Here is a 139,928-nt window from a genome sequence, read left to right as displayed (position 1 = left end):
CTGTACCAGAGTTGGATCCAAACTGCCACGTGGCGGGCCATGCCGCAACCAATGTAGGCCACTCCCTAGTACACAAAGTGACCAAACGTACAGGAGACATTTTAACCCCAAAATCACAAGTTTTGAATCCCTTTTTAAAATTCTTCACCATACAACCTAAGGGATCCGGAATCGTTGACTGCGACGCGCCCATACTTATCAATGGAACGTCGTTGACAACGAATACTATGCACGCGTACTATTCAACAGTCACACCCGTTTCCTCTGGCAACAGCACCACGTGGTACAGTTACCAAGTGAAACGTATACAATAACACAATAAACACTCAGGGAATTCCCGTACACACACAGCTGTTACACCAGTCACTAGATAATCAATATTATGCCCTTTGGCGAAACTATACAGTCACCCACGCTATAATTCTCTATATACGAATTACCCGTCTATAACACACCCCAGTAACATCGTCTTTTACAAATAGCGGTTACAGTACGGTTAGCATAGGTCAAAGCACAAGTTAAGGTCACAATACAATTATTAGTGGTTATGGTGTTAAACATGCAATGGACGACAATGATTAGTACTTATATACAGTGTCAGTAAATATACAGGGTTATGGTACCGTGCACTATAATACAGCAACACACTATTAACACTCTCGCTAGACGGCTGAGCTCGCGCTATCTAACAAGATATACACTTTACTAAACAATCTTTATCACATTTACAATTCCCAACTAAACTATTGGCCAGTACCTTGAATGGACTACCAAAAACAATCTACATACGTTTTGGTTAGCCACACTGCCCAAGCACCACATATAGCGAGCTAGAGGACCGAATTTACACAGACGCCTCTTAGTCGATTACTATCAAAAATCTAGTGGGTTCCAAATTTACACGCCTTCCCACTTAGCCAAGATAGGTTGAGAGCTAGCGAACCGAATTTACACAGACGCCGCTTAGTCTCCCGGTCCCTCCGACCTAGCGAACAAAATATACACCCTAGAACGCTAGTCTAGACAAGACACCGGTGTCCGGCTAGGGCTATTTACACCAGAGCCCCGCCTGACTAACAAAATCAAACGGTCTGACTAAAGAGCGTTCGATCGAGCGGTGCGCCTTCGCTCCTTCCCTCCGACAGAGGGGGCAGATTCCATACACAAATAACCCCTTATGGGCCTACCGCACAATCGGTATACCCCTAGTGGGTCTGCCGTCTAAAACAGCAGTTGTCTTACCTCCTCGTTCCTGAACCTGAGTTCACACTCATCGACGGGGACACCCCAGCACTTCTCACGTAGAGGCCGATGATCTCCTGGCCAACAGACCAGTGGCGCCGAGACAAAGGGAGGTCCACGCAGAAGTTCAGGGGTGCAGCCGTAGAGAACGTGGGCAAAGATAGACCGTCTCACGCCTCTGCCTCTCAGCTACCGTTGAACGATGAGCTTCCCGGCCAATGCACCAAATGATACCGGAGAAACTGACGGAAGCGAAGCACAGAGAGATGGACACAGGTTTCTTCAGGAAGGAAGAGATTCTTTATTGGATCACCGATCGGGACTCAGAGGGACTAGCGTCACCAAAATACAACAAGTTCTGAGCCCCGGACAATAGTGCAGGCTCCTTATATAGGCACATAACTCCTCCCATATTAAGCTCCACCCGCACATTCTCTTGACCAATCAATACAAATAAGAATTAACTTCCTGCTTGACCGCATGGCTTGTCCAGCACAATGGAGGAGGGGGAATACTACATCCTGTATTCTTGCACATGCTCCGTACACTACTGATCGTATCTTGCCTCGTGCAACCAACTGATCGATACGTCAGCATATGCACGTACACATGCCACGTGGTAATCTCGGCCTACTAAATTTATTTTTACCGAGATTCCACCACAATATAAAAGGAGTTAATTTTATTAAAGCAGGGGAAAGGGTGGGGGGGGGGGGGATTTAACTGTAACTTAATTTATTTTTTTTTACATAGGGAGAAGATCAGCAGTGATCCATCTCCCTACACTTCACACTGACCGCAGAAGCACAGGGAGGCGGATCAGAAGTCCCTGCAGCACATGTGCTTGCTCTGACAGCCTGTCAGAGCAATCACAGCAGCAGGGCAGCGCGATTGGGTGCTCCCGGACTGCCTCAAATACCGAGGCAGACCGGAGGAGTGTTAACCCCGCGATCACCGCAATCTTGGGTTAACTTTAGTAAATTACGGAAATTTTCTGTCAAGGGTCCTTAACGCAAGGACAAGCTTGACGGAAAATTTCTGTCTTTGGTCGGGAAGGGGTTAACCATTCCTTCCATCCAATAACCATTAGAATAATTCTAACGAGATTTTTAGCCTAGCAGAAATATTTACTTTCCTTATTAAAGATTACTATCCTCAATTTAGAATAAGTCCATATATCTCTGAGTAAAAGTTTGTCATGCTAATATTTTTGGCAAATTGCCAGTAAATATATTATTCACTTATCCTTTCTGCAGTTAAGGATCTGGAACAATATATTTCATAGCTAATTATGATTTCTAATAGTTGAAACCGGGCCAACCTTTACCCAAATATATATTCCTGCTATTAGCAAAAATTAATTAATTTAATTTATATTAAATTAAATAATAACCAGCATAATTACCAGATCTTTGGTAGAATTCTTTAGGCTTGGAGATATATCCAGGATGGTGAATGCATGTGTGAGAATTAAGAAAGTTTACAGAATTATTAGAATTAAAGATGTCTAAGTTCAGTTGAGTGATAGAATTTTCCTTAGAGTTCCAGAGTTAGTTGGGATAGAGAGAGTTAGTTAGATGTGCTCAGATAATTTTCTTTCAGATGTTAGGTGTCTTCGTTCCTGCTCCAGATGTCAGATCTTAGATCTTAGATGTCCCATCCCCTGAGAGTGTTTTTTTTCTCCTTTGTCACTAATTTTTAAAGTAGTATTTCTCTATATGTCACTAGTTGACAGTGACCAATAGAATAAGGTGGGCGTGTCTTCCCTACAGACTATCATCTAGATTTTGGTCAGTAGATGGCACAATTACATCACAGAATATTCTTGTCAGAGGGTCCATTTACTATATTGTAGAATGGGTTAACTGAATTTCATGATGCGTTTGATGTCATCTTGGTTATCTTTTATGGATAATCGCCCATCAAACCTGTCAGACTTCGAAGGCTTTTCTTTCGTTTTCCAGACTTACTGTCTGGTTTTGGTGTCATAAAAGTAGTTTCTGACACGTGTAGTCTTAATTTTACCCTTCCTTATAATGGAACTTTGTATCAGATCCTTAATATTTAAAAAGTAAATTAATTACTTTAGTGTTATCTGTCATTCTGTGTCTGGTTTTCTTGTGTGAAACTGTGGTAGCACTTAGTAATGTTACACATGTGATTTATACATGTCTATTACACATATTCCACTAACGTTAGTAAATAATATGACATTTCTTCATTGATATTAATATTAGAATATTCATCGATATAATAACTATTACTATTTATATATAATTAAACATAATTGAAGATTATGCTAGCTTTAGTGTACAGATAATCTTAATTTTAATAATGACAGGAGGCGAGTATTTTGCATAATCTTCCTTTACTATATCCATAGCAGCAAAGAAAAGAGTGACAAAACTTTGAACCAATCACAATGTAGTATAGGGTATAAGAGGTGTGACATATGACATAATTTCCTCTTTAAAATTGCGACATCACAAGGTCATAAATGCAGAAAAATAACAGAACAACTTATAAAAAGTCCATAGAACAAGAGAATGGAAACTAATCAGAATAAATTGAACAGGAACAGGTAGAATGCAGACGAAGACATCCTGTTTTCAAACGATGATCTCCCAAGACCTGATGATAAGGTCCATGATGCGATGATGACAACATCTTGTATGGAGACCTTAATGATTCCGTGTGGCTTCTGATTAAGCTGAAATGAGAGTATAAAGTGTGTTAGAGTCCAGAAATGATTGTTTAAAACCAATGAGTGTCTGTCCCTTAATTTAACTTAATATCGTCTAGTATAATGATAATAAAAACTAAACGTCCTCCCGACTAATGGTGTTAAATAAATATCCCACCCATAACATAAACAAATGTAAATAAGGCATTCAAACAAGTGCTACCAAGTTAGGCATTTATACAACAATATGAGAAAACAAAGTGCTATAGGTAGTTATGAAATTAATAGGGAGGGAAGAGCGAAAGAGAGCAGGGAGGGAAAATACTCGCCTCCTGTCATTATTAAAATTAAGATTATCTGTACACTAAAGCTAGCATAATCTTCAATTTTTTCACATGACAGGAGGCTTCATATTTTGCAATTTCAACGCTGTGAAAGAAGAGAAAACGCCGGATTATCAAGAGGACGAAAGTAGAATGTCCTAAAGGTAGATTCTCTGGTCCAGTCCGCCGCTCGTAAAATGTCTGAAAGGGACGCGCCTGCCGCATAAGCGGAAGAGGCCGCTGCCGTACGGAGTGTGCTCCAAAAGTTTGGTCAATACCGGCAAGGGAAAGTAGCCACCTAACCCATCTGGCCAGTGTAGTAACCGAAACCGGACCGTAAGGGCGGACGTTAGAGATGAGAAGTTGATGAGTGGAAGACTACCACAACGTCGCAGTGGCATCCACGTATTGACGGAGAGTTTAGGGTCAGAAGGGAAGAAAGGGTAGAAGACCGAGTGAGAGTTGGACTTAGTGCGACGTGAGACCCGAAAGGTAACACCCGCCGGACAGAAGGTAAACGCGTCGGCGTCAAAGGCGTGTACGTCCGATACCCGTCGAAAAGAAACCAGACAGAGTAGGAAGGTGAATTGTGCGGTAAGCTGGCGGAGTGACAGTTCCTCGTTGGGAGGCCAATTTTGTAAGAATTGTAGGACCACGCCAACGTCCCAAAGTCTAGAGTATTTGGGTTCCGGGGGGCGCCGCAGGTGCATGCCGCGGAGAAGTCTGCAGATGAGTGGGTCCTTACCAACAGGTGTCCCCTGGGTCGGAGTATGGGCCGCTGAGATGGCTGACCGTACCACATTGATGAACCGGTATGATTTTCCGGCAGTGAAAAGTGAGGTCAGGAAATTCATGATGGAGCGGGTAGGTGCAGTAAAGGGATTGAGGTCCCGTCCCACACACCAACTTGTCCAGGAGTGCCATGCTGATAAGTAGCACCTCCTTGTTCCTGGTGCCCATGAATCCCATAGAAGGTCCTTAGTTTCCTGCGATAATTCCTTGGTTCGCCAGGAGCCCCGGAAAGAGTCCAGGCCACAAGGGGCAAGCGTTCCTGCCTGAAGGTGGGAATGCGTAAGCACCGTCCCGTGGCCATTGTTGGCGGAAAGCGTCCGTTGCAAGGCTCTCCGGGTCTGGGAGCCAGCTGAAGTAAGCATCTGTCTGTCGATTGTTGCGGGACGCGAATAGGTCTATGGAAAGAAGTCCCCTCTGTACATTAAGTAGTGCGAAAGTATGAGGGTCTAGTTGCCAATCGCTGGCGTCCCGCCAGTGGCGTGAATACCAATCCGCCGTCGTGTTGGAGTCTCCTGGTAAGTGCTCTGCCAGCAAGGTGATGTTGCGTGGTAGGCAGTAATCGAAGATCTCTTTCGTGAGATCCACCAGTGCTTGAGAACGAGTGCCTCCAAGGCGGTTGATGTATCTTACCGCTGAGACGTTGTCCATGCGGAGTAGGATGCAGCAGTTGGATCGGTCCTTTGCCAGGCTGCGAATGGCGAATGACCCAGCCAAGAGTTCCAGGCAATTGATGTGCATCGAGAGCTCTTCGGAAGTCCAGACTCCTCCTGTGGACGTGGTTCCGTCTGTTGCTCCCCAGCCTGAACGACTGGCATCCGATTCCAGCACGAAGTCTGGCTGGTTCCCGAATATGGCCCTGCCATTCCAAGCCTGCATGCAGTTCAGCCACCAGTGTAGCTCCTCCCGAACTTCAGCCGACATTGGAACCGGTTGGTCGTACGTCGGTTGTCTGCGAAGGAATCTTGCCTTGAGGCGTTGCATGGCCCTGTAGTGCAGGGGTCCGGGGGAAATGGCCTGGATGGATGCGGAGAGAAGGCCTACGATCCGTGCCAGTAATCGTAGGGGTATGGTTGTCCGACGAAGGACTTTCCGGATCTCCCTGCGGATGGCCGTATTTTTGGAGTCTATTACGAATCCGAGAAATTGAACTGATTGAGCCGGGGTCATTGCGGACTTGGGGCGATTGACGACGAAACCTAGAGACTCCAAAAGGTGTACTGTGTGATTCGTGTGTCTCCGCAGAGTCTCTGCATCCTCGTCGAAGATCAGGATGTCGTTGAGGTAGATGATGCATCTTATGCCTTGGGCTCTGAGTTTCGCCACTACCGGCTTCATAATCTTGGTGAAGCACCACGGGGCTGAACTGAGGCCAAAAGGGAGGCAGGTAAACTGCCAGGGGGTCCCGTGCCAGAAGAAACGGAGGTAGGGACGGCTGCTTCTGTGTACCAGAATGGTAAGGTCTTTGAGGTCCAGATGAGTGAACCAGTCGTCGTGTCGAAGTAAGTCCCGGAGAAGATGGATACCTTCCATTTTGAAATGTCGGTATACAACATGAGAATTGAGCTCCCCGAGATTGATAACGGGGCGAAATTCGCTGGTTTTCTTCCTGACCAGGAAGAAATTGCTGTAGAAACCGGTGGAATCCGGAGCTGGTTGGATGGCACCCTTGGAGCGAAGTTCTCGTAGCTCTGCGTCTATGAGTCGGGCGTCTGCACGTGTAGTCTGGATCGGACGTGGAGGGGCCAGCTGGAGCGGGGTCGAGTCGAACTCTATTCGATAGCCCTGAAGATAGCTCTGTCCAGTTCTGGAAAAAAAGAGAAACACAACCTGCGATATGACAGGAGGTTAGAGGCAGAGTATGACTTCGACTTACCGTTGGAGAATCTTGCCCGTGAGCGTCTTCGGCTGCCTCGGCCACGATCAGATCCCCTGAATTGGTGGACTCTATGTCGGGTAGATGAGTCTGGGTAGAACGGTTTAGTCCTTGTTGTACGGGGGCCGGATGGCCAAAAACGGCTGGCGGCACGGCCCCTCTGCCGTCCAGCCCTTCCAAAAACACCACAGGTGTGAGAACAGTGGAAGACTTTCCGCATTGAAGTTTGTGCCTTATTAAGGGACGTGAATATATTGACCTTTTTATTTAATTCCTTAAAGGACCACTCTAGTGCCAGGAAAACATACTCGTTTTCCTGGCACTAGAGTGCCCTGAGGGTGCCCCCACCCTCAGGGACCCCCTCCCGCCCGGCTCTGGAAAGGGGAAAGGGGTTAAATCTTACTTTTTTCCAGCGCTGGGCGGAGAGATCTCCTCCTGCTCTCCTCCTCCGATCCTCCTCTTCTCCTCCCCGTCGGCTGAATGCGCACGCGCGGAAAGAGCTGTGCGCGCATTCAGCCGGTCACATAGGAAAGCATTCATAATGCTTTCCTATGGACGCTGGCGTGCTCTCACTGTGAAAATCACAGTGAGAAGCACGCAAGCGCCTCTAGCGGCTGTCAATGAGACAGCCACTAGAGGACATAGGGGGAAGGCTTAACCCATTCATAAACATAGCAGTTTCTCTGAAACTGCTATGTTTATGAAAAAATGGGTTAACCCTAGAAGGACCTGGCACCCAGACCACCTCATTAAGCTGAAGTGGTCTGGGTGCCTAGAGTGGTCCTTTAAGAAAGGCCTCTCCAAACAATTTACCCTGTGCCAAGGGTCCTAATTCTTTATCCCCCAGTTCGACCAGTTTTTCGTCGATACGGTAAAGTGCTGCTCGATGCCTCTCCGAAGAGAGGGCTACATTGGTGTTCCCTAGGAAACAGAAACACCTCTGTGCCCATTCCCGGGTATCTCGTGCCCATTCACGCACCGTATCTGGGGTAAAAGTGTCAGCCCTTTCATAGGCGTCATCCGCCATATCCATGATTCTAGCTAGTGGCCCAGTGGCATCTAGCAGTTTGTCCTGCGCTCCTTTAAAACCGCGCTCTATGCCCTTGCGCGGGTCCCGACCCCCTCGGGACATGAACGTAGTCATGAGCGGGTCAAACTCGGGGGTGTGCATCACTTTGTCTGGTAGGCTAGGCCGAGGGCATTCGGATCTCATCCGTTTCCTCACTTCTTTGTCCAGAGATTTCCTGAGCCAGAAGTGCATAAACCTTGCCAAATGCTCGGGTGGTGACCATTCTTCCGAACGGGGATGCCGGATGTTTCTTGGGTCAAACATTTGGAGGCCCGAATTGTCAAGGAAAATCTCCTGTGGGTTATCCATGGATGTCGCCATGGAGTCTTGGGGCTCACCCAGACACTGTTCCCTTATGAAGTAAGGGTCAGAGTTGGCTGCGGAATCCCTGTCGGAGTCCTCCTGGTCGGAGACTGCTGCCTGCCATTCATCCAGCACAGCTAGTGCATGAGTGGGTTCTATGTCTTCCTCACCTGAGGAAAGTTGTGTGAGGTAGTGGGTAGCACGAACCGTGGCTCTTCTGCGCTTAGCAGGGGCTTTCCCTTTAGATTTGCGTGGCACAGTGGCTTCGCCCTTCCAATGGCGTTTAGGCCGATGGGAGCGTTCTCTGTCGGAGTCAGAGTCTTCGAAGTCCGCTTTATAATGAACCCATTTAGAGATGAGCTTGGGGACTTCAGAGTCTGTTGGGAGCGACTTGGAAGCGGCCTGTTCCATAGCTGCAGCCACAGCTGCTGTTATCATGGCCTGGAGGTCTGAGGTTTGCGATTCCTCCAGGATATGGAATGGGTATTCGGGGCTCACCCGATAAATTGCGTGAGGGCACTTAGGCACAATTAGTGGAGAGGCCTGGGGACCAGGGGTGGTATGGTATCAGGAATGAATAACCTGAGACTAGAGACCGGTAGGTTGTAGTAGGATGAAGAGGGCTGTTTCACTGGGGATCACCCAGGTAATCGGAATCCTGCATGAACAGGTCCGTTTAGCAGCACAAAATGGGGGCTCACCCCAGGCCAGAATAAGGTAAAGACCAACTGGCTAAAACCAACCCCAAGTGCAAGGCACTAACCTGACTTGGTACCACTGAGTGAAAAGGGCAGGATACAAGAGGATTTCCAGTTGCTTGCATTGGATAAGCTGGAGCAGAAAAACAGGCAGTGTCTATCTCTTTAAGATGGCCGCCGGACTGACAGCCGTTAGTATGGGGAGGATAGTACCTCCCCCAGTTTGGGCAGCAAAACTAGATGCTTGCCGTTCGTGAATTTAAACTGACAAACGTGCGTAGAGTAAAATGGTTGTGAACGCCTAAAAAAGGCGATCGCGTCAAACTGTAGAATGAGAAGCGTTCGGTAGAAAAACTGAATAGTCAATGTGCGGTCGCACAGAAAACGACCGCGGGCATTCACGGCAAAATGGCGATCGCGCAAAACTACCGAACGAAAGCGGTCGGTAAAAAAAAAAAAAAAACGGTTGTGCGCGAGCGCACAGAAAAAAACGTTGACAGAAGACAAGGGTATGGAAAAAGTACAGACGGCGGGGAAGCCGTGAGAGACACCTGGGCAGCCAGAAGCAAGGTCCCAGGGTATACAGATAGGGTGAGAAAAATACTAGGGTAAGTATATAAAGACACAGTGATAGAACTAAATGTAGGATAGAGAATAAATATATACTGAATATTGAGAACTCAAAATTTGTACTTAGCTTGTGATGGAGCAGCAAAGAAAGAGGAAATGATGTCATATGTCACACCTCTTATACCCTATACTACATTGTGATTGGTTCAATGTTTTGTCACTCTTTTCTTTGCTGCTATGGAGATAGTAAAGAAAGATAATGCAAAATACGAAGCCTCCTGTCATGTGATAAAATTATAGTTAGTTATATGTGGGTATATGTATATATATATATATATATATATATATATATATATATATATACACACACACACACATACAGTTCACGTAGAGATTGTAGCCGTATACATATATACATATAGAGTGTCTAATATATATATATATATATATATATATATATATATATATATATATTTAGATAAGGTGAATGGGGTGGTCTGTGAGGGAGTCTATATCTCGACAGTTTAACCCCTGAGAGATAGGGAACCTAATGTTAGTTAGTGCTTTTTGTTTATAGGGATTTGTGTTATATTTATGTTTTCATTTACTGCTGTCTCCTGTGTGGATTTACAAATAAAGTGCCTGGAGTATATGCAATTACAAGGCCTGTTGTTTACCCTAGAGGACCGTGCTACCTGCAAACAAGGATCACAATATATATATATATATATATATTTCTGTCTGTTTTGTTGCTTTCAACCCCCCCTTCGGCTGCAAACATCATGTCTTATCTCTGCCAATGTTTACATTAGACACATTCCTCTGCTCAATGCTGAATAGAGTATATAGAGAGAGAAAAAATGTGTCTGTCTTTTTGTATTCTGTTACAAAATGGAGTCATCTCTGTTCTAATGGTGACTTACAGTATACATTTTTTATTTATGTCTTTACACAAAATGTCTGCCAGTGTAAATACCCTGACATGTCTCTTTAAATATTAGTTATTGCCCTTTGTTATTCCCCTCTGCTGTTTAAAACTCTGATTTAACTCTATGGGAAGTGTTCTACTTTACCATCATTGGGCCTGGCAACCGCTTATTGTTTCCCAATAGTAGTGATGTCGCGAACATAAAATTTTCGGTTTGCAAACGTTGGCGAACCGGGCGAACAGCCATAGACTTCAATGGGCAGGTGAATTTTAAAACCCACAGGGACTCTTTCTGGCCACAATAGTGATGGAAAAGTTGTTTCAAGGGGACTAACACCTGGACTGTGGCATGACGGAGGGGGATCCATGGCAAAACTCCCATGGAAAATTACACAGTTGATGCAGAGTCTGGTTTTAATTCATAAAGGGCATAAATCACCTAACATTCCTAAATCACAATGGATATGGATTGACACCTGTCCTCAGAGACCCTGATAAACACTGACACAGAGCAGAATAGGGACTGTTCCCCCTACATAGGGTCACTTGGCAGATATGGATTGACACCTATCCTAAGGATCCCTGATACACACTGACACAGAGCAGAATAGGAACTGTTCCCCCTACATAGGGTCACTTGGCAGATATGGATTGACACCTGTCCTCAGAGACCCTGATACACACTGACACAGCAGAATAGGGACTGTTTCCCCTACATAGGGTCACTTGGCAGATATGGATTGACACCTATCCTAAGGATCCCTGATACACACTGACACAGAGCAGAATAGGGACTGTTCCCCCTACATAGGGTCACTTGGCAGATATGGATTGACACCTGTCCTCAGAGACCCTGATACACACTGACACAGAGCAGAATAGGGACTGTTCCCCCTACATAGGGTCACTTGGCAGATATGGATTGACACCTGTCCTCAGGGACCCTGATACACACTGGGGGGGATCTACTGTAAATCAATCAATCACAATGGGGGGAGGACCTACTGTCCTGCCCCGCCCCCACCCCTGCATGGTGGGTGGGGGCCATAAAAATGAGGGGGGACCTACTGTCCTCCCCCTGGCCCCCACCACTACGCGGTGGGTGGGGGGCCATAAATCACAATGGGGGGGACCTACTGTCCTCCCTCCCCGGCCCCCACCCTGAGCGGTGGGTGGGGGCCCTAAAAAAAAATAAGGGGGGGACATACTGTACCACCCAGCCCCCACCCCTGAGTGGTGGGTGGGGGCCCTAAATAAAAATCCCCCACCCAATCAAAGGTGACTAGGGGTCCCCAGTGTGTATCAGGGTCCCTGAGGACATGTGTCAATCCATATCTGCCAAGTGACCCTATGTAGGGGGAACAGTCCCTATTCTGCTCTGTGTCAGTGTGTATCAGGGTCTCTGAGGACAGGTGTCAGTCAATATCTGCCAAGTGACCCTATGTAGGGGGAACAGTTCCTATTCTGCTCTGTGTCAGTGTGTATCAGGGATCCTTAGGATAGGTGTCAATCCATATATGCCAAGTGACCCTATGTAGGGGGAATAGTCCCTATTCTGCTCTGTGTCAGTGTGTATCAGGGATCATTAGGATAGGTGTCAATCCATATCTGCCAAGTGACCCTATGTAGGGGGAACAGTCCATATTCTGCTCTGTGTCAGTGTGTATCAGGGATCCTTAGGATAGGTGTAAATCCATATCTGCCAAGTGACCCTATGTAGGAGGAACAGTCCCTTTTCTGCTCTGTGTCAGTGTCTGGGGGGGAGTATCTGCAGTAACACAGAGTGTCTGGAGGGAGTGTCTGCAGTAACACAGGGTGTCTGGAGGGAGAGTCTGCAGTAACACAGGGTGTCTGGAGGGAGAGTCTGCAGTAACACAGAGTGTCTGGAGGGAGCGTCTGCAGTAACACAGAGTGTCTGGAGGGAGCGTCTGCAGTAACACAGAGTGTCTGGAGGGAGCGTCTGCAGTAACACAGAGTGTCTGGAGGGAGCGTCTGCAGTAACACAGAGTGTCTGGAGGGAGCGTCTGCAGTAACACAGAGTGTCTGGAGGGAGCGTTTGCAGTAACACAGAGTGTCTGGAGGGAGCGTCTGCAGTAACACAGAGTGTCTGGAGGGAGCGTCTGCAGTAACACAGAGTGTCTGGAGGGAGCGTCTGCAGTAACACAGAGTGTCTGGAGGGAGCGTCTGCAGTAACACAGAGTGTCTGGAGGGAGCGTCTGCAGTAACACAGAGTGTCTGGGGGGAGCGTCTGCAGTAACACAGAGTGTCTGGGGGGAGCGTCTGCAGTAACACAGAGTGTCTGGGGGGAGCGTCTGCAGTAACACAGAGTGTCTGGGGGGAGCGTCTGCAGTAACACAGAGTGTCTGGGGGGAGCGTCTGCAGTAACACAGAGCGTCTGGGGGGAGCGTCTGCAGTAACACAGAGCGTCTGGGGGGAGCGTCTGCAGTAACACAGAGCGTCTGGGGGGAGCGTCTGCAGTAACACAGAGCGTCTGGGGGGAGCGTCTGCAGTAACACAGAGCGTCTGGGGGGAGCGTCTGCAGTAACACAGAGCGTCTGGGGGGAGCGTCTGCAGTAACACAGAGTGTCTGGGGGGAGCGTCTGCAGTAACACAGAGCGTCTGGGGGGAGCGTCTGCGGTAACACAGAGCGTCTGGGGGGAGCGTCTGCGGTAACACAGAGCGTCTGGGGGGAGCGTCTGCGGTAACACAGAGTGTCTGGGGGGAGCGTCTGCGGTAACACAGAGCGTCTGGGGGGAGCGTCTGCAGTAACACAGAGCGTCTGGGGGGAGCGTCTGCAGTAACACAGAGCGTCTGGGGGGAGCGTCTGCAGTAACACAGAGCGTCTGGGGGGAGCGTCTGCAGTAACACAGAGCGTCTGGGGGGAGCGTCTGCAGTAACACAGAGCGTCTGGGGGGAGCGTCTGCAGTAACACAGAGCGTCTGGGGGGAGCGTCTGCAGTAACACAGAGCGTCTGGGGGGAGCGTCTGCAGTAACACAGAGCGTCTGGGGGGAGCGTCTGCAGTAACACAGAGCGTCTGGGGGGAGCGTCTGCAGTAACACAGAGCGTCTGGGGGGAGCGTCTGCAGTAACACAGAGCGTCTGGGGGGAGCGTCTGCAGGTAACACAGAGCGTCTGGGGGGAGCGTCTGCTTGTAACACAGAGCGTCTGGGGGGGAGCGTCTGCTTGTAACACAGAGCGTCTGGGGGGAGCGTCTGCTTGTAACACAGAGCGTCTGGGGGGAGCGTCTGCTTGTAACACATAGCGTCTGGGGGGAGCGTCTGCTTGTAACACAGAGCGTCTGGGGGGAGCGTCTGCTTGTAACACAGAGCGTCTGGGGGGAGCGTCTGCTTGTAACACAGAGCGTCTGGGGGGAGCGTCTGCTTGTAACACAGAGCGTCTGGGGGGAGCGTCTGCTTGTAACACAGAGCGTCTGGGGGGAGCGTCTGCTTGTAACACAGAGCGTCTGGGGGGAGCGTCTGCTTGTAACACAGAGCGTCTGGGGGGAGCGTCTGCTTGTAACACAGAGCGTCTGGGGGGAGCGTCTGCTTGTAACACAGAGCGTCTGGGGGGAGCGTCTGCTTGTAACATTTATATGCACTGGAAAAAAATAAAATTGAAAAAAAAAAAAAATGAATGCAGCTTCCGAATGAATCTTAAATGGATGCTGTCCAGGAGGTGGGAGGGTCTGGAAGGGAGGGTCTGCTGCTGGTTGGCTGGAATGTGTCTGCTGAATGTGAGGCACAGGGTCAAAGTTTACTCAATGATGATGAATAGGGGGCGGACCGAACATCGCATATGTTCGCCCGCCGCCGCGAACGCGAATACGCTGTGTTCGCCGGGAACTATTCGCCGGCGAACCGTCCGGTACATCACTACCCAAAAGTGCTCATAATGACGGCAAATAGGCATGACAAAAATAGCCCTTAGTAGACAGGACACCCTACTAGCTTCCCTACTGGGTTCTGATGGGTAGTTTTCACCAGAGGGTGGAGTTGGCAGGATTCCACTTCCCCTGGTGTTTTTGGATCACTTGAGCTTTCTCCCACCCACTCTATCATCTCCTCAGTGCACTAGCAGCCTTGTGTTGGCTGCAGTGCTCACACATTTTGGTTGGGCTGGTGGAAAGCAGCTCTGTAACATCAGGTGCCTGCCGCCACCAAGCTGACTCTCTCCTCACAGCAGAATCAGGGTGCATGAATAGTGGTGGCAGCACCGCTTTAACATGAGGTGCCTGCCACTGTGCTCACTTACTCCCCGGCTGCTACTCCATGCATCAGACTGCTACTCCATGAAGTCCTAATTATGCAGGCACTCGGGGGCATGTAGCATGGTCACAGCAGCAAACTGTGTCTCCAACCACATGGTGATAGGCATCATTTGAATGGTGGATGCCTGTCACTTTAACTCCCATCATCCACAGGCAGGCACATCTCAAACAGCGGCTGACCGCGTCATTCACTCTCCGGATCCCTCACTTGATTAGTTAAGGCAGGCAAAGCTCTAGCAGCCCTAATAGAAGTGCCTGCCACTTGTCTCACCAGTTCCTTACTGACCACTACAGTAAGGCAGTGCTACAGAATCTGTTGGCGCTATATAAATGGCAATAATAATAATAAATAATAATATGGTGTTTAAATAGTTAACTGCTTTACTTTAGTGCTGAGAAACTTAAAAGAAACCCCTCAGACCGTGCCCGCCCTGACACCCCCAAAATGCCACATAGTGTCAGGCACCGCTCCTGGGGAGAATATGCTCAGTAGAATATTTCATCATTAAGATTCCAGGCAGGACAATTGACATTGCTGTCCAGAAGAGGGCAGTTCTAGGAAGAGCTCAGATACTGCGCAGATTCACAGGCCTCTGGTGGAGGGCACAAGAATGAGTAATGTATGCCACACAGGAGAGGTAAAAAAATAAAATTAAATGGGGGGGCGGGGCCAAGCCAGCAAGCAGAGCAGACGCATGTAAGCTGGGCTCCTGCCTTACCTATCGATTCCACACAGATACTCACTAAAATAGAGACACTAAGCAAACCGGGGTGCACTCCCTACAACAGGGGCGACCCGGTGATCAGCCCGATATCTGTAACGAGCGATTTGGTGACCGGGAACCCAAGGTGGATAGCTGCGGCCTACTGATGGCGGAACCGGGGAGAGACGGCCGCTCTCCTCACCCAAACATTGGTGGTAAAGATCCACTGAAGCCCTGCTCCCCCCCCTGGACCGGCGGGGGTTATCCCAGTCCAGCCCTGAGGGGCAACCTCCCTACCCGAGCCTCTGGGGTACAATCTGATGAGCAGCAAGCAGCGGCACAGCCAGACAAAATGGCCGCCGCCACATGTCCTCGAGACATAGAGCAAGACGACCTTGAAGCCAGGCTGGATGAGTTATTCGCCAGTTTTTGGAGAAAGATAGAGATCCGGGTGTTACAGGCCAAGGCACATAGGGTTACCACCACGGTAAACTCCCAGCATGAGCGCACGCCTCCGCCTGTTATCAAAGCAGGCAACCGGCGAACTAGAGGAACCCGAAAGCCCAAGAGTGTACCACTGCTAATGGCGGCAACCCACCCACGCCAGCACCAGGCGAAACGAAACCTACCTGGGATACAGCTGTGGCGCAGTGTGTCAAATCAGGTCTGGTCACGACCAAAGGATCCCGGGCAGACTGCACCGCAAATCCCCAGCCGACACCAGCAAGCAGCAGACCCTCGCCTGGGTAGACCCTGGAGGAGACACCACCGCCTGCAGTACACAGCCTCACACGGCCTCCCACGTGCTGGCAGGTCCACACCATGGCGCCCAGATCTCGCTGATGTGACACCCTCCTGCATTATGCGGACCGGCTGGATACACCACAGCACTATACAAATCTGGGGCAGACGGAACGACAGGCTCGGGGCCACTGAGTCCTTTACAAAACGAAGTGGGCAGAAGCCAAGCCAGGGGATAGGATGAAACTCCAACTACACGCAGCCTGATGTGCACGTCTCAGTTAGTGCCTTGCTGTTACTCCACAGACTGATAGGTATCAACCCCAAACTGGACTGTTTATTTTTCTTATTACTTATCATTTACTTATCATTTAATGTCATCCAGCAATTAATCGTTTGTTATTAACTATCTAGTTTAAATGCCTGTTTACTATAAGCATACAGCTGAAGCACCTAATGCACAGTGGGCAGGTTCACAAACGGGACACCTCATTAAAGCACAGCCTAGCCAAAAGCCTTCTGTTAAATTTTACTAGTTGTAAGCAGTTCGACAAGCTCAGGACAAACCTCATGTAAGATGTACTCTAACAAAATGTGTAGTACCCTCGAATGCCAGATGTATGTATAATCTCAAGTGCAAATAGCTCAGTTACACCTAGCACTCTAGACACAAGCATCCCCGTCCAAGCGTTACCTACCTTACCTGAGTTGCATATGTTATACTACAGCTTAACAGTCAGGGGATACCAGAGCGTTACTAAACATACCAAACTAAATACTACTTATAAAATTGTGCATGCATTATCATACCCCATTCTGATTTCAAATGTTTATGAAAAAGCGTGAGGATTGCCTTTGGGGTACCTCATGCCTGTTGTTCTCTTATTTGCATGACAAAAATAAAGAATTAAAATAAAAATATAATAATAAAATTAAATGAATATACAATTTATATATTCTATTTCTATTGAATGTATAGCTATTGTATTTTAGTGTAAAAAAAAAAAAAAGTAATTTGGCGGCATCTTGTGGCTAAACTCTGTGTTACACTTGTAATTTGTGTTTAGCCAAACAATAGACTATTTATTTTGCTCATTAATAGGAGTATGTCTATTTTTTATATTCCCTATGTATAAGATTATCCACATATTTTATGGGTAGTAGAGCCATATAGACACTCATATTCATGAGTCTCTTTTCAGCTATCTAACTATGTAACTATGTAACTATGATAAAATATTTAGGAATATAATCAAATACAAACGACCAGTCTGGTGCCCCCCCCCCCCCCATATTTTTAGCAAAGTAGAGCTGTTTGCGTCTTCTGAGTAACGTTCCAGGAAGTTTACTGAAATACCATAAAAAAACACATTAGGGATACACTTCAAAAAAAGTCTTCCAACAAATGGAAAAACTTAAAAAACAAAAAAAAATAGAAATAAAATATAGAACACAAATACATCAAATATGGTAACTTTGTATAAGGCAAAAGAAAAAACACATCAATTCAAAGATAAATTGCTGTAATCTACACTTACAAATGTAGCAATTTTCTAAACAGAGTGTATCTTAAAGAATCCATTGTGTGAAACAATCTAATGTAGCTAATAAAATATATTTAACAGACTTAACAAAAATATAGAGAGACTATGCTTGGCAACAAAAGAAAGTATCAGTTACCTCTACACCGACCTTTTAAAAAGCAGTCGGGACACAACAGTGTTTGAAACAATCTGCACAGTCCAAAATGTTAAGATTCAACCTATCTACATTTTACAAAATCCTCCAACAAGATACCACGTCCACTCCTTCCAAATTCATGAAATTGTAGGCAGAAGAACTTACTCTTTCCTTAACTAATACAGATTAAGGAACAGCGCACACATACAAATGCATTTTTATATTTTATAAGGCTACTTAAAATCACCTATCTCACCAAACAGATATGGGTTATTCAGTTCCACCATATGGCCATATTTTGTTAAGCCCACCACTACTTTACAGTACACTTCACACTTTCCTCGCAAGCGCGAGTAAGCAGTAAGGGTGCGAGCAGTAGACAGAAGGAGGTCTCCGGCATAGCAGAGAGACCAAGAAGGGGCATATCTACGAATCAGTGAGGAAATGTAATGGGCTAGAGTTGCTTAGGGCTTTATAGGTAAGGGTTAGTATTGAATTGACACCTGTAGTATACAGGAAGCCAGTGTATGGATCGACATAGGGGTGCGGTATGGGAGGAGCGACAGGTGAGAAAGATCTGCCAGTCAGCAGCATTCATTACAGAATAGTTAAGCTATAGTGTATTTAAATAATCAATTGTAAGAGCATTGTTAATTATATATAATTCAAAATTAATGTGATAAACGCAATTTTAAAAATGCGGTGTCAAAACTAAACAATTAAAGTGATAGTGCTTTGATGTATATACTCACAATGCATATATCATATATCTGCTGTATGAAAATTATAATTAAAGTGACATATGTATCCAAAATCTCCTCAAATATATATTTGTGGTCCCCTCCAAAGGGGCCTCAAAAGCTAGGGGGCTGGCAGGGTGCTTAACCCCAAAGGGAATCTGATATGGATTCCAAACTGCATGTTTCGGGTGTGCCCCCAGTTCCTTTCTTTCTTTCCTTAACTGACACAGATTGGAAGTGCACATTCTTAAATATATACAAAGCATCCATTAGTAACACCATGAAAGTAATTACAAAAAAATTTATAGGTGGCCCTACGCAACACAAATACATTACTTCTAACATGGGTAACAACAGGGATATACACCATGTTATAAGGGTAAGCAATGTTAATTTCTCTTATGTAGTTGCCCTAATAATTTCCAAAATTTTGCTTATATACTAAACAGAGATGGCGAACATTTTTTGAGCCAGAGTGCCCAAACTGCAATACAAACCAGCTTTTTTTCCTCAACGTGCCAACACGGCAATTAAACCTAAATACTGACATTTAAGTTTAGAAATAACAACTCATACAATTGTCCGAACTAATTAACATGATACAAACTGTTTTTTTTTTGTTTTTTTATTCTTTATTTTTGTGGGTACAGCACAGTAAAAGCCATATCACGTGTTACACGTACATTTCAAATCAGATAACATGGAGCTTAATAGCAATCATTACACATGGGTGAGGACTACCCGGTTTTGTTTTTTTATGGGCCTGGTCAGCCCCCTTTCGCCTATTTTACAGAGCTTGACACTGGTTTGGTAGGGTGGGGGTTACAACAATACAGCATCAAGTGCCTGTATGCCTGTTTTCAGTGTGTGACTTGTATTATAATATTAGGCACCTCTAGGTGTGGACTTATGAAGCGTGGGGCCTCAGTCAGTTGAGTTCAGGTGAGTGTGTTTGTCATAGCTGGGTAGGACTGTCTGGGCTACGAACTGCAAGTGCTGCAAAGAGTTAGCGGTTAATTACAAGCTTCTTTGCGCACTCTGAGTGAAAAAAAAGGGGGAGGGTAGCTTAACATATATGATCATTCAGTGGCTTACAGAGCCAGTATTGCGAAGGTGAGGAGAGGGCGCAATTTGACACATTTTACGAAAAAAGGAGAGATAAGCGAACAATGTAAACAGGAGATAATAAACGTAGAACGGAACATCCATATCTCCCGCTGTCTGTAACGGATAAAGGGTAATCAAGTCCCTCTCAATTGCTGCCACATCAGGTTGTTGAGGCAGTGGTTTTCTGAACCTCTCCTCTGGGCACGAAAGGGGTAATCTCCGCTACAGTCCATGTTGGACGGGTTGTCGCTTGAGTCGTTAGCGCTGGGAGGCCAAGTGCTTGCAAGAAGGCCGGTATGTTGGTTGCGTGGGAGAGCTTATGTGTCTTGCCTGCCTTTTCAGCCTGCAGACGGTGTGGGCCCCATTTGTAGGGGATGGCTTGATCCTGGAGTAGCTGAGTGACCGGACGAAAGGTCTTCCACCACATCATGGTGTGTCTTGAAAAGTCTCTGTAAAGCTCCAGTTGTGCTCCTTCAAAAGCCAGTGTGGGGGAGCCTCTCGCGGCCCCATAAGCATTCCCCTATCGGAGTCCCGCACAAACTTGAGCATTACATCGCTGGGTCCTTCGCGCGGTGCGGAGGCTGCCCTGGTGAGTCTGCAAGAGTCTATCGTGACCAGCTTAGCTTGTCGCGGTGTCAGTAGCGTAGCTATGAGCCGCCGGCAATAGTGCGGCAATTCTGATCCGGTGACTGTCTCCGGCACTCCCCAGACCTGCATGTTGGAACATGGACTGAATGTCCTTCACAAGAGCTTTAATATCTGCCTTGGTGGCTGGTGCAGCGTCCCCCATGTCCATGGGTCTTTGAGGCATCTGTTGCTCTCGTCTAGGCACTGCGGGCTCTGTATAATAGCTGTCCTCGTCCGAGGATTGTGTAGTATAGGCCTCGGGCGCCATCTTGGAATCTGCAGGCCGCGAGGCAGCATGGAGAAAAGCCCCTATATCTCCAGACCCCGTGCTCGGATCCGCTCTCTGCTTCTTACACTTCTTCCCCATAGTGTGAGTGTACTGTGTGCCGGCTTTGGAGCTCGGTGTGCCCGTGGATTGCGGCTCCGGGCGGGTTAATTACAGTATCTCGTACGGAGCTGTTAAAATGTGCGGCCAGTTAGCTTGGGTGCTGGCTCCGCCCCCCTTTCGATACAAACTGTTTTTTATTGAACAATAGAGATGTCCCGAATAGTTCGCTGGCGAATAGTTCCAGGCGAACATAGCTTGTTCGCCACGGACGTCGAACATATGCGATGTTCGGTCCGCCCCTATTCGTCATCATTGAGTAAACTTTGACCCTGTACCTCACAGTCAGCAGACACATTCCAGCCAATCAGCAGCAGACCCTCCCTCCCAGACCCTCCCACCTCCTGGACAGCATCCATTTTAGATTCATTTGGAAGCTGCATTTTTTTTTTTGACAGAAGTGTGTTATATTTGAGCATGCTAGGCTGAACGTGCGTATATCATGGCTAGTTGCACTGAGGGTATGAGTATATAGCAGTACATTGTTGTGAAAGATGCCTGTCATGCTTTACGTGTAGCTTGCACGTTATCAACTGTGTATTTATATCAGCAGCTCCACCACTAGTTATAAATCAAGTGTGTCGCCCCATGAGATGAGACTAGTGAATAACATAATGCATGAACGGTTAAGGTAAAGGCATGTAAGGAACTACGACAATAAACTCTTTAGGAGGTGAAATAATGACATGTTTAAACGCTTGCTACTTTACGGTTAGTTAATGTGCAGAGAGCAGTTCATGTGATCAAAGGCATGGTGTGGAGGAGCGGCTATAGTGGGACATGCTTGGCAGGCTGCTGTTTACTGCTTGTGCTCATCCGATCCCTTCTGGGCACCAGGTGCAGACTCTGGTAGTCCCTGATACCTGGAACAACAAAGGCAAGTCTCTGGCTGAGTGCCGGGTTCGCGGCTTGAGGTGGTGGAAGCTTGTTTTGTCGGGTGGTCGGATCTCTCCCGGTGGTGCTTCACGTCCGGTGCGGGATTGTGGTGGCTTAAGGTGGAGGCAAGAGCTTGACGTGGGGCAGGCTCTGCATTTCTGTTTGTGCCTCCGGTCCTGTCTTCGACGCCTTTTGCGTTGGTGGATTTTAATGGGGACTGCTTCGCTTAGCTGTGGTGGAGCTTGTTGGGGCTGTGGTGGAGCTTGTTGGGGCTTCCTGCTTGTTATTTGCTTCCAAAATTGATTAAAGAGTCTGTCCAGCTTAGACTCAATATCCTGCCATGCTTTGCTAGTACCAGGACACGCGGCTGCCGCCATATTGGAAGAGTCGCAGATGAGTATGTCAGCCTGGGCGGCTGTGCTCTGTGCGTCCATTAGCTCCAGACAGCCTCTCAGGGGTGGACCGGGATAACCCCCACCGGTCCGAGGGGGAGGGGGGGGGTAACAGAGCTCCTGCCGGGAAGTAGCTGCTCCTGGGCATCCCAGGATCGGGAGATCTGCTGCCTCTCCTGCCCGTAGAGCACCAGGCCACACTTGCCACGCGGAGGTAAGTAAGACTCTGTCGAGTTGCTGACCGCTATTAAGCATGTCGGGTCGGTCAGGTAGGAGCAACATTGCTGGGTCATCCCCTTCTGGGGTGAAATTCGCTTGTTGATAGCTGCTTAAAGTGAGATATTGAGGGAGCTCACACGAAGTGCGTCTTTCCTCCATGACAGCTAGGCCCCGCCCCCCGGAAGCTGCATTCTTAGTGAGAGGAGGGACAGTGTAGCTGCTGCTGATTTAATAGGGAAATCGATAGCTAGGCTAGTGTATTCAGTGTCCACTACAGTCCTGAAGGACTCATCTGATCTCTGCTGCAAGGACAGCACCCCAAAAAGCCATTTTTAGGGCTAGAACATCAGTCTGCTTTTTTTTTTCCTGTGTAATCTAATTGCAGTTGCCTGCCTGCCAGCATGTGTGTCAGGCTCACAGCGTATACTGTGCCCACTTGCCCAGTGCCACCACTCATATCTGGTGTCACAATAGCTTGCATTTAAAAAAAAACAAAACTTTTTTGACTGTAATATAATAGCAGTCAGTTTCCTTCACACGTGTGCGTTTCAGGGCCTGCCAGGGCACAGTGTCACACCAGTGCAACTCATATCTGGTGTAACAGTAGTGTACATTTAAAAAAAAAAATAAAATTTTGACTGTAATAGATTGAATAGCAGTTTGTTGTCTGCAAGCGTGTGTGTCAGGCCTATAGCGTCTACTCTGCCAATTTCTGCCAGTGCACAGTGCCACTCATATCTGTTGTCACAGTAGCTTGCACGCATAGTACCACTAATCGAAAAAAAAATGACAGGCAGAGGCAGGCCACCCCGCAGGTGCCGTCGTGGTCGTGGTGCTGTGATTCCCTTTGGCCCTAGAATAATGCCCAGTGTTCAGAGGCCACGTACCCTGAACTCGAAAGGTTCTGAGGACATAGTTGACTGGCTAACACAGGACACCCAATCTTCTACAGCTTCCGCTCGGAACCTTGACGCACCATCCTCCTCCAGCTTAGCTTCGGGCACCTCTCAAGATACCACTCGCCCGCCTGCCGCCACCACCAACACTAGCACCACAGCCGCTTCACTTGATCTGTCAGAGGAGTTATTTACACATTGAAGAAATGAGTGATGCGCAACCATTATTGCCAGAGGATGTAGACAACAGGGATATGTCTCAGTCAGGCAGCATTACACACATGGACGTACGGTGTGATGATGATGATGTTGTACCCGCTGCTGCTTCCTTTGCTCAGTTGTCAGATACAAGTGAAGCGGTTGATGATGACTATGCGTCCGTGGATGTCACGTGGGTGCCCGCTAGAAGAGAAGAAGAACAGGGGGAAAGCTCAGATAGGGAGACAGAGAGGAGGAGGAGACGAGTTGGAAGCAGAGGGAGGTCGTTGCAAGGAGTCAGTGGCACAGTCAGACAGCATGCATCGGCACCCGGGGTCAGCCAGACAGCACACCAATCAACGCATGCTGTTTCCACCACCAGAATGCCGTCATTGCAGAGCTCAGCAGTGTGGCATTTTTATGGTGTGTCTGCCTCTGACAACAGTTTGTGGTGCATTAAACTGGGAGTTTGGTCTGTCACTGTGAAGCGGGCGTAACCCGTACACTACCTGATCGATACAACATCATACCTGATGTTTTAAAGCACGTTATTCCAAACAATTTAGGAATGTTCGGTGATTTATGCCCTCCGGCATGCCACAGTCCAGGTGTTAGTCCCCTTGAAACAGCTTTTCCATCACTATTGTGGCCAGAAAGAACCCCTGTGGGTTTTAAAATTCGCCTGCCCATTGAAGTCTATGGTGGTTCGCCCGTTCGCGAACATTTGCGGAAATTCGCGTTCACCGTTCGCGAACGGAAAATTTTATGTTCGCGACATCTCTATTGAACATTAACTGGCTCCTTAGACACACAAATACTCACAGATACACACTGACACTCACCGATACTCACTGACACACACATACATACACATGGGCAAACACACAAATTGCAATTTACTTTTGTTAACCATTCTCTGCTCCCATACCTCTTGTTTGCAGGGAGGTTAATTCCTGGGGCTGGCTGAAGGAGAAGCTGCAGAGCTCTCTCTCCTGCCTCCTCCTCCTCCTCTCTCAGTTGCTTCTTCAGTGTCCTGTCAGCCCGCGTAGTCTGTATGCTGGGAGGAAGTAACAGTTACTTCCTCCCAGCATCCCAGCACTCTCTGCAACATTAAAGGGGCCTGGTCTGCCAAAGTGCTGCAGCACCCAACCGGGCCCCTTATGAGGTAGTTCCCCTATGAGAGCTGCACTAATTTCTCGAGAGGGGCAATTGCCCCGTTTCCCCCCCTGGATCCACCACTGTAGCGGCAGTGCAGCTCAGCTAATTTTGGGACACTACATTGTTCTGGAATGAGGGTGCCCAGGACCTGGGACAGACTCTCAAAATGCTGGACTGTCCCGGGCCATCCAGGACACGTGGGCACCCTCCCGGCAACCAGGGGCAGATCCAGAACCTAATTTGGGAGGGGCACTGGTAGATTATTTAAATAAATAATCCAGGCACAAAAAACACTACAGCTCTGTGTAGTTGTTATGGTGCCAGGAATGACATGGTGCCCTCCCAGGGAATATGGACAGTAGTAGGGAATAGGGGCAGTAGTGTGTGTGTGAGGGGTGCAGTATGTGTGGAATACAGTGTGTGTGTGTGAGGGGTGCAGTGTGTGTGTATTGGAAGGCAGTGTGTGTATTAGGGCAGTGTGTTTGTGTATGTATTGGAAAGCAGTGTGTGTGGGGGCAGTGTGTGTGTATTTAGGGAAGGTGTGTGTGTATTGGGGGCAGTGTGTGTGTGTGTATGTGTGTATTTAGGGAGGGTGTGTGTGTGTATGTGTGTGTGTAATAAGGGATGGGGTGTGTATTGGGGGTCTGTGTGTGAGTGTGTGTATACTGCGGAACAGTGTGTGTTTGTGTGTGTATATACTGGGGAGCTGTGTCTGTGTGTATTGTGGGGCAGTTTGTGCGTGGGGAGTTATTGTGGGTTGGGGGGCAGATAAATAAATATATACTTTAATTTTTTTTTTAAATAAATACATTTTATATCCCCCCTCCCTTCTTACCTTTCCTGAGGGAGGGTGTATATTTCTTGCAATCCCTGATGGTCCTAGTGGTGAGAGTGAACTCTAGCCTGCAGCTCCTGGGCTAGAGTTCACTCTCGCGAGAACTGGAGCATTGCCGTGGTAACCGCTCCAACGCTCTGTGCTTGTGAGAGGAGAACCCGGAGGAGCTGCAGGCTGAGCTCCCGAGTCCTCTCTCCCTCCCCTACCGGCAAAGTGCCTGCAAACCAGTAAAGGAGATCAGTGATCTCCCCTCTGGTCCTTAAAGGCACCCAGCAGGGCTGACAGGGGAGAGCAAGGCACTGTTGTTTCTCGAGGGTGGGGGGGGGGGGGCAGCTGCCCTGTTGCCCCCCCCCCCCCAGACCCGCCAGTGCTGGCGACCTACGGCTGTGTGCCCACAGAGAGGGCTCAGTTTGCCATCGCTGTACTAACATGTCAGATGCTTTGTGAACTATTTCAAGATAAGGACACTGTATTGTGTCTATAGCTTTTCATTTCTCAATTTTTTTTTTATTAAGGATGAACAAGTGAAAAATAAAAATTGTGTAAATTTACATAATTAGAATTTTTAAGCTGGTTTGCAAAGCAATCGATATACAAAATGTGTTTTTAAGATATTTATGCTATAAAATACGGAGTGATGGTGAAGCGCTATATTAAACTCAAGGTGTGGAAACAGGAGATAATTCTAAAGGAGTATAAATGTACCTGAATATAAACGTTTCTTGGAACCTTAACCTTGATATAATTTCCTTAAAAATATAAACATAAAAAACATATCATAGCGTAAAACTGTAAAATACACAATGTAGTATGTATAAGAGAATATTCCCACTCACACTCTGAAGAGCTAAAAGGTTTTAGCTCAATTCTTGCGCCTGCAGGGTCCGTAAAGGCGACCCTCTCCCTTCTTGGGGAACCTTTATCCTTCTTATTTCCGATCTAGGATACAGAGCATATATAGTGCAGTACCTTTAAAGTTCTTTAAAATAAGTAAAATAATAGATGTGGTACTCACAAACCAAGAGCCTTCAGAATAGGCTCAATGGAACAGCATATGTGGTTAAGGACCACAATCCTTCTTTCTTGTAGCAGGAAGAATTGCCCAATAGTATTTTGGTAAAAAATATTTATTATACTATTACTTTAAAACATAATCTAATACAAGTAAATACTATATAGGCAAAAAATAAAAGAGTCCAATAATTGTAGTTTCCAGGACGCGTTTCGCCTAATAGGCTTCCTCAGCTGGATCAAAAAGTCTTTATGAAGATCCTTGGACTGGTTCCTGCTTTATATACCTTTCTCTTTGTTCAAATAATTGTTTTGTGGGCTCTTTAATATCGCGGGCTATCGTCATGGCAACGTCGACGCCCTGCGTGTCAAGCCTCTTTTTCGTTTCGCTTCCGTGTTTGTCACTTCCGGTGTGACGTGTTTCCGGTGTTTTCATGCGTTCCACCGTGCGGTTCATACGTAGGTGTTTCCGGGTCGGCATGGTTATAGAGAGAGAGAGGATGAGAATATATTCCGAAAAAGTTCACTCATATGTTCTTTCCTTTTAACTTTATATCAGTATGGTACACATTAGTCTTTGTTTCCATATTTTATAATTCGTTCTATTTAACAATGGTATATATTATAATATTTTAGATTTTATTAATGTTCGTCTTCCTAAGTATATATATATATAATTTTATTCCACTTTGAATAAAGATTGTAAGCTCTCATTCTGAAGTTCTTTCTATACGTTTTGCAAATCTTAAAAGTGTCCATTTATATATTTCTACATCTTGATATTTGAAAGACTCCATGAGAATAAACCACTTGAAGTGTATTTTATGTACTCACAATAGTACCAAGTTAGACATAAATCATTCATAGGCACCTGGGGTATTCATAGATCATGCAGATCAAACTACTAGGGTGATTGGGGTACAGTATATCGAATAAAACATCACTCAAATTGCTTAAATTAAAACAAACCACTTAAGGTGCTTAGCATGAATTTAAAATACAAAATATTAAAAAGTAAAACCGTGATGACCAAAGTGACATATATAAGAATGAAATACTTCCCCTAAAATGCTTCATAAAAATCAGAGTCGTCAGCATAATACTATAAAACCATAATATAAAACCATATAGGTCTAAAAAATGTCTCTCAGCTTACGTTGATATTGTTAAGAATATGTAGATACCATATTAGGTGTATAAACGTTATTTAAAAAAATGTATCCAAAAGTGTATAAAAAATTGTATAAAAAATATATATATATGAGTAAGAATGTGAAATGAGAATAGGGAAGAGGGGACAGAGAGGTGGGGATCTATCTGAGGAAATGGCACATCTCAAAATCTGCGTTCAACCCGTTTGGAATTAGGGTATTAAGTTTAAAAATCCACTCCATTTCTTGCTTGCTCATTTTTGTATCAAAATTGCCTCCCCTCCAGTCCTTATCTACTTTTTTTATGCCTAGGAATATCGTGTTTATAAACTCACAATTGTGGAAAGATTTATAATGTAATGAGACACTATGGTTCTCAAATCCTTTTGTAATATTCCGGCCATGTTCCTCTATTCTAATGTGTAAGGCTCTAGTGGTTTTTCCCACATAGATTAGGCCACAGGGGCATATTAGTGCATAAATCAAGTTTTTCGAGTGGCAGGTTAAAAAATCTTTAATAGGATACTCTGTACCATCTTTCTTCACAAACGTTTTTATATGTCTTTTTTTGTTTGTGGTTCTTTTGCAGGCCAGGCATTGGCCACATCCAAAGAAACCTTTATCAGAATTTAAAAATGAGTTCTCTGTTTTTTTCTTTCTTATGAAACTTGATGTCAGGGTTGTACGCAAATTTTTTACCCCTCTATGTATGAACCTGGGCTTCTCTGGAAGAATTGTTTTAACACTCGGGTCCTGAAGTAGGATTGGCCAAAATTTAGAAATAATCTTTCTTACTTTAAAATTATCCGTACTAAAATTGCATATGAAGGGTATTTCTTTCATGTTGTTTTCTTTTTTCTTTTTATATACTAAAAGACTGTTTCTTTCCACTCCCTTCACTTCCTCTCTAGCTTTTTCTAATTTTTGTTCTTTATATCCCTTTTCTAAAAAATCGAGTTTTATCTTGTCTGATTGGGCTTTAAAAACATTCAAATCCGTACAGTTCCTCCGAATTCTTAAAAATTGGCCTTTCGGAGCGTTTTCCAGCCATGGTGAAAAGTGGCAACTTTCTCTTTCTATATAACTATTTGCTTCTACGGTTTTAAAATGATTTTTGGTTTTGATGGTGTTGTCCTCTATATAAATTAAAAGGTCTAAAAATACCACTTCTGATTTACTCCAATTACTCGTAAGTTTAATTCCCCATGAGTTAAAATTCAAGAAATTTAAAAATTCTATCAGGTCTTTTTCTTCTCCCTTCCAAATGAAGAGAATGTCATCAATATAGCGGCCATAGGTGACCAAGTTCTCCCTCCAGCTATGTGGGCCATAAATAAACGTGTCTTCCCAATGAGCCATAAACAAGTTAGCATAGCTGGGGGCGAACTTGGTCCCCATGGCCGTTCCATTAATTTGTAAATAAAATTCTTCGCCATACCAGAAAAAATTGTTGTTTAAAATTAGTTCAATCCCTTCTAAAATAAATTCCATTTTTTCCTCGGTTAGATCTGAAAAATTGTTTAAACGGTATTTTACTGCATTGTATCCATATTTATGTGGAATATTGCTATAAAGTGCTGCTACATCGCTTGTCACTAAAAAGTAATTTTCATTCCAATTACATTCATTTAAAAGATTTAAAACCGTGATCGTATCCTTTATATAAGAAGTAGTATTTTTTACTAGTGGTTGGAGATGTAGATCTACGTAATGGGACAGTCTACTGGATATGGAGTCTATCCCTGCCACTATAGGTCTGCCTGGGGGATTATTGACATCTTTGTGGACTTTGGGTAAGAAATAAAAAACCGGAGTTTTTGGGTACTTAATATTCAGAAAGCTAAATTCTTTTTCGTTTAATATGTTCGACTCTAGACCCTTATTTAAAAATTTCTGAAACTTAAAGTTCATCTCCTTTCCTGGATTGTAGTTTAACTTTTTATATGTAGCGGTATCTGTCAATATTCTATCTGCTTCCTTCTCATAGTTTTCTTTAGACATAAGGACTGTTCCCCCTCCCTTGTCTGCTGGTTTAATAACTAGGTTTGAATCTGTTTTTAAATCTTTTAAGGCTTTTCTTTCCTGTATGGTCAGGTTGTGACTGAAATTCTCTTTTTTATCCAGTTTTTTGATCTCAGTCATGACCATAGTTTCAAATTTTGTCTGAGATCATCTGTTTTGGGTAAAATTGAGATTTTTCTTTTAGCATTGTATGTCTTGATTTATCCTCATCATTTAGTTGGAGTGCTATAGGGTTCTTTTCAAAATACTTTTTTAAGCATAGATTTCTTTTGAATTTATTTAGGTCAATATAAAATTCAAATTGATTTAACGGTTTGTTTGGGGCAAATTTTAATCCCTTAGTTAATACCTTTTTGTGGTATTCTGTTAATGTTTTTTGACTTAGGTTATAGATGCCTTTCATTTCTATTGGTTCCTCTGTGATTTTTCCCTTTTTCCTTTTTTGGACATATTTTCCTCCTCTAGTGCCTCTATGCTCGAATCTCTTCTTCTTTTGTATGGTGTTAAAATGTCTATTAAATCCTCTCTTTTGTGCCTCTCTTTTGAGCCCACAAAACAATTATTTGAACAAAGAGAAAGGTATATAAAGCAGGAACCAGTCCAAGGATCTTCATAAAGACTTTTTGATCCAGCTGAGGAAGCCTATTAGGCGAAACGCGTCCTGGAAACTACAATTATTGGACTCTTTTATTTTTTGCCTATATAGTATTTACTTGTATTAGATTATGTTTTAAAGTAATAGTATAATAAATATTTTTTACCAAAATACTATTGGGCAATTCTTCCTGCTACAAGAAAGAAGGATTGTGGTCCTTAACCACATATGCTGTTCCATTGAGCCTATTCTGAAGGCTCTTGGTTTGTGAGTACCACATCTATTATTTTACTTATTTTAAAGAACTTTAAAGGTACTGCACTATATATGCTCTGTATCCTAGATCGGAAATAAGAAGGATAAAGGTTCCCCAAGAAGGGAGAGGGTCGCCTTTACGGACCCTGCAGGCGCAAGAATTGAGCTAAAACCTTTTAGCTCTTCAGAGTGTGAGTGGGAATATTCTCTTATACATACTACATTGTGTATTTTACAGTTTTACGCTATGATATGTTTTTTATGTTTATATTTTTAAGGAAATTATATCAAGGTTAAGGTTCCAAGAAACGTTTATATTCAGGTACATTTATACTCCTTTAGAATTATCTCCTGTTTCCACACCTTGAGTTTAATATAGCGCTTCACCATCACTCCGTATTTTATTCCTTAGTTTTTAAGATAAGACTTTTGGTGATTTAGCAGCTTCTCGTGTTAATTTTTAGCCATTTGGTACATAATATTCTGATTATCCACATTAGCGCTGGTACACCCACCCGTTTTTTTGACTTCTACTTTAAGATATTTATGCTAGCTATGCTTATATTTCTTTCAATCAAAAAGTGCTCAGTACTAAAGGCTAAAATAATCAATTTCACCAGGAATAGATGCTCTAACCAGGATCTTGTCATTTTGAACCATGGAGTCTATACACCACAAACTTGTGTCCAGTCAGTGTTTATGAAGAAATTCATTTATCTTAAACTGCAGTTTTACTCAGTACATTGAATGAGTGAAACTGCTTTAAAAACTGAAAACAGCCATACCACTGCAACGATTTGTAAGCCACTATCAGAACAGAGAGAGGGTGCTGAGTTCTCTGCCGTCATCACCTTTTAAGTGATGTAACATTGTTATGGTGCTTAGACTGACAGGATGCAATTTAACAGACAGTAACCGTACAAATTCTGCAAAGTTGTTCCTAGTTGATTGCAAACAATATAAATGAGAGTCATTCATATAAGCAAAGATGAAGGTGAATAAAACACAACACAGTTAAACAAATGCAAACAATTAATGGAGACATTTAAAAGATGCAAAATGAAAAATAATTTATAAGGATCAATTTATTTTAAAATTAACAAAGTTGTTTTTTTTCTGTTTTGTTGTTTGTTTTTGTCAGGTGTGCCATCAGGTCTAGTGGTTGCTTTCATGACACAGTCAACATTAACATTCTAGAAAATCAGTATATAGATGTACACAAGCGACAATGAGAACAGTGAGGTTTGTGAAGCTTTAACCCCTTAAGGACACATGACATGTGTGACATGTCATGATTCCCTTTTATTCCAGAAGTTTGGTCCTTAAGGGGTTAAACGTGTGAGGGAGACACCTCAGAAGTTTATAATTCTGTTTTTTACATTGTTATGTATTAAGTTCACGGCCACCATCAGGGGTTGACAATCATGACGGTTGTCACTAGCCTGGCAGTCCTGGGGGGCCCAGACTGCTCTGGCAGTCTCGAGCCCCGCATTCCCTATGTGCACATATATATATTGATTATCGTTATATATATATATATATGTGTGTGTGTGTGTGTGTTATATATATATATATATGTGCAGCAGAGGGCCCAGGCTACCTGTTACCGCAGAGGGGGCCTAGCACACTCTGTCCTTACTTTACAGCTCCTCTCTCTAACTCTCGCGAGACCCGCAGCCGTCAGAGTGTTGCCACGGGTTACCATGGCAATGCTCCATGTGGCACGCAAACCATGCTTGCGAAAGTTAGAGAGTAGCTGTATTGTGCAGACAAGAGTGTGCCGGGCCCCCTCTGCTGTATACAGGCAGCTGTGTGCCCCATCAGGACCACCAGGGAATAGAACCTCCCCCCCTCCCTGTACGAGGTAAGAAGCAGGGATGGGGGAAATAAGATTTGGAAAATTAATGTGAAAAAAATGCTATTTTCCCCCATTGTTTGCTAAACACTTACACTAACTGCTTTCATTACACTAACACACACACACACACACACTTTCATTACACTAACACACACTCTTTCATTACACTAACACACACTGTTTCATTACACTAAAACACTCTGCATTCACTATACATACACACTACATCCACTACACACACACTCGCTGCATGCACTGACACACACACTACATCCACTACACATTTAAACACTCTGCATTCACTATAAATAGACATTGCATTTAATACATACACTACATCCGCTACACAAACACACACTCTGCATTCACTATACACAAATACTGCATCCACTACACACAAACACACACTCTGCGTTCACTATACACACTGCATCCACAGCACACACTGTTCCTAATACACACAAACACTACATCCATTACACAAATGTAAAATTGGCATCCACTATACACACTGTATCCATTTTCCACTCACTCTGCATACATTACACACATTCTAATTCTACATCCCCTTTACACACCACATTCAGTACTGCATCCTTGTGGGCGGACTCAGGTAGAGCCCTGTGAGAGGACTGAGCTCTGATTAAGTTTGTCTCTTTCCTCTGCGAAAGAAAATTACTTGAATTCTCTCATAACCATGCTCTTCCGAGAACCCAAATGCCTCGATCACACTTTTAATTCTCAACTTTGCACTATTGCTGCCCCATTTCCTACCAACTCACTTCACTGGGAAGATTTCTGCAATCAGGAAAGAAATCTCTAATCTCTCACATACCCCTACCAATACTTCCCACAAACCTGCTCCCTCCTCTGTTCTATGTTTACTTGTACCCGCGATGCCAGCAGAGGCTTTTGCTCTGCTTCAGTCCGCCAGCCCCATCACTTATTCCCTCAATCTTATTCCTTCACATCTCACTCAGGCTCTGTCTCCTTCTCCCGCTCTGCCCCGCACTAAAATATCTCTCTCTCTGGCACATTTCCTTTACCCTTCAAGCACACATCCATCACCCCAATTCTATTCTCTGTTCATACTCGCACATCTGACGCTCACCTGCAAGATTTCTCTAGGGCTGCGCCATTCCTATGGTACTCTCTTCCTTGCTCCGGTAGACTCTCACCTAGTATTGGATCCTTCAAAAGATCAATTAAACTGTTAATAGCTTTCCCTCGCTGCATATTGGTAACCCACCCTGCATCCTCTCCTGCAACTGTGTCATCTAAAAAAAACTAACCCTTCATTGTAAACTATTCTAGTAACCTACTTTTTCCCGTACATGAAATACATCCCACCCCACCCCACCCGCCAATATATCTAACTCCCTCTAGCATGTAAGCTTGTTTGAGCAGGGCCCTCAACACCCTCTGATTCTTTGAGTCCAACTTGTCTTGTTGCAAATACATGTCTGTTATTTCACCTATTGTAGAGCACTGCAGAATTTGTTGGCGCTTTATAAATAATAATAATAATAATAATAATAATAATTAAGAAAGCTTGTGATGTGTCTTTCATAAAGCAACCCACCCAATACAGCACAACAACTTTTAGGGGCTGTAATAAATTAAACTGTTGAGCTTGGACCAAACATTCACATATAAATACACTATCTTCAGAACCCCATGCCCTCAGCTTCTTTTTTCTATTTTGATATATTTAAAACTTCAACCATTTGGATAATAAGTGACACTTAAAGGAACACTCCGGTCACAAAAAAAGCTTCATCATCTAAATTAAGTTGTTATGGTTCCAGGAGGCCCCCAGGTGCACTCATATCTTAAGGGGTTAAACTATTCTCAAAAGGATTAAACCCAAAAGTTGCCTGCAGCACAGATCTCTAGGCCCCCGGGTGGCATCCGGCTACTGAATCTCAGTTACAGGAAGCGTGAAGTGTCGCCGGGCAGGGGCATCGCTGATTGGCTAAAGTGGTCAACTGACACTCTAAGCCAATCAGTAGATCCCCATTCATATAAAGGTACATGGACCGTCTAACCCATTAAGGTAAGAGTGCACCCAGGTTCCTTTTGGCACCCAAACAACTTTATAGAGATGAAGTTGTTATGGTGACCAAAGTGTCCCTTTAAGTATTTCATCACTTGGCTCATTTCATATATCAAACAATGTTGTTTCATTTTTATAGCATACACAAGTTACAATTCATCATTACATGACATTATGGAAGGAGTAGAAGTAGCATGTACGTATAAAGCTTGTCTATGTCTCCTTTTCACTCCCTTTCACGACTTTATTCTATAAACACTTTGATTCATCATTTTATTCTCTCCCTATATGAGTCTCCACTCTCTCCATCAATGTCTCGGCTTCTTTCATGCTTTCTCTCACATATTTTTCCCTTTCCCTTTGTATCTTCAGTATGTCTCTCACACTTCTTATTGACCAAACTGAAAGCTCCCTCAAAACTTTGTACCCCCTCACCTTCTTATCAAATACACTCCCCCCTACTACTCCCATCCCATCTGTGTCTGATGAGTTCCCTCTGTTCAGTCCAAAAATCTCTCCAATCTGTTCCAATTGTTCCCTCAGGGCTGCTACTTGTCCCAACATATTGTGGAGATCTCCATGCAAAACATGTTCTTGTGGATGCAGGAGTTCCTTCTGCTCCTCAATCACTCTCTCTAGTCGTCTTTCTAATTCCAGGAATGCACTGAGGTTGGCCAGCAATCTCTGTTCAGCTGTCATTTCTGTCCAGTTCACAACATCCATGGATGCACTCTCTCTGGGGATGTCAAGGTTAGCAAATCCTTGTGTCTGTACCTGAAGGATTGAAGGGGAGAATTGCAAGTTGTTAACAACACATTGAACAGCAACCTGTTAAATATTGATTTATTGCTATGATAAAGAAGGAATTTTGCAAACAAAGTGAAACAAAAGCAAATTAAATCTATTTTAATGCCATTAGGGTCGAGTTCATTAATAAAAGTTATTATGATAAGTTAAAACATTAGATGATACAAAAATGATGTGACCTAATGGCAGTGCTGCATGTTAGGTTTTACGTAATAACAGCTATATAACCTGAAAGGTATATATGAATCCTCTCCATTACTACATACTCTTCAGCAATAGATAGTAAATTTAAAGGCGCACCCCAAGAACCATAAGTACTACAGTATTGTGTGGTGGTTATGGTTCCATAAATGCCCTAGAGCTCCCACATTTCAAGAAGTCAAACACTAATTTAGGGTCTGCTGTGCACTGCTTACCACCTCCACTACTGCTCAGTAATAGCTGGAAGCTCTCTTCACTGAGCTAAGTACAACAGTGCAGGGCTTTACTCATTGGCTGAGAGCTATAGAAGCTCTTGTGCTGTAGTGAAAGCAAGTAGCAGTGCCAGTCAGACCCCAGGTAAGAATTCAAATAGTTCTAAAACATGCTGTGGAGGTTATGGTGCTTGGAATGTTTTTTTTTTTTTTACATATCGTGATGATGAAATGTCTGAAATTTAAAAAAGGATGCATTGGTGATGACGTGGTGACATGCGGAGCTCGCACATTACATGCACGGGCTGAGGCACTGGGAGAAGTCAGCACAAGAGAACGCGGTCTAAACAAACCACACAGCAAACAGAATGCAACACCCTAAACCAGGCTTCCTCAAACTCCAGGCCCTCCAGATGTTGCTGAACTACAACTCTCATGATTCTATTAATGAAATAGATAGGCAGAGAATCATGGGAGTTGTAGTTCAGCAACATCTGGAGGGCCGGAGTTTGGGGCCTGCCCTAAACTAAATGAAACAGTGAGAAAGTGGTAGCCTGGAGCAACAGCCAGAGAAAAGAAACCCTCAGAAAGGGCAAACAAAAGAAAGAAAAAAAAAAGTTCAAAAGGGACATATAAACTGAAAGGTTGTTCATAACTGAATTTGACAATTTATTGAGAAGATTTTATGGATATCAGGGGAAAAGGAAAGGGTAAAAACAATAAAGAAGACTGGTCCCAACATCGGAAAAACAAAATAAAGGGGACAGACAGGAAAAGGGAAAAACTATTAACACCTTCTATTCTCCAAAGGCAATAAACCCAGCAACAAAAACCAAAAGACCATCCACCTCTCCAGAGGACCCAATCTCCTTAACAGCTATAGAAGGAGATACCACTGTAATTTCTAGAGCAGTTACGCAAGAAAGTCTAATAAATGCATTAGATAATTGATATAAACAATTTAAAAATGATCTTAAAGAGACTTTTACAGAATTTAAAAATTTAAGTCATTAAAATCAGAGAGAAATTAGAATATCAAAATCAAAACTTCTTAAATATGCAATTGGAAATTAATACCATTCAAATCCAAAATAACTCATTAACAATCCAAGTAAAAAATATGGAAACAAAAATCAGTGAATTGGAAGACAGATAGAGAAGAAACAATTTTCGCTTTAAAGGAATACCAGAAGAATTTAAGAATAAAAACCTGAGGTTGCCCAAACCCATATGTACTTCTTCCGAACAGACCCGTATCCCCTTGTTCGGGAACCGAATAGAACTTGTGTGGCCCCCCCTCTTTATTGACTCAGAACACCGACCATCCCTGGCTGTTAACCACAATTAAAGGATTAACTTGAGTGCTTTCCCTGGGTGACCATTTTATTTATATTTATTTTATTTCCCGAACACAGGCAGTGGTACTTGGTCGTCGAGTGCGTGGAACTTCTTTCAGCTACATGTTCTCGCGAACCCCGGTTAAGATGGTAATGCTGCCTGTACACTTTCCCGACCATCTACACGAACCACGTTCGGGAGATAGGAACTACCGACTGGGAGGAGCATTCGCTACTTATGAGCCAGCGGGACTGTTCATCGGTGTTCGCACAGGAACCCCCGAACGGAGACCGGCCGTTTCCCTTAAATCTTTGGAACTCTTTTGCGATATCACCTCTTGGCCGGCCGGCCGGTCAAAACTTCTCTCGAATGGCGATTTCATCTCACAGAACCGATCTAAGCGCTTTTTAGATATGTTGGGGACTCGGACACATACTTTTCCGGAATATAAGACCACAAGTTCCAATACTATTTTCTTATGTTTTGGGGGTGATTTATAATAATAATATATGTTATGAGAGATAATTGAGTTATCCAGTTTAGAGCTCAATTATCTCTAAGTCCCAGAGACTCCTGGACAAAAAACCTCTGTAATGTTGCTGTGGAGACCCCATGCTAGGTGCCATGCATAAAAAGTCGTGTGTGGCCGAATGAAAATCAATTGACTCCCAGAACTGTGTGTCGTCCAGTTACTGGAGGAATGGGCAATAATCACTGACCAGCACTTTCTTCCAGCTCCAGAGGATTCCAGTGGAGATGTTGCAGCTCCGCTACAGTGTATATATAATAAAATATGTAGATGTGGTACATTCGACTTGGAAGAAAGAGGTAGTTATGATATGATTGATTTTTAAAAAAAGATATTTTTTTCACACAAGTAAAAATTATAGATAATAAGAGATGATGAAAAAAAGACACATATAACAAAACATTAACTCATGAAGAATTAAAAAGAAGAAAGGAACAATTGATGTAAAAATACAAGACAGAAGAAATAAAGGAAAATTATTAAACCACAAAGAAAAAGAAATGGGAAATGGAGAAGGAAAGAGAAAGAAAAGGAAACACAATTTAAAATTCTCAAAGAACACATTTCAAGTAGAATTTATCAAAATTAGAAGAAGGTATATACAGTATCTCACAAAAGTGAGTACACACCTCACATTTTTTGCAAATATTTTATTATATCTTTTCATGTGACAACACTGAAGAAATTACACTCTGCTACTATGTGAAGTATTAAGTGTACAGCCTGTATGACAGTGTGAATTTGCTGTCCCCTCAAAAAAAAACTCAACACGCAGCCATTAATGTCTAAACTGTTGGCAACAAAAAGTGAGGACATATATTGTATGTTTTTGTTGAGTAGTTGTTCACTGTTTGTTAAATCCAGAGTTGGTCTGGGAGGGAATCTGGGGAGAAAAGATAGAATATATGGAAAAGTAGAATGGGCTAAACCTAAAAAAAAAAAGAACAATGACGATTAGGGTTCTCTCCATCAACGTCCAGGGTTTTGAATACACCCCAAAAGAGAGGCTTTTTATATGATACTATTAGAAAAAAAAAAGATAGATGTCTTCTTTATACAAGAGAATCATTGGAACTCACAAAGTATATATAGATGAAGATTTCCAAGATATCCAACTGTATTTGAATAAAATTCAAACTAATTCTGGAAAAGTGAGACAAAGAAGGGATAATGCTGATTGTAATTTGCAAGATTAATGATAAAATTATCCCACTGGTTAATATTTATGCACCGAACATATTCACTCGAAGATTTTTTTAAACATGTGGTGCATGAGCTACTGATTATTTGGCTGATTTGGGGTGACATCCCCGTCCCACTAGCTGTTGAACCCACTACAGTGCACCACTTACATAAAACACAAAACGTATCCAATACACCCCAAAGTGACAGTATATGGAAAAAACTACTAAACTTAGTAGTACAGCTTCCCAAGGTCCCTTACCTGATGGTGACCTCACACAGATAGAAAAGTATACAGAAAATGGGATACAGCTGTATATCTAAAACAAAAAACAACAAATAATAGTGCAACACTGTTGGAGGAGGTTTGCCCCCACTTTATATGGAACTCACAGACTCCAGATGAAAAGAACGCATGGAGGTCTGGTTTCTCAGTCACAATGGTGCTTTTGGATCCAAATCAGGAATCAGGTAGGTAGGTAAAAAATTATTTATTACAAATAAATTGAATAAAATAGATATTTTAAAATTGGTGGTATATCACCGGTCCTACGCATTTCGTTTCTATGGAAACTTCCTCAGGGACCACTTTTTATACAATCATAAAAACATAAAAATATGTCTAACAATTTCATGTCCTCAGTGCACCACTTAAGTTGGGTATTTCCAGACAAGCAAATAGAGACCTCACTCGTGACCAAGACCCTGCGGGAACCCGAGAAAACTTGCTGCGACCTGCTGGAAACGGAGCTAGAGAGAGGCGGCCGATCTCCTCACTCCGCAATTCACGGTATAGGGCCGCTGCACAGCTTCCCCCCTGGACCGGTGGGGGTTATGCTGGTCACCACTGAAGTCAATTAAGCTATTTGTGCTGCACTTACCTTATGCTCCAAGTCGCACTCCAGCCGCGCCTCGACTTCTGTGCTCACACAAGATGGCAGATGCATCTCACTATACCAATGGCGCAGCCCCGGATCTATAGAATACACCTTACAACACCTAGATGAAATCTTCTCCAGACTCTGGCTTAAGCTACATGAGCGTCAAAGAGCCTTGGTGATTAAGCGGCAAGCAGAATGGCACAGCAGTACCGAAAGGAGAGAGTCCCCTCAGGGCAAATCACGTTTGCAAAGGCCTACCTTTGCTAAACCCGCCTCCCTAGGCAGAGAGCCTCACAAGGCTTACCCTTAAAGCATCGACCACACAGGCCGAAGAACAACTGCAGACAGTGAAACTCACCAACTTGATACTCCAGACCAGAGTGTCTCCGACTGTGTCGATCAGGGATTATTCAGGCCTGGGAATGGAGGGGAATACTACCCTGGCACTGCATTGTGGACTGGACACTCACTTGAACTTTCATAGCTGCGCCCCACCCTTGCCACTTATGGGGATAGGCTGACGCAGAAACAAGATCCATCGTATGAACAATGTCACACATTGTTTGAATTGCAATGTTAGCGATAGGGCTGGTTCTTTTCTTTTATTGTTATTTCTTTTTTTTTTTATTATTTCCCTTACTTCCTTTACTCTGATCTCGTATTGTGCAGTAATCTATGTATAACAACTCAGTGGAAACCATATAGGCAGGTTCAGCTTATGTAATTCTCTTTAAGAGTTTACTCAATGCCTATTCTTACCTCACACGTAATATGTCTAAAATTGCTGTTTTGTTTGAATTTTATAAGCTTCTTCACTGCATAGACATGTTCCCTCAGTTATGCATTTTGCCTTTCATTATAAAATTGTGCGATAATATGAAATGCCATGTAACGTTACATAGTCGTATATTCCTGAATTCAACATATTTGTGCATTTCCCTGCTAATCGGTACTCATGCATTGCTGTTGTGACTTTGCAGGATCTCTGTATACTTACACACATCAAAAATAAAGAATATTAAAAAAAAAATTAAATGAGGTAGAGAAAGTCAAGAAAGTAATGTTGTTAATAGCAGGGGACATGAATGTAACACCAGACGATTAGATGGATATAACCATTAAGCTAAAAAAATAGAAATTCAATCCGTAAAACAAGGACTGCAGGTAACTCTTTCCAGGATGTCCAGTTCAATCTATTTGACATTTGGAGAGTGCAGCATTCCAAAGAAAAAGATTATACACACTTCTTGCATGTTTATAAAACTCAAGGATAGATTTATTTCTAGCAGACTCAAATAATTTAGAAATATGTAAAAAGTCTAATATTGACACAATTTCATGGTCAGATTATGTACCGATCTATTTAGAACTCAAAGAACAGCTGGATGGAACGAGCAGGACACCCTGGAGATTAAACCAAAGCCTTCTTGATTCAGAACAAGCTTTGAAGTATTTTACAAGTCAAGCAGAATAATTTTGTAAAACAAATGATATCAAGGAGGTTTCTCATTGCACACTATGGTGCACATACAAATGTTTTATGAGGGGGAATTTGATCTAATTAGGAGCTAAAATGAAAAGAGAACAGGGTAAAAACTTATTGGATTTATATATTTATATATAGCCAGGCTGGAACAGGAGAATAAAAAAGGAATAATTTCACAAAGAACAATTAAGATTAAAGAAGTACAACAATAAATCAACAATAAATCAGAAATAAGTTAATAACTAAAGTAAACAATGCAATTAATAAATTTAAGCAGCAGTGGTACTACGGGGAATTTTTACTAACAAATTAAAATAAAATAAAAAAAGAATCCAATAATAAAGAAAATTGTTGAGAAGGAAAAATAATATTTATCCCCAACAGAAATCGGGAAAGCCTATGAAAATGATTATACACCCCTATACAAGCTACCTGCTGTCAGGATTGACACAGAGATCCAATACGCAGAATGCAAATACAGAAGAACGTATACCGGGTCTTAGAATGGCCGGACTAACGTCGGAAAGAACAGAGAATTGTCAGGGACAAGCTGAGGTCGAGGAAGCCAGAAAACAGGTAAGTGAATAAACAAGCGGAGTCAAAGGGAAGGAGAACACAGAATAGTCAAAATTAGAGCCAAGTCAAATACCAAGAAACCAAACCAGAGTAAGCACTATAGGAACAGACAAGCTAGAACCATGGGCAATGATTCATTGCAAGTGAGTACTTTTTATAGGTTGGCTCTTTAAGTTATGACCACGCCTCAGAAAAACATCCTAATTCGAAAGTTTTGGTGGGCCGTGACGTCATCGACGTCAGCGAGCTTGCAACGTGTCATAAAAGGGGGAGGAGCTACTGCAGTCGGTGTCTGAACTGCCGAGATGAGAGGAGGGAATGGAAGGAGTCTCCCCATCATGTGGCAGAGCAGTAACCACAGGTACCCTGAAACCTGCATTGCAAATACCAATAGAAGAAATAGATCATTTTTTAAATGAAGGAAAACTTCCTAAATTAAAAAAAGAAGAAACCATAAAACGTAATTCTTCGATATCCAAAAGAGAAGTAGCACAGGCAATAAGATCCTTACAAATAGGGAAAGCCCCTGGTCCAGACGGACTTACAGCCTCATTTTATGAAGTTTTTAAATCAACAACTATACCTCTTTTATGCAAATTATTCAATGAAGTAAGAGAACAAAAAGCATTCCCAAAGGATGCTACAAGCTTTAATAATATCCATACCAAAACCAGATAAGCACTAAAATTTTGTTACAAATTACAGACCCATCTCCCTGCTGAACTCTGATGTCAAGATATTCTCTAAGATCCTGGAGGATAGACTAAGTAAAGTGATCACAGGAATAATACATCTAGATCATTCAGTATTTATAACTACTAGGAAAGGAGTGTACAATATTTGCAGATTCAGCAAATCAAAAACAAAACAATTCCAGCAATCTTTGACAGGCTTAATTGGATTTACCTGTCGAGGGTCTGACACGCATTTGGAATTAAATATGAAATGCATGATTTGATCTTTAGCTTTTAGTTGGATTCCTCTGGTAGGATCTTGGGGAGTCTAATGACATCAGAGTGGTTTGAGGTTAGGAACAGAACTAGTCATGGATGTCCGCTTGCCCCTCTTCTATATGTTTTACGTATAGAACCTCTTGCATTAACTATTAGACAAAACAAAGAAACAAATGACTAGTTATAACAGTAAAATATTACTATACGCAGATGATATCATTCTTACTCTCTCGGAACCCAAAAATTCTATTTTTTTAACTCTAAATTGTATTTGTAAATATAGTTGTATATCAATGATAAATTAAACATTAAAAAAACACAAGCTATCTATCCTAATATGGAGGAGGAGCAGGGGGACTCCCTGAAATCTAACTTTAACAACTTAAGGACACAGCTTCAGAAGCTGGACATACCCTTAAGGACACAAGCAATTTTTAAATTTTTTGCTGTTTGTGTTCAACTGCAATTTGCATCTCTCTCATTTATTGTACCAACACATATTACATACCGTTTTTTAGATGATAAAAAGGGCTTTAATTTGATGTGACATATCCATGTATAAATTTTAATTTATTACAAAACACATGCAAAATAATAGGAAAACAAACAAAAAATTATTTCCCCCCCCCAAGTTTTGGCAATAATAACGTGTGCATAATATGTCCAGCTTAGGAAAAGTAATTCTACATCAATTCATTTATGTGTCTTGATTTACAAAGTACATAATATGTGTAGGATTTTAGTTTATTTTAAAAGTTACAGGTCCCAAACTACAAGGTTTAAAATAAAATTTCAATGTGAAACAATTTTAGAAGTTGGTATGTTTGTCTTGGAAGTTTAATACCCATCACAGAAAACAAAACTGCCACACAATAGCATATATTTATATAAAGTAGACCTGAGGCTATTTACCTAAGATTATTTTGACACTTTTTACGTAGCCATTTTACCGCCAATCTCTGCTATATATTGGAGTAAAATTGTCTTTTTTCTCTTTTTTGGCATATACACATATTAGAAGGTTTATGTAATGTGTATTTCGTAAAGCTGGTGTGTGCTATCCCTGTACAGAACCCCATATTGTGTTCAGCTACAGTGCCTTGCAAAAGTATTCACCCCCTTGGCATTTTTCGTTGTTTGTTGCCTCACAACCTAGAATTAACATGGATTGTTTGAGGATTTGCATCATTTAATTTGCCCACAACTTTGCAGATTTTTTATTTTTTTATTGTGAAGCAAACAACAAATTGGACAAAATAACAGAAAAAGTCAATGTGCATAACTATTCACCCCCCTAAAGTCAATACTTTGTAGAGCCACCTTTTGCAGTAATCACAGTTCCAAGTCGCTTTGGATAAGTCTCTATGAGCTTGCCACATCTTACCAATGGGATTTACCGTATTTTTCGCTCCATAAGACGCACCTCACCATAAGACGCACCTAGTTTTTAGAGGAAGAAACCCAGAAAACAATATATTCTGAACAAACTGTCCCATAGTGTTTCTTACTATGGGACAGTTTGTTCAGAATATTTTTTTTCTCCCCTGTCCCATAGTGTCCCCCCTCCCATAGTCTTCTCCCACCCCCTCCCCATAGTCCTCATCCCCCCTCCCCTCCCCATAGTCTTCATCCCCCTCCCCTCCCCTCCCCATAGTCTTCATCCCCCTCCCCTCCCCTCCCCATAGTCTTCATCCCCCTCCCCTCCCCTCCCCATAGTCTTCATCCCCCTCCCCTCCCCATAGTCTTCATCCCCCTCCCCTCCCCTCCCCATAGTCTTCATCCCCCTCCCCTCCCCATAGTCTTCATCCCCCTCCCCTCCCCATAGTCTTCATCCCCTTCCCCTCCCCTCCCCATAGTCTTCATCCCCCTCCCCTCCCCTCCCCATAGTCTTCATCCCCCTCCCCTCCCCTCCCCATAGTCTTCATCCCCCTCCCCTCCCCTCCCCTCCCCATAGTCTTCATTCCCCTCCCCTCCCCTCCCCATAGTCTTCATCCCCCTCCCCTCCCCTCCCCATAGTCTTCATCCCCCTCCCCTCCCAATAGTCTTCATCCCCCTCCCCTCCCCATAGTCTTCATCCCCCTACCCATAGTCTTCATCCCCCCTCCCCTCCCCATAGTCTTCATCCCCCTCCCCTCCCCATAGTCTTCATCCCCCTCCCCTCCCCTCCCCTCCCCATAGTCTTCATCCCCCTCCCCTCCCCATAGTCTTCATCCCCCTCCCCTCCCCATAGTCTTCATCCCCCTACCCATAGTCTTCATCCCCCTACCCATAGTCTTCATCCCCCCTCCCCTCCCCATTGTCTTCATCCCCCTCCCCTCCCCATAGTCTTCATCCCCCTCCCCTCCCCATAGTCTTCATCCCCCTCCCCTCCCCTCCCCTCCCCATAGTCTTCATCCCCCTCCCCTCCCCATAGTCTTCATCCCCCCTCCTCTCCCCTCCCCATAGTCTTCATCCCCCCTCCCCTCCCCATAGTCTTCATCCCCCCTCCCCTCCCCACCCCATAGTCTTCATCCCCCCTCCCCTCCCCATATAGTCTTCATCCCCCCTCCCCTCCCCTCCCCATAGTCTTCATCCCCCCTCCCCTCCCCATAGTCTTCATCCCCCCTCCCCTCCCCTCCCCATAGTCTAAATCCCCCCTCCCCTCCCCTCCCCATAGTCTAAATCCCCCCTCCCCTCCCCTCCCCATAGTCTTCTCTTCTCTCCCATACTGTCCCCCTCCCCTTGTCCCATAATTACTTACCTGTCTTGTAGCGTTTCTCGGCAGCACAGGGCGCACCGCGGTACTGGAACTTGAATTTCATATTCCGGTTTCCGGCGGGACTGAAAGGAAGTGCGCACTCAGCTCAGTGTGCGCACTTCCTTTCAGTCCCGCCGGAAACCGGAACATGAAATTCAAGTTCCAGTACCGCGGTGCTCCCTGTGCTGCCGAGAAACGCTACAAGATAGGTAAGTAAAACTTCATATTTGCTCCATAAGACGCACACTCACTTTTGAGGGGAAAAAAAGTGCGTCTTATGGAGCGAAAAATACGGTATGCCTATTCCTCCTTGCAAAACTGCTCCAGCTTCTTCAAGTTGGATGGTTTGCGCTTGTGAACAGCAATCTTTAAGTCTCACCACAGATTTTCTATTGGATTGAGGTCTGGGCTTTGACTAGGCCATTCCAATACATTTACATGTTTCACCTTAAACCACTCAAGTGTTGCTTTAGCAGTGTGTTTGGGGTCATTGTCCTGCTGGAAGTTGAACCTCCGTTCTAGTCTCAAATCACGCACAGAGTGGTACAGGTTTTGCTCAATAATATCCCTGTATTTAGCACCATCCATCTTTCCCTCAACTCTGACCAGTTTCCCAGTCCCGGCTGCTGAAATACATCCCCACAGCATGATGCTGCCACCACCATGTTTCACTGTGGGAATGGTGTTCTTTGGGTGATGTGATGTGTTGGGTTTGTGCCAGACATAGCGTTTTCTTTGATGGCCAAAAAGTAACATTTTTGTCTCATCACACTAGAGCACCTTCCTCCATACATTTTGGGAGTCTCCCACATGCCTTGTCGCAAACTCAAAACATGCCATTTTGTTTCTTGCTGAAAGTAATGGCTTTTTTCTGGCCACTCTGCCATAAAGCCCAACTCTATGGAGCGTACGGCTTATTGTCGTCCTATGTACAGATACTCCAGTCTCTGCTGTGGAACTCTGCAGCTCATCCAGGGTTACCTTAGGTCTCTGTGCTGTCTCTCTGATTAATGCCCTTCTTGCCCGGTCCTTGAGTTTTGGTGGGCGGCCGTCTCTGTTGGCAGGTTTGCTGTTGTGCCATGTTCTTTCCATTTGGTTATGATAGATTTGATGGTGCTCCTGGGGATCATTAAACATTTGCATAGTTTTTTTTATAACCTAACCCTGACTTTTCAACAACATTGTCCCTAACATTGCCATACACAACTTTTTCATCTCAAACTCACTCACACTACTGGCACTTACAGAGACCTGGCTGTTCCCCTCTGATAGCGCTACTCCTGCCTCTTTATGTTTTGGTGGACTACAATTCTCTCACACTCCCAGACTCAACTTTAAAGGAGGTGGTGTAGGCATCCTTCTCTTCCCTCAATGTACCATTCAACCAATCATAACTTCCCCATCCCTATTAATTTCTTCTTTTGAAGTTCACACTGTCCGCCTATTTAAACCCACTCCTTTAAGAATTGCTATCGTCTACCGCCCCCCTATAGTCTATTTATTGATCACTTTTCTTCCTGGCTTCCCCACTTCCTCTCATCTAGCACTCCTTCCCTTATACTTGGGGATTTCAATATACTAATCAACAACCCCAACTGCTCTGATGCCTCTTGTCTGCTCTCTGTAACCTCCTCCTTTGGCCTTACGCAATGGTCCAATTTAGCAACCCATACAGTGGGAAAAACTCTTGATCTCGCCTTCACCAATGTCTGTAACACCTCTATTCTCTTCAATATTCCTTTTCCTCTATCTGACCATCATCTGCAGACTTTTGACATCGGCATTCCTAAGGCCCAATTGACACCACTGTCTGAACATCAATGTCACAGAAACCTCCAATATCTTGACCTAGAGCATTTCTCCACTAATCTCCAAACTCTCCTTTTACCTATCTCAAACCTCACCTGTCCTAGCTCTGCAACCTCCTTCTACAATTCCACCCTCTCCTCTCAACTAGACATCATGGCACCTCCTACATTTAAATGCAGCAAGCGCCCCCAACAACAACCTTGGCACACCAACAAAAATGCTCCAGTACTGCTGAACACTGTTGGAGAAAGTCTCACTGTGCGTCTGACTTTCTCCACTACAAATGTATGCTGCGCTCATACAGCTTGGCTCTTTCCTCTACAAAAGTAAATTACTTCAATACCCTCATAACCACACTCTTCCGTGAACCCAAACGACTATTTCACACATTTAAGTCTCTTCTTCGCCCTGTTGTTCCTCCTCCACCTACTAACTTGACCGCCGCAGACTTTGCAACTCACTTCACTGACAAGACCTCTACAATCAGGGAAGAGATCTCTCATCTTTCTTCTTCCCCTAACCTCACTCCCTCTGCTGTTCTATGTTCATGTGCACCCGCTACAGCGGAAGAGGTTTCTGTTCTGCTCTAGTCCTCCCACCCCACCACCTGCTCCCTAGATCCAATTCCCTCGCATCTCGTCCGTACTCTGTCTTCTTCTCTTTCTCTACCGCTCACTTAAATTCTCAATCTCTTTCTCTCCTCTGGCATATTTCCATCGCACTTCAAACATGCAACTGTAGCCCCAATTCTAAAGAAGCCCAACCTTGACCCTAACTCCCCGTCCAACTCCTGTCCTATCTAGCTACTGCCTTTTGCATCCAAGATCCTTGAAAGAGTTGTGTATGCAAGATTGACAGACTTCCTCAAGTCCAATTCTCTGCTAGACCCGCTTCAGTCTGGTTTCCGCGCTAAGCACTCTGTAGAAACGGCACTGACCAAAGTATCCAATGATCTACTCGCTGCAAAATCTTGTGGTCACTACTCTATCCTAATTCCCCTTGACCTGTCTGCGGCTTTTGACACTGTTGATCATCAACAGCTTCTTCTTATCCTCCGCAATATCTGTCTACAAGATATTGATCTCTCCTGGTGCTCCTCCTACCTCTCCCAGCGCTCTTTCAATGTTTCTTTCTCTGGCTCTGCTTCTTCTCCCCAACTTCTCTCTGTTGGTGTCCCCCAAGGTTGAGTCCTTGGTCCCCTACTGTTCTCCATCTACACTGCCTCCCTTTGTAAACTCATTAGCTCCTTTGGCTTCCAATATCATTTCTATGCGGATGACAAGCAAATCTATCTGTCCTCTCCTGCTCTCTCCCCGTCCCTCTTGACTAGTGTCTCTGACTGCCTCTCTGCTATTTCTAACCAGATGGCTGCCCACTTCCTTAAACTCAACTTGACCAAAACTGAAATTCTGGTCTTTCCTCCCTCAAATGTTGCTACTCCTGTGTCTGTCTCCCTCCAAGTCAACAGTGCTATCATCAACTTCACCACGCAGGCTCACTGCCTAGGTGTTCTCTTTGACTCCGACCTCTCCTTTAAGACTCATGTTCAGTCTATCGCCAAATCCTGCCGCTTCCATCTCAAAAACATTGCACCTCCGACCCTACTTAACGCCAGATGCGACTAAGGTGCTGGTTCATTCCACTGTCCTTTCTCGCCTTGACTACTGTATTCCGCTTCTCAGTGGTCTTACGTGCTCCCAACTTGCGCCATTACAGTCCATAATGAATGCGGCGGCGAGGCTCATCTTCCTGTCTGCCCACACTGCCCACGCCTCACACTTCTGTCAGTCCCCACATTGGCTTCCTGTAAGATATAGGGCTCAATTTGCAATTCTGGTTCTTGCTTTCAAATCTCTACATAATGCTGCTCCTATCTATCCTCCCTAATACACAAGTATGTCTCGTCTAGGCCCTTACGCTCTGCTGAAGACTTACGTCTGTCTTCTGTCTGTACTCCCACCTCTGATGCTCGACTTCAAGACTTCTCGGGGGTGCACCGTTCCTGTGCAACTCACTTCCCTCCTCCGTTAGATGCTCCCCCGGTCTCCACCCCTTCAAAAAATCATAAAAAACCCACTTCTTCATAAAAGCGTATCAATTAAACTGTTAATAGCTCCCGACTGATTCCTCTCTTGCAACTGTCATTAGTTTAATATTATCCTTAACTTTTGTGTCACTTTACCCCACTCCCTCTAGTATATAAGCTCATTGAGCAGGGTCCTCAAGCCCTCTGTTCCTGTGTGTCCAACTTGTCTGGTTACAACTACATGTTTATTCGTCCACCCATTGTTAAGTGCTGAAAAATTTGTTGGCGCTATATAAATAATAACATAATTATAATAATTAACACTATGAAATCAAGGCCATTATTGCTAGATTTCTCTACAACTAAATCTTACCACACAAACCACCAGATAATGCCACTGTATCTAATGGTTAAAATTAGGGTTTGCTGCCACTGGTTTCTAATTATTTGGTCAGATTTCTACCAGTTTTAAGAGGATCAAGAATGTAACAGATTCCAGTCGCTTCTGGCCCTCCAACTGCAATTCCCACAAACTTTAACATTATTACTAACTTTGACACAAAATTTTAAAAAATTAAAAAAAAAAACAGTGTAACAAAATGTCTTCACATAATCCTCCTTTTGGGACTTGTCTTATGAGTGATTTATCTATGCTACACAAGCAATTTAATCCTTGAGTCACTTTAAGCATTTACTGGAACAGATTCTGGTAATCCATAATCTGTGTTTGTATCTTTAGCATAAACAGTGAGTTGTGAAATCCAAAATCTTTGCTAGGAAAAGGGAATAGTCTATAATGCGCACAAACAACTGAAGAAGTAGCTCTTGTTTAAGTAAATAACCTCCATCTTTTGGTTAGACAAAATGATAACTTATGTCTGTCTGATACTGCCAAATAATTAATTATACTGTATTCTGACTTTATGTCTAATATGAATTCCAAGTGTCCTTCGTTTAGAAGGACAGTACCACTACCAAAGCCAGACACTTCTGACCAACTTCTTTCCAGGTCTTCCTCTTTTCTAAGCAAGCTCTGAACTCTTAATGTCCGTAGGTCTACTGTAGTTGTAATTAATACAGTGTAAAAGCTTCGAAAACAGCAACAATCCTACAAATCCTAATAATGACTAGATGTTGCTGGATGTCGCTTGATAGATGATTAGAATCAATGTATGGAAGATGCACACAAAAGTATGGCAAAACAGTCACTTGCATTCATGGAGCTCCTGTCTGGGGAACAGAAAATTCCCCCAAGATAAAATATGAGGCTACCTTTTACCTTGTTCTTCTGTTTTGCATGTATAATGCACAATAGACATGTGCAATTCGTTTCGTTCCGAATGTAAATTCGGACGGATTTCGGGCAATTCGCATTTTCAACACTTACAACAATCAAGTAACACACATTCATGTAAAATGTAAGTTACTTAGCCTGTCAATGGAATGACAGGAATGAATAAGTAGATAACTCCTTAATAGTGATGTCCCGAACGGTTCTCTGGCGAATAGTTCATATGCGATGTTCGGTCCGCCCCCTATTTGTAATCATTGAGTAAACTTTGACCCTGTACCTCACAGTCAGCAGACACATTCCGGCCAATCAGCAGCAGACCCTCCCTCCCAGACCCTCCCACCTCCTAGACAGCATACAATTAGATTAATTCTGAAGCTGCATTCTTTTTTTTTGTGTGTTTGTGTTTATTATACATTATCCTCCATAGCCAGTAAACTGTGTTTATTATACATAATCTCCCACAACCAGTAACCTGTGTTTATTATACATTATCCTCCCATAGCCAGTAACCTGTGTTTATTATACATTATCTTCCCCATAGCCAGTAACCTATTTAGTTTAGAAAAACGTCGCCTGAGAGGGGATATGATAACATTATACAAATATATTCGGGGCCAATACAAACCATTGTGTGGAAATCTATTCACAAACCGGACTTTACATAGGACACGAGGCCATGCGTTTAGACTGGAAGAAAGAAGATTTCGTCTAAGGCAAAGGAAAGGTTTTTTTACTGTAAGAACAATCAGGATGTGGAATTCTCTGCCTGAAGAAGTGGTTTTATCAGAGTCCATACAGATGTTCAAACAGCTACTAGATGCATACTTGCAAAGACAGAATATTCAAGGATATAATCTTTCAATGTAGGGTAATAACTGCTTGATTCAAGGATAAATCTGACTGCCATTCTGGGGTCAATAAGGAATTTTTTGTCCTAGCTTGTTGCAAAATTGTGCTTCAAACTGGGTTTTTTTTTTTTTTTTTTGGATCAACAGCAAAAAACAGGTGTGAGGAAGGCTGAACTTGATGGACGCAAGTCTCTTTTCAGCTATCTAACTATGTAACTATGTAACTATGTAACTATGTAACTATATATATTATACATTATCCTCCACATAGCCAGTAACCTGTGTTTATTATACATTATCCTCCCATAGCCAGTAACCTGTGTTTATTATACATTATCCCCCCACAACCAGTAACCTGTGTTTATTATACATTATCCACCCACAACCAGTAACCTGTGTTTATTATACATTATCCCCCCACAACCAGTAACCTGTGTTTATTATACATTATCCTCCCATAGCCAGTAACCTGTGCTTATTATACATTATCCTCCCATAGCCAGTAACCTGTGTTTATTATACATTATCCTCCCCATAGCCAGTAACATGTGCTTATTATACATTATCTCCCCCATAGCCAGTAACCTGTGTTTATTATACATTATCCTCCCATAGCCAGTAACCTGTGTTTATTATACATTATCCCTCCCATAGCCAGTAACCTGTGCTTATTATACGTTATCCTCCCATAGCCAGTAACCTGTGTTTATTATACATTATCCTCCCCATAGCCAGTAACCTGTGCTTATTATACATTATCTCCCCCATAGCCAGTAACCTGTGTTTATTATACATTATCCTCCCATAGCCAGTAACCTGTGTTTATTATACATTATCCTCCCCATAGCCAGTAACATGTGCTTATTATACATTATCTCCCCCATAGCCAGTAACCTGTGTTTATTATACATTATCCTCCCATAGCCAGTAACCTGTGTTTATTATACATTATCCCTCCCATAGCCAGTAACCTGTGCTTATTATACGTTATCCTCCCATAGCCAGTAACCTGTGTTTATTATACATTATCCTCCCCATAGCCAGTAACCTGTGCTTATTATACATTATCTCCCCCATAGCCAGTAACCTGTGTTTATTATACATTATCCTCCCATAGCCAGTAACCTGTGTTTATTATACATTATCCCTCCCATAGCCAGTAACCTGTGTTTATTATACATTATCCCCCCATAGCCAGTAACCTGTGTTTATTATACATTATCCCCCCCATAGCCAGTAACCTGTGTTTATTATACATTATCTGGTGTAACAGTAGTGTACATTAAAAAAAAAAATACAGGGGGCTTGTTGTCACCTTTCGGGGACCCTTGGTGTTGTACGTGGCTGGGTGGAGGAAGAGACCTTCAATGACATCAGTGAGGACAAGGAACGGGACATGGCTAGCTTGGTATCCAACCTTGTGCAAATGGGGAGTTTGCGGTTGTGCAAATGGACTGTTTGCGGTTGTTTGCGGTGCGTTAAATGGGGCGTTTGGTCTGTCACTGTGAAGCGGGCGTAACCCTTACACTACCTGATCGATACAACATCATACCTGATGTTTTAAAGCACGTTATTACAAACAATTTAGGAATGTTAGGTGATTTATGCCCTTTATGGATTAAAATCAGACTCTGCATCAACTGTGTAATTTTCCATGGGAGTTTTGCCATGGATCCCCCTCCGGCATGCCACAGTCCAGGTGTTAGTCCCCTTGAAACAACTTTTCCATATTGTGGCCTATTGTGGCCTATTGAAGTCTATGGCGGTTCGCCAGGTTCGCCCGTTCGCGAACATTTGCTAATGGAGGGGAATACTACCCTGGCTTGTCCGGTGTGACTCTCTGCTTTCAAGCAAGTCAAACCCAAGATGGCGTGACACTGCCATATCCGGGATGTGGAATAGTACTGCCGTATCCGGGATGTGGAATAGGAGCTGGGGGGGTGCCGTTCATGTGGAGCAAGACGCAGCAGCAGAAGAGGACTCAGCCGAGGAGAAGGACTTTGCGAAGAGGACTTTGCGAACGGAAAATTTCATGTTCGCGACATCACTACTCCCTAATTCCCACGGTATTAGAGAGTTATGTACTAAAAGGCTGAAAGACCTAAATTGGTCTTTCAGCCAAATTTACTAATACCAAGTAACAATTACTTAGTATTAATAAATTATGCCCCTACTCGCTATACCGTGTAATTTGACTCATAACACTCTGGTGGATTGAAAGTAACCAGAGAGTTATGAGTCAAATTACACAGCATGGGAAAATTCCAAATAACTTTCCCACGCTGTGTAAAATGACACAGAGCACTCTGATTGGCTGGATTTCAAGCTAACCAATCAGAGTGCTGTGACAGGTAAATGTAGAGACTGACCGGTCAGTCCCTTCATTTACCTGTCAGAGCACTCTAATTGGATGGCTTAAACCAACCAACCAGAGTGCTCTGAGTCTAATTGCGGGGCAAGGCTTTATAAGCTTTCCCCCATCCTGCAGAGCTCAGTCTGCGCGGAGCCCTCCATGGGGTGAACATGGATTATTTTTTTTGCGCTCGGGTTTTTTAAAAAAAAAAATGTTTTAAAGTGTGTCGGTTATTATGGATTTTTATTTGCCCTTTTTTGGTGCTGAAAAAAAAAGATTTTAGAAGAAAGAAGACATCAAATGGTAAGTTTTGTTTATTTACTTTTTACAGGTACCTATTTATTGGTCCCCTCTCACTATTTTTAGGGTTAGGGGAGTAGGTAGGGACCCCTAGTCACCTGGGGGGGGTTATAATTTTTTAGGGCCCCCACCCGCCGCTCAGGGGTGGGGGCCGGGGGGACCACAATAGGTCCCCCGTTATTGGTATTTAGGGCCCCCACCCACCGCTCAGGGGTGGGGGGCAGGGGGGAGGACAATAGGTCCCCCCCTTATTCTAATTTAGGAACCCCCCACCGCTCAGGGGTGGGGGCCAGGGGGGGAGGACAATAGGCCCCCCTTTTGGTATTTAGGGCCCCCACCCACCGCACAGGGGTGGAGGTCAGGGGGAGGACAATAGCTTCCCCCCCTTATTCTAATTTAGGGCCCCCACCCACCACTCAGGTATGGGGCCAGGGGGGAGGTCAATAGGTTCCCCTCCCTTATTGGTATTTAGGGCCCCCATCTGCTGCTCAGGGATGGGGGGCAGGGGGAAGGACAACAGGTCCCCCCCTTATTCTAATTTAGGGCCCCCACCAGCCGCTCAGGGGTGGGGGCCTGGGAGGGGAGGACAATAGGTTCCCCCCCTTATTCTAATTTAGGGCCCCCACCCACCACTCGGGGTGGGGGCCGGGGGGAGGACAATAGGTCCCCCCTAATTTTCTGATTTAGGGCCCCCACCCACCGCTCAGGGGTGGGGGCCGGGGGAGGGGCAATAGGTCTCCCCTGTTTAAAAGCCCCCACTCGCGCGGCACGGATGGGGCTCGGGAAGGGCCACAGGCTGCTCACTGTTTAATAGAAATGCCCCTACTCGCGGTATAGCAAGTAGGGGCAAAATTTACTAATACTAAGTAATTTTTACTTAGTTTTAGTAAATTTGGCTGAAAGACCGATTTAGGTCTTTCAGCCTTTTAGTAGATAACTCCCTAATACCTTGGGAATTAGGGAGTTATCTACTAAGCGGCTCCAAGAGATGTCCCGAACTGCCGAAATTCCAAAGTGCCGAAGTTCTGAACCGAAAATTTTCCCCCTGCACATCCCTTATGCACAAGGCTGAAAGGTGTACCTAAACTTTACATTTCTATCCCCCTGCATTTCTAGAATATGTAATGTTGAGATAGCCTATTGTGTTTGAAAATAGGCAGCCTTCTAGCAGTTGTCCGATAATGCTTTGCTAATCTGTAGGAGTTATCACACACTGTGTCTACGTGTGAATGGCATTTTAAGAGTCTGTTGTCTCTTTAAAAATATAAGCTTAGATGGGTGTATGTTGCACCCTATTTTTACTGTAACATTGTCATTAAAATTATGTCATTAAATTGCCTTAACCTGGCAACCATAAACAGAGGTTCCCATGGGCACGTCCGGATTAAGATAGGGGCTGATGGAGATGTAGCTCCAGGCCCTTTTCCTATGATATTTATTGTTCTTGGAAGCATTTCAAACTGGGGTTCTGACTTCTTTTGGCATAACAGTAAATACAAATGTGAGAAAGGCTGAACTTAATGGACACATGTAACTATGTAAAGGCCAACCCACTAGGAGAACATAGGAAGGACAGCACTTTTACGCCAGAGATTTCTATCCCTTCCTATCCTCCCATACATCCCCACGCTCCAATTACTCATTCCTATCATTGTAATCCCTAGCCCTCTATCTCAAATCTCCCATCACTCCTTTCCTTCCCTTTTCCTGTAGTCCTATAGCTCCCCCTCCAGATCTCCCTTTTACAATAATCATTCCTTATGCTTCCATTACACAAATCCCTCCTTCTTTGTACTCCTATCACTCCAATCTACCCTCACTATCCCACTCCCATCAATCAACCCCTTTATAATCTGTCATCATGACCAGCAATCCCAATTCGCCACTCACTATCCCTCCTTCCCTTTAACCCTCCCTTCCTATTATTATTATTATTATTATTATTATTTATGAAGAGCCAACAGATTCCTCAGTGCTGTACAATCACTCCAATCCCCCTCACTCTCATCACTCCCTTCGCATTTTAGCATCATCCCTATGCACCCATCTTTCCTATCCATTTATCAATCCACTACCTCTTTCCTTGTCCTCATATTACTCCAATCTCTCCCTCTCTTCAGGATCTTCCATCACTCCAATCCTGTGTTCTTATCCTCCACACACCCATCACTTCCAGTAATCCCTATGCTCCCATCACTAGCATTCTTCCTTATGCTCCCATCTTCCAATACATTGCTTCCTCCATGTCCTCCTATTTCTCCAATCTTTCCCTCACTCTTTCCTTTCCTACCATTCACTCCCTTCCTTTTATCCTATCACTCCCAGCAAGCCTATTGCTTCTATCACTCCCATCACTTCCTGTCCTCCCTCAATCCAATCCATCACTCTGCCCCTGTCCATCAGCCCAGCCCCTACCTTACTGTACTCCTATCATACCAATCAGTCCCTCAAAATGTCCTCAGCCTCTCATCACTCACTTAATTTATATCCTCCCATTTCTCCCAGCCATCCATATTTTATCGTTAAAAAATAACCACCAAAGGTGATAATGGAGTGGAATATGTTACAGATGTATGCAGCTTAACCTTGTGCCACAAATCACTCAAAAACAGGCACAGTGAAATACAGTAGTACCAAGTGTCTTTCGCATATGTTTTAAAATCCTGTCTCTTACTGCGTCAAGTGTATGGCATTTTGGTCTCAGGCATATTCAGGCCTAATACTCTGTCCCCCACAAGCAAGGTTGATGGCCTTTACGGTCTTATGTCAGTACTGTCACTTTAGCATTTTAGAGGTCTCAGCCTAGACTCCTGGTATCAAGTTAGGTACCGGTCATCAGGTCATTGACTCAGCGGGTACATATTCCTAAATAATACCCGACAGTGGTTAATGTGTTGGACTGAGGGGCAAATACCTCCGATGAGGATGGGTGCTGGCCTCACAGGAGTAAATTAATTTACCGTAAGCTAGGGACGAGTGCAAGTAACTAACAGTCAGTTGACCAATCTTAGCCTATGGAGGGATGAGATTAAGATGTAAAAAGGAGACGTACCTAGCTTTACGAATAGGTAAGATTCTTTACAGAGAAGGATAATTGCTTGAGAACCTAAAAATAAAAATGTGGAAGGTTAGGTTGTAGTTGAGCTTAATTCTTTCCCCGTATTGTGAGTATGGACAAGAAAGGTAAGGGCACATGTGGTAGCTCTCAAGTGTGACAAGTACATGCCTTAAGGAGATAAATCATAAACGCCAGGAATATCCCCGGGCATGCTAGAAATTATATATAAGGCTAACCAGTTAACTTGGTGCTAGTAATATGATAGGGGAATGGGCGGCCGGGACTGCCATGTCTAGGAGTGAGGCCATTGAAATAGCTATTGTGGCAATAAGTGGTATCAGTGTTTTCAGAAAAGATAAGGCTACGGATACTGTGTCGTACGTGAAGAATTTTTGGATTAAGAGGATCATGGGGTATGCATATAACCACAATAAGATTATGCTAAGAAAACACACAATTATACGTACTCTATGTATGGGAGAGATATTCGTGTCTAATGGGTAATTGGTGGACTGAACGCAGTCGAATGAGACTGTAATGAAATTATATGTTTTTTATAACACCTAGTGAAGGGAACATGAAAACAGGAGGGCATTGGTAAACCAGGTCCATAAGACAGGAGAACTTAGTACTGCATAACATAATGGATTCACAGGAAAATAACATGAAAACCTAACAAAGATTAAACTCCTTTTTATACACAAGAAACTTATACATTTGTTTTATCATATTAACGACATTTAAGAGTAGCCTAGCCTATAGTCCTTGTTCGACTAAAAAACCCTAATTAGATAAGAGAGTACAGTTGAATGAAATAGTATGTGAAAAGTTGTATACTAAAAAAAAACAAAAAACTGGCATGAGTAATTCTGGCCACTAGAGGTCGTATGTGAGTAATCTAGAGTGTAATCGGTAAAATCTTTATGCGAACGAACCGTTACATGAAACAAAGAAAAGAAATGTTCGAATTGAATAGGGACATGAAAGCGTATGTTCGCAAGAATGTAAGCAGTGTGGGAGCCGAACGAATTGTTCGTATCGGCCCTTTCGGGCAAACCCACAGTTTGTGGACCGAACAGGGGGATGCGACCCGGAAGCAGCGGTAAAGTGAGAGGTCAGCCTGGAACTATTTCTGGCGGGCTCCGTCTGGCACGAAGAGTAAGTGGAGCGTGCGGCCGCAAACAGCGGCTGGAACAAGGCAAGTACTACTTCAGGGGAGCTGGCTCTGCGAGGTGGGTGTTGAACCTCGGCTGAGCGGACTTGGTCGTGGGATGAATTGGTCTGTCTTGCCAGGAGAACTTGGTTAGCAGGAACCAGCGTGGGAGTGAAGTCTTAGGTGAGTGAACCAGAACGGGAAGTCTAGGGTTCTGCATGAACCCAGGGGTGACGGTTCTGTCATGGAGGTGGCCTGAGTTTTTATAGCCTCCAATTACAGGCTACGCCTATATATATATATATATATATATATATATATATATATACATATATATATATATATATGTAGTAAGGCCTTTTGGCCTGTGTTTGTGGCAGGGGCGTATGACACACCCCTTCCCTACTTAAGGGACACCCCTTACCTGGCTCCATACCTTCGAGGTCAGCGTTGCATGAGAATCCACTTCCGGTTCACGTGCGGCGCCATCTTGCTTTTCAAAAAACCCGCGGTTTTCGTCTGGTGTAGCTGTGTCCAGGATTCCTTACAGGTTTTCCGCCCATCCAGCTCCTCACAAATCCGGTCTTCATCACAGACTACGTCCTAGTGACTTCCAAATCGTAAGTTCGACGCCTGGATCATTCCCATGGCGTCGCACTGTTAAACGGGCCTTACTTTACGGCCAGCTACATATTCGGTTAAATTCCTTTCGTTAGTTTCTATACGAATGGTACTCATTCACCAAGTACCCACTTCGTTTCAATTCGTCTACTCCTATCATACGTACTCATTCTAACTGACCGGCGTTCGGTTTTCTGCATGTCTCATTCACATATCTTTCGCCTATGTCTGTATCATACAGTATCTGGTCATTCATGCGATATATGCTTTCGGCAGTTTGCTCATGACATTCACATCGCAATTCGTTTCATATCTTTTAAATACAGCAATACAGCCTGTATAGGTATATATAAAATATAGTTCGGTTTATTTACCTGTTTCATGTACAATCCATATATGATATGTTATTTAAATCTCATTATGTTTTAGGTTCTTTTGACTTATGTATTCATTTTGTTCACATTAATTTAGATAGCATGTATAATACATAAATGTGATAAGTTTCCTTTAAAGGTATTTCTGAATATTACGTTTTCACAACCATGTACACACGATTACATGGCACGTACAATTTCTGACCTTTCTGCATGTACTCAAACGATATAGCGAGTATACAAGAACACGGTCCCAACATCACAAACTTTCGGGTTGAATCACACGTTTTGGTTCAACCACTCATACGTCAACTTTTCTACATATGGTTATTTTCACATATTTTCTACCTCACCCATATCTTTCAATTTTACACCACGGCTTAGATAATCCATACCGGATAAATCAGATAACTCCCTGCACCATGGAATACTACAAACAGTAGCATGGCCATATATATTTATAAATTTTGGTCACCATGTAGACACGTTATACACACCCTAAACACCCCGCTACCAGGGTAAGTCCCTGCGTTACGGTTATACACCTTAACAAATCAGGCAGGTTACTACCATGCTCATAAATTTTCCCCTCCAACACATACGGTTAGAAAATCAACTACAGCATATCTAGTCTACATTGGTATCACAGGATCCAATTCTCATACTATCATATCTTATTTCTACCCATTTAGGTTTACCCAGGTTTTCTATACCTGACGCATCTCAAAATACGTATACATACTACCAGGTACGTAAGCCTGCTCACGTCATGTATCACATACGTTCCATCTCTACATAGGACATAAAGTACTGGCAAATTCAGAGGTATAGGCCCAAATAGGTATCTCCCCTCTTGGCATACTGCCTATAGTTTAGCGGTCCGCGAGGCCAACACCCCGCCTCAACGTTTCGGAGGCAAACGCCCCTCGAGCCACACGTGAGTTAGCCGCCTCGCAAAGTATAGAGAGGGTGTCACCTGTCACTCCCTTCCCCTGTTTTCTTTTATTGTCACCGAGAGGCCTACGAATTCCTGCCACTACATCGGGTGGCCTCAATATCCCCTCGCGCCAACGCATAGATAGAGCCTCTCATAGCCACTTGGCAATTAGCAGGGCCTCACCTGTCACCAAAGATCAAGATTAATTTTTCGCCTTAACCGGCATAGTTAGCCCGCCAGTACATCCCCTGAGGTTCAACACACTAACAATATATTTTCTCATCTAGTATGTCTCAAGAAGGGGTAGAGGATTTCTCCATCCCGAGCACTCCGGTTAGAGCAAAGAAGACATGGCTAGTCCTGCATCTTTCAGGTCATGGACAATCCTTCGCATAACCAGCGAACTCAGGAGGCAACAAATTCCTTTCCCCGCTACTGCCAGGAAAGCGGAACTGTACAAATTACTGCACACCTCAACTGATAACACTGATGCAGGGGAAGGGACTAGCCAGTCTAACCTGACAGATATACATGGCATGCTAACATCCCTCATGTCATCCATGGGCAAGGTCAACTCCAGGCTGGAGAGACTGGAATCGGTCACCACAGCCCTTACCATGACTGGGTCGGCCACTGCGACCCCTCCGCCACTGGTCGAGTTGCCACTAGTTTCTCCAGCCACCACCTCTGACGAACAGGAGGTTAACCCTGCCCATATGATACCTGAGCACCTTAAGAAAGACATCCTGGAAGGTAAAGATGTCAACTTAGCTTCACTACTAATTGCCTCCCAGGATGTGGTGGAGCATAAAACTTATGCGTATGAGGTTATTTCTGTGGTGGTCAAGTCTAGGGAGGCACGCCTAAATAGGAAACTCACCATCCCGGAATTTGTGTTGGCCTTTGGCATTTACCGGGATGTCATATGTGCTGTTTACCCACACAGGCGTGAGGAATTTGACATGTATATGCACAAGCTGGTGGACCTGGGCAATAAATATGGTAGATCGGCATTCTACGATTACCATAGATCTTTTTCTGCGAAAGTGTCAGGCGCCTTCTCACAGTACGGGACAAGGTCCAACTGGAGCAAGATAGACACGGTAATTTTCTGAAGACACTTTGCAGGTCTAAGGACGCCGGCTTGTGCATACTGCTCCTCCATGTCTCATTCGGCAAATTTTTGGCCCACCACTGCTAACGAGCATACCCACTTGCAAGGACCTAGCTCCGCTGGTCCTATGGAGAAAATATCCAAAGACAAACTGGGAAGGCCTATCAAGTTTCTGGGCAAATCCCAGATATGTAATAATTTTAATGTTGGAACATGTAATTACAGCGGTTGTCGTTTATTGCATATATGTTCAAAATGTTTCAGGGCACATGCTAAAATCATGTGTCCCAATAAAATGTATCCTAAACAATACTTAACGTCTATAAACATATCCCTACTTGCGACATTTCTGTCACAGCATCCATCTACACATTTAGTAGATTTCATAATCTCTGGTCTATCAGAAGGATTCCACACGGGTATTATACAAATGCCTTCCGGAATCCTGGAATGTCCAAATCTACAATCCGCCCAACACAACCCTACATCTGTTGACACACTCATAGCTAAAGAAGTCACAGAGGGTTTCTTATTGGGACCTTTTCAATCCCCTCCTTTCACCACATGGAGGACAAACCCTATCGGGATTGTTACAGGGAAATCTTCCAACAAGCAGAGACTTATCATCGATTTATCGGCACCACACACCTCAACCACTCCTAGCCTTAACTCCCTAATACCATCGGAGGAATTCTCCCTGCAATATTCCACTATAGATCACGCCATTACAGCTATCATACAAGCAGGAGTTGGCGCATGGCTCAGCAAGACCGACATAACAAATGCTTTCAAACTACTACCAATCCACCCCACGCTGTGGCACCTACATGGCATCAAATGGGCAGGGAACTACTACTTTTTCTCACGCCTAACTTTTGGTTCTAAAAGTAGTCCAGCCATATTTGACAAATTCGCCGAAACCCTATGCTGGTTACTACTCAATATATCCAGATGCCCTACAGTCATACATTATCTGGACGATTTCCTACTGGTCGAGGAGAATTCTTCCCCTCCCAGTAGCCTCAAAGAAACCGTCAGCCTATTCAACCAGTTGGGGTCCCAGTCTCCCCTACCAAGACCGAAGACCCAGATACCGTCATCACATTCCTGGGCATCATGCTAGACTCAGCCAACATGCAAGCTAGCCTGCCACGCACCAAGGTAGAAAACATCCTGACAAACATCAATCTCTACATACAACTGCGCACTTGTAACCGCAAAGAACTACAATCTTTACTGGGGTCACTCAATTTTGACATGCATATTATACCTCAAGGCCGTGCTTTCATCTCACGACTCCTCAGCATGTTCCCACGTTTTCTACATGATGCACACAGATTATCCCTAGATACCCAAGCTACGGCAGACCTACTCATGTGGAGAAACTTTTTTTTTTTTTTTTTTTATTCTTTATTTTTGGTGCGTTTTCATTTTTACACAACCACGTCCGGCCCCAACAACCAGGACGGGCACAGTAACGGTCACGCAGGGTAACAAGGTTTGGTAATGAGTTAGTGAACGAGACATCTTAGTAAACAGTCACACATTTTGTTTTTACATGAGAGTACTAGTGGGTTTCGTTGTAGCATTGTGTTAAGTCATGAGTGCGTGGGTGAGGTAAGCGTATGGGTAACCAAGGTATTAGTGGTGATGACCTGAGGCTTGTTTCGGTACCCTAGCAGATAAGTACCCCTAACCAAGGGGGCATCGGGGGGGGGGAGCAGGACGATTCCAGATTTTCATGTAATTTCTTGAATAAAGAGGACATATGATTGGATCTTTGGCATTCAGAACAAGATTTGACATAAGATTCAATAGTTTGGTCTTGACAAGGCCACCAATAGTATCTTTTAGACAATTCAAGGGTCTTTTTTATACCTGGATGACCTGCCAGAGGAGAATCATGAATAAATTCGAGTACTTTAATTCTGAAAGAGGGAGGTACGTAAATCCGGTCTTTGAAATAGTAGAGACCGTTTTTCTTGGATAATTTAATTGATTTAGGAAGTTCGAGAGCATCTTCACTGAGATCTTTAATGTCATCAATAAGAGAAGATAAGATTCCAATGACTTTAGGCGAAGGAGGTTCAATTTTAGTGTCCTTATGGATCCTGGAAAGGGCATCAGCCTTTTTGTTTCTGGACCCAGGTCTAAAGACGATTTGGAAGTTGAACCGGGAAAAAAAGAGATTCCATCTTACTTGTCGAGCAGACAGTGTTTTATTGGAGTGAAGATATTCGAGATTTTTATGGTCAGTATAAATGATTAAAGAGTTCTGAGCGCCTTCAAGAAGGTGTCTCCAGGTTTCTAAAGCCACTTTGATACTTAATAATTATTTTTCTCCTGTAGGATAATTCTTTTCGGCAGGAGATAATGATCGTGAGAAGAAGGCGACAGGATGAAGAGGTTCTTGAGGAGTTTTGTGTTGAGAAAGGACAGCTCCAATTGCAATTTCCGAAGCATCCGTTTCAAGGACATAAAGATATGAAGGATTTGGAAGTTGAAGAATAGGAGCTGTTGTAAACTTTCTCTTTAATTCAGTGAAGGCAGTTTGAGCCTTCTCGTTCCAATTGAAGGGATGTTTTTTTACTGTTAAGTTGATTGAGTGGGTGAGCTATCTCAGAGTAGTTTTTAATAAATTTTCTGTAGAAGTTGGCGAACCCTAGAAATCGCTGTAATTCTTTTACTGTAGAGGGAACAGGCCAGTTGATAATACAATCGACTTGATTTATCCATAGGGGCACCAGGTATGAGGTCTATAGGACAATCGTAGGAACGATGAGGTGGGAGCGTTTCAGCTTCTTTTTTACTGAATACGTCTGAAAAGTCTGAATAACAAGAAGGTATAGTTGGTTCTTTTGAGATCTGAAGAATAGGAATTTGCTGTAAACATGTTTCTTTACAATAATGTGAGTTAAAGGTGATAGAGAAAGGAGACCATGAAATTTGAGGGTTGTGGTTCCTTAACCAGTTGATCCCTATTATAACGGGATAGAGAGGTGATGGAATAACATCAAATACTAGAAATTCAGTATGAATATGATTGGTGGTTACCTTTAGAGGGATGCTTTCATGAAGAATCGGTCCCGAGGAGATAAAGGAGCCGTCAATCACTTTAATAGGAACAGAAATGGCTTTTTGAACACAAGGAATTTTATTCTTTGTTACAAAGGTTGAATCGATGAATACTCCATTTGCACCTGAATCGATGATAGCTTCAGTAACAATTCTCACCTTATCCCACTGTATTACAAGGGATATTGGTGTGAACGGAGTGGTCGATGTTGAGGGGAGTGCACTGAAGATCGCAGAGGTATAGGCTTGTCTACCGGCCTTTGTCCGTTTTAATAAGGGACAATCAGAGACCAGATGATCTTGAGAGGCACAATACATGCATAGGTTTAATTGACGTCTTCGGTTCTTTTCTGCAGGAGTGAGAGGACTTCTTATTACCCCTATTTCCATAGGTTCACTTGGTAAGGAAGTCTTTTCTGGAGCTTTTGAGGGAGTAAAAGGTCTTCGGTCTTTAGAATGAAAAAGGGCTTTTTCTGCCTTTCTTTCTCTTAATCTTCTGTCAATGCTGATTGATAAGTGAATTAGAGCGTTCAAAGTAGTAGGGAGTTCTGTTCTAGACAGTTCATCTTTTACAGCTTTAGATAAACCAATTCGAAATTGGTTGCGCAATGTGATGTCATTCCATTGCGTTTCTACAGCCCATCTTTTAAATTCAGCAATGTAATCTTCAACGGGTCTATTTCTTTGTTGTAGAGTTCTGATTGTTAAATCAGCTGTAGCTTGTTTGTTAGGATCTTCATAGAGAAGAGACATGGCTTCAAAAAATTCATCCAGTGAGTCTAAGATGGGGTCATCGTTTTCCAGAAAGGAATGGGCCCATGACATAGGTTCACCTCTTAGAAAGGAAATAACCGAACACACTTTAGTTCTTTCTGTAGGATAAGATCAGGGTTTCAAAGCAATTAATAATTTGCAGGTGTTGAGAAACTCCCTATATTTTGAACGATCTCCAGAGAACTTTTCAGGGTTACATACAGCAGGATCACTAGCCGAGTGCAGAATAGTATGAGGAGTATGAGTTTGTAGATCTCTGACATAAGTGAGAATTCTTTCGTTAGTAACTTGCAGGTCTTGAACACCTTGGGCTAGTGTATCAACTCTTTGATTCAGCGTAGTTATAGTAGAATCGAAATCTGCTGGATCCATTACAATGGTTGGATTATTCTGTCACGTCTAAACATTTGTTATGAAGGAACACAACTGCAGATTTCTTATAGTTTGAATATTTATTATAAAAAGTAAAAGGTATTGACTTTAATTCCAATTTACAGGTACTGTAGCTTTAAGTAGTAAACGATGACTGAAGCAGAAAGAGTCCTTTAGTAGTATTAATTAATTAGGTGATAAGAAGTTACAATAGCTGTTCCATAGACTAAACTGAAGTAAGACAGATGCAGCTAACTGAGACAAAGTATGAGTTGAAGTTAGCTGTAACGAGGTTGTTTTAACGAAGGACTTTGGAGACAGGAAATAACAGCTTTGAGATGCAACGCTTATCACAGAGGTTTTACTTAGCTTCCGGCACATAGAACACTGGTTCCCGAGATCTCCTCAGAGGCGGTTTATCCTGAATGGTGAGAGTTCAGCTTTAGTCGTGGATGAGGAAAGGTGAAGGGAACTTGAAGTCTTCCAGTCCGGTCCGGTAACAGAGGGCTTTCACAACGATGTTGCAGCCGGTTCGTGAGTACGGAACGTAGTTCAATAATCCAGCCTCGATCAGCTGGTGCGGTCAGATTAAATAGGCAGACCGTGTCATAAAGAGGTGTGGCTAAGCTCCGTGGAACCAGGAAGTAAGAGGATATCATAATTAAGGCATGACACAACCTGTCACATTATTAACAAAGGTCGCTCCAAATCCCTTACTATCATGAGATTTCTGAGGAAACTCACTTGGTTGGCAGCATGTCATAATTTCTTCTTGTATTGTGTTCATATTCCAGGTGTATGTAACGAGGCAGCTGATAATTTGTCTCGTTTTAAATTCCAGGCCTTTCATTAACTTCTCCCGTTAGCTGCGCTTACAGCCACGGTCACTCCACTGTTCCATCAGCTAGTAATGGACTAGACGCTATCATGCAACATAGCAGAACGTTGTCCCAACTAGCACGATCTACAAATACCCGGAAAACTTACGACAGAGCTTTCATTTTATTTAAAAGATTCCTTTTGGAACACAACATATTACAACCATTCCTCATGACATCATTTTTAGGTTTTGCCTCTTTTTGCCACATCAAACTCAAACTTTCTTACAACACAATCAAACTATATCTAACAGGCGTCCAACATCACATGCTAACGTTACAACCCAACAACTCAAGTTTTATGTCATCGTACCAAATTAGGAACATCCTTAGGGGTATACAAAGATCCGAACCCCTGCATACAGCACAGAGGCTTCCTATAGATTTTCAGAATTATCACAACTACTAGATCTAAAACCCTTTTCCATCAGCACAAATTTTTTTGCCCTCTTTATTTACAGGCCTACCTCATCGTCGGTTCCGGAACAGCACAACCGACTTGCTACTTTTATACCATCCTACACTTATTAATGTCTTATTACTCTGTACCATCATGAGCCCTTCACACAAGTAGTAAGGCCTTTTGGACTGTGTTTGTGGGAGGGGTGTATGACACACCCCTTCCCTACTTAAGGGACACCCCTTACCTGGCTCCATACCTTCGAGGTCAGCGTTGCATCACCCTCCCACCCACTCCTCTTTATCAACTCCTTTTTCTTACATTTCTTCTTGGTGGGCCCTCTTTATTTACAGGCCTACCTCATCGTCGGTTCCGGCACACCACAACCGACTTGCTACTTTTATACCATCCTACACTTATTAATGTCTTATTACTCTGTAGCATCATGAGCCCTTCACACAAATATATATATATATATATATATATATATATATATATATATATATATAAATAGAAAAAAATCTTGCACTCCATATACTTAGAAATATACTTGCCCGGTGCTTGTCCAGCAAAATGTAAATAAATGTGGAAAGGATAGCACTCTCAGGACTCCAATATAAAATTTTACTTTTAATTGTTAAAGTAAAAAATCGACGTTTCAGTCTGCTACTCACAGACTTTCATCAGGACTGATGAAAGTCTGTGAGTAGCAGACTGAAACTTCGATTTTTTACTTTAACAATTAAAAGTTAAATTTTATATTGGAGTCCTGAGAGTGCTATCCTTTCCACATTTATATATATATATATATATATATATATATATATATATATATATATATAATTACATATACATACTATATAATGCATACATACGATTACATTATAAGTGTATTTTGAGATATATGTGTGTATATATCTCAAAGTACACTTATAATGAAATAATATATATATGCATAATATATGTATAATATATTATAAAATGCTTTAATTATTTTATAATATATTCTACATAAATAATATATGTATAATATATTTAATTTATTATATTTTTTTTAACACATTTTAGGAGTCTGGGGGACTGCCTGACAGCTCAGGCAGTCCCCCTGCTGGCAGCCCCATAGACTCCTATTGCGACCATGTGATTATGGTGATCACATGGCCCTGGAGGGTCTCGGTGGCCGGAGCTGCTGCAGGGGGACTGCTGGGGTCTTGGGCAGTCCCCCTTGACCGGGATTGCCAGTCCAGGTAAGTAAATGGGTCAGATTTGCCGCAGACTTACCAGGTACATCGTCGGTCAGGAAGGGGTTAAAGGGCAGTTTAATGCCATGATCTAAGTATTTTCTTTTAAGAGAAAAGAAAAATTGTCAAGATCGATTATGTATGAATAATGTCATGCTGTTTACTGCAATAATGAGCCCTGCATCTTATAGAATGATTGTAGGGAGTGATAGAAAATGTAGATTTACATAAGTACAAAACAGAACTTCTAGTCTTTCCTCCCTCAAGTGCTGCTACTCCCGTGTCTGTCTCCCTCCAAGTCAACAGCGCAACCATCACCTCTACCTCGCAGGCTCGCTGCCTGGGTTTTCTTTTTAACTCCAACCTCTCCTTCACCCCTCATCTCCAATCAATCGCCAAATCCTGTCGCTTCCATCTCAAAAACATAGCGCGCATCTGCCCCTATTCAACCCCGGATGCGGCTATTGTTTTCTCTTGCTTTGATTAATGCAATACTCTTCTAAGTGGTCTTATGTGTTCCCAGATTGCACCGCTGCAATATATATAATGAGTGCGGGAGCAGGCTCATTTTCCTGTCCGCTCGCACCACCCACGCCTCCCCGCTCTGTCAGTCCCTGCATTGGCTTCCAGTTAGATATAGGGCTCAATTCAAAATTCTGGTACTTGCTTACAAGTCCCTACATAATGCTGCTCCAACCTACCTATCCTTCCTAATACACAAGTATGTCCCGTCAAGGCCCCTATGCTCTGCCAAAGACCTACGTCTATCCTCTGTCCATACTCCCACCTTTAATGCTCGCCTCCAAGATTTCTCCAGGGCTGCAATTCTTCTGTGGAACTTCCCTCCTCCATAAGACTTTCACCCAGTCTCCACTAATTCAAAAAATCATTGAAAACTCACTTGTTCAAGAAAGCATATCAATTAAATGGTTAGCAGGTTTTTATCCCCTACTCGCCATGACTCCTCTCCTGCAACTGTCAAAAATCACCTACTAAGCCCTCAGTGAATACTTTTCTAACAACCTACTTCGTACCCCTACTTTTACCCTTTGTGTCACTATACCCCACTCCCTCTAGAATGTAAGTTCATTGAACAGGGCCCTCCACCTCTCTGTTCCTGTACGTCCAGTTGTCTGGTTACAATGGGTTAGTCCACCCATTGTACAGCGCTACAGAACCTTATGGCGCTGTATAAATAATAATAATAATAATATTTTTTATATATATATATATATATATATATAAATATATATATATATATATATATAAAACTTTTTTTTTATTGGACTAAAAGATTCTGTTAGTCCAATAAAAAAAGGTATTACAAGATAAAAGGTATTACACTGGACTAAAAGACTTACAGTCTCATATATATATATATATGGGAAGGCGAAGCCTAGAGTTGTGGGAGGGTTTGATCCGGCCTATAAAAACTCAAACCTACCTCCATACTGGGCTGATGTCGACTGGTCACTTCCGGTTCTGCCAAGACGAATTCCCTTGTGGCTCCAAACAGGCCTAGCTACAGCCTGGAACTCAGCAGACCCTCACGCGGCGTTTATCTACGGCATCTCCGGTATCTCCGACGGCTACATGATCGCTCACAACACCACGGAACTTCCGGGGCACTCTACCTGCTCCGCGCTTTTCGCTAACAGCCTTTCCTGAACTCCGTTTCGCGTCTTTAGTTCCGGGTTCACGAGGTCATGCTGCGCCGGGTGTCAAGCTGCTCCACGACTCCTACAAACAGTGAGTTCAAAGATGGGTGCCTCTAGCCGCCGTCTTTATCATTAACCAGGGAATCCCCCGATTCTCCGGTATCCCCGGCAACACGTGCACTACTTTTAGACCCCCACGCATGGGTCACAGCGTATAAGGGATCCCCTCTTTGGATACTTACCTCGTACTGGTTTCGTTTAACCGAACAAGCGTGCGGGCAATTTCGGGAGCATCTCCCTATTCGTACCGCGATCGACACAATCATTCATAAACACTGCTATTCCCCTCATTCAACCCGGCTAAGTTTTGTATAAATCTAAGTTACAACCTCAATAGAAACACACGCCAACGCTGCCATCTAGCGGGAAAAAATGCAAACTACATATAAACCCTAAACTAATGTCAATGTGGTGGAAATTAAAATAATTCCACAAGGACAAACTAGGTATGCAATCAGGACATAGCGGGGTTAATTAAATTGAACATATAAAAAAGCTTGTAAAACCATCAATCCGGAACAGCGCCAGGGGGCTCGTTAAGCCTGACAAGACTATGGCCCTCGCTCAGTTCCCTCATACCTAAACTCGACTGGGCCCACACTCTCAACAATCTTAGTCATCCATTGTAACGGCAATTCACAATGGCACGATAGGGCTCATATTTTCCTCTATAATTCAATTTCATAGCTACAAGCCAGTTATGTAGTTATTTCGATTATATTCAGTCCCTATATAACGTATAATAGGCCGCTAATATACTCGCTCCAGGTTGGCTCTTTTCCTTAAGTTGTATCTCGTTAGTCCCCATTTTTCAGTTAGTATGATTATGCTGCGGGGTCATATCTATTTAGCCTCACTCTGGGACATTCACATAACACACGGAATTCTGAACACTTACAATACCATTCATCACAGAGAACTGAACACATTTATGTCTTACAATTTACAAACCCACTAAATCTATGCCAGTAGGAGGATTACCGACTATATAGCCATGTTACATCAATTTAGTGGTCATTGGAAGAAGTACCCAGTTTCTACTTATACCATGCGGGGAGTAATACCAGCTTAAATATTGTATCTTCCAGCTTAAACTGTTCAGGTGTACTCCTTCGTTAATTCCGGGAGCAATTCAGGCAATAGTACTGATCATCCTTCTGTCACAGTAATACTATGTTTCAAACGTCAGGCGATGTCAAACTCACATTAGGCAAGTTCTAAATTCATCGACTACCAACCAAACACGTCTACATAAATCAATACAAATGCGAGTCAGGGTAAGCCATTAACATGTCTACTAAACACTCACTCCACCTTCATGAGGACCGCTGTATATTAATTCAATCCCTTATCATTTATCACTTGCCGATGTACGTCAGACCCTCACAAGGTCCTCCATGAGCATTCAATCATACATAACACAATTTTAATGACATAGTTATAACGAAGTTACTTTATGTTTCAAGCTATCCATTGGAATATTGCCTGTCATGCTGTTTTCGGTTAAGAAGTGTTACACCTGTAGGCATCTTAGGACACAGAATATGTATGATCCAAAGCCTAACAATTATAATGTTTTACCATACGGACTCATACAATCTGTAAGTTTAAACCACAATCGGACACTCCACTTCACATTTAGCTCATAAAGCGCACATTTTCCCTTCTGATAATAACTGCATTTACCTTCTAAATTCTTTTGGTCCATAGCACAATCGGCAGTGTCATCAGGCGCCTTATCCAGTCCCTCTCTCTCCAATTCTATCCAGGTTGTTCACGCACATTTGGTTACCTTCACACCCATTCTACAAGGCCAACTTCCCACCTCTACACAGAGGTTTTGTCCAATGGCCCAACTCATAGTTAGTGCCTTGTATACTCTTCTAAAGGGTAGCAGTCAGGGCCTCACATGTCATGGCCACTCATATTGACTCTTTTACAGCCACCAAGAGGCCAATAACCCGCTACAACGCAATGTAGCACTAGCTCACATGGCCCAAATCATAGGTAGAGCCTCTCTCCGCCACTTGGCAACTAGCAGGGCCTCCCCGGTCACTAGGTAGTTAATATCTTCGCTTATCGGCACTAGTAAGCAACCCAGCTCTACACAAGGGATATTATTCAATTTGCATCAAAGTTTGCATTCATTACTCATCATAAATTCCCTTACAAGAGCTGCACGAAATAGTTCAAGGTGACATTCTATCTTAAAAGACACTCCAACCCTATCATCCCAGGTCCCCCGCAGAAGCCTCTGTCCCCGCCACCTCCAAGGCCTTGGACCTTGCTTAAGTTTGACGGTTGGGCTTAAAGTGCGGAAGCACTATCGTCCTGGCCATGGTTGGAAGGCTACATATACCCCGAACAAGCTGTTCATGCCCTAGAGCGGCATACACCAGTAGTTCAGTTAACTCACTATAGTAATCAGCTGATGTCAGTCAGCCATAGCGTCATTCCCCACATTCGGTCTTCTCTATAGTAGTATATAGTAGTCCTCCATATGCCCAGGTGTTGCAACAAACTGGATTCAAGTTTCGTCATTCTTAAAATTGGAGATATACACTCGGTTAAACAATATTAATTTTAACTGGTATAAACGTTGTTTTAGTTATTGTAGCGTTACTTACCTTATCCGGGGGCCGGCCGCGGTCCTCTCTTCAAGCCGCGCGCGGTCCTGCGGCTGCACGAGCCACGCGCGGCTCATCCGACTCTCCTAAAAGGAAGACGGGCAGTGACCGCGAGATGCGGTCACGTGTCCCGCCTGCAGCTAAGAGCGCGCCGCGAGTCTCGGGCGCGCTCTTAAAGAGACAGTGGGAGCCTAAATTGCAAAAAGGCTCCCATTGGCTCCTGTCATGCCAATCACCCCATACACTTACCTGTTGGGGGTGTGGAAGTGACAGGAGTCAATCACATTAGTTTGAAGGCTACTTATACTCACCCTTTTCCCTTAGTTCCTTGCCCTATCGTGGTTTCTGCTACAGTTCCCTTTAGTGCTTGTTGTGTTCAGTTGTGTTTCTCCGTATTTGACCTTGGCTTTGTATTCTGACTTCGTTTTCGCTTTATCCTTGTCTGTACTGTTTGCCGGCTTGCTGATTCCTGTGTACCAGACCCCGGCTAGTTCTCGTTTACGCACCTATTACTCGTATGACTAAAAAGGATGGCAATACACGTGCCTGGTCTACCGAGGCACTTCAGGCTTTCGACTTTCTTAAGACTACGTTCGCCTCTGCACCTATTTTACAGCATCCTGTCCCCTCATTGCCATATATACTTGAGGTTGATGCTTCCGATATAGGGGTAGGTGCTGTCTTATCCCAAAGAGAGTCTCCTGACAAGCCATAGCATCCTTGTGGCTTCTTTTCTAAACAAATGTCCAAAGCAGAAAGGAATTATGATGTGGGTAATCGCGAACTCCTTGCTATCATTTTAGCACTCAAAGAATGGAGACATTTGTTAGAGAGCACTAAGGATCCTATCCTCATATTTACGGATCATAAGAACCTATCCTACCTTAGCGAAGCTAAAAGATTGTCTTCCAGGCAGGCTAGGTGGTCACTGTTCTTGTCTCATTTTAATTATATAATCACCTATAGGCCAGGTGATCGGAACACTAAAGCGGACGCTCTGTCCAGACAGTTCGAGACTATTGACAAACAGGAGATTGATGTCACTCCTGTCATTCCCCCAGACAGGATAATAGCAACTACTATATTGTCTATTTCCTCGTCCCTCTTGCAGGCCATACAAGCGAAACAAAGCATGGCACCTAGCGAGAGGCCTAATGATAAATTGTTCGTTGACGTTCCAGAGAGACGGGATATTCTGTCACTGTATCATGATACTAAGACTGCTGGACATCCTGGTATTTCCAAAACGGTGTCAGACGTTTCTTGGTATTTCTGGTGGGATACCTTACGTAAGGATGTTACTGACTATATAAGTGCTTGTACTACTTGTGCATGTATGAAATCCTCTCGTAGAGTTCCTTGTGGGCTGTTGCATCCGTTACCCGTTCCCGAGAGACCTTGGTCTAATCTATCAATGGAATTTATTGTTGAATTACCCCCTTCGAATGGTAACACAGTCATCCTAATGATAGTGGATCGGTTTTCCAAAATGGCTCACTTTGTGTCTCTTCGCAAGTTGCCCACTTCCAAGGAACTGGCTCTTATCTTCGCTAGAGAAGTGTTTCGATTACATGGTATTCCCTTATCTATTGTATTTCCAGGTTCTGGAGAGCCTTTTGTTCGGAGATGGGTATTTCTCTCTCATTTTCTTCCGCTTACCATCCCCAGTCTAATGGAGCTGCTGAACGTGCCAACCAGTCTCTGGAGCAGTACCTCCGTTGTTTTGTGTCTCACCATCAGGACAATTGGTCTGACCTGCTTCCTTGGGCTGAATTTGCTCGGAATAACGCCACTCAGGATTCTTCCGGCAAAAGCCCTTTTTACGTTGTCTATGGCCAGCACCCCGTGGTTCTTCCGGCTGCATTCTCCTCACAGGGCATGCCAGTTCTGGATGAGCATTTGGCTGGTTTGCGTAATACTTGGGAGCAGGTTCAGCATTCTTTGGTGGACTCTGCTGCCCGCCAGAAAGCTCAGGCTGACAAGCATCGCAGAGCGGCTCCTTCCTATGTTGTGGGGGACAGGGTTTTGCTTTCCACACGGAATATTCCCCTCCGGGTGCCTTCTATGAAATTGGCTCCCCGCTTCATTGGTCCTTATCGCATTATACATAAGGTTAATCCCGTTTCTTATGCCTTGGGTCTGCCTAAGAATCTGCGTATACCTAATGTATTTCACACCTCGTTGTTGAAGCCTTACGTACGCAACCGCTATACCCGGCATACTCCCCCTCCCCCTCCTGTCTCTGTGGAGGGTCATGAGGAGTTTGAAGTGTCTGCTGTTATTGACTCTCGTTTCCTTAGGGGTCGGCTTCAGTACTTGGTACATTGGAAGGGTTATGGGCATGAGGAGCGCAGTTGGATTTCTGCGGATGCTGTTCATGCTCCCCGCCTTGTACGTTCTTTCCATTCGCGTTTTTCTGCCAGGCCTGGTCCTGCCCGCCCGGAGGGCGTGTCCTCAGGGGGGGTACTGTAGCGTTACTTACCTTATCCGGGGGCCGGCCGCGGTCCTCTCTTCAAGCCGCGCGCGGTCCTGCGGCTGCACGAGCCGCGCGCGGCTCATCCGACTCTCCTAACAGGAAGATGGGCAGGGACCGCGAGATGCGGTCACGTGTCCTGCCTGCAGCTAAGAGCGCGCCGCGAGTCTCGGGCGCGCTCTTAAAGAGACAGTGGGAGCCTAAATTGCAAAAAGGCTCCCATTGGCTCCTGTCATGCCAATCACCCCATACACTTACCTGTTGGGGGTGTGGAAGTGACAGGAGTCAATCACATTAGTTTGAAGGCTACTTATACTCACCCTTTTCCCTTAGTTCCTTGCCCTATCGTGGTTTCTGCTACAGTTCCCTTTAGTGCTTGTTGTGTTCAGTTGTGTTTCTCCGTATTTGACCTTGGCTTTGTATTCTGACTTCGTTTTCGCTTTATCCTTGTCTGTACTGTTTGCCGGCTTGCTGATTCCTGTGTACCAGACCCTCTTTGTGCCCTTGACCTCGGATCGTTCCTGACTCTGTACTTCTCCTATTACGTCGAGTCCGGCCACTCTAAGGTCCGGTAGACGTATCTCTCCTCTGTGCTGTCTTCTGTTTGGCTGGATCCTGCGTGTAGGGGTATATACTCGTTACAGTTATATTGTTACATAAGGGTCGTTGGTGTTGGTTACTACCAATACATTCATAGCAGGTTTACAACACTGTCGGAATTATCGGCACACATTACGTTCCAAGTAAACACTCTCTTCTTAGCTTCTCATTAATATCGCTTTTAATACCTTAAATTTCTGCCTTCTCCAACATCACTACTCCCTGTTATCCGCTTCCGTGCTACTCAAATTCATATTAGACCAACACAGGCCCACGTATAAGGAATTACCTGCCAACAATACAGTCTTGTAACAGGTTCACATTTCACATACAATATATAGTTTATCATTATTAGAATTTTTATGTATGACATAAGGCCGTATTAGGTTTTATCTCGTGTAATATGCTGTTAAATGTATACATGACACCGGATTAATTCTAGTCATTTACCCTCATCACACGTTAGTAGGCCTTCACGACATCTACGCTTATCTCGACAGGTTAGGTTCAATAGTTCAGATATCACTCTACACTATCACACCTATCGGGTACGCAAAACCCCTTAGTCTCGAGTCGTCAAGAGACGTGACACTATATACGCGACCCACGCATAGTCCAACCTACGTAGACATTCTACCATTTCGATCAATTCATGCTTTCACGCTCACTTACGTTCTTTCTCTACGTTTTCGGTCTATAGGGAATCGACTTCTCTCATGTGGGCTGCTATACTGGTATAGAAGTACCCCACTTGTTCTCCGTAAGAGACATTAACTCGGCCACCCCATCTCTAACAATCAGGAGTCTCGTCAGGAGACCCACATGGTCGGCAGCAACACAACACTATCACTCGTATCATGAACACATACCAGGCAACCATAACACAGTAGCTGACACCCTCTCTCGTTCGAACCGCAACAGCACATTCAGGGCTTACAGCCATTTTTGGCGACAAATGGTTCAGAGAGAAATGGCCTATATAAACAACAACTCTACCCTCATCTAACAGTACTTCTGCCCTGTTAGAAATATACCCAATAGTGGCAGCACACCATAAAACCTTTACACGGGGGGTATAGTTTACTCAAGAGACTTCGCTGAACACAAATATGAGTTTTTCAAAACAGTAAAACTTATCACAATGATGATATCTATTTAACATGTTTATAAATGATCTTGAAGACAGCATTGAAAGTCATGTTTCAGTGTTTGCAGATGACACAAAACTTCGTAAAATAATACAATGTGAGCAAGATATTACTTTGCTGCAGAGGGATTTAGATAGACTGGAGGACTGGGCGCTCAAATGGCAGATGAAATTTAATGTTGAAAAATGCAAAGTTATGCACTTCGGCGTAAAGAATACACAAGCAAAGTATACCCTTAATGGAAGCGAATTAGGGATAACAACGCATGAAAAGTACTTGGGAATTGTTATAGACAACAAACTATGCAACAATGTGCAATGTCAATCAGCAGTGGCCAAGGCCAGTAGGGTATTGTCATGCATGAAAAAGGGCATTCATTCTCGGGACGAGAATATGATTTTGCCTCTTTATAAATCACTGGTAAGACCACACATTGAATATGCTGTGCAATTTTGGGCACCTGTTCTAAAGAAGGATATTATGGCACTAGAAAGAGTGCAGAGGCGGGCTACAAAATTAATAAAAGGAATGGAACATATCAGCTATGAAGAAAGGTTAACAAATTTAAACCTATTTAGTTTAGAAAAACGTCGCCTGAGAGGGGATATGATAACATTATACAAATATATTCGAGGCCAATACAAACCATTGTGTGGAAATCTATTCACAAACCGGACTTTACATAGGACACGAGGTCATGCATTTAGACTAGAAGAAAGAAGATTTCGTCTAAGGCAAAGGAAAGGTTTTTTTACTGTAAGAACAATCAGGATGTGGAATTCTCTGCCTGAAGAAGTGGTTTTTATCAGAGTCCATACAGATGTTCAAACAGCTACTAGATGCATACTTGCAAAAACAGAATATTCAAGGATATAATCTTTCAATGTAGGGTAATAACTGCTTGATCCAAGGATAAATCTGACTGCCATTCTGGGGTCAAGAAGGAATTCTTTTCCTAGCTTGTTGCAAAATTGGAAGTGCTTCAAACTGGGGTTTTTTTTGCCTTCTTTTGGATCAACAGCAAAAAACATATGTGAGGAAGGCTGAACTTGATGGACGCAAGTCTCTTTTCAGCTATGTAACTATGTAACTATGTAATATCACCAGTGAAATTGCAGTTTTGTTTAAAAAATGCGAAAACCAAACATGAACACTAACTTTGGCCAGCGTTCGGGACTAAGTGGCTACTACAAAGAAAGACCCTAAAAATGCCTCACTGACAAACACGGCAGCTTGCGATATCATTAACAGAGGCAGGTCCTCTTCTCTGACAATAATGAGTCTTTTTAGGAGGCTCACATGGTTAGCAGCAACACAACATTCCACCTGATCTGTGAACACATACCAGGCAAGCACAACACAACAGCCGATGCCCTTTCTCTTTGCAATCTACAGGTTCTCTTTCAAGAACATCCTACAGCCAAGTAAATCCCAAAAAGATTACCGTTATTCCACAAACTCATCCTGGACTAACAACACTAATGGCACACGGGAGAATGCTGGCACAAACAGCACTATCGGCTAACACTAGACGACCATACAACCAAGCTCTCAAGTTATTCAACAGAGCTACCACAGAATGCCAAATACAAACCCGTACACGCTAGATAGTATGGTGGCCTTTACCTCTTTTGCCACCTAAATCTAATACTTGCACATAATACCATAAAACTCTATCTAACAGGAATACAATATTACGACACGAATACATGCTCTAGTCACAGTACCTTCAGGTCAGCAAACCCAATAAAGAACATTTTAAAAGGCAACCTACAGTTAGAAGGTCCCAAAACCTTAAAAAGACAACCAATAGACGGGGAAAAGTTCAGAGCTTTATCCGACGTATTAGACACACAGCCTTTCGAAACAAAACATACAACACCATCAAAACCACTATGCTTCCGACGTACTACTAACGACAACACCAATAGATTCACAATGGCTGACCTAAACAAAGTAGGCGACCACTACGTTTGACCCTACACAAGTCCAAAATAAATGGGACCGCCTAACGACATACCGTTAGTCCCTACAGGCAACAATGGTGCCCCGTTCAGTTGCTCAACCAATCCCTTTCAACCACAGGTCAAGACAAAACCGCTCCCCTTCTAAGCTTACACAGTAACCCTTTGACAACATCAAAATTCATGGCATACGTTAAAACTCTAATCACAAAAATAGGGAGCTATCCAACTGCTTTCACGGGCCATTCATTTCGAATAGGAGCAGCAACCACTGTCTCGGGTCAAAACATAATGGTACACATAATCTAAAGACTAGGACGATGAAAATCGCCGGCTTACAACCGATACATACCACAACCAGAGAAAGAGCTAAGACAAACCTTTCAAGAGTTAGCGTAATACTGTTGCATCTGCATGTATAATGTATATGTAATAACTATATAATAATGTAATAACTATTTCAAAAGTATTAAAGTGACAGGCCCGCCCGAACATTCGGTTTTGGCACACCTCAACCGACTTTAGTTAATCTATACGGTTTACATTATACGGCTTTTTTCCCTGACCACAAATGGGAAGGCGGAGCCTGGAGTTGTGAGAAGGGTTGATCCGGCCTATAAAAAACTCAAACCTACCTCCATATTGGGCTGACATCGACTGGTCACACCACAAACTACTCCCTCTATTTATTAAATCACATCTCGGTGGGTCCTCTTTATTTACAGACCCGCCCGAACATTCGGTTTCAGCACACCCCAACCGACTTTAGTAAATCTATAAGGTTTACATTATACAGCTTTTTCCCCTGATTACAAATATATATATATATATATATATATATATATAATTGTAACCGTTTTAGTCCAGTGATGCAGATGTAAAAAATAGATCAAATTCGTATCTTGTAATGACTTTTTTTTTTTATTGGTTTTAATCTTTAATTTAATACATACATACATATATATATATATATATATATATATATATATATATATATATATTCGTTTTTTAAATGCTTTCTTTTATTATTTTAAATAATTAAAGGAATGGATAAGCAGAAATAAACTGATGGGACAGTGACATGTAAATTGTTAAATGGGTGTGTCAATACAGAAAAAATTTAAAACATCAAATAGGGATACTATATGTAAGGGACCAGTTCACATAAGAGCACAAAACATTATGATTTATGCAGAAAAGTGGATTATTGAGATAAGTTTAAAAATGGAGGTAATATTCCAATGGTTTTCAAACTGTTTACTCTACCTTTAGAAGGTAGTCTATTGTTGATTTGTTTTTGTTTTTTTTACGAGGCAACAAAACATGCTTTCAGATTGATAAACAAAGTTGACAAATGTCACAAGCTATTTTGGTGATGGACATCTGTGATAGTCATTTATTTTTCAACAGGATTACTGACATGTTAAGTCTATTACAAAACATATTATATGGTTCAATAAGACCGATCACCTATCAAACACATCTAAAAATTTTACAAAAATAATAATAAAAAAAGTATGTTTGAAAGAGCAGAGCTCAAAATGACAACGTAAAAACAAATAAAAACAGCCCAAATATGTCAACATCAGGTGAAAACCTTGCCATTTACACCCACCCTGACCCTCTATAAACAGAATAATTGAACATTACACAATGCCATGTCCATATACATTGTTACAGCATAAATATATATATATTTTTTTCAATAAGCCTTTGGTATATAGAAATAATAATAATAGAGATATGTTATCACCACACTCAGAGGTTTCTCACGTATTTCTGAATCAGGGATGTAAGGTCCGCATTGATTTTGCGCAGCTGTTGTATCACCAATGAGAAAGGATCTTGGACCGGAACGTTGGCTTCCATCCTAGAGTTAGCCTGTGATTAACGCCAGACACTACGTGTGCCCTTTAGAATACACCAAGCCTTGATAAATAGCGCAGGGTAGAATGGATACGGAATAACAGGGACAGGACGAGTCAAACTGAGCGACACACAGAGCAGTATTAAGATTTTAATCCACGCAGATTAACGCTGGAATGTTCGTTTTTTTAGGGATGACATTAACACAAGAGGAGGTTTAGCAGACAGGCACATTTTTTTATTTTTGGCTAATGGATCTGTAAAAGGGTCAGTAGATGCTGTTGATTATGGTAAAAAAAAAAAAAAAAAAAAAAGGTCATCGGCAGATAAGTGATGGAATGCAGCCCCTGCCCACATGAGTGCTGGGAACTGAAGGATAAAAGGTCATCATTGTGACTGAGAGAGTGGTAGGACGAAAAAATGAGACAGCATGACAAGATACGAGTTTAAAAAAACAAAACAAACGGGACAGAAAATGGCAAAATATTGATACAGCATGTAGATGCACAGAATTACTACATACAAAATTCATCTGATCATCTCAATTAAAATATAACCGGCCACACAAATCGATTATCACTGATCGATTAATAGATACGTATAGAGATAAAACCAGATAAATCCACTATCAGCGATCAAAAAACTAAAATAATGTGTAAATTTGAAAATTAAAATTAACGTTACATTAGCCACAATTTGCTAATAAAAAAAAAATCTGAAACTACACCTACTTCCTATAAACTAACGATTATTACGAGAGTTCTAAACACGACATGGATTAGCAAACACCATTTTTTTTTTTACATTGTCTCCAACATAGGAGCCATTTTGTTGGAGATACTTGCATAGGTCTGTATTATTTATAGAGATGTGACGACAGTTGCCGCCAGAGATCGATTTCCAGTGCTGGACACTTTTTTTTTTTTTTTTTTTAATTTTTAAGGAACCTAGTAAAACACCGTGTTCCACAGTTTAGAACGAACGTTTTGCCACATCGTATCTCCTCCTCTGACGTCATCAGTGGCAGTATTACATTGTGCTTCCCCTTCCTCTCCCTTATATCCCAGGACCGAATGGTGTTTTGGTGATCTAGAGGTGAACTCCTTTGCTCTTTCATGATGAAATTCTAAGGTAAAAAAAAAATAAATCATAAAATAATGGTAATCTAGTCTCTCCAAACAATTCGGTGTCTAGATGTTTTGCAATTATACCTTCCCAAATGGTGCAATGGTAGATAACTGGCAGGGAAACACTGGGACTGAAAGGAATATCAAAAGACCCTGAACATCAAGATAAATATTCAGGGTTATTCATAAAAGTGAGAAGTGTCTTGAATTTAATGTAAACTTGAAATTTATGGCCAAAATGGAAAAAAAAAATCACCAAGTCTGTTATATTCCAGTTTGGCTACTTTGACCTTAAATGTGAAATTCACTCTTTAGTGAACAGTCCTGATTGTCTGTGGCAGCTTTAGTTGCCCAATGGTAGCTGTCACCAGAGCAAATATATTTTATACTATTCCAAATGTTAATTACCTTCCTGTTGCATACTGTTGGGGAGGGTGTATGTATGTATGTTATGTCTGTGTGTGTGTATATATATAATATATATCCAAATAGGTTATGGTGGGGAAAAAATGTGATTGAAAACCCCTTCCACCTGAAGTATGTGGATAGTTAATACAATGCTAAACAAAAATCTGCACACCAGTCAAGCCATAAGACTTGCTTTTCCCACAGAAATCCCAAAACTGCAGTGATGTTACAACCGCAAAGGATTCTGGGTGGGCATATGCAAATTAGTTTAACAAAGCATCACATTTTTGCCTCATTCCATTTTAAACATGGATTCCTTTTCATTTGTGTTTGCAGTATTCAACTGCTTGGAACACAATTTAGGATAAGATGCAAAACCAGTGAACCACTCATGGACAGCTGTTTCGTTGTTAATGCAACTCTTCAGCATGAGGTTGGTTACTGGTCTGCTTTATTGAGGCTTGGTAGTGCTTGGGAAGCAAAATCCAAATAGGTTATGGTGGGATTTACTAGTGTAGATTATAGTGTCGTCTGTGTACATGTGTACACTTGAGGATTTGCAGACGGTAGGCAGATAATTTATAAATAAGGTTAATAACAGGGGGCCGAGTATGGAGCCTTGGGGAACACCACACTTGACTGGAAAAGGGAGGGAAGCGCTATTAGAAATGGCCACATATTGCAATTGGTCTGAAACATACGATCGAAACCAGGTTAGTGGACGATCACCAATGCCTGAGTTTTTAAGTTTTTGCAAAAGAATGCCATGGTCTACTGTGTCAAAGGCCTTGGCAAGATCAAGGAAAATAGCTCCAGTTAAGTCTCCTTGTTCCATGCCAATTTGGATGTCACTGCAAACTTATATATACAGCTTGGCTCTTTCCTCTGCAAATGTAAATTAATTAAATACCCTCATAACCACACTCTCCCGCGAACCCAAACGATTATTTCACACATTTAACTCTCTTCTTCACCCTATTGTTCCTCTTCCACCTACTAACTTGACCGCCTCACACTTTGCAACTCACTTCACTGACAAGATCTCTACAATCAGGGAAGAGATCTCTCATCTTTCTTCTTCCCCTTACAATACTTCCCCTTACCTCACTCCCTCTGCTGTTCTATGTTCAGTCGCACCTGCTACAGCGGAAGAGGTTTCTGCCCTGCTCCTTAGATCCAACTCCCTCGCATCTCATCCGTACTCTGTCTTCTTCTCTTTCTCTACCTCTCAATTAAATTCTCTCTCTCTCTCTCTCTCTCTATCCTAATTCTCCTTGACCTTTCTGCGTCTTTTGACACTGTTGATCATAAACAGCTTCTTCTCATCCTCCGTAATATCTGTCTACAAGATGTTGCTCCTCCTACCTCTCCCAGCCCTCTTTCAGTATTTCTTTCTCTGGCTCTGCTTCTTCTCCGAAACTCCTCTCTGTTGGTGTCCCCCAAGGTTCAGTCCTTGGTCCCCTACTGTTCTCTATACTGCCTCCCTTGGTAATCTCATTAGCTTCCAGTATCATTTCTATGCAGGTGACACGCAAAGCTACCTATCCTCTCCTGATCTCTCCCGGTCCCTCTTGACTAGTGTCTCTGACTGCCTCTCTGCTATTTCTAACTGGATGGTTGCCCACTTCCTTAAACTCAACTTGACCAAAGCTGAAATTCTGGTCTTTCTGTGTCAAAGTCAAAGGTGCTACCATCCGCTCCATCACGCAGGCTCGCTGCCTATGTGTTCTCTTTGACTCCGACCTCTCCTTCATGCCTCGTGCAGTCTATCGTCAAATCCTGTCGCTTCCATCTCAAAAACATTGCACGTATCCGACCCCAGATGCGACTAAGGTGCTGGTCCATTCCACTGTCCTTTCTCGCCTTGACTACTTTAATCCACTTCTGAGTGGTCTTACATGCTCCCAACTTGCGCCGTTACAGTCCATAATGAATGCGGCGGCGAGGCTCATCTTCTTGTAAAGCGCTCCGGAATTTGTTTTTGCTATATAAATAATAACAATACATGTTTGGGGGATTGGAGAACTATATTCACTCTGGGGAGTGCTATATCACAATACTCCCCTGAGTATAATCACTAGCTCTTATAAGAGCTGTTCCGTGTATGCTCTCTGGACTAGGAGAGGTCTACCCACTGGAAGCGGGATCCTAGTCTTGGTTCCAGGGTGGGTGGAGGACAGCGAGACCCCAACCAAGCTGCGGCGGTTTGTGGGGTTTTCGGTGGTTATGGTGTTCCAGTGCAGTGCTTATGGTGCTCACAAGAGGTCCCTGGTTGGGGTGCCAGGCGGTCTGTCACATTGGTGGCAGTGGTGGGATGGCTTCCTAGTGATTATAGAAGCATCCTGGAGACACCTGTATTGTTGGATTTATAATTGAGGGCAACGCTAGAATTCGTAGAGCGAGCTAGCCCCCGGGTAGCATCCCCATAGGAGGAGGAGGAGTTCCAGTGGAGACTACAAGGCGCACTGGCACAGGAGTGTGGCCCTGTTTCAGCCGAGGATGAACTGGTATGGAAAGATGTGGTACGACGAGAGCTCTGGCACGAGGCACTGGAGCAGTCGTAAGCTCAAGGGGGAAAGAGCCTTCCCAGTTCAGATCTGCGCAGACAGAAGCAAACAGTGCTGAGGTTGCCTTTACTGAAGGATCCGCCCCGGGAAGAGTGGATCATAGAATTCCAGCGGCTGATCAGGAATGAACTGTGGCTGGATGAGGCATACCGGGCGCTACAATGGTACTCTGTACAGAGGTGCCCGTGGATGGATAAGAGTGATGGTCCAGAGGGTTATGACTATGATGGCCCTGGTCTACCATGGGATGCTATTGAGGAGGACAGTGATTTCAGAAGCACGGATGAGTATAGATATTGGGATATTCTGGAATACCGTATGGACACGCTGGAGCTTCCCAGTACTGGTCCCAACCAGATATCACCCGTCTGGTCGCTATAGAATGGGAACTGGAGCAGGAATACCAGAACCTAAGAGAAGCAGTTCATTACCAGGCAGCGTTACCGGGAGTCGAGACAGTCGGTCTGACTCCCCAGCGGCTGTATGGATTAAAGGGAGAAGAGACAAACCCCAGCGGCAGCCGGAGTTACAGGGGGAGGAGAGGGTTGGTCCCTCTACCCTGCAGCAGAAAGTGTCCTGGGGAGCAGAGGCAGCCGGCCTCACCCTCCAGCAGCAGCCAGAGCTACCCGAAGTAAAGGACGTCATAGACTTGTCCTGGGAAGACCCCCAGACGGCAGGTGGAGATGGGACCGAGGTCTCTCCACCAGCCCTACAGGGATGCTGGGCAGCTGGTCCAGATCCCCAACTACAGCTGGAATTACCAGGAGTAGGGACAGTCGGACCTACCCCCAGCGGCAGTGTACCATGCAGGGAGAGGAGACAACCGGTCTCACTACCCAGCACCAGGCAGAGTCACAGGGAGAGGAGATTGTCGGTTCCTCATCCCAGCAGCAGCAAGCAGCCCTGGGAGTGGAGACGGTCGGTCCCACTACCCTGCACCAGGCAGTGTTACCGGGAGGTGAGACAGTCGTTCCTACTCCCCAGAGGCAGCTTACCGGATTTACACTATTATCTTTCTCTGTTTAATTTTTTCCTTTACATATATTCATATGAATTGGATGTAACATAAAACCCTTGTAAGGAAAGGACCAGCCGACCCTTGTTTAGGGTAGGTGTTCAATCCATTTATCTAACGCTCCACTCTCAAGGTGAACTGCTTTTGGCTCTTTTCCCGTTTTCTGGTGTTTTGTATTTAGGGTGGGTGAGACTAATCCCCACTAGAGTGTTGTAGCGTCACTGTATTTAATATCTCTGTAACATTTAAGCGCCTATATCATACAGTTATTTTGTGTACTTACAACTTTATGCCTGTGAGCACAAGGGAGATCGGGGGTGGCGGACACACACTCTGCAGCATGGGACAGACAGGACAAAGCCGGACACCCGAGAGCTACAGATCAAGTACTCGGTTGTGGGTGGGCTACTCGACTAACTCAGGTACCGACCGGCAGGAAGTCAGGTACCTAGTTAGTTTTCCCTTGGGAAGGAAGATATGTGAGGAAAGTAACCTCGCCACTGGCTTTTGAAGGGGCCTGTTTGACAGCCTCCTACCCTTTGACCATGGCCCCTGTGTTAAACCCTGATTAAAACCACTGTGTGTGCCTTTTTGGATTTGTATGACCACACTTCGAACTTTTGAAGCGGCACTTCGAATTACCGAACATCCCTTTCCTGTGTCTCCAGGGATCAATGGGAAATACCGCAGCAACTTGATACCTCAGTGCATTTCTTTTAAGAGCCTGAGCTTCTCCAATAGAATCTCATAACTTTCAACCAATCACTGGATGGAGTGATAAATAACTCTCCTAAAACTCATACCCAAACACTAGACAAGGTTTAGTGGTAGTAGAAGACAAAACATTGATGTTTTATTAGGAACAAAATTTATACAACACAAAAAGTTACAAAAAGGAGGGACAAATAAGTAAAATAGTGCAGGGACATGATGATGGAGTGCAATGACAAAGTGGAAAAGATCGGTCATCCCCTAAGCTAGCTACCATGCAACAGACAAAGAGTCTAGTAACAACACCTACCAAAATGTCAGTAGGCAGTCACAATATCGCTTTCCAGTTTTTATGCTTGTAGCCAGTTAACATTACCTGCGGGTCCCTGGTATGGCTCTGGAAAGTTTACTAGTGTGTCCATAAAGACCTGCAGGGATTGGTGGGGTTACATTTGTTTACAGCACTTAGGATTTTCTGGTCAGCGTACCATGAGATGGAGGCTTGAATTTTAACCCCTTAACGACGAGTGACGGACAAGGTCCGTCACTCAGGGGATTGCCTTAACGACGAGTGACGGACCTCGTCCGTGACCCATTAAAATTAACCCCAGATCGCCGCAATCGCGGCGATCACGGGGTTAATGGTGCTCCGGGTCTGCCTCTGTATTAGAGGCAGACCGGGAGCACCGACTCACGCTGTCCCAGCACATGTGCCCGCTCTGACCGCATGTCAGAGCGAGCACATGTGCTCAGTATACTCACCTTCCGCCTCCCTGCACTTCCGGGTTCACTGTGAAGTGCAGGGAGACGGAGCAGTGCTGATCCTGCTCCCTGTAAAAAAATAAATAAAGTTAAATTAAAATCCCACCCCCCTTTACCCAGTTTAATAAATTAACCTTTTCCCTGCCAATTGATCACTGACTAGAGTGATCAATTGGCAGGGATTACATTTTACTATGATCTGATTTTTTTTTTTATTTTTTTTTTAACCCCTGAGGGTTAATTCTTTTTTTTTTTTTTTTTTTTTTTTTTTTTTTTACCCTCAGGGATTACATTTATTTCATTAATTAATTAAAATATTTTAAAATGATAAATTTAGCTAGCTGGGGAGGGTGGAAGTTAGTGGGGAATTGGGGAATTTAGTGTTAGGCTAACTAGGGGTTAACGTTAAAAAAAGTTTTAAAATAAGCTTTAAAAAGTTAAAAAGTTTTAATAACGTTTAAGAAAAAAAAAATCCCTTTACCCAGTCCAAATAAAAGTTAACCCCTTCCCTGCCAGTCGATCACTGCCTACAGTGATCAAAATACAGATCACAGTAATATACTGTGATCTAATTTTTTTTTTTAACCGCTGACGATGAACTTTTATTTATTTTTTTAACCCTCAGGGGTTTAATTTATTTAATTATCTAATTTAAATATTGTATAATTAAATATTTTGCTAGCTGGGGTGGGTGGGAGTTATGGGAAAATGGGGAATTTACCGTTAGTGCTGCTTACTGCTAGTTAGGGGTTAGCGAAAAAAAAAAAAAAATCTTAGAAAAATGTTAAATCCTGTAATCTGTAAAAAAAAAAAGTTTTAAGAAAGTTTAGGAAACTTTAAAAAAAAAATAATAAGCAAAAAAAAGTTAAAAAAAGTTTTAAAAAGTTAAAAAATCCATTTAAAAACGCTCATTACCACTACACCTGAAAAAACTAGAGAAAAAATTATCCCACGCCAAGGTTCAAAATATGCCTTTTGAATTACCCCAGGGTGTATTCTTTAATAAATAGTATGTGTTTGTGGGGAAGTTTCAATAACAAACCATATAAACTACTCCAAATTGGAACATGGACACAGCGTAAAACTTCAAAGTTAGAAAAAAACTGAATGGCTGCGTCTCAAATGTGCCCCTTCAACATCCACATATACCTGGCAAAGGTACATACGGGGGTATTGCTGTACTCAGACCACATAGCTGAGCAACATATGAAGTATTATACAGTGGTAGCACACATAAGGTTTGCAAAATATACTGTGCAAACTCACTTTGTGTGTCAAAAAGGCAGACAAAACGCTTATTACTACTACACCTGGTACAAGCTAGCGGAAAAATGATCCCACTCTAAGGTTCAAATTATGCCTTTTGAAATACCCTGGGATGTCTTCTTTAAGAAATGGTATGGGGTATTTGGATTATATAGCCTGGTAAAATACTCTAAAATGGGACATAGGCACAGCGTAAAAATTTTAAGTTTGGAAAAAAAAATGGAATGGCTGTGTCCCAAATGTGCCCCTCCGATGTCCACATATACTTGGCAAAGGTACATATGGGGGTATTTTTGTACTCAGCAGACATAGCTGAGCAACATATGAAGTATTATACAGTGGTAGTACACATAAGGTTTGCAAAATATACTGTGCAAACTCACTTTGTGTGTCAAAAAGGCAGAAAAAACGCTTATTACCACTACACCTGGTACAAGCTAGCGGAAAAATGATCCCACGCTAAGGTTCAAAATATGCCTTCTGAAATACCCTGGGGTGTCTACTTTAAGAAATGGTAGGCCTTTGTGGGGTAGTTTGAATTTAAAACCTGCGAAGATGCTTGGAAATTGCACATAGGCCCAGCGTCAAAATTTAAAGTTCGGTAAAAACTGATATGGCTTGGTCTCCTATATGGCACTGTAGCTTCACAAAATAGTGCCAAAGACATTCTTTGGGGATGTCTTTTTTCTCAGAAGACTTAGCTGAGCATAATTTGGGGGTTTTGAACTTAGTGGCACATATGAAATATACAAAATGGCCAGCAAAAATGCAATCCGTATGTAAAAAAAAAAAAAAGCACAAAATTATTTTTTATCACATACTTTGGTGTATATATATATTGGTGAAAAAATGGGACCATGTTAAGGCACGTTATGCGATACCCTGGAGTGTCTACTTTTACAAATGGTAGGCCATTGTGTTTTTTTTTTTAACAGTCAAACTACTATAATACCCCAAATGGAAGCATAGGCTCATTAAATCCGTCTCTCAAAATTCTACTGTGAATACTGAAAAGGACAGGTCTCCTATATGGCACTGTAGCTTCACAAAATAGTGCCAAAGACATACAATGGGGGTGTCATTTTACTCAGCAGATGTAACTGAACACAAAATAAAACTTTGTACAGGAATAGCACACACCAACTTTACAAAATACACATCAGAATTTCTTTGTTATAAGTTTGTGTGCCAAACCCCCCAAAAACACAATTTTACTCCAATATTTAGCAGAGATTGGTGGTGAAATGGCTACGTAGAAAGTGTCAAAACAACCTTAGGTAAATAGCCTGTGGTGTCTACTATATATAAATATATACTTTTGTGTGCCAATTTTGTTTTCTTTTATGGCTACTAAGCTTACAAGACAAACATACCAAATTCTAAAATCGCTCCACATTAAAAGTTTATTTTACTCCTTGTGCTTTGTGACCTGTAACTACCAAAAAAAACTTAAAATCCCAGACACATTATATATTCTGTAATTCAGAACAACTAAATGAATTTATTTTTAATTACTTTCCTTAACCTGCACTAATTGTGCACATATTATTATTGCAACATTTTTCCTTTTTTTTTGCATTTTTCTGTATTTGTTTTTATAATAAATAAGCATTTATGTACATATATGTTACATCAAATTAAAGCCCTTTCTGTCCTTTAAAAAACGGTATATAATATGCGTCGGTGCAATAAATTAGTAAAATGCAAATTGCAGTTGAATGCAAACAGCAAAAAATTTAAAAAATGCCGTTGTCATTAAGTGAAAGACAAGCTTCTGAAGCTCTGTCCTTAAGGGGTTAAACACTAAAACATTCATGGAAATAACCCTACTAGTATTGCCAATCCAAATAACACATACCTTTCTAATATATATTCTTCTAATTTGATGTTAACTCTTTGTTGTTCACCACAGTCTGTGTTCATCAGATCTAATCCTTAGGGTGCAGAATGAATTAACCTCTAGAATTACAATTATGTTTCACAGTATTTTATATTTGCACACAAATACACCTGCTGATGTTTTAATGATAAAAGGAACACTCCTACTCCTATAATAACGTAAATGGACACTCTGAACCCCTAACTAAGCACCTAAAGGGACACTCCAGGCACCCAGACCACTTCTGCCCATTGGAGTGGTCTGGGTGCCAACTCCCACTAGCCTTAACCCTGCAACTGTAAATATTGCAGATTTCATAAACTAGAGGGCACTTCCTGGTTTATAGCACAGGTTTTCTGTGATATAGCGTCGCTGAACGTCCTCACACTCTGTGAGGACCTCCAGCATCGCTAAAATCCCCATAGGAAAGCATTGAAAGCATTTTCAGTGCTTTCCTATGGAGAGGTCTTATGCGTGTGCGTGGCATTGCCGCGCATGCGCATTAGGTCGCCGGCGGCAGCGCATGCGCAATCGGTCTCCCCCACCGGATGACGTCGGCAGGGGGCGGAGCGTGGGTGGATCCTCAACCAGCGCCGAGGGACATCGGCGCTGGTTTCTGGTAAGTCACTTAAGGGGTTCTAACCCCTTCAGCAACATGGGATGAGGGGTGGGAGGGAGAGGAATCCTGCAGTGCCAGGAAAACTATTTGTTTTCCTGGCAATGGAGTGTCCCTTTAAGCTTTCTGAAATGCTTTGAGTGTGAAGTTTTTTTTATCCTCTTCAAAAAGTGCAGCTCTGATGGTGGAAATAACTGGTGCCTGGTAAAATGTCAATGTGACTACTTACATTGAGGTTGGAGGGGGCTGCATTGGTCATTGTACTTTGATGTTTCATATAATATGGAGAATTATGTTCTTAAACAGATAGTTAAATATGTTTATGTTAAAGTACTATATTGTATGTGCCTCTGTTTGCTTGGTTTATATAAATATTTATGCTTCAATTTTATTAATTCTGTCTGGGATAGAAAAAAACATTTTTTGTATTCCTAAAAAGAGTGTATTGCCAGTATGTTTATATTTTGTTCTTTTATAAAGAAATTAAAACCACTGCATGAAAGTTTTTTTGTTTTAATTTAAAAAAATTTTTTTTAAGCTTTATACATTTCCAATGAAATCTTTTAGTGGCAAAAGAGTTGCTTGTGGTGAAAAGCAACTATACAGGGACGGGCTAAATAAGTTAACACATACCGTATCTCAGTAATGGCTGTTTTTTATCATGTAAGAAACTTGACCGTTCACAGATATTATTCTGTTGACACAGGTACCCTTGCTGTGATTTGCTTTGTGTTTCTGTGCCCACATTATGGAACCTGCTATTTCCTCATTGGGTCTGCTCTCTGGCTATAACTCCTCTGGGTCAGATGAGGACAATTCCACAGACAAACCATCTGGGTAAGAACTTTGAAGACTTTCATAATGTAACATGTCCAAGCATTATTCTCTCCTTATACCCTCCTTTTTTTTTCTTTCTTCTCTTAGCCATTCTTCAACTGCAGTGAATTTCTTTTCCAGCAATGCTTCTAGTAGTGATGAGGAGAGTGAAGTCCAAAATAAAAAAGAAATACCTCAAAATTCTGTAACAGTGAATTCACCATTGCCCACTGTCCGTCTCCCAGCTCCTCTCCTGGGAAGGCAGGTTGTTGCGGGTCCTGGAGGAGTCTTCTCAAGCACATTCCGCGAGGAACAGGAAGCCCAGTTGAGCGTGTTGGAGCAACACGTAAAGTTGAGTGACAGCAACTGGATGAAACGAGGAGGAGGAGTCTGTTTGGCTTACCAGAAAGATGGGAGGTGCCGTTATGGAACAAAGTGCAGATACAGCCATGACTCTGACTTGATGCATCCAGGCACACAACTAGTGAATAAGGGGAGTGAGCACAATCTTTTGAGAGAAGATGGAGGATGGATGCATAGAGAAGAAAATGTGGAAGGCAACGAGGGAAAGGAATCAGAACTAGACAGAGATGAAAAGCAAAGTCAGAGGGGGAAAAGGAAAAAGCCAGGACTCAGTAACACACTGATTCCTCCCAAAAAATCTATGAAAAACTACAAGGAACAGTTGGCTGCTGAGAGACCATGGGACTTGTAAAAGCCTACAGTCTCAAGATACAGATCATCTGGTTTGATTTTTGTTGAAAGTGTAAGAATGGAATCAGTTAATTATTTAGTAATATTCTCATATTCCCCCAAATTCGATCTGCAAAATGAGAAAGGTTTACATAGTTTTATAATGCTGAATGGGAAAGTGCTCAGGCTGTTGTTAAGTCATATTTATTGTAATTGATTTCTGCATTAACGGATCATTAGCTTATAAGTAGAAGTGCATACTTCTGGGAAGTCAATGTACTACACAACTGATTTACTAAAGAGCAATATGTTTTGCTACCACTTCTCATGTATATACCCTCCGAGTTTCTTTTAACACAGTTGATTAACCGAATACAAAACTGCAATGTTAATGAAAATATCTTTCTTTTTGCCACCCATGAGTCCTTGTTCATAATTTCTAACTGATGGTTTTATTCCAATGGCATGCAAGGTAAATTAGTAAAGTATGCCAGTGTGATTATGTAAATATCTGAAAAGGAGCCGTTTAGTAAATCTGGTGGCCCTGGTGCAAGAATCTTTTGGGGCCCCATCTAACACAAGCATGGCCTAGAGGTAGATCTTCATCTGTCGAACAACTCCCAATGCTTTTCCAGCTGGGGATTTACCATATGCCCAACCTTGCAGAGCTGTATCTGTGAACAGTGTTTATTTTTTAATGTAAGCATGTTTTGTGTGTTTGAATGTAGTTTGTACTGTTGGCATTTGAATGTAGTTTTAGTTTGTCTGTACTGTTGCTATTTAAAAGCAATGGTGTACTTGTGTTTAGTATTTGTAGGTAGAGTTGGCGTTTTCTGGGATATACGCACATACAGACACACACACACACACACACACAGAGATAATAAATAACATACTAACAAAGACAAAGATCACAATTTACATATTTTTACCGACTCCCCTTCTTCCACATGTTTTGGTGCAGGAGGGCGGTTTCCAGGGGGTGCAGTTAAATCTGGCTGAGTCTGATGGGTGTTTTGTCCAGGCTTTCCTCCTCTTAGCTGAACTACCCTCTCTCCCTGTCACGTGCAGCTCGTTGGTAAGCTGGGAGAAAGTGCATACCATCCAGGCAGCAGTGTATGATATACTGTAACTCCTAGAGTGAACACGTTAGGTGTTGTCAGAAGATATGCAAGTCACCTGGGGTTAATCACTGCCTTTTTCATTATTATTTATAAGGTGCCAACAAATTCTGCCACACTGTACAATAGTGCACTGGTACACACAGCGGTAACGTGGTCTCTACTATTCCAAATTAATACTTCCATATATGCTTCTGCTTAGGACCCTCATTTATCCATAGGGCACCCATGTGAGGAACAGCACAAGACACCAATGAAGGCTGGAGCCTGTTTCCTAGTTTCTCAACCTGTGGTGCGCATACCCTAGGCGGTATGCGCACCACAGACCAGGGGGTTACCCAAGAGCAGGCTGGCTGTCCATCTTAGCATCCCTCAGGAGGTGGCCGACTGGGGATCTTCCAGCACTGGTCACTTGCTCGCCCTGTGGTGATACCGGGTGGCATCACTAAATGGTGCGCGAGGCAGCTGTGCTGCAAGAGCACAGAAATTACACAAGCCCCACACTTCTCCATGAAAATGAACCCCACTGTATCCCAGGGAAAGGATCCACTCCAGCTCTCCAAGAGGTAGAGAAGCTGGGTGGACTTAAAAAAACTAATTGTGTGTGTGTGACAGAATGTATGTGTCAAAAGAGTGCATGTGTCTTTCAGTGAGTGTCAAGTCAGTAACCATGTGTGTACCAGTGCCCCCTATTTGCAAATGTGTGTGTGTGTGTGTGTGTCAGTGTCCTCTGTGTGTATCTATATGTGTAGCAGTTTCCTTTGTGTGTGTCGTGGAGCTTCAATACTCGACCAGGGTATCTCTGCCAAAAGCATCAGTCGAAACTTGGTAGGAATGCCTTTATTGGTCACAGTACATACATTTATATGCAGGAGATCATTAACTAAAACAACACAGGCCCCGCCCAGGCGCCTCTGTGTCAGGGAGGAAACTAGATTGAGAACCTCTAATCTGATTAATCTCCAGACATCATGGGCACCTTAACATAATACCTTACTGTAACGGACCGTTTCAGCAGACAAGGGGTTAAAATCGTTTAGGCGATAATCCCCTTTGCAAAGACAGGCACAGCTACTGCAGAACACCAAACTCCCGAACTGGATACAAAATAGCACTCCAAACTGGAACCACACGAATAGCTGCTAGCAGACGAACAGGAAAAGCATACATCAGCTTACACTCCTGGCAATCAGTCTCCAACAGCATACAGTGAATCCCCCCCAAGAACGAGACAAGGCTCCGTGTTGAGGGTCAAGCAGTGGTCTGAGGTGCTGGCACACCCAGCCTGGTTTTTATTACAGTTGTTGCAAATACAGGTCCGCCCACAGGGAGGTATAAAACAACCAATCACATCACAGTTACATCCCACATATTCCCTCCCCTTATCCTGAGAGGAAACTCAATTACACATACAGTTAGAACATACTTTCTACCCAACTTTCATAACTCTAAAACCATACATCACATAAAAATACATATCCACAATCAATCCATTCAGGGGAACAACATATTAAAAAATGGCATGAATCAGACCAGGGGTTCAAAAGTTAGTAAAGTATCTTTTAAAAACCCCTGCCAGCATGGCTTTCCGGCTCAGACCGGTTTTACAGAGCCCTCTCTCCTGGAGACAATGGAGAAGTAATCCAATTACCTCCCAGGACAGGGACCAGACTCCATTATGCACATGGGGACACAAAGACAGTAAAACACTTTAAAATACATAAAGTCACCTTTTACACATAACACACAGACATTTCACATATCCCCAGATAGCTGGGATCTGAGCGCACAAAACTACCGAATAGCGCTCAGATCCTATTCACATAGTTCAATTGTCATGGAGCTAAAGTCTTTCCCATAGTCTTTCATTATATGAATAGGCTCCATAGCATAGCTATCTGGGGTATCACCGCTCACACAGGGCAAGTACCGAATGACCCCACTGTATTTAAAGGGCCAGAATGAGTGACATGCACTCTGTTAGGGCCGAATACGTTTTTTTTCCAGGGCCATAGTCCAAAGGCAAGAGGCGGGCAAGCAGCCCCCTCCAAGGACACGTGGCAAGGTCGGTTTCGCCACACTTACATATTTGGTATTCCCAGATAGCTCAACCCATTAGCTATATACAGTTCAAAAAGAACCTTGATTCTCTGCAATAATGTAGGATTGCCACCCAGTAAAAGGATGGAACATCCGCAGCTAAGTTCCTGAACCAATGACTAGTTTCATGTGGCCGGCCTGAGTTGGCAGGCTGCTCTGGAAACCAAATCTGCATTGATAGGTTACCAGGTGGTTGGATTTCAGAGCGCTTGGTCTGGTGGTGTCTGCTAGGGGAAGGAAAGAGCCACAACAAAGTGATTAGAAGTCTTTTCTGCTTAGTTAGGTTAGTCTCCTAACTGTGTGTAAATGTGTGTGCCAGTTTCCTCTGTGGTCTGTCAGTGAATGTGTGGACTATATCAGGGAGACTGTGTCTGTGTGTGTTTGTGACTATTGTGTGTATCTTAATTTTGTGGCTTTTGTACTTCACATTAATAGTTCATACACTCCTCTTTACATACACAATATTCACATCGTCACATTTTTTTTAAATAATATATTCTATTTACTACCTTTTAATCAGGCTTGTTCTCCAATATGGGATTAACTTAAATATCCGAGTCTATGTGTTTCTTTTGGAATTTAAACAATATAAATTACTTTCTTGAGGTAGTGGTAAACACTGGTCTATTTAAAACAAACATTCTCAGGGACTTAACCCCTTAAGGACCAAACTTCTGGAATAAAAGGGAATCATGACGTGTCACACACGTCATGTGTCCTTAAGGGGTTAAATAAAATCCATTGATTGTGCTAGGGATTGACTGCCTTTATTTTAGCACTTCGCATCCATTAAAATTTAGAAATGGTTTTGACAGTATTCTTGCATAAAAGATGAAGGTGCAGTGATTTCAAAAATTTTAATAAATGCTGCTAAACTTAATATTGTTATGTCTTTTAATTTAGCAACATATTCTGCAGTTCTGGTAAACAAAACATAAAAGCAGTTGATGACGACAAAACTCAGGTATACAGACTAAATTCGTGGGCTCACTATGTAAAGGATGTGGGTATATTTGCACAAAAAAAGTGCAGTGTGTCTAGGTGGGAAGATAAGCAGTAAACATTTAGAATGATATTTGACTATTTTATTCATTATTATTATTACGCAACTAATGCAGCGATTGCGCTGAAGTTCAACCAAGAACATGACCGCCCACTTTGGCTTGAGATGGAGGCTAGCAAACTCTCTCCGCATTCGATTATAGATATTTTATGGTTGATTCCATCTCAGCGCATCAGGTTGGCGGACATGTTTCTTACAACCAAAACCACTATTAAGGCTTGGAATATACTATAATGAAAAATTCACCCTTCTGCTGTCTGGTCTAGAGTCACTCCTTTGTCAATATTAAAACTAGTTATGCCTGAATTAGATGTAGAATATTGGTCCTCTCATTCGATTCATTGTATTATTGATTTTTTTCTTATCTTCTCGTTTTTTTACATTTGAACAGCTACAAAAGAAATTCCAGGTGTTTTTTTGATGCTCCTGCACATGCGAATTTGGTTAAAAAAAATTTGCGGGCATTTTGGGATTTCCGACCAGGATCTGAATGCTAGAAAATTGGAAGTATCAAATTTAGAAAAGGTTTATATTTCAGACCATGGCTGGAAACGAACCATCTCCATGTGCTATGCCTTTTTTTGCAGGAAAAGTAGGCTTGAAATTGCCATACATGGCAAAGTGGGAGAGTGATCTTTGTGAGGTATTCACAGTAGAGTAATGGCATGATACACATTGTATTACCCACTCAGAATCTCATTTAAAATTAATTTATCGCTGGTATTTCTCCCCATTTAAAATGTTCTGACTACACCTCTCCACATCTAACTTATGTTGGAGAGGCTATGGACAGACAGGTACTTTATACCATATTTTTTGATCATGCCCAAAACTATCCAACTATTGGCAAAAAATATTAGAAATGATCATATCTATCACTGAGTTCCCTGTTGATTCGACTCCTGGATTATGCTTACTCAAACGTCTCCCTGAAGACTTATCAACACACAAAAGAATAATGTTAGGCCATCTCCTTATCTCGGCCACATCAATCATTCCTAGATATTGGAAATCTGTTACAATTCCCTCTGTCAAAGATGTTTTACTCTTTTTATTTGAAAATAAAAGATGTGAACTTGCTCTCCGAGTACCATTGGCTACCAATGTACTCATCAGACATGACTGGTCTGTGTGGAAGAAGGCAATGAGGAGTAAGTACAAACTTGATGATGTTTTCACCTAACCGAAAACCGTTTTATCACTTATGTTTGACTCATTATTTACCGTATTTGTCATTAAATATATACCAAAAGAGTTGTGGTGGGGAAAAAAGTGTGGATGAAAACCCCTTCCACCTGAAGAAAGTGGATAGTTAATACATTGCTAAACACAAATTCTATGGAACTGTTTTTGGCAGGAAGACTTCACGGTTCCTGGTCGGTCACCAGTGGCACTTAACCACGATTCTATGGAACTGTTCTGGGCATGGGACCGTGCGTGCGTGCGGTCGGCCAAAACTATGACTTCCAGGAAATTCCTGAACCCCTGAGCCGATCCGGGTGATTTTTGGATATGTTGTTCAGATCGGGCCTATAAGGGGATGTAACTTTTGTGTGGGTGTAGTATGTTTTAAAGGTATTTTGGGGTTTTTATAAAAATGTGTGTTTTTGTGTCTGGAGATAATTGAGTTAATACAGTACTTGACTCAATTATCTCCCAGCTACAGAGGAATGATTGACCCAGTTTGTATGGGAGTGTCCTGGATCTGAGAGCCAATGTGCTTGTGTATTTGTTTCTACTGTGGTTTAGACTTGGGCACCTTAGAAATTTGTCAGAACCAAAAATTTGCCCATTCTTCCATTCGTTTTTCGTATGAAATGAGTTAGTTTTTTTAGTTTCAGATAAACCCATTTGTTCATTCGGCGCAATGTAATTGAATATAACATAAAAATCAGTTTCCTAATCCCTAAATGCCGAATAGTTTGAAGTTAATGAAGTAAAACCATTAGTTTCATATTTCATACATTGATTTCACAACATGGCATTAATCAATGTTCTATTTACCTGAATTTACGCCTACAACTCCCGAAATAACTCCCGAACCGCCAAATGCCCAAACGCTATCAATCGCATAAAAATGTATTGGCACTATTAGTAAACTCCCGAACACTCACTATAGGCATTCGTATGCCGAAAGGCATTGCAAATGCAATGCATTGCTGTTTGCTTAGTCTCTTGGGCTCATAAATCATCATGCTTCACTGACAGGTGGGAACTAGCAACACAATATCATTTTAGAAGGGTGTGGGAAAGTAGCCAATTAAATAGGCCTTTACACACTGCCAAACAAAACTGTAAACAAAAAAAAGTATCAACTCAAGGCAATCCTTCAGTGCAAAATCTATCCACATATTCTATAGGCCGGCCATTCAGCCATTTTAGAGCTCAGCCAGCCCACCACCCTGTCAGCCATCTTAGGCACTGACACACTTTATTTACAGCCTGAACCTGCCAGAGGTGGCCATGTCTTCCTCCAGCTCCTCAACTGACCTATGCATGGATATAGTGGAGGGGGGCATTGGCTACTCTGGCCAGGAGCAAGTGGGAGAAGCAAAGGAAAGCAGAGGCAGCCCAGGATCTTAAAGGCTGCAGATCCTGGGACTAAAAAAAAAAGTACGCAGAGAACTTTGGTGCAGAGGAGAATGCAGTACTGGTCATTAAGTTGTGCCAGTACTACCAATGTATTTTTTGGGGAGTAGCCAAAAACACTTCTCGAAGAATCATCTGTGGAGGAAGATTGTGGCAGAGGTGAACTCTGTTGGTGGGAACAACCACACTGAGTACATGGTGAAGAAATGGTAGGTGCACTTATATTCCTAAAAAAAATCATTTTCTTTATTCCATGTTCTTTAAAACTATTTTTTTCCTCCATGTGCATTTGCTACACATCCCCATCATTGGCAGCTATGCTTTTAAAGTCTTTTAAAAGTGAGGGTTGGGTCACTTAAGCACATAGAGGGAAAAAACACACCATGTGGAGCCCAGCTTTAAAGGAACACTATAGTGACAGGAATACAAACATGTATTCCTGTCACTATAACTGTGAAAACACAGTTTAGCCTCCCTGTCAGCAATGTAACTGTAATCACTCATTTTTATAGCAGAGCTGCATGGGTCCATCACAGCTGGCTCTGCTCGAACTCTGCCTCCTTGGCTGTGAGCTTCATAATTGACAAAATCAGCCAATCCAATGCTTTCCCACATGAAAGCATTGGGAGGCTATCATGTTGCAAAACGCCGCTGTTTTATCAGAAATCTATATCAGATTTCTATACCTATGTCACTTCACGTACCCCCACATCACCGGAAGTGAAGCGAGATCAGCTGCGCACATGCGTGCTAGAATTCTGTTGGAGGCACTGCAGGCATGTGTGCCGCCTCTGATGACGCTTGATCAGCTTGGCTTTTAATCTGAAGGGTATACCATTTTCTCTGAAACTGCTATGTTTACAGCAGAAAGGGTTAATCCTAGATGGACCTGGCACCCAGACCACTTTGTTAAGCTGAAGAGGTCTGGGTGCCTGTAGTGGTCCTTTAAGTCTGGTACTCACAAGTATAGAGCCACTATGATAGGATCAATGTGTAGGCAGATGGGAATATTAGAAGGGATCCCACTCCCTTACTTGGTGCAGGTGAGATTTCCGTTTTTTGGTCCACCCAGTAAATTCACTGAACGTGAAATGGTGATTTGAGGAAATATTTTATTAATTAAAAAACAAATCAAACAAAATAAAGAAAACAAAATATGTATAAAAAGTCCAAAATTTGGAAAGTACTTGCAAGACGCGATTCCCCTCTATTGTAGGCTTCTTCAGTTGCTTGTGTTGTTCTCCGGTAATTGGTAATTGTTGTTCATTGGAGTCACCTGGATCTGTTTTGAGTAGTTTCCGTCTCTTCCGTATGACGTCGCTATCTGCGGCTTCACATTGATTACGTACTTCCAGTTTAGTCCGTAATTGGACTCAGCATATGCGTTCCACTCCTAGAAGAAACTTTATTGTCTGTGTAATCCTATTTAATTTTCTTTCTCATATGTATATTGGAAAAAAAGAGAATGGGGAGTCATTAGAGTGCACTTAAATTAGAGTGATGTAAAAACTATTGTGGTATATTCAATACAAACTATAAAAATACAAAATATTGCTCTAGGGACAGATGTGTGCATACCTACTTAGAGTAGTGGAAATAAAAAAGAATGGATGTAAAAAAAATACAGATCAGAATAGCAATGCTGAATGCTTTAATACATATAAAAAAGAGGACATTTTCTTTATGGATGATAAAACAATTATGGCTAAAATATGAAAGGGTCATAAAACATGGATAAAATTATATAAAAAGGAGAGAAAAAAATATATAAAAACTATAATAATGATAATGGATTCTCTTAATTCTCTCCCCAAATGAAGGACAAGGGATATTCCCATTGTGTATTCACAAGAAGTGACATAACTCAAAATCCAAATTGAGTCCATATGGGATGAGGGTATTAAAATTGAAGATATATCTAATTTCTTCTTTTCCTAATTTATTAATTAGTTACTTAATCCACCAATCAGAGAGTTATGAGTCAAATTACACAGGCTGCTCACTGTTTACTAGACATGCCCCTACTCGCAGTATAGCGAGTAGGGGCAAAATTTACTAATACTAAGTAATTTTTACTTAGTATTAGTAAATTTGGCTTAAAGACCAATTTAGGTCTTTCAGCCTTTTGGTAGATAACTCCCTAATACCGTGGGAATTAGGGAGTTATCTACCAAGCGGCTGCAAGAGAAGTCCCGAAGTGCCGAAGTCCCGAAATTCCAAAATGCCGAAGTTGCGGAATTTTCAAAGTGCAGAAGTTGTTGAAGTGCCGAATTGCCAAAGTCCCGAATTTTGGAATGCCCAACCGAACCGAAAATTTTCCCCATGCACATGCCTAGTCTTTATCCATTGGTCTGATTGTTCTCCAAATGTCTCATAGCTTGTACTTTACCCAGTGTGTCTTAAAATGTTTTTGCAAGGTTATTTTGTCTATTACTCCGTTTGCAATTAATTATGTTGTGTTTATCCATATCATAATCAGCAAAACAGTTAAAGTCTCCACAACAAATAAATGTTTCCTGCACATAGACACTCACTTTCTGAAGAACTGCATTTAAGAAATGTATCTGCCTAGAGTTTGGTGCAACAAAATTAAGTATTGAGAATACTCTATCCTCTATCTTGCAGACCACAAAGGAAAATCTTCTTATTATGTCACTCTGTTTATATATAATTTCTAATTTAAGATTATTCGAAAAAAGGATAGCCATACTTATTATTTTTCCCTTGTAGCGAGGAATGTTATATTACAGTATATATTTTTTATTATTTAAGCCCATTATATTATTTCTTTGCACATGAGTTTCCTGAAAATAGCATACAACCATATTTTTATTTAACTATATGATCATAAAACACAGATCGTTTCTGAGGGGAATTCAGTCCTTGAATATGCAAGGACATAATCTTAATTAATCCCTCCATTAAGTAGCCATTCTATAATTTTACTGGCAGTCTATGTAACAGAGCTCCAGTACTCCGACCAAGTACCTCCGCCAAGTCTGCTTCCTTGTAGCTATCAGGGACCCTGAAACACTTCAGACCCAGACGCCGAGGCTTGACTGGGATCACTTAGGGCCTTTTCCACCCTGGACCAAACACCAGACAACACATGGTGAAGGTTAAACAGCAACTCTTTAATGAATACAGCACACATAGTTTAAGCCCCCAACAGCCTCATTTACATACAATAGGTTACATAGATTACGATTGTTACAGGAGGAATAACAGGAACAAACCACAGAAGCCACCCATAGAGATATGGACACAAGTCTTCAGGAAGTAAGAGGCCTTTATTCATGTACCGATCGGGTCTCACACTGTTCAAAAGGTATGAGCCCAGAACACATGAAATACATTCCTTATATAGCAATATAGCTCCTCCCATAAATAGCTACACCCACACATACCCTTAACCAATCAATGAACAAAGTCTGGACTTGCTCATCCAAAACATAGGAGAAAGGAGTGTGATTTCAGTTCCTACATTCCTGCACATGCTCAGTACATTGATGACAGTGTCTTAGCTACATGTAACTAACTAACAGATACAACAAACTCCTGTACTTGTATATGCCTCATGGAGATTTCGGCCTACTAAATTTTGACCATGCTGGAATCCCATCACACTATAGTACAAGGAAAGGTGGGGTCAGATAATGGCAAGGGCTGATGGGAGATTGAGGAGGGACAGGGGAGTTAGTTTAAACTGGTCTGGCAGTGTCCCTGGGACAACGCCCTGCTGTGGAAACAATAGGACAGGAAAAAGGAGGGAGGGGGAGATGCACAGACCAGCAATACATTCAACATACCCTGCACAAATAATAGGCACAATGTGACAAAACATAAAAGGAATTTGGGAGCCCACCCATAGTGTCTGTCTTCCATCCCCAGTGATGGTGACTGCCGTCACAGTCTGTTTCCCACGTACTCGCACAACAACATAACAAACAGTAAATACATATAAAAAGTCCTTACATTAGGACCATTAGGACATAACAACTTTTGGAATAGGGAAATACCCTCATTCCTCCATTCCACATTTTCCCTCAACAAACAAAAGTGAGGATCTATGCAGGGCGACTTTTTAGAATAGTAGGCATAGATGATACTGCATAACTTATTTTACTCATTTTATTTTATCATATTTCGAGATAGCATTTATCTTTATTTTTTTTTTTTTTTAAATTCAATAACAGGAATGAACGTTATTCAGAACATGGTGTATGTTGTCTCATAAGGCGCAATTCAGACATGTTCACAGACAGTAAGAAATGATCAATGATAGGTGCTTACAGTTCAGTGGGACAAGATAATCATAATACATAACTAACATTCTACATGGTATTCTCACAGATGAGGCATATGCCTGTGTCTTAGATGGTGGTTATAATAAGAAAACAAATGATATGTGTGCAGCAACGCTTCTCCGGTTTCTGCAATAATATTAAGGGCAGGTAGCAATTACCATCATTCTTGAGCTAAGCCTAAATACGCATAAGTATTAGTTATAAAGGCCCTATGTGTCCGGTTTAATAAAGTAATGTTAATGCTTATACAATCTGATGGTACCAGTTAATGCTTTAGTAGGCTAAGTTAGTAAGTGATAGCATATTTTGATTAACCTTCATAATAAAGCATATTTGCTGGAATCTTATGTCTGCATTTTCCATGTGAAAAAATAAAAAGTAAACCAAGTAAACTAAACTTAAATAAAAAATATATCACTGGCAGCCTCTGGGAGCGTATGCCAGTGGTGCATGAGTATCTAGGTGAGAGGTTGATATGCAAGAAAAAAAGAAAAAAAAAAAAAAAGGTAAGCCTCAGCTGAATATATCATAGGAAGTACTGATAATAATAACACATTATGGGCAGAGTTATCAGTCTGGTTTCGGTTGCTGCATATGTTACTGAGGAAACATTTCATAAACCATCAACTTAAGAAGTAGCCTAATTATCTGCATCTAAACAGCATAGTAAAGCATCATGTATTTCATATTAACCATTTATGCCATAATTGTTTAAGCTGTGAGAAGACTGTGTTCCCTCACATTTTACGTTGCAATTTAATGCAATACTAAGTCAAGTTATCTGATCAATGATGGCATAAATCAGGGTGGCATTCTAAATAAACATATTATTATAACTCCTGTTCCTGCATATATTTCTAAAAAACTAATAACATGAGTCAGTCCCAGAAAGCATAGCCTAAGAATATAATGAAATGTATTAAAGTAAAAAATAAGTACCGTATATACTCGAGTATAAGCCGAGTTTTTCAGCACATTTTTTGTGCTGAAAAACCCCAACTCGGCTTATACTCGAGTCAATAGTCTGTATTATGGCAATTTGCATTGCCATAATACAGACTGGGGCTGTCAGAGAGTTTACTTACCTCTCCTGCAGCTCCTGTCAGCTCCCTCCTCCTCCGCGCCGTCCGTTCAGCACCTCGGTCAGCTCCCATTGTAAGTCTCGCGAGAGCCGCGGCTCTCGCGAGACTTAGAGTGTGAGCTGACAGAAGAGCTGAACGGACGGCGCGGAGGAGGAGGGAGCTGACAGGAGCTGCAGGAGAGGTAAGTAAACTCTCTGACAGCCCCCCCTCTCCCCCCCACTGAACTGCCAATGCTGGACCACCAGGGAAGGAGAGCCCCCCTCCCTGCCATATATCAAGCAGGGAGGGGGGACGAAAAAAAAATATATTAATAATAATAATGAAATTAAATAAAAAATAATAATAATAATGAAATTAAATAAAAAATAATAATAAATAATAATAAAAAAATTAAAATAATAAAAAAAAAAAATTGCCCATCCCCCACCAAGGCTCTGCAACACACACACACACACACACACACACTGCACTCATACATACACACTGCATTCATACACACACACTGCACTCATACACACACACTGCACTCATACACACACACACTGCACTCATACACACACACTGCACTCATACACACACACTGCATTCATACACACACTGCATTCATACACACACTGCACTCATACACACACTGCATTCATACACACACACTGCATTCATACACACACACACTGCACTCATACACACACTGCATTCATACACACACACTGCATTCATACACACACTGCATTCATACACACACACTGCACTCATACACACACGCTGCACTCATACACACACGCTGCATTCATTATACACACACTGTAAATAAATATTCAATTAATATATTTTTTTTAGGATCTAATTTTATTTAGAAATTTACCAGTAGCTGCTGCATTTCCCACCCTAGTCTTATACTCGAGTCAATACGTTTTCCCAGTTTTTTGGGGTAAAATTAGGGGCCTCGGCTTATATTCGGGTCGGCTTATACTCGAGTATATATGGTAAATAAGTAGAAAATAAATATAAGAGACTCTCTGTGGAGTCAGTAAGGGGGTATAAGGATTACGTGTAGGCCCTCGTGTGAGTTTCAGAGTGAATTCATCTCCGGGCTCCCCTGGGTCTGGTCGGTGCACGTATCTCCAGGTGTTCTGTCACACCAAAATAAAAACGGGAAAGGGTATATAAGTCAAAGGCTATAATCATGGCTATCATGTCCTTCCCTCCGTGCATGCGTCCTGTCCCATGTACAGCGGGGGGGGGGGGGGCCTCTTGCCAGTCGACCTCATGGGTGCCGCGGCGGCAGCATGTCAGGCCCCGCTGCCCACGCGCAGCACCCCCAGAGCCCCCTCCGTCCCTCAGGTGTCAGTGCAGCACGTAGGCTTCTTAGAGTGTTTGTTTCATGCTTAGTGAGGCAGGTAGGCTCATCAACGTAAAATAAATGGGCTGGGCCATCAATGTAAAATAAAAAATAAAAAAATGAAACTTGTTAAACTTGATAACAGCAAACAGTAGGCCGGGATAACCCCCACCGGCCTGAGGGGGGAGCGGGCCGTGGCTCCTGCCGTCTCAAATTAGCTACTGCTTGTCATCCTCATTATAATTCAGCAGTCTGGGTGTCTCTGATGGATCATACAGGCTCTTTCCACATTCCCCAGCCAGAGCAGGGTCTGTCATTGTTAGTGCAGGATGTAGGCCCGAGGCTCCAATAAAGCCTTTTCCCAGGTGAGATCAGTATCAGACGGGCATCAATCGAAAGCAGGCATACTCCTCTGCTTGTTTCTGTCATGTCAGCCGGTAACTTATTAGTAATTTGCTCGATTTTGAGCGTTTTTCAGGTTTTAGGACAGGAGCTCTCAGAAATGGCTGCTGACCAGCTCCCAGGCCTGGTCCCGCGCCCCCAGCATTTATCTTTAAATAAAGTTTTCCCTCTTCTAATCCTTCCCCTTCATATATCTCCTTTCTACCTAGATCCCATTTAACATATCCTCCATCTCTAAGGAGAATTTTATGTTATATTACGTTTTAACTCTTAACTCTTTTATAAGTCACAGTATCAAAGGAACATTAGATATAATTAGACATATGTTATACCGCATATGATCTTTCAATCACAAATTTTAAGCAATTACCTCAAAAAAGAGTAATATCATTATTTAACTCTTATCTTCTGCAATATATTACTATTAGAACCACAAGCAGAAATGGGATACGGCTGTACAGTCTATGGAGGGAACATACAAAGAAAAAACAATAGTGTGATACAGTATATACAGTGAATAGTGCGCTTAAATGGATGCACTCACGAGATAGTGGAGATAAAAGAGCATTCAAGGTGCCTCCCCAGAAGATATGGGGGGGATACTGGTATCCTTTGATAATGTCGAGCAGCCAATGGGACACAGGACTCCAGGTGAGTAGTAGTAGAAAATATTCGTAATTTTATTCTCTTTAAAAGGTGATACAACACCATAAAGATAAAATATAAAAGTGCAGCAATAGGTCCAACGCGTTTCGTTCAACACAGGAACTTCATCAGGGACCGCACAATAAAAAAAATCAACAGCAATATTGCAGATTGTAAAAAAATACACATCCTACTCACCCTAACAATAATAACTATAAATAGGGCTAATCCCAATGTCCCATTGGTCCTAAGTGTGGGGGTGTCCTCTGGGCAGCTCTCCATTGGTCCAGGGATGGTGTCATCCAGCTGATTCTATTTTCGGCATTTCGGTGTCCAGAAAACGAGCGCGTTTTTTTCAAACGCCAGAACCGGAAGTGGACGTTTTCTTGCACTTCCGCGTTCCACTTGCGTTCCACGTGCGTTCCACATGCGTTCCAAGGGCAGTCCGCACATGCTCAGTAAACATTACACAACTATCTCGATCAGAGACATCCTAATACATTTAAAACAATCACTAAAGGCTCAAAACATAACTAAAAGTGCAATTAATCTCTAAAAAGAGAGAAAGATGAATTAGTATATAATATACAAACATAGTTAATTACTTTGATAAACTTAAACTTATAATGTGACAAAATTAAACACCATTATATGGTATCTGCAGGTCTGTGGAAATAACAAACACCTTATCTGCAGATCTATTTAAAGTGACAGACTCTTCATGAATCTCTGTAAACCCCTTCTCTATTAAAACTATTAAAGTGATAAACTCCTCTGTAGATCTATTAAAGTGACAAGCACCGTATCTCCAAATCTGTTTGAAGTAATAGACTCCTCTGTGAATCTATAAGAGTGACAGACATCTTTACAAAATTATTAAAGTGACTAACACCTATTGGACTAGAAAGATAGAAAACATAACCAGTAAACTTTAAAATGTTCCATCAATACTATTAATTATGAATGTTATAAATACCTGATTAGTACACATAACTGTATAGTATGCATTACATTAATTATTATTATTATTTTATATATATTTTCTTAATCTGTTTTTTATCTTATTTATCTTTTTTATGATTTTGTAAGTATATACATATACATAAATTGAATTTTGTCATTTTCTTATATCCTCAAAAAAGGGAGAAAAAAGGTGTCCCTAGTGTCCCATATAATTAATCTAATAGTACTCCTTATTCAAAAAGAACTTATAAAGAAGAGAGTAATCGTAACGATTACTCCAAAAAGCACACCAGATCAATCCCAATGTTTAAGCCTTTTGGTTCCAAGGTCTTTAACTTGTGTATCCAAAAGGTTTCCCTCTGGGATAACCTCTTAACTCTATCTCCTCCCCGCCAGTAGGGCAGAACATGCTCAATCCCCATACATCGAAAATCTTTAAATGAAAAAGAAGGACAACTGGAGCAGTGGGCGGAAACTGAATGGGTTACAAGTCCCTTACGTATGTTGTTTAGATGTTCCAAGATTCTAACCTTTAAAATACGTTGTGTACGTCCCACATACTGTTTGCCACACGGACACCGCAGTAGATATACTACATGGTCCGTGTGGCAACTAATCGGTGATTTAATCCCAAAAGATTCTCCAGTTACAAAACTGCTGAATTCCTTGGTTCTTCCCATATGAGCAGTGGTGCAGGCTTTACAGCTATTGCATCCTCTAAAGCAACCTAAATCAGAGGGTCCATTAGATCTATTGGTTTTGATAGCATAGCTGGGGGCTAGCATGTTCTTTAGGTTCTTATTCCGCTTAAAAATCACCGTTGGACGTTCAGATAGAGAACTACCCAAAATGGGGTCCTGTTGTAAGATGGGCCAGAATTCACTTAAACTTATTTTTATCTTGAGGTGATCAGTGTTAGATTGTGTTACAAAAGAGGACCTGAAATTGCCATTCCCTCCCGTCCCCGGCGGTTTATCCTCCAAAAGGCTACTTCGTTCCAAAGAACCTATGGAACGGATCTCTTTCTCAAGGGTATTTTTATTGTAACCCCTTGCACATAATTTGTTCTTTATATGTGTAGACTGGGTTTGAAAATCATGTGGACGAGAACAATTGCGCTTTAGTCTGGTAAACTGGCTACGCGCTATGCCTTTAAGCCACGGTTTATGGTGGCAGCTCCGTTGATGAACGAAACCATTGCCATCCGTTGGCTTAAAGAAACATTTAGTGTGGATTTGGCCCTGATCACAAAAAATTTCAAGGTCCAAAAAATGGATTCTGCTCTTATTCCACTCAGGAGTAAACACAAGATTGAACAAATTAGAATTTAGATAGTGAACGTAATCCGAAAAGCTGGTAGAAGACCCTTTCCAGATGACGACCACATCGTCAATATAACGCCGCCAGAGCACCAGGCTCTCCCTCCAGTCATGCCCCGACCATACGAAAAGTTCCTCCCATCTCCGCATGTAGGTGTTGGCATAACTGGGGGCGAACCTGGTGCCCATGGCATTGCCTGTTATCTGGAGATAATGTTGGTCGTTGAAAAAGAAAAAATTATGTTCTAATATAAACTTCACCGAAGTCAGTATAAATTCCCTCTGGCCTAAGGACAAATCTAAATCCTGGGACACATAGTGATCAAGAGCCTCCAGCCCCAAACGGTGATTGATTACCGTATATAAAGACGTCACGTCCAGCGTGGCCCAACTGTAATCGGATTCCCACTCTATACTCTCCAATTCTTGAAGAAAGGACTTTGTGTCACGTATATAGGAAGGGGCCCCCTGGGCATATTTTTGGAGAAACGAATCCATATATGCTGATAGATTAGCAGTAAGAGAATTCACTCCACTGATGATGGGACGACCTGGCGGATCAGGGAGGCGTTTGTGGGTTTTAGGAAGAAAGTAGAATATTGGAATTACTGGGTTCTTCTGAAATAGGAAATCAAAATTCTTTTGCGATATAATTCCGCTATCCCTGGCTTTGATCAAAATTTCTTTAAGTTCTAAGTTATACGTCAGCGTGGGGTTATTTTGTAATATAATGTAGGTCTTCCTATCCCCCAAGATGTTAAGGGACTCCTTAAGATAATAGGAGGCTGTCATCAACACTATTCCTCCTCCCTTATCGGCCTCCCTGATCACCAGGTCCTCTCTTTCCATAAGATGTTGTAAAGTGTCTTTCTCCTTCTTTGTCAAATTAAAAGGGGATGAACCTCTCTTTCTTTCATGAGTAATAGATTGAAAAGCCTGGTCCACCATATGCTCAAAGGTCTCCAAGAATGGACCCTTACTCTGGACGGGAAAAAAATTTACATCACCCTCAATAGTAGGTGGGTGTTGGAGAAATTGCCTTTTAATAGTTAAGGAGCGGATAATTTTTTTAAGGTCTATATACAGATTGAAATCATTTGCCATTTTATTAGGGGCAAATTTCATCCCTTTTGAAAGTAAATCTATTTCCTCTGATGTGAGGGGAATACCAGTTAAATTAAAGATACCTTTGCCTCTTTCTTCCACATTGCGGGAAGGAAAAGAGTTGGAACTTGATAGTCCACTGTTCTCACCCTTTTGTGAGGGGAGTCTTGATACAGGGGAGTGAACCTGTTGGGATGCTCCCAAGTTTCGGTTCTGGGGCGAAAATAATTTGTGATGGTTTTCTCTTTTGGACCTCTCGGTCTCCCCTGAAAATTTATCTCCTGTTCATTGACTTGTTTTGGGGCCCTCAATTTGTCCGATTGGTTATATAGAGGCTGGGTCTGGAATCTAGTATTCACCACTCTATCAGGTGTATGCCTCCGAGGGGGGGTAGGTCTCTGTCCACTCCTCGAGTAGGGGTGGTCAGCAGACCGGCCATCCCTCGGTGCATTACTAGCCCTATAATGGGCTCTAGATCTCGAATTACTTCGTGTTCTACTTGATGGAGTAGTATGGGTATTTCTAAGAGGAATATAACGTGATTTTTTTCTTGTTAATTTATTACGAGTGGAAAAATTATTGGTCAATTTATCCTCCTTATGTGGAAGAAAGAGGCAAAGGTATCTTTAATTTAACTGGTATTCCCCTCACATCAGAGGAAATAGATTTACTTTCAAAAGGGATGAAATTTGCCCCTAATAAAATGGCAAATGATTTCAATCTGTATATAGACCTTAAAAAATGTATCCGCTCCTTAACTATTAAAAGGCACTTTCTCCTACACCCACCTACTATTGAGGGTGATGTAAATAGTATAGATAAAAGAGAGAATTATAGGTTTCAACCTAGGTCCCATTTTTTTCCCGTCCAGAGTAAGGGTCCATTCTTGGAGACCTTTGAGCATATGGTGGACCAGGCTTTTTAATTTATTACTCATGAAAGAAAGAGAGGTTCATCCCCTTTTAATTTGACAAAGAAGGAGAAAGACACTTTACAACATCTTATGGAAAGAGAGGACCTGGTGATCAGGGAGGCCGATAAGGGAGGAGGAATAGTGTTGATGACAGCCTCCTATTATCTTAAGGAGTCCCTTAACATCTTGGGGGATAGGAAGACCTACATTATATTACAAAATAACCCCACGCTGACGTATAACTTAGAACTTAAAGAAATTTTGATCAAAGCCAGGGATAGCGGAATTATATCGCAAAAGAATTTTGATTTCCTATTTCAGAAGAACCCAGTAATTCCAATATTCTACTTTCTTCCTAAAACCCACAAACGCCTCCCTGATCCGCCAGGTCGTCCTATCATCAGTGGAGTGAATTCTCTTACTGCTAATCTATCAGCATATATGGATTCGTTTCTCCAAAAATATGCCCAGGGGGCCCCTTCCTATATACGTGACACAAAGTCCTTTCTTCAAGAATTGGAGAGTATAGAGTGGGAATCCGATTACAGTTGGGCCACGCTGGACGTGACGTCTTTATATACGGTAATCAATCACCGTTTGGGGCTGGAGGCTCTTGATCACTATGTGTCCCAGGATTTAGATTTGTCCTTAGGCCAGAGGGAATTTATACTGACTTCGGTGAAGTTTATATTAGAACATAATTTTTTCTTTTTCAACGACCAACATTATCTCCAGATAACAGGCAATGCCATGGGCACCAGGTTCGCCCCCAGTTATGCCAACACCTACATGCGGAGATGGGAGGAATTTTCGTATGGCCGGGGCATGACTGGAGGGAGAGCCTGGTGCTCTGGCGGCGTTATATTGACGATGTGGTCGTCATCTGGAAAGGGTCTTCTACCAGCTTTTCGGATTACGTTCACTATCTAAATTCTAATTTGTTCAATCTTGTGTTTACTCCTGAGTGGAATAAGAGCAGAATCCATTTTTTGGACCTTGAAATTTTTTGTGATCAGGGCCAAATCCACACTAAATGTTTCTTTAAGCCAACGGATGGCAATGGTTTCGTTCATCAACGGAGCTGCCACCATAAACCGTGGCTTAAAGGCATAGCGCGTAGCCAGTTTACCAGACTAAAGCGCAATTGTTCTCGTCCACATGATTTTCAAACCCAGTCTACACATATAAAGAACAAATTATGTGCAAGGGGTTACAATAAAAATACCCTTGAGAAAGAGATCCGTTCCATAGGTTCTTTGGAACGAAGTAGCCTTTTGGAGGATAAACCGCCGGGGACGGGAGGGAATGGCAATTTCAGGTCCTCTTTTGTAGCACAATATAACACTGATCACCTCAAGATAAAAATAAGTTTAAGTGAATTCTGGCCCATCTTACAACAGGACCCCATTTTGGGTAGTTCTCTATCTGAACGTCCAACGGTGATTTTTAAGCGGAATAAGAACCTAAAGAACATGCTAGCCCCCAGCTATGCTATCAAAACCAATAGATCTAATGGACCCTCTGATTTAGGTTGCTTTAGAGGATGCAATAGCTGTAAAGCCTGCACCACTGCTCATATGGGAAGAACCAAGGAATTCAGCAGTTTTGTAACTGGAGAATCTTTTGGGATTAAATCACCGATTAGTTGCCACACGGACCATGTAGTATATCTACTGCGGTGTCCGTGTGGCAAACAGTATGTGGGACGTACACAACGTATTTTAAAGGTTAGAATCTTGGAACATCTAAACAACATACGTAAGGGACTTGTAACCCATTCAGTTTCCGCCCACTGCTCCAGTTGTCCTTCTTTTTCATTTAAAGATTTTCGATGTATGGGGATTGAGCATGTTCTGCCCTACTGGCGGGGAGGAGATAGAGTTAAGAGGTTATCCCAGAGGGAAACCTTTTGGATACACAAGTTAAAGACCTTGGAACCAAAAGGCTTAAACATTGGGATTGATCTGGTGTGCTTTTTGGAGTAATCGTTACGATTACTCTCTTCTTTATAAGTTCTTTTTGAATAAGGAGTACTATTAGATTAATTATATGGGACACTAGGGACACCTTTTTTCTCCCTTTTTTGAGGATATAAGAAAATGACAAAATTCAATTTATGTATATGTATATACTTACAAAATCATAAAAAATATAAATAAGATAAAAAACAGATTAAGAAAATATATATAAAATAATAATAATAATTAATGTAATTCATACTATACAGTTATGTGTACTAATCAGGTATTTATAACATTCATAATTAATAGTATTGAGGGAACATTTTAAAGTTTGCTGGTTATGTTTTCTATCTTTCTAGTCCAATAGGTGTTAGTCACTTTAATAATTTTGTAAAGATGTCTGTCACTCTTATAGATTCACAGAGGAGTCTATTACTTCAAACAGATTTGGAGATAAGGTGCTTGTCACTTTAATAGATCTACAGAGGAGTTTATCACTTTAATAGTTTTAATAGAGAAGGGGTTTTACAGAGATTCATGAAGAGTCTGTCACTTTAAATAGATCTGCAGATAAGGTGTTTGTTATTTCCACAGACCTGCAGATACCATATAATGGTGGTTAATTTTGTCACATTATAAGTTTAAGTTTATAAAAGTAATTAACTATGTTTGTATATTATATACTAATTCATCTTTCTCTCTTTTTAGAGATTAATTGCACTTTTAGTTATGTTTTGAGCCTTTAGTGATTGTTTTAAATGTATTAGGATGTCTCTGATCGAGATAGTTGTGTAATGTTTACTGAGCATGTGCGGACTGCCCTTGGAACGCATGTGGAACGCACGTGGAACGCAAGTGGAACGCGGAAGTGAAAGAAAACGTCCACTTCCGGTTCTGGCGTTTGAAAAAAACGCGCTCGTTTTCTGGACACCGAAATGCCGAAAATAGAATCAGCTGGATGACACCATCCCTGGACCAATGGAGAGCTGCCCAGAGGACACCCCCACACTTAGGACCAATGGGACATTGGGATTAGCCCTATTTATAGTGATTATTGTTAGGGTGAGTAGGATGTGTATTTTTTTTACAATCTGCAATATTGCTGTTGATTTCTTTTATTGTGCGGTCCCTGATGAAGTTCCTGTGTTGAACGAAACGCGTTGGACCTATTGCTGCACTTTTATATTTTATCTTTATGGTGTTGTATCACCTTTTAAAGAGAATAAAATTACGAATATTTTCTACTACTACTCACCTGGAGTCCTGTGTCCCATTGGCTGCTCGAAATTATCAAAGGATACCAGTATCCCCCCATATCTTCTGGGGAGGCACCTTGAATGCTCTTTTATCTCCACTATCTCGTGAGTGCATCCATTTAAGCGCACTATTCACTGTATATACTGTATCACACTATTGTTTTTTCTTTGTATGTTCCCTCCATAGACTGTACAGCCGTATCCCATTTCTGCTTGTGGTTCTATACATATACACGATCGTTTTGGGTGGATAACGATCTTGGGAGGCTACAGACTGATTGGAGTTAAGTAATTTGATATTTAACACTTAACAACGTAGCTGTTTTGGTTTGTTGTTTGATATATTACTATTATAATGTTAGATATAATTTTATGGCAAGACAGGAGGCTTCATATTTGCTTATCTTTCTTTACTGTAACTCCCAGCAGCAAATAAATAGATAACAAGTTGTAAAAAAATTCAACCAATCATAACACATCATAAAACAATATAGTGCTATCAGACTCCTCCCACTTCCTCTTTCTTTGCTGCTTGTCTCCCAGTTGAGTCTATTCTAATTACGTTGCCTAGTCTCATTAATTTTTTTTTATCTTGTAATTAATTGTTTCATAAATTTTTACATGACTATGTCTATTATTGCTATTTTCTTAAATCCTTGCTCCAAATATCAAGACACTTGCTGCATTGAAGCAATGTCACTTGTGCTCAATGGGATACATGTTATGATTGTACCCTAGAATCCTTTTTTTGATATATATATATCTCTATTTTATTGGTTTCATCTGATCTCTCTTACAAGGGTTTTTGCACCTTTAATTTGATTTAAATGTTTTAATTCCCGCGGGCCGTTTTCTTATTTCACTACAGAAACGGCCCGCCGGGTTATTTCCTTCCCCTTCAGTCAGGGGAATCTCCTCAGTAACGGACTCCATCTCCCAGGAGTCCGTTACCTTTCATTGCAGCCTTCGCGCCCTTTTCGCTTCCCGCCCTTTGCGGCCGGCGCCGCCCCCTCTACTCGCGGCGGCCATCTTTGATTGCAGTTTCGCGTTCTTTCGCCAGACTCCGCGGCTCCTGACAGAAGATTCTTCCGTGGGCTCTGATATAGCCCTTTTCCGAAGGTAAGTCTCCCCAACTAGTTAACCCTTTCATTAAGGGTTTTGTTGCTTTGTCCCAATTTGGATCAGAAGTCTGATCTCTTTTTCTTTTTATACTCTTGCAGGTACCTTGCTCAGGATCAACCTGCTCAACCTGTTTGGGTGACCCCCTCCCTGTTTTTACTAATAAAACAATTGTTTTTTATAATCTATCTTTACAATATTTCAATTTACTGTGTGGCTGACACCACCTTATTATTTTGTGGGTGACCCCCACTTACCACTAAATATCTGTTTCTGTATTGTGGGTGACCCCCACCTTGTTTATTTCTGTGGGTGACCCCCACTTATCACCATATCATTTTCTATATTGTGGGTAATCTCCATTCACCATTACACCGCTATACTATATTAGTTATCACCAAAGCTGCTTCAGTACTAGTGGGTGACCCCCACCATTTTGATTATTATATCTATATATTTATACCTATTACTTCAGATCTAAGTGGTAGAACACCACCTTATCTACTGGGTGACCCCATATTATTCACTATCCACATTAGTGATCTAATACATATAGTGGGTGACCACCACTCTTTCCCAATACTCTAGCTGAGTTGCCTCATCTTTTTACTGCAAACAGGACTAATATAAATTAATTTCAATTATTTGTAATTTCAATCTGCCAGTTTCTCTCTAATAATTTACTAAACACTAATTAAATTATGTCAGATCGCCAAGATCCTGCAATATCTGCAGAACTTCGGGAATGGCTCTTCTCCACCATTGCGGAGTCCATTCCCAAGGCTTTGGCAGCCTATCATGAGCAGACTGCTCCAGAGGTTCATCCCTCTACACACCTACCCTCTGACTCAGAGGACTCCAATCTTTCTGACCAAGAATATGCCCAGCGCAAAAGACCCTGGAAAGGGAATAGCGCTACGGCAGGCAAAAGCAAAGCTCCTGCCAAAGTTTTGAAATATTCTCTGCCTCACACCGTGCAGGATCCTGCAGATCCCCTTGAGGGATCTACTTCCCGACTAGCTGGCCATATTTTAAACGATTATGACCCCACGTACTCTGATGAGGATTCCACGGCGAATGTGCCCCATGATTCCTCAGCATCGGAGTTCGTTAAGGAAACTTTTCTCAATTAGGATACTAAAGGTGCCCCTTCATCCAAAGAGCCTGCCTCAGACATCCTTCTGGATGCTTCAGGCCTCCCCTTGTTTGATCCAAGGGCGATTCGTCACCCATGACCTGCGGAATGGGCCCCTCCTGATCATATTGCCAATTTCTGCAAAATGTGGCTTCGCAAGCCACTTGAGAAAGAGATTAGAAATAAGTTAAGGGCTGAGTGCCCAAGACCTACTATTCCAGGCAAAGTTGCCTCTACCCCTGAATTTGACCCTATGCTGGTCACATATTTAACCAAATCTGGCAAAGACCCTCGTAAGGGTATCAAACAAGGGTTAAAAACGGCCCAAGACAAACTTCTGGACATTTCAGGTCCTATAATCCAGATTTTCATCCTGGCAGATGAGGCACTCACAAGCGGTGAATTTGACCCACACACCGTAAGGGAATGGACTCAGCGAGCTCTATGCCTATTGGGTAACGCCAATGTGGCAATGTCGGTAGAGAGACGGAAAGCAGCACTCTATAAAATCGATGCCAAATTGGTAGATTTAAGCTCCAAAGAGTTGGGGCCAGAAGCTGATGGTCTCTTATTCGGCGACAAGTTATGCGAGACCTCTCTAAGCATTTCTCGGTTTTTACTACCCTGAATAAAGCCCAGTCCTCACTACGCAGGGTTTTCCGGTCCCAAACAAATCGTTTTTATGGGAGAGCTGGTCGTTTCAGGGGTCGAGCTACCAGTCGAGCAGCCTTTACAGGCTACAGACCCCGACCCACAGACTATTGGTCTTCAGGACCCATCCGTCCCTATCACAGGCAGCTCTTCAACACAAGAGGCTCCATACGAGGACGTGGTTCTGCATCCCTGCGCGGACGCACTGCTTCAGGTAATGCACCTTACTTATTTAAAAAATGTACCAATTGCTGGTCGATTAACCCTTTCTTTCCCAACAGTGGAAACTACTTTCTCAGGATCACTGGATCCTTCATACCGTCAGGAGTTTCAAGATAGATTTCATTACACACCCCATTCAAAACCTTCCTCCGACACCTCTAGAGATGTCGAAAGTAGACAAACTAACCTTAAGTTCAGAGTTACACAAACTACTAGACAAAGGGGCGATCGAACCTTCGCCTTTCCCTCACACTTTCATCAGCAACATTTGCCTAGTACGAAAAAAGACTGGAGACCACCGTCCTATTATCAACCTCAAAACATTGAACCAATTTATCACATACCGTCATTTCAAGATGGAAGGTATCCATCTTCTCAGGGACCCACTCTGCGTGGGAGATTGGTTCTCCAGATTCGATCTGAAGGATGCTTACCTCACGGTCCCTATCGCACTGTGTCATCGTGCTTTCCTGCAATTTCTCTGACCTTCCTTTCGGACTTTGCTCCGCTCCTTGGTGTTTCACCAAGTTAATGAAGCCTGTCATAGCTCTACTCCGTTCTCAAGAAGTGCGCTCCATCATATATCTAGACGATATCCTGATTATGGCCCAAGACCAACATTTACTCCGCAAACACACACACATGACCTCTGCTCTCCTTCAAAACCTTGGTTTTGTAATAAATTTCCAGAAATCAGATCTGGAACCTTCTCAAATAGTCCAGTTTCTGGGTGTAGTGGAGGGGCAGGGGTTACTCCAATGGCTCTCCGCTGGGAACAAAGATTCAGCATACAAAATACAGGAACACAGCATAATCCACCTCCCCAAGGACTAGACGACACATAGTCTGGGAGTCAACTATCAGCTTTATTCACAAGTTTGCTTTTATGCATTTCTCCCATGCAAGGGAGGTAACTTACAGTACCCAATCATATCGTGGTCACCTCCTCTCCCTCTCCTCCCCTTAGATTAACAGTTAAACATATTGGTGGAGACAGAGTTTTCCCACTTTCTGAATGTGCCCCAAATACAGGGGGTACGGGGACAATTAAGGGGTCCCCTGGTAGGTCTGATCTGGGTGAGCAACATACTCAAAATTCACCCAGATCGGACCAGGGGTTCGGGAGTTATAGCTAGTTAAAGTTTTGACCGACTGCAAGGATTTAGTAGCCGAAAACAGCTCCATGAATTCTGGCCCTGCGGTCAGTCTATTTCAATGAATCAAAAGTACCGAACGGCTTAGCCATCCGGCTCTAACTCTGCGTTCGGATGAATCCCCTAGTCTGGGGGATTCATCCTGCCGAACGACGGGCCGGTCGGCAGTTTGAATCAAATGTTTCCGTTGTTCTGGAGGTCTGAGCAGTGTCTGGGTAGTCGAGCGTCCGGTTTGAGTTCCAGACGCTCGACGACCAAACACAGCTGTTCGTGAGTTAAGATGGCCGCCGCCACGTGTTCGTTATACGAATGGCGGCCACACACGAACCCAATTACCCCTGTTTGCAACATTGTTGCCTTCCACTAATGGGAGGCACACGACCACAGCAGGGTGGTCTCTCTTTCGGTATTTCAATCGGTTCCCGAACCGGCTAAGAGTTCTGGTTCGGGAACCGATTACATTATTCACATACAGTTCAAATAAATGCAATAGTCAATGCAAAAGTCTCTTGTGGCTGCTTCTGCCACACTGGGCTTTCAAATAGATTCGGTTCAGGCGACTTTGCAGTTGCCTTATCCAAAAATCAAAAACATAAAGAAAGAAATTCAAAAGTTACTCTCTTCGCAGCGACCTCGGCTTCGTGACCTTGCACACATTCTTGGACTCCTGTCCGCATCAATTCAAGCTACATTCCCCAGGCCTTTACACTACAGAGCAATGCAACGGTTGAAAACCTCCTACTTACATCGCTCACCCTCTTACGACCAATTCATATCCCTGACAGACGAGGTTCTCATCGAACTCCATCGGTGGCTTCGCAATATGGAAGCCTGGAATGGGAAAGCGATCTTCGGATCTCAACCAGATTTTATCCTGGAATCCGATGCAAGCTTTCTGGGTTGGGGCACTATATGTGCCCGAACCTCCACAGGGGGTCTCTGGTCCCCTTCAGAACAGGCACTTCATATAAATTGTCTCAAACTCATTGCTGGATCCTTCGCGATCCGCAGCTTTGCCAAGAACGCGTTCAACTGCTCCCTGGTACTTCGGATGGACAACGTCTCCGCAGTGCGGTATGTAAACCGCCTCGGAGGTTCCAAATCCAAACTACTGTCCGATCTCACCAAAGATCTGTATCAATTCTGCCTGAACAGGAATCTGTCCATTCGAGCGGAATATCTCCCAGGACCCGACAACCTAGTCGCAGACTGGTTTTCATGTCATTGGAGGGATGCCAGCGATTGGCAATTAGACCCCATCCTGTTCCACCATATTCATCTATTACGGGGGCCCCTCACGCTCGATCTCTTTGCATCTCGCCTAAACCGTCAGACAGACGATTTTTTCAGCTGGCTACCAGACCCTCTATCTCTGGCTGTCGATGCTTTTCTACAACCTTGGCCGCGGAGAGGACCCTATGCCTTCCCTCCTTTCTCGATGATTCAACGGACCCTTCACCGGGTCAAAGCACAAATGGCCAAGATAGTAATAATCACTCCACTATGGAGGGCTCAGACTTGGTTCCCTACCCTCCTGGAACTATCAGTAGACTACCCAATCCTACTACCTCGTTCCCTCCGGGTCCTCAGGAACCCAACGGGCGACTACCATCCACTAGCCCTTGTCAGGATCGGGACAGGGATCCAACACGCAGAGTACAAACAGTAGCCAGATACGTATACCGGACCTTAGAATGGCCGGACTAACGTAAGTAGTACAGTATAGAATGGTCAAAGACAAGCCGAGGTCGAGGGTAACAGAAGACAGGTAAGCGAGAGACAAGCCGAATCAAGGGTAACAGAGATAAGCAGAGTAAGGTAAACAAGCCGGGTCAAAACCAAAAGGGATAATAGAATACACAAGCACTGAGTGACTAGAACAAGCTAGAACCACGACAGGGCAATGAGCTAATGAAAGAAGCTCTGTTAAATACCCTGTTCAGAGCAGTAACCACGCCTCCGAGGCGTCCTGATTGGTCCTGCAGCAATTGACTGACAGGTCGTTCCGGGGGAGTGTCCTGATGACTACTTCCTGCCTAGATGCTGTAAAAGGCAGTCACTCCCTCGCGGCCGGCCTAGCATGACCGGATAGACCGCGGGGAAGGGAGCCATCAGACCGTCTGGATGGAGGAACAGCTAAGTCTCTACCTCTTTCGGAGGTAGAGACCACAGGTACCCTGACAGTACCCCCCCTCTCAGATACGCCCACCGGGCGGAATGAAACGGGACGAGATGGGAAGCGAGAGTGATACGCCCTGCGGAGACGGGGAGCATGAACATCCTCCTGAGGTACCCAACTCCTCTCCTCAGGACCATATCCCTTCCAATCAACCAGATATTGTACTCTCCCCCGGGAGATTCGAGAATCAATAATAGAGTTAACCTCATACTCCTCCTGACCCTCCACCTGAACGGAGCGAGGAGGGGCTATTGTGGAGGAAAATCTGTTACATATGAGTGGTTTCAGCAATGAAACGTGAAACGAGTTCGGGATGCGTAAGGTATTAGGAAGAGCTAAACGATACGCAACTGGATTGATATGGGTCAGCACCCTGTAGGGTCCAATATAACGAGGAGCGAACTTCATGGAGGGCACTTTTAAACGGATGTTCCTCGTGCTCAGCCATACCCTATCACCTGGAACAAAGACCGGAGCCGCCCTTCTACGTTTATCAGCGTGTTTCTTGACCAACATAGAGTTGTGCACAAGGATTTGTCGAGTTTGATCCCACAACTTCCTCAAATTGGCAACATGAACATCAACCGACGGCACCCCCTGGGAAGGAGAATCCGAAGGAAGAATAGACGGATGAAAACCATAATTCATGAAGAAGGGGCTTGAATGAGTAGAATCGCAAACGAGATTGTTGTGTGCAAACTCCGCCCAAGGAATCAAACCGACCCAATCATCCTGGTGTTCAGAAACAAAGCATCGTAAATATTGTTCAATTTTCTGGTTGGTACGTTCAGCAGCTCCGTTAGACTGAGGATGATAGGCAGAAGAAAAGTTTAATTTAATACCAAGTTGAGAGCAGAAGGACCTCCAAAAGCGGGAAACAAATTGGGAGCCTCTGTCCGATACAATTTGAGAGGGTATCCCATGTAGGCGAAAAATCTCCTTAGCGAATATCTCTGCCAATTCGGGAGAAGACGGGAGTTTAGGCAGGGGAATGAAGTGTGCCATCTTAGTAAACCTGTCAACCACGGTGAGGATAACAGTCTGTCTTTTAGAGATAGGTAGATCGACAATAAAGTCCATGGCCAAACAGGACCATGGTTTTTCTGGAACCTCCAAGGGTTGCAGGAATCCACATGGAAGCGTATGGGGTTGTTTGGTTTTAGTACAAACTTCACATGCAGCGATGAACTCCTCAATATCCCTCCGTAAAGCAGGCCACCAGAAGTCCTTAGAGATCAACGCGTAAGTTTTGCGAATACCAGGATGTCCCGCCATCTTGCTATTATGTAAACACTGTAAAAGTTCCAGTTGAAGAGCAGGAGGAACGAAATGATGGCCCGCAGGAGTCTGTTTAGGTGCTAGATGTTGCAACTTAATGATCTCGGCCAGTAATGGAGAATGAATCCTGAGATTCGTATTAGCAATGATATTGCATTTCGGAACTATAGAAGAAAGAACTGGTTCAGGTACAGTAGAAGGTTCATATTGGCGAGATAATGCATCGGCTTTAGAGTTTTTAGAACCAGGTCTGTAAGTCAGTACATAATTGAAGTGAGTCAGGAATAAGGACCAACGAGCTTGTCTAGAGGATAAGCGCTTAGCCTCCCCAATATAGGACAAGTTTTTGTGGTCCGTCAAAATCGTAATAGGGTGTAGGGTCCCCTCCAACAAATGTCTCCACTCCTTTAAGGCTTTAATGACTGCTAACAGTTCCCTTTCCCCGATGTCATATCTGCTCTCAGGCCCAGAAAATTTCTTAGAGAAGAAACCACAAGGGTGTAACGGTTTATCCACCCCTAACCTTTGAGACAGAACAGCCCCAACTGCTGTCTCAGAGGCATCGACCTCGAGCAAGAAAGGCAGAGTCGTATCAGGATGGACTAGAATGGGAGCCGAGGCAAAAAGTTCCTTGAGAGTCTTGAAAGCACCCAGAGCTTCCTTAGACCAGAACTTAGTATCAGCCCCTTGTTTGGTCATATTGGTAATAGGCGCAATGATAGAGGAGTATCCTTTAATGAAGCGCCTATAGTAGTTGGAAAAACCAATAAACCTTTGGATAGCCTTGAGTCCTTTGGGCAAGGGCCAGTCTAAAATAGATTGAAGTTTTACAGGATCCATTTTAAAACCCTCCCCAGAAATCACGTATCCAAGAAAGTCTACCTGACACTGATCAAAACTGCACTTCTCCAATTTGCAATATAGACCATGTTGCAGCAGCTTGTGTAATACCTTTCTGACCTGTCTATGGTGAGTCTCAATCTCCTTAGAGTGTATTAGTATGTCGTCCAGGTAAACAATAACACAATCATGCTGAAACTCCCTAAGTACCTCATTAATCAAATCTTGAAATACTGCAGGAGCATTGCATAGTCCAAATGGCATAACAGTGTATTCGTAATGGCCATACCGGGTATTGAATGCCGTCATCCACTCGTGACCTTGCTGGATTCTCACCAAATTGTAAGCCCCTCTGAGATCTAACTTGGTGAAGATTTTGGAGCCCTTAAGACGATCAAATAACTCGGTAATCAGTGGGATAGGATAGGCATTTCTGACAGTTATTTTATTCAAGCCTCGGTAATCGATACAAGGTCTCAGCGTGCCATCCTTCTTCTTAATGAAAAAGAACCCAGCCCCGGCCGGAGAAGAAGACCTCCTGATGAATCCCTTTTCTAAATTCTCCCGAATATACTCCTCTAGAACCGAGTTTTCCTGAACAGACAAAGGATATACATGGCCCCTCGGAGGCATAGTGCCGGGTAGAAGCTTAATCTTACAGTCAAATGACCTGTGTGAAGGCAAAGAATCTGCATTCTTCTTGTCAAACACTGCCCTTAAGTCTAGGTAAAGGTCTGGTATTTGTCTTTCTGTGGACTGAGTAGGATTCTCCGGTATGTTAATATTAGCTAATGGAGAAACCTTGCACAAACACCGATCCTGGCAGCCCTGGCCCCACGAGAGTATCTCTCCTAACTCCCAATCGATAATAGGGTTATGTTTTTTCAACCATGGGTACCCCAGAACTATGGGAACGGAAGGAGACGAAATGAGCATAAGAGATAAATTCTCCACGTGTAGGATACCAACATTTAAATTAATGGGTATGGTCTCACGAAGGATAACAGGGTCTAGTAGTGGTCTACCATCTATGGCCTCAACGGCCAAAGGTGTCTCCCTTAGCTGGGATGGGAAATTGTTCTTACTAGCAAAGGCTTGGTCGATAAAATTCTCAGCAGCACCGGAATCTATCAATGCCATAGCCCTTACTACTTCCTTCCCCCAAGTTAAGGAAACTTGTAGCAGAAGCCTGTGATCTTTATAATCATAGTTACATAGTTACATAGTTAGATAGCTGAAAAGAGACTTGCGTCCATCAAGTTCAGCCTTCCTCACACCTGTTTTTTGCTGTTGATCCAAAAGAGAAAAAAAAAACCCCCCCAAAAAAAAAAAAAAACCCCCAAAAAAAACCAAAAAACAAAACAAAAAAAAAACCCAGTTTGAAGCACAATTTTGCAACAAGCTAGGACAAAAAATGCCTTATTGACCCCAGAATGGCAGTCAGATTTATCCTTGAATCAAGCAGTTATTACCCTACATTGAAAGATTATATCCTTGAATATTCTGTCTTTGCAAGTATGCATCTAGTAGCTGTTTGAACATCTGTATGGACTCTGATAAAACCACTTCTTCAGGCAGAGAATTCCACATCCTGATTGTTCTTACAGTAAAAAAACCTTTCCTTTGCCTTAGACGAAATCTTCTTTCTTCCAGTCTAAACGCATGGCCTCGTGTCCTATGTAAAGTCCGGTTTGTGAATAGATTTCCACACAATGGTTTGTATTGGCCCCGAATATATTTGTATAATGTTATCATATCCCCTCTCAGGCGACGTTTTTCTAAACTAAATAGGTTTAAATTTGTTAACCTTTCTTCATAGCTGATATGTTCCATTCCTTTTATTAATTTTGTAGCCCGCCTCTGCACTTTTTCTAGTGCCATGATATCCTTCTTTAGAACAGGTGCCCAAAATTGCACAGCATATTCAATATGTGGTCTTACCAGTGATTTATAGAGAGGCAAAATGATATTCTCGTCCCGAGAATGAATGCCCTTTTTCATGCATGACAATACCTTACTGGCCTTGGCCACTGCTGATTGACATTGCACATTGTTGCATAGCTTGTTGTCTATAACAATTCCCAAGTCCTTTTCGTGTGTTGTTATCCCTAATTCGCTTCCATTAAGGGTATACGTTGCTTGTGTATTCTTTACGCCGAAGTGCATAACTTTGCATTTTTCAACATTAAATTTCATCTGCCATTTGAGTGCCCAGTCCTCCAGTCTATCTAAATCCTTCTGCAGCAAAGTAATATCTTGCTCACATTGTATTATTTTACAAAGTTTTGTGTCATCTGCAAACACTGAAACATGACTTTCAATGCTGTCTTCAAGATCATTTATAAAAATGTTAAATAGAAGGGGTCCCAGAACAGACCCCTGAGGGACACCACTTGCCACCTCTGCCCAGCTTGAAAATTTACCATTAACGACAACTCTTTGTATTCTGTTTTTAAGCCAATGTTCTACCCAAGAACAAGCATTTTCATCGAGACCGATTTCCTTGAGTTTGAACACTAATCTTTTGTGTGGAACTGTATCAAATGCCTTGGCAAAATCCAAATAGATCACATCCACTGCAAAACCCTGATCTATACTTCTACTTACTTCTTCGTAGAACGCAATCAAGTTAGTTTGACATGACCTGTGCTTCATAAAAGCACATAATCAGGAGTAGAGGACAAAATAGAAACACCCAAGGCCTGTCCTCTAGAGAGACTTAGGTGCGAGCGTTTCCCGGGCGGTTAGAACAGTTCGAGAGTAAATGACCCTTGGCTCCACAATACATACACAAACCTTCTCTTCTCCTGTGCTGTCTTTCCTCCTCAGAGAGGCGGGTATACCCTATCTGCATAGGTTCAGTAAGCAAAGATATCGTGGAGTCAGGACTTGGAACAGCGGGAGCTAACCTAAAAGAAGGTCTCTGGTTCCTCTCTCGAGTGTTCTGTCTCTCTCTTAGACGTTCATCTATACGAGAGATGAACGAAATTAAATCCTCTAAATTCTCAGGGAGTTCTCTGGTAGCAACCTCATCAAGGATTACATCAGATAGGCTATTCAAAAATACAAAAAAGTAAGTTGAATACCCAAACTGGGAAGCAACTTTAGGTGTGTCCTGGGGCGACCAAATTAGGGGTTAACCCTTACAAAATTGTTTAAATAGAAAAGCAGACCTGGAGGGTCAGGGAGAGTAGGGCGCCCCCTAGTGAATATCCATACATATGTACAGGAAATAAAATATAACTTTTAATAGTTAATGCATAAAATGCTTAGGTAAGGACCCAGGTACAAAACAACAAAACTAAAGAAAGAAAATGAAAACACAAAACATGAAACAAAGAAAACAAAATAAAGAAAAATTAGATCGGGAGGATATCAATACATATGAGAGCGTGCTGGATGGGGATAGTATAACCTAAGGTGATAACCTACAAGTTACTATACGAATGAACGCCTCCCCAAACTGCTATGTATCTCACAGGTACACTGTTGCCTCTTAGTTAACTCGTGCTATGAACCCTCCGTATATTCCCCACTAACAGTATCCAACACGGAATCTGATGGGGTAGAGAGAATGGCAAACTATAATGTGCCCATAAAGGAGAGAATAGAGGCCACGAGAGAATAACATAAGAAGTAAGTGTATCATATAAATGAGAACTGTTCTGGATGATACTAGTGTATCAAAAAACGATACAGTTGTAGGAGCAATGCCTCTGGGGTTGAGGGAGTAAGCTCAGCGAGGAGAGAGCAGCCACTGAAAATCAGACAGTGCTACAAAGTATTAGCTAACAGCTGTACAGTGGTGTCTTTGAAAAAAATCAGCGAGGAGAGAGCAGCCACTGAAAATCAGACAGTGCTACAAAGTATTAGCTAACAGCTGTACAGTGGTGTCTTTGAAAAAAATCATCATTACTCTACACCCACCAAACGTACCCCCATCATTCCCCCACTTAAATAAAGATAAAAAAGTTACAGTTGAGGGAAACGGCTGTGAGGACAAAACTCGGTGTTCAAAGAGCGCTCAATAGCTGGGATGCAGAGCAACAGTGAACCAGGTCTATACTAGCCAACCTGCTGGACCTTAAGATTCAAAGTTGAAACAATACAACAATTCTGTCCCCTTGTGCAACTCTTGCTAAGTACACCAAATCTGTCCCCCTTGAAGCCACCCCTCTGAGTTAAACAAACTCTGTATCTCTGTAGAGGAACTAGATGCTCAACTTACTGACTAATTCTCCATACGAACAGACTCATATCTTATCCTCCCTAACTGCCTGCCTGACACGTGTTTCGGCGCCAACACAAGCGCCTTCTTCTGAGGCTTGAGAAGAAGGCGCTTGTGTTGGCGCCGAAACACGTGTCAGGCAGGCAGTTAGGGAGGATAAGATATGAGTCTGTTCGTATGGAGAATTAGTCAGTAAGTTGAGCATCTAGTTCCTCTACAGAGATACAGAGTTTGTTTAACTCAGAGGGGTGGCTTCAAGGGGGACAGATTTGGTGTACTTAGCAAGAGTTGCACAAGGGGACAGAATTGTTGTATTGTTTCAACTTTGAATCTTAAGGTCCAGCAGGTTGGCTAGTATAGACCTGGTTCACTGTAGCTCTGCATCCCAGCTATTGAGCGCTCTTTGAACACCGAGTTTTGTCCTCACAGCCGTTTCCCTCAACTGTAACTTTTTTATCTTTATTTAAGTGGGGGAATGATGGGGGTACGTTTGGTGGGTGTAGAGTAATGATGATTTTTTTCAAAGACACCACTGTACAGCTGTTAGCTAATACTTTGTAGCACTGTCTGATTTTCAGTGGCTGCTCTCTCCTCGCTGATTTTTTTCAAAGACACCACTGTACAGCTGTTAGCTAATACTTTGTAGCACTGTCTGATTTTCAGTGGCTGCTCTCTCCTCGCTGAGCTTACTCCCTCAACCCCAGAGGCATTGCTCCTACAACTGTATCGTTTTTTGATACACTAGTATCATCCAGAACAGTTCTCATTTATATGATACACTTACTTCTTATGTTATTCTCTCGTGGCCTCTATTCTCTCCTTTATGGGCACATTATAGTTTGCCATTCTCTCTACCCCATCAGATTCCGTGTTGGATACTGTTAGTGGGGAATATACGGAGGGTTCATAGCACGAGTTAACTAAGAGGCAACAGTGTACCTGTGAGATACATAGCAGTTTGGGGAGGCGTTCATTCGTATAGTAACTTGTAGGTTATCACCTTAGGTTATACTATCCCCATCCAGCACGCTCTCATATGTATTGATATCCTCCCGATCTAATTTTTCTTTATTTTGTTTTCTTTGTTTCATGTTTTGTGTTTTCATTTTCTTTCTTTAGTTTTGTTGTTTTGTACCTGGGTCCTTACCTAAGCATTTTATGCATTAACTATTAAAAGTTATATTTTATTTCCTGTACATATGTATGGATATTCACTAGGGGGCGCCCTACTCTCCCTGACCCTCCAGGTCTGCTTTTCTATTCAAAAATACATCCATATATGCCTGCTCATTCCACTTGATTTCTGCCGCCAGAGACCTGAACTCTAGTGCATAATTCACCAGTGTTTGGTTCTCCTGTCTCAGGCGCAACAGTAATCTGGCTGCATTAACCTTTCTACCTGGAGGGTCAAATGTTCTTCTAAAAGCAGCTACAAATGCGTTATAGTTATAAACTAATGGATTATCGTTCTCCCATAGTGGGTTGGCCCATCTCAGAGCTTTCTCAATGAGTAGGGTGATAATAAATCCTACTTTTGCCCTATCTGTAGGATAAGAGCGAGGTTGCAATTCAAAGTGGATACTAATTTGGTTTAAAAAACCACGACACTTCTCAGGAGCCCCACCATAGCGTACTGGGGGGGTAATGTGAGAAGAAGCACCCACTGTGGCTACCTCTAGACCTGAACCGACAGGAGAAACAGGGGTATTATGTATCTCCTCTGGTGGGTTATTGGCACAAGCTAATAGAGCCTGTAGCGCAAGCGCCATCTGATCCATTCTGTGATCCATGGCTTCAAACCTAGGATCAGGAGCAGCCAGCTGACTGTTTGTACTTGCAGGATCCATTGGCCCTGTCGTAATGTCAGGATCGGGACAGGGATCCAACACGCAGAGTACAAACAGTAGCCAGATACGTATACCGGACCTTAGAATGGCCGGACTAACGTAAGTAGTACAGTATAGAATGGTCAAAGACAAGCCGAGGTCGAGGGTAACAGAAGACAGGTAAGCGAGAGACAAGCCGAATCAAGGGTAACAGAGATAAGCAGAGTAAGGTAAACAAGCCGGGTCAAAACCAAAAGGGATAATAGAATACACAAGCACTGAGTGACTAGAACAAGCTAGAACCACGACAGGGCAATGAGCTAATGAAAGAAGCTCTGTTAAATACCCTGTTCAGAGCAGTAACCACGCCTCCGAGGCGTCCTGATTGGTCCTGCAGCAATTGACTGACAGGTTGTTCCGGGGGAGTGTCCTGATGACTACTTCCTGCCTAGATGCTGTAAAAGGCAGTCACTCCCTCGCGGCCGGCCTAGCATGACCGGATAGACCGCGGGGAAGGGAGCCATCAGACCGTCTGGATGGAGGAACAGCTAAGTCTCTACCTCTTTCGGAGGTAGAGACCACAGGTACCCTGACAGCCCTACAGGGCCATCTCCAATTGGTAGCTTGGACAGTTTCAGGGGAGCCTGGCATGTCGCGGGACTTTCACGCACTGCTCAGACGCTCCTGTGGGATTCGTGGGCTCCAGGAACCAGGCGAACCTACCTCTCCACATGGCGGGTTTGGGTCAGCTGGTGTCTGGAAAGGGACCTCGATCCCGTTTCAGCACCTCTTTCACCAATTTTAAATTTTTTATCATTCCTTTTTGATCAAGGTAAATCATACCGGTCGATTAATATTTTTCGTCCCGCATTTCGGCAGCCCATGACACTGTTGATAATTCCTTGGTTGGCAAACACCCGTCCGTATGCAGACTTCGACAGGGCATACGCTTGACGAGGCCACCTGCGGCTAAATACTCCAACTTCTGTTGGATTCCTGGCCGTCTAACGAGGCTTTATCCCTACGCCAACTCTCTGCAAAATTGGCCCTGCTCCTGTGCCTGGTGTCCTTCCGCAGAGTTTCAGACGTTCAGGCCTTTGACTCTCATGCTGTGACCTTCGCACCAGACGGTGTCAGATTTACTATTACTAGACGCACTAAGACTAATTCCTCCTCCGTTTTTTATCCATACTTTCCAGACAGACCGTCCCTCTGTATAGCCCTGTGTACCCGTTGTTATATTGAGAACACAAACTCTCTACGTGCCCCTACTGGACCTCTTTTTGTCTCCTACGTTAGACCTCACAAACCGGTCTCTTCCCCCACGATCGCACGCTGGATAAGATGCTTGCTTACCCAAGCAGGGATCAATCAATCTTTTGGTGCTCACTCTGTTAGAGGAGCAGCCGCATCCTCTGCCTTTCATGCGGGCAGCTCGTTGGCAGATATTTTAGCCGCCGCAGATTGTTTAAGGGAATCTACCTTTCGAACCTTTTATTTTAAACCTACGTCACACGCGGCTTGTTCTTTCATTCAAGAGCGTTAAAACAGCAAATATGAAGCCTCCTGTCTTGCCATAAAATAAGGGATTATTCTAGTTTACAGTGAATGAATAATCTAAATTTTATTAAAGACAGGAGGCGAATATTTTCCCTCCCTTCGTTCATTATGGAACCCACCCCTAGGGTAAGTTTCTTTATTTCCTATTACTATTGCATGTATATCCTCTTACAAATTGGTTGTTGTAAGTATACGGTTTAATGTTAATCTGGTACAACCTAGCACTATATCACATTTTATCGTCATGGTTTTTTAATCCTATCAAATAATCGGAACTGTCACTTAGGTGCGTATTTATGTTTTTCTCTTATGTAAGAGACCATACTTTCACGAGTTTCTCTTCTTCTCTCCTAGTGTGAAGATCACATTTGCATCTGTTCGACTACTCGTCTACATGGTTGATTTTTTTGCACACAGGAATTATAGTTCCACAGTATTTCAAGTTTACATGGTTGACTACTATTATCGCTGATCGGCACCACCAAGAAAGAGGAAGTGGGAGGAGTCTGATAGCACTATATTGTTGTATGATGTGTTATGATTGGTTGAATTTTTTTACAACTTGTTAACCATTTCTTTGCTGCTGGGAGTTACAGTAAAGAAAGATAAGCAAATATTCGCCTCCTTTCTTTAATAAAATTTAGATTATTCGTTCACTGTAAACTAGAATAATCCCTAATTAAACACAAGTTGTGCTGCCTAGATCCTTTTAGTCGGGGTTTATTTAAATCGCACCAAATAAGTAGGAGTGAAAGAAAGAAGGTAGAGGGGACTTCAGGACAATTCAAGATATTTATCAGTATTTATAATTGCCATATTTCCTGCATGCCTTGTGATATAATAAGAGAAGAAGTTATACATTTTCCCACATTCCTAACTCTTCAGTCTCTTGGTCTCTGTGACACAGCCCTCTTATGGACTGGAGGAGGACTGGTCTCCGCGAGGGCGTGTCCTATGCAGACCTGGTTTCTCTGGACAACAAAACGAGGGACGAACTGTGTTGGTGGAGCCACACCACAGATCTGAACGTAAGCCTCCACAGCTGGGACGCCCACTCATTGGTTGGAGATTGAATGAATGCCCTGGAACTCCTGGCAGGATCCTTTGCGGTTCAGAGTTTTGCAAAGGGGACTGCCCATGCTTGCATACACCTCTGTATGTCATGATTACTGATCGGCAGATACAGTGTGCTGCACTTTCTGGTTCACCGATCAGACTGCTTATGCCTCTGATGTCACTCACACCTGTGTAAAAAGGAAGCTGCAGGTAATCTCAAGGGCTCAGTCAATTTGTTTCATTTTGTTACCAAGTGCCGTCTGAGCTCCCTTTGTTACCAAGCTGTGTACCGAAACTCTGACCCTTCAAAACCGATATTGCTGCACTCTTTATTCCCTGAACTCGGAACAAACTTTGACTACTCTCACCTCTTTACTCCAAACTGACATTGCTGAACTACAGTCTTCTTAAAAACGGAAAGGACTTTCTAACTAACCACCAACTTCCACAAACAAGCTAAGTTTATCTTTTATACTGGGAATTGCTGTATTGTTTAAATCATTCAGTTTATTCCTCTCAAAGGGTGAATCCAGCCAATTCAAAGGTCAGTTCACTGTGCTTCAATATATTCCTGTATTTAAAGTGCAACCTTAAAGGACCACTCTAGGCACCCAGACCACTTCAGCTTAATGAAGTGGTCTGGGTGCCAGGTCCTTCTAGGATTAACCCTTTTTTTTAATGAACATAGCAGTTTCAGAGAACCTGCTATGTTTATAATAGGGTTAATCCAGCCTCCAAATCCTCTAGTGGCTGTCTCACTGACAGCCGCTAGAGGCGCTTGCGTGATTCTCACTGTGAAAATCACAGTGAGAGCACGCAAGCGTCCATAGGAAAGCATTGTAAATGCTCTCCTATGAGACCGGCTGAATGCGCGCGCAGCTCTTGCCGCGCATGCGCATTCAGCCGAAAGGGAGGATCGGAGGCGGAGAGGAGGAGGAGAGCTCCCCGCCCGGCGCTGGAATAAAGGTACGTTTTAACCCTTTACTCTCCCCAGAGCCCGGCGGGAAGGGGTCCCTGAGGGTGGGGGCACCCTCAGGGCACTATAGTGCCAGGAAAACGAGTATGTTTTCCTGGCACTATAGTGGTCCTTTATTAAATACTGCACAGCTCCTGCAGTATACTACTTGTTTATACTCTGCATATAATGATTGAACTGCTACTAAAGGTTATTCTGTTATATCAAGACCTAAGCAATAAAACACAGTATGTCTGTGTGTTTGTCAGTAAAACACTTACTTTAAAAACTCTTTAGTGACAGAATTTCTTTATTTCTAAATATGCAATTGAGTTCCAACCAACTTTTATTTCTAAGTATTACATTGGATGGGCAACGTATTTGCAGTGTGAAACGTCAACCACATGGGCAGTACTCAGTGTGTGCTTCTGGCTCATTTTGCGATGGATTTCTGGGAGTTTTGCCTGGCACAGAATTTAGTGGTCCTGGCAGAATAAGGTGGTTTTAGATGCAAAGCACCCCTGAAAATAGTGAGAGAAGGCACATGTCTTACAAACCGGCAGAGTATGATTCCCCTATTAAGGGGGTATATATAGCAGGATTGATAGTTCATGGGATTCATCTACACACTTCCCAGCTAAGGAAGCCATGAACGTATCTGGCTTAACGCATCCTGGGGATAGTAAGAACTTGAACTTTGTCATTAGAAATGAACTTTGTCATTAGTGTATTTGGAACAATTTTATGCACATATTGTTTTGCACATATTTTGTTTTAAATTTGTAATTTGGTGATAATATCTGTACTAAATAAGATTTAATTTGACACTAATGGCATCTAATTCCTGCTATGCATTAAGAAAGGGTGTAGTCCTGAACTACACATTGCTTCAACTTTGAGCCTATTGTTAGGGCTCCATGTTTGCGAGTACCCATTTGTTACCTATAAAGTAAATACCACTATACATTACAATACTACTCTATATATACCCCGTTTGAGCTTTTATACAGGAAGATGAAAGAAGACCTACTTATAACAAGAAGGTGAGGATCGCCTTAACGGACCCATATGTGCATCTCATTTGAGCTAGCTTTATAGCTCAAGAATATGTGAGTGGTCCCTTGACCTTCCTTTCTCTACGATTTGGTTTTTCGGTTTTACACTATTATATATTTCTATATTTTTTTTTAGACTACATGTTTTGCATTGGAACCTTCTAAGTTACAGATTTAACCCCTTAAGAACCAAACTTCTGGAATAAAAGGGAATCATGACATGTCACACATGTCATGTGTCCTTAAGGGTTTAAGGTATCTGTATAGGTTACTATACCTTCCACTTTTTATATATTAGCGCTACACTTTATAGAATTTGTTAATTTGTGTTGTTGGAGAGATCACACATTGATGTTTTAGCAGCTTTGGTTTAAAAAAAAAAAGGAATTTTTAGCACTTGCACTTGCACTTGCAATATATTTATTATATCTGGATTAGTGCTGGTACACTACCCCCCTTTATTTGTATAATATCAAGTTTCTTTTGAATATCCAGTGGAAAGTTCAGTCTCTGATCTCAAGAACATCCAAATTACTACCTTTAAAAGATGCTGAAAGCTTGAGTCTATTAATAAGTGGCTCAGCCTCATGTGAGTGGGACCAATTTGTGTTTATCTCTACAAAAAAATTATATAAAATGTATTATACTATGGGTTGTCCATCCCTATGTTTTTTTTGGTTAATTTATTGTAAAGTCTGTGGTAAAACTGCATGTGTTAAAGGGACACTACAGTCACCAAAACAACTTTAGCTTGATGCAATAGTTTTTGTGTATAGATCATGTCCCTGCAGTTTCACTGCTCAGTTCTCTGCCATTTAGGAGTTAAATCATGTTTGTTTCATTTATGCAGCCCCAGTCACACCTCTTCTGCCTGTGACTGACACAGCAAGCAAGAAAACAAATGGTTTAATTTTCACTCAGATGAAACGTACCTTAAAAGTTTTTATCTCTTGCTTTGTAAATTGAACTTTAATTACATACGGGATGCTCGTGCAGGTTCTTGCAAACTATTAATCAAGCATGAGATAAGAAAATCCTAAATTAAACAGAATTAGCAATAAAGGAAGAGTAAACATTAGATGACTCTTTACAGGAAGTGTTTAGGAATGAGGGAGACTCTTGGGCATGTGCCTCTGCCACATACAGGGCTGTCTTGAACTCGGAGCAAACGGGGCAGTTGCCCCGGGCCCGGTTACTACTGGGGGGCCCAAGGCAGCTGCCCCATCCTCTAAACAGTCCTTATCAGCAGGTTTGCATCAGCAGGGGCCTGGTGGGACGCTGTGGCCCTTTAAAAGCGAGACCGGGCCCTTTGCTTTTCAGCAGTATGGGAGGAAGTGACAGCCATGAGTCACTTCCTCCCATAAAGAAAGGAGTCACGTGGGAGGGAGGAGGCGGCGGCAGCAGCGACAGTAGGATGGAGGCTCCTCACTCACCATCAGCCTCAGGCACCACACTGGACCTCAGGGACGCCACCCCCCAGGAAAAGGAGGGTGGGTTTAAAAAGGTAGATTTTACGTGTGTGTGTGTCAGTATATCTGTGTGTGTGTGTGTGTGTGTCAGTATATCTGACAGTGTATGTATGTGTGTGTGTGTGTGTGTCAGTATATCTATATGTGTCAGTATTTCTGTCAGTGTATGTGTATTAGTATGTCTATCAGTGTATGCGTCTTTGTGTCAGTATGTCTGCCAGTGTATGTTTGTTTCCATTTGTCTGTTAGTGTATGTGCCTCTGTGTGTCAGTATATCTGTCAGCGTGAGTACGTCTACCAGTGTATGTGCGTCAGTATGTCTGTCAGTGTATGTGCCTGTGTACCTGTATGTTGTCAGTGTGTGTATCTGTGTGTTTATCTGTATGTAGTCAGTGTGTGTACCTGTGGATCTGAGCACCAACATTAGATGCAAATACACCCCTCCATTCAAACTTCAACATTACATACAAACACACACACACCTGCATTGAAACGTCAACACTACATACAAACATCTCTCTGTTAAACACAAAAATTATATATAAACAAACCCCTACATTCAAAAACCAACACTACACATAAATACACACTTGCATTTAAACTTCAACACCACATACAAATGCATTCACACAAACATACTCCATACAAACACATGCTTACACACAAACATGGCTCAGTGCTAAATACAACCCTGTAAACATGGGAAATTGGTAAAGCCCCAGCTGTCAAAGCATTGTTGCACGACAGATAGGGTTCTACCTTTTGTCCATGCTTGCAATTGGGGGGCCCAATAAAATTCTAGCACCAGGACTCGCTCTACTTTAAGTCCGCCACTGCGTCGTGGTGATTGCATGCCAGGAAGTGTGTGTGTGTGTGGGGGGGAGGGGCAGAATTAAAAAAAAGATATATATATTTTAATCATATTGTGTTATGCATACATATATCAAAAGAAGCCCCAGTTATCCTAAAAAATTATATACAACATGTATGAGTGTACCTTAAACAGGTTGAAATTGTTGTAGAATGAATGCATGGTAAAATGCCTTGGTAACAAATGCATCGCATCTCTAAAGCTCCGTGGTTTAGCATGATTTACTAACCCTTATATAGTACTCTACATAATCTAGTGACAATGCAATATAAGCAATTCAGGATGATTCGCTAATGCTCCCACTAATGTGGGCTTAAGTTACTTATGTTGCCAAGCATTGACCCAAAACTGTGAAAGCAACATGCAACATGCTTCAATGTTAAAATAAGGATACTCTATGCACCGACACAACTTTAGCTGAATGAAGCAGTCTTGGTGTTTAGACTGCAGTCTTAAAGCTACATTTTCTGCCATTGAGGAGTTACATCACTTGGCTTAGAAGGCTTAGACCCTGAGGACGCAGGCTGAAAGCTAGCCAGCAAAAGGGACATATGTGAGTGAGGGGGAGGGTAAAATCAGACCTTGAGTGAGCAAAGGGGTGGTGTCACTATATATAGGTGGCCATTTTCTGTAAGGGGCTCAGACATCTTAATACTTCCTCCTAGCACTGTCTCACATCATCACAGGGGGACCAGTCAGCGTTGGGCGCGCGCTGTTAAAGCGCCCAGCGCTGACCGGGCCTCCTGACAATCTCCTGACAGCATGGGCCACCCGATGGACCCCTTAACATGCGGCCCGGCAGTTTGCCGCGCGGGCCGGGGTCGCAAAGGATGGAGGCAGCTGATACCCGGTCACAGGGGTCTGCAGGGCGGACAGGCCCCCTGGAGTGAGGGGCCCGGTCGCAGCTGCGACCCCTGCGACAGCGGTATGTACGCCGCTGAATAGGGGTATGGATTTATGGATCAAAATATAATTTTCGCTATATTAATCAATGGTAAAACCCCACCTTGAATATACAGTGCAATTTAGGGCACCAGTTTTAAAGAAGGATATTGCAGAACTAGTAAGAGTGCAGAGGCAAGCTACAAAAGGTGATGGAAACCACTTACGAAGAAAGGGAGCAGAGGAAAGTGTTGAATAATTAAAATGTGGACTTCTCTACCTAGAGAGGTTGTGTTATCAAATACTAGATATTTGTAAAATAGGCTCGAATGTTTTTTTTTGCATAAACAGAATATTTAAGGGTATAATTAATATACATGTAAACATGTTTGATCCAAGGAGAAATCAGATTGCCATTATGGAGTAAAGAAAACTTGTTCCCCCTTTTTGTGTTATAATTGGAAATGTCTACAATTTTTATTTTGTACTCTTTTGGATCAACAACATAAAAAATGTGTTTCAAAATTACTAGGTAACTTGGTTTATACATCCTTAATTATACCTCTCCTAGCTGAGACTAGCATAGCCCTCAAATCAGGTCAGTGGGTTGACTTAGGACGTTCTCATCTCCAATTGAACTTTTAATCATGTACATGAGGCTGTTGCAGGTTCTAGCAGGCTAATAACAGAGCAGAAGATCTGAAATTCTAAATTAAACAGACTGCAATAAAGGAAGTTTAAACATTTGATATCTTTACAGGAACTGTGTGAGCAAATATGGGGTATGATGGCAGGGGGTGTAGTAGGTTAATAGGGGGTATGATGGCAGGGGGTGTAGTGGGTAAATATGGGGTATGATGGCAGGAGGATGTAGTGGGTTAATAGGGGGGTAAGATGGCAGGGGGTGTAGTGGGTTAATAGGGGTAAGATGGCAGGGGGTGTAGTGGGTTAATAGGGGGCATGATGGCAGGTGGTGTAATGGGTTAATATGGGGTAAGAAGGCAGGGGATGTAGTGGGTTAATAGGGGGGTAAGATGGCAGGGGGTGTAACGGGTTAATAGTGGTAAGATGGCAGGGGGTGTAGTGGGTTAATAGAGGGTATGATGGCAAGGGGTGTAGTGGGTTAATAGGAGGTTAGATGGCAGGGGGTGTAGTTGGCTAATAAGGGGTAAGATGGCAGATGGTATAGTGGGTTAATAGGGGTAACATGGCTGGGGGTGTAGTGTGTCAATAGGGAGCATGATGGCAGGTGGTGTAGTGGGTTAATATGGGGTAAGAAGGCAGGGATGTAGTGGGTTAAAGGGGGTATGATAGCAGGGCATGTAGTGGGGGTATGATGGCAGGGGAGTAGTAGGTTAATAGGGGTAAGATGCAGGGGTGTAGTGGGTGAATAGGTGGTATGATGGCAGGTGGTGTAGTGACTTAATAGGGGTAACATGGCAGGGGGTGTAGTGACTTAATAGGGGTAACATGGCAGGGGGTGTAGTGGGTTAATAGGGGTAACATGGCAGGAGGTGTAGTGAGTTAATAGGGGTAACATGGCTGCTTAATTAATTTAATAATTAAAATATATGTATTGCACCCCCCCGCCCTCTAATTACCTTGCTGGGGTCGAGGGGAGCATGCTGACAATTCCTGGTTCAGCCGGCAGGTTATTCGGTCTGTACCTCCGCAGGGTACAGACTATGTTTCTCCCTCTCGCGAGCACTGGTATTACAGAGCTCGCAAGAGGGAGACAGGTAGACTGCACGGATTCACAAAACTTTTCTCCTGGCCAGTGAAGGGACAGTGGTCTTTCTTAGGGCCGGTGCAGCTCTGCAAGGGCAGGCATTAGAGATCCTGTGATCTTCCCTGTCACTTCGGCCCATGGCCATCGCGGCCCACCGGGCATTTGACCGATGGCCAGTTCGGGTCGGTGTGTGAGTCTACAGTGGCATGATCTAAAAGTCACTTTATAAGCTAGTTGTTTTGATGCTAAGGTGTGCCTTTAAAAGGTTCACCCAAGAACCACGACAACTTCAGTGTTTTGAAGTTGTCATGGTGCTTGTAGTCTGTATGTGCATTGTTTAAATTTGTAACACTGCACATACAGATATATAGCACATTCATTGTAGTTGGAGGTGTAATTGCAGTGTCATTAGCCATCCAGGAACAAGAAACCTTACATGGTTGAGTATTCCACATTTTGTGTTTTTTTAAGTGCACAACCTAATGAAATATGCCACACACCTGATAAGAATAGCCTTAACAGTTAGTCACAATTACTATTCGCTGTAGGGGTTATGATGCCAGGAGTACCCTGGACTAGTTCCCCGTTACTGGTTGGCAACTACTTTCCTTCTTATCTGGGACCACTTATGTGCGCCAATGCACCATGGTGGTTCAATTAGAATCTTTACACTGCTGCAGAGCAACAGAATAGGGATGCCATATATTCTAGGCACCATGACCACCTCAATTTACTTAAGTGGTCATAGTGCTTGGTTTAACTTTTTAAAAATTAAGTTTAAACACCAAAACCACTTCAGCTTCATAAAGTGGATTTAGTGTATCCCTAAAGTATCACTGCTCAATTCTCTACCAGTCTCAACTTAATGCTATTATGCAGCCCTACCTAGACTATCAATCAGCAATTTTTCTTACTATAATTCCAAAAATCAATTTGCACCTACTGTCAAGATCAAATGTTTACTCTAGGATATAAAAGTCCTTATATCACTGTTTAGATCTGTAAAGTGTTCACTTGATGTTTCAGTTGCGTTGAATTAATCAAATGCCTGTCACTCTAAAGATAAACAAATTAATTCACTTTAGAAATTTGATTCATTCAATAAAGCTGAAAGATATTTGTGCACAAATCTAGGGTTTACAGCTTTGTTAAAGGGAAACTCCAGTGCCAGGAAAACAATCAGTTTTCCTGGCACTGCAGGTACCCTCTCCCTCCCACCTCCCATCCCAGGTAGCTGAAGGGGTGAAAACCCCTTCAGGTCATTAACCCGAGTCCCCGCCGATGTCCCTCGGCGGTGGTTTCGTGTCGGCGTCGCTCCTCCCAGTAATTAAGTCAGCCGGTGTGCGAGACTGATCCCGCCCGCCGGCTGAGGAAACCTAATGCGCATGCGCATTAGGTCTCCCCATAGGAAAGCATTGAAAAAGATTTTCAATGCTTTCCTATGGGGAATTGAGCGACGCTGGAGGTCCTCACACAGCATGAGAACGTCCAGCGACGCTCTAGCAAAGAAAATCTT

General features: G+C 42.8%; 2 protein-coding genes across 5 annotated transcripts; one reads left to right on the top strand and one right to left on the bottom strand.

Moving 5' to 3' along the window:
- Window positions 1–32,493: 32,493 nt before the first annotated feature.
- Window positions 32,494–80,422, bottom strand: CNTF (ciliary neurotrophic factor). Of its 3 annotated transcripts, XM_063434794.1 has the most exons (3): window positions 80,087–80,422; window positions 34,690–35,028; window positions 32,494–33,389 (listed from the first exon to the last, which is right to left on the bottom strand). In XM_063434794.1, exons 1-3 carry the CDS (start codon window positions 80,180–80,182, stop codon window positions 33,306–33,308), a joined length of 519 nt encoding a protein of 172 aa, XP_063290864.1. In that variant the 5' UTR covers window positions 80,183–80,422; the 3' UTR covers window positions 32,494–33,305. The 3 variants fall into 3 exon arrangements, with proteins under 3 accessions (XP_063290864.1, XP_063290862.1, XP_063290863.1); XM_063434792.1 differs by lacking the exon at window positions 32,494–33,389 and having other exon boundaries at window positions 34,104–35,028; XM_063434793.1 differs by lacking the exons at window positions 32,494–33,389; window positions 80,087–80,422 and adding an exon at window positions 42,373–42,491 and having other exon boundaries at window positions 34,104–35,028.
- Window positions 80,423–81,048: 626 nt separating this feature from the next.
- Window positions 81,049–94,295, top strand: LOC134575447 (uncharacterized). 2 transcript variants are annotated; one of them, XR_010085664.1, is made up of 4 exons: window positions 81,049–81,310; window positions 91,237–91,367; window positions 91,455–93,104; window positions 93,148–94,295. XR_010085664.1 is itself a non-coding variant. In XM_063434745.1 (3 exons), the coding sequence occupies exons 2-3, from the start codon at window positions 91,279–91,281 to the stop codon at window positions 92,059–92,061; spliced, it is 696 nt and encodes a 231-aa protein (XP_063290815.1). In that variant the 5' UTR covers window positions 81,049–81,310; window positions 91,237–91,278; the 3' UTR covers window positions 92,062–93,136. The 2 variants fall into 2 exon arrangements, 1 of the variants encoding a protein (XP_063290815.1); XM_063434745.1 differs by lacking the exon at window positions 93,148–94,295 and having other exon boundaries at window positions 91,455–93,136.
- The last annotated feature ends 45,633 nt before the right edge of the window (window positions 94,296–139,928 follow it).

The sequence above is a fragment of the Pelobates fuscus genome, chromosome 10 (genome assembly GCF_036172605.1).
Source record: "Pelobates fuscus isolate aPelFus1 chromosome 10, aPelFus1.pri, whole genome shotgun sequence".
Lineage (NCBI taxonomy): Eukaryota > Metazoa > Chordata > Amphibia > Anura > Pelobatidae > Pelobates > Pelobates fuscus.
Note: the sequence above shows the minus strand (reverse complement) of the source record. Positions and strands in the feature narration are given on the sequence as shown.

Bases quoted from the DNA above. Each gene is read 5' to 3' on its own strand.
- LOC134575447 (XM_063434745.1), top strand. From the start codon at position 91,279: ATGGAACCTGCTATTTCCTCATTGGGTCTGCTCTCTGGCTATAACTCC. The intron at 91,368-91,454 runs GTAAGAACTTTG...TTCTTCTCTTAG, and splicing joins TCCACAGACAAACCATCTGG to CCATTCTTCAACTGCAGTGA.
- CNTF (XM_063434792.1), bottom strand. From the start codon at position 80,182: ATGGAAGCCAACGTTCCGGTCCAAGATCCTTTCTCATTGGTGATACAA. The intron at 35,029-80,086 runs GTGAGAAACCTC...TCAATCCTTCAG, and splicing joins CATCCCTGATTCAGAAATAC to GTACAGACACAAGGATTTGC.